General features: G+C 47.5%; 1 protein-coding gene across 6 annotated transcripts; it reads left to right on the forward strand.

The window, feature by feature from the left end:
- Positions 1-2,356: 2,356 nt before the first annotated feature.
- NFATC1 (nuclear factor of activated T cells 1) lies at positions 2,357-117,067 on the forward strand. 6 transcript variants are annotated; one of them, XM_030042059.2, is made up of 11 exons: positions 2,357-2,526; positions 11,593-12,691; positions 21,604-21,763; positions 47,480-47,682; positions 50,782-50,954; positions 53,378-53,518; positions 68,608-68,663; positions 69,936-70,068; positions 83,626-84,005; positions 84,117-84,312; positions 114,510-117,067. In XM_030042059.2, the coding sequence occupies exons 1-11, from the start codon at positions 2,388-2,390 to the stop codon at positions 114,557-114,559; spliced, it is 2,730 nt and encodes a 909-aa protein (XP_029897919.1). In that variant the 5' UTR covers positions 2,357-2,387; the 3' UTR covers positions 114,560-117,067. The 6 variants fall into 6 exon arrangements, with proteins under 6 accessions (XP_029897919.1, XP_029897917.1, XP_029897921.1 ...); XM_030042057.2 differs by having other exon boundaries at positions 83,626-84,312; XM_030042061.2 differs by lacking the exon at positions 84,117-84,312.
- Positions 117,068-142,758: the final 25,691 nt, after the last annotated feature.

Consider the following 142,758-nt stretch of genomic DNA (forward strand, 5'->3'; position numbering starts at 1 on the left):
AACTCCGTTAGTCATCGCCAGCTCCCAAAATAAGCTCCGTGTAACAGTCTCTCCTAGTAGCGGCTGTAAACAAACTTGGGGAGGGGAAAAGGGAAGAGCAGCGGAGGCGGGGCGGCGGCGGGCGGCCCCGGGGCGGCGGGGCCGGGAACCGGAGCGGCGGAGCCGGGGAGCGGAGCGGCGGGGACCGGGGATACGGGGGCGGGAGGGGGGGGGAGCGGCGGGCTCCGCGTTGCGCCGCCGGCCTGCCTGCGCCGGGCCTTGGAGCGGAGCCACGGTGGTCCGGGCAACGGCATTAAACAGGAGGAAACAGACGGGGGATTCCGTCATTTCAGCGGGGAGCGGGGCGGGGGGGGGGGGGGGGGGACCGGGCAGGAAAAGAGAGTCCCGCCGAGGGGAGCGCGGCTCCCGCCCCCCCCCCCGCGCCTCACCCCCGCTCCGGCCTCCCGGGAAGGCGCCGGGATCTCTCCCAGCTCCCGGCCCCCACCCCCGTCGGGCAGCTCCGGCAGCCGCCCAAGCGCAGGCGGGACCGGGGGGGGGGGGCGGGAGGCGGGAAACGGCCCCCCCCCCCCCCCCCCCAGCGCCAGCTCCGCTCCCCGGTAGCTCCGCCGCGCCGTCGGAAGGGGGCGCCGCAGCACCGCCCCGCCTCCGCAGCGCCCCCTAGCGGGCGCGCCAGAGCCACGAGGGCCTGGCCCGGCCCGACCCATCCCGCTCCGCGCCCGCGGTCGTTCCGCGCCCTCTGCGCGGGTGGCGGGCGGCGAGCTCCGCGGCCGTCCCGTCCCGGCGACCCACGCCGGGTGCCTGAGGGGAGGCCTGAAGGTTGGGGACGATGCCGCGGGAGGGGACGGGGGGGGTGTCTGAGGGTTTTTCCTTCCTTGTTCCCATTTCGTTTTCCTTGAAAGAAAAGCGTCGCCCGTTTGGGTTTGGGTTCTCCCCGCCCGAGGGGACGGCCGGGTCCGGGGAGGGGGGACGGGGGGGGGGGGACTGTGCTACTCTCCGGGCGCGCTCTTTGGTGGGGACCCTCTTCCCCCATGATTTAGTGGAGGAGCTCGCCCCCAAGGATCAGCCGCGGCCTCCCGTTCCCCAGGAGCAGACAGAATTTCGTTTCTGTTGGGTTTCTTTTCAACCGCGTACGGGTGTCAGGCATTAGATTTACGATTTTTTTTTTTTAATTTTTTTTTTTTTCTTTCTTCATACACCAGATCTGCTCAAAACCACCCCAACTCTCCGCCGTCCAATTCCAACAGGAAAGTATGGTCCCCTCTTGCCAGCTGCGGGGGCAGAGGGAGGACGAAGCCGCGGGGGGGGCTCCTGCCTCTGCCGGGGTGTCACGGCCACGTCGGGGGCCGGGACGGGGCATCCCGGAGGTGGGAGGAGGAGCGGCTGCGGGTTGGAAACCTCTGCTTCCCCCCGCTACGAAGCGATGAGATACAACTGTGTTGCTGAGATATTTACAGAATAATAATAAATAAAATAATAATAATAAATCTGGAGCGCCTGAAACCGAGTCCACCGGGTCTGTTAGTAATTTAGCAGAATGGGATTTTCCTTTCTCTCGCCTGCCAGTGGATGCTCTTTTCCAAATTTCCACAGCGGGGGAAGCCTGCGATTTTGTACATAATGATTCCAGCATGCGAGGCCGCCTCGCTCCCCCCCCCCCCCCCGCCGCCGCCTGCCTCCCTCTCTCCCCCGTCTCCCCTCCCCTCCCTCCTTCCCTCCGCGACCCCGAGGAGGGCACCCGGTTCCCGCAGGCTGCCGGGACCCCGCAGGCGGGACCGGGGGCGGGGGGGGGGGGGGGGGGGCCGGTCGGTCGTCGTGCCCCGGCGGAGGGGCGGCCGGGGCCCGTCGGTGCCCGCCGGTGCCCGCCTCCCGCTGGCCGCCCGCCGGCGGCGGGGCCGGGGCCCGGCTGACATCACGGGGCCGGGGCGGGGAGAGGGGCCGGGAGGGGAAGGGAGGTGGTTGGGGGGGGGGGGGGGGGGGGGTGTTTTCCAGCTTTAAAAAGGCGGCGCCGGGCGCGCAGCCCTGCGTCAGAGCGAGACTTCCCCGCTCCGCACATTCACTCGCCCCCGTTCCCCCCCGCCTGCGGCACGCCGGCGGGCGGGCAGCGCCCGCCGCCCCGTCCCGGGTAGTGCCTCCGAAGTCCCCACGCACACCCGCCCTCCCCTCCATGCCCCGGCCCCGGGGGGGCGCGGGCGACGGCGGCGGCGGCGGCGGCGGCGGCGAGCTCCCGTACCTCCGCGGGCGCGGCTAACCACGCCGGGGGCGGCGCGGCCCCGGCCCCCGGGGCGCGAAGGCGGGCGGGGGTGGGGGGGGGGAACCGGGTTGGGGTGGGGGGGGGAACCGCGGGGCAGGCGGGCGAGGGGCCGGGGTTCCGCCGCCCCGCCGGGTGAATGCCAAGCGCTGCCCCGCCGGCCGCCGCCGCCGCCGCTCCGCCGTCGCGGGACCCAGCCGGAGGGAGAGAGAGGCCGGCGGCGGCCCCGCAACGCGGCGCCCGCCCGCACGGCAGCACCATGAAGGCGGCGGAGGAAGGTAACGGGAGGGGAGGGGAGGACGGGCGGGAGGCAGGGGAGGGGAGGGCGGCGGTGTCCCCCCGTCCCCCCCCCCGGTGTTTCCCCGCGGCGGCCCGGAGGTTTTGCCGGCGGCCGCTTGCCAATAGGTGTCTCCTTCGGCTCTCGCACGGCGCCGTTCCCGGCCGTCTCCCGCCGGGCCCGGGCCCGGTGCCGCTCCCGGTGCCGGCGGGGCTTCGTGGCTCCTCGCCGCCAACGCGGGGCTGCGAGGGCGCCCGGGCTCGGGTCGGGGCCGGGGGGGGGGAAGCGGCCGGGGGATTCCCTCCGCGGACGCGGGGTTGGGTTGTGGGGGGGGCACAATACACGCTGTGATTGCAGCCGTTCCTCGCTCTTGGGGGGGGGGAATGAGGGAGAAAAAAGAAAAGCGGGTCCCGGGCAGTGCCAGGCGCCGTACCAGCGGCCGGCCCTCCCCGGCGCAACCGGGGCTCCGCCGCCCCGGTTCCCCCCCACGGCCCCGGGGTGGGGGGGTGGGGGTGCGGGTAGCCCGCCGTTACCGCCGGCTCGGCTGCGGGGGAGCCCTTGCGTCGCGACCCCGGCTCTCTGTCGCGACTTTTTTCCATGCCCGGTAATAACCTTGCTGCGAAAAGTGCGCCGAAAACCCAGCGGTAAAGTTTCTAGAGAGAAAGATCGTGGGCTCGGGAAGCGCTGGGCCGGTAGCTGTTGGGCCGGGCTGAGCTTGGTCCTGCCAGGGGCAGCGTTTGGCTGGAGCCGGGACCGGCTTCACCCTCTCCTGTCCCAGTCGGGACATTTCCCCCCCCCCGCGACCCCGACCCAGAGCATCGTTACCCAGCACCGCTCTGCCCACCACCGCTCGCACCTCGCCCCGGGAGCGGGACCCCCGCTAGACGGGAACCGGGCATCACCTCCGCACCGCAGCAGGTGCGGGGCAGCTCCCGGTTCCCCGCTGGGGGCCCGGGGGCAGTCCTCTGCCGTGTCCCGTCCGTCGTCTCTCCCCCCCCCCGGGCTGCTCCCGGGCTCCCAAGTTTCCTTCCGATCCGGTGCCGCCGCCGTTTTGCTGGGGCTAAAATGGCCCGCCGGGCTGGGACGGGGCACAGCCAGCCCGCACGTCGCGGAAAGAGAAAGTGGCGGGGGTGGGGGGGGGTCTCGTCCACGTCCCCGAAAAGCTGGACGGGAGCTCGGGACCCATCTTTTGTTTTCCTTTTTTTTTTTTTTTTTTTTAACACAGCTGTTTTCACTCCAGGGATTCATTTCAGTTGACAGGATCCTGCCAATCCAAAAGCTGCAGGCGCGGCTGTGACTGCGGCTCCGCTTTTGAAGCATGCGAGCGCTTTTTTGGATGAAAGTTAATTACGTTTTATTTAATAGCATTGGCTTGCGTGCCTTTCGCACGCTCGGACCTCCGAGGGCTGCACGCACGGCGTTTCCAGCGCTCTGGGGCTTCGAGGGCACTGAATGCACTAACTTGTAAAAATTACACCCAGAGGCAGCTGACACAAAAAGCGTAGTGGAGCCTCTGGTCAAAAAAAAAAAAAAAAAAAATCCCCCCCCCCCCCTTTGGCATTTCTGATGCCTGTGTTAAAATGTCGCCAGCCCTCGTCCATAGTTCTTTTCCCTGTTGATGCATTTGGTAAGGGACTAAGAAAATGAGGCCAGCCAGAAAGTGTGACCCAATCCAGGAAACACGTAGGGGAGCCCTGCACGTCAGGATTGCTGCCTGCAAATTCAGGTGCCCCTTGATTGCCAAACTACGGCAATCAAAGAAAATACCCCCAGCTCTTGCTTAGCCTGGGAAGAAACTCTCGCAAAGTGGCCCGGTGGGGGGGACCTCTTTTTTTTCTTTAGGTCCTAGCGAGGTGCTTTTTTCTTTGGGTCCTGGGAGAATTTACAAGTTAAATTCTCCTTCAGGCTGCGGGGCTGCAGCTAGAGCAGCCCGTCTGCGGGGTCCCTCGTCGGACCGGGGCTGCGACCCGGGGAGTTGGGGGACAACTCGGGTTAACTGCAGGGAGAGGTTCGGTCGTCGGTCGGTGGGTAGCCTGGCGACACGGGGATGGCCTCGCCGGGGTATATCGTGTGTGTCTTCCCCCCCCCCGGCTCGTTTCGCTCTCCTCAGTTTAATGGCACTGTTTTAAACTGGGTTCTTAACTGGCGCGACGCCGTTATTCCGTCCCCACATGTGGCATCGCTTCGGTGTTGCTTTCCGTAGTACATCTTTCCTCTTTCTCCGAGGGTGCCAATCGAAATATTTCATTGCCGGCGCTGATATTTATGGCACTGGCAAATCAAGCCGCCCGTAAATAGTTTGGGCCAACTCCCCCACCCCGCAGGTACCAGATGCGGGAGAGGCAAAGGAGCGGGAGCAGCGGGTACTCGGGAGCCGCTCCTCGCCTCCCGGTCCCCGGCAGGAGATGGGGAGCAGACAACGGCCCGGCGCGGAGGGGCGGCAGGGAGGTGAGCCCGGTGTAAACCGGAGGGGGGGGGGGGGCGCGGGGGGCCGGGGCTCGGCGGCTGTCCCGCCTGTAGGCCCCGGGCGGGAGGCGCGGCAGTCCGCGCCGTCGGGGCAGAGGTTGCGGGACGGGCGCGGGTTGAAAGCGGGACCCTCGTCCCGGTTCCTCTCCCGGGCAGCCCCCTGGCCTGCTCCGGCATCCCGGGGCGAGCCCGGTCCCAAGGCGGAGGGGGTTCCGTTGCTGCCAAAGGGCCTTTGGCACACTGGGGTGACTCAGCCCCGGCGCTTCGGGGAAGCGGCTGCCAGCGGGGCGGGGGGGGGACACACCGAGGGCAGCCCCGATGCGGCTGCTTCACCTCCGCCCCAAAGCGGACCCCGGCCCCTCCGGGGCAAAGCCCAGCCCCGAGGCTGGCAGCACCCCGGGGCCGAGGGGGTCCCGCGTGCCCTGGGGCTGCCCCGTCGGTCCCGGTGCCCCCCGGTTCGTGCGAGAGACGGGACTGCGGTGCGGCTCGTCCCGGGCGAGGAGGGGAGGGGGGGGGGGGGAAGCGTAACGGGCTCTGATGGAAAAAAAACGTGTTTTCCTGGCACTTTCTAACGGAGATTTCAGCCATTAGCCTGGAAAATGGTATTCCCTGAGTTTCTAAGGGAATACCGTTTCCATAACCGCTTTAAAAAAACCGATTCCTTGTGAAATCCGGCCTGAAGCTCGGGGAGCTCACGAGCCGAGCCGAGCCGCCGGGGCCGGGAGCTCCTTTGCCCGGCGCAGACTTTCAAACGGGACGCTGGAATCCTAACCGAAGCGCGTTTCTGAACAGAAAAAGAGTCTCTCTTACTTTTCCCTGACTGGTTTTTAACCCCTACAAGCGGGAAAGGCGGCAGCCCGGGGGTGGGGGGGCCTTGCCCGCCCTCGCCGCCCCGTCCCCGGGGCCCTTTGCCAGCGCTCCCCGGTGCGCGGCCTCGGCCCGGGGAACCTTTCCCCTCCCCGGCGCACGGAGGCGGCCGGTAACGTTCCGAACGCGGCTTTCGTGCGCTTTTTATAGCAGTTGGCACTAGTGGGTGCTGCAACTAAGTAAAATAAATAATAAATAAACGAAAGCGAAGCCTCCTGCCTCGCAGACGCGGCGCGGTGGGGACCTTCGCGGGAAGCCTTAGCAGCCTTTCACCGAAAAGGGGGACGCGCCGGTGTCCCGGGCAGACACCGCCCCCCCCCCCCCCCCCCCCGAAGCTTCCCCCCGGCCGAGAGCAGAAAGCGCTGCTCCTGCCCCGCTCCGTTTAGCGGGCGGCCGGCACCCACGGCAGTTCGTTACCCCCCCCCCCGGGCGGGAGCAGGTTGAAGTTGCCCCGGGGAACCGGAGGGGTCTGGGGGGGGGGTCAGCCTGCAGGCTCGGAGGGGCTGCGGGGGTAGAGCCCCGGCGGAGAAGGGACGGGGACGGGGACGGGGGGGAAGAGGCCGGGCCCCGCGGTTGTTTGCATCGACCCGGAAACATCCAGCAGCGGGAGGGAGGGCGGATCAGAGGCGGCGGCGGCGAGATAGGCCGCCCGTCGGGGCCGGGGCTCACGTTACCGCCCGCAGCGGCCGCCCGTCCTGCGCCTTAGCCGGGGTTTGCGCGCAGGGGGGGGGGGAGCTCGGCCCGGCTCGGCTCGGCTCGGCTCGGCTCGGCGGCAGCAGGTGTCCGGTCGCGACGGGGCGGGCCCGACGGGGCGGGCCGGGGGCTGCGCCGCCGCCGCGGTGCCGGAGCGTGGCTCGGGGTGGCCATGACGGGCGTGGAGGCCGAGCAGGAGTTTGACTTCGATTTCCTCTTCGAGTTCAAGCACAGCGATGAGGGAGGAGGAGGTGGGTGGTGGTGGCGGTGGCGGGGGGGGGGGGGGGGACGACCGGGGCACCTCCGGGGGGGCTGGCGGAGGGGTGATGCTGCGGGGATCGGGAGGGGGGAAAGGGGGGGCTGGGGGGAAATCTTGCCCCTGTGCCCCCCCCCCGGTGCCCTTGCGGCAGCCTGCAAAGGGAGACGGCTCGGGAGGCGGCCGGTGCCTCATTTGTGAAATTTGGGGCTCGTTTGAGCTCTTTCCCAGCCCCCCTTCCCCGTCTGCCAGCAGCCTGTGACCGGCCGGGCTGGCCTCGCAGGCTTGCCCGGTGCTGGGGGGGGGGGGGGGGGGCGACCCCCCCCAAGCCCCTGGTGGGGTTGGAAATGGGGATGTGGGTCTTGCCCGTTGCAGAGATGGGCCGGTTCCAAAACCGCTTCTGGCCCCCTCTCCTTCCCCCCCGTGAGCTGGAGCGAGTTAGGCTCAGGGTTTAGCGTTGAAGGTCATCCGTAAATAAAAATAACGGGCCTGAATTTCCCACGGGTCACACCGTTCCCGACTCTGGTGTCTCGGCCCGGCTGTCTTTTTTTATGACTTTTAACAATACTTGGAGGTGGAAATGAGGCGCACGAGTCTGGAATTGACACAGAGAGAAAGTTGTCGTTTCCTGGTATGAGGTTGACTGCTGCGGCGTCGGTGATAGCTGGTCACCGTAAAAAGCTCTCGTACAAGTAAGTGATTTAATGCAGCCTCGGCATAAGGCTGTCTCTGGGTCTGTGCTTTATCTTTTGCTTTTAAATTGAAGCCGGTTCCCACATCCTTGCCCGCGTATCGCAGCCTGCCAGGATGCAGGTGACGGCGTAGCGCTCCCTTTCCTAATGCTCCCCCATTGCCCAGCTCTCCGGCACATTGTCGGTGTCCAAATAGTTATTAGGACCGTCTCAGTTTTTAGAAAAATGTGGTTTTAAGAGTTTCACACCAAGCTTTTCGGATGAGTGTCCTAGTCATTAGACACCTGGAAAGTGGAGGGGCCTAAGCAAATTAAGTGTCAAAGCCCCAGTGAGAAAAGTACCCAGCTCCATTAGGCAATTTTGAAAGCACAAATTTAAGCACAGACCTAGACGCGGCTTCATCTTCAGAAGTGTAAAACAGCCCTCGCCTTCTCTGAAGCCCCTCTGAGCCGCAGGTGTTCAGCATTCCTATTTAAAGAATGTAAATAAAAACTGATGGTGCCCAGTGCCTTGCAGGATCAGCCCATTAATGATAGAAAGGATTAAAACCTTCGCTCTGTGAAATTAACTAGAGGAAAAAAAAATCTGAATTTTTTTACATTGTCACAAAGCGCAGTGTAAGATGTGGAGATGTGCTCACAAATCAAGGGGTCCAATTTCTTGTCCCAGTTACACTTAATGTAAGTCTGGATTTGTTGGAACGGAACTGTTGCAGACCAGCAGTGGTCTATCTGATACTGGCCTTTGGCTCAAGATACTAAAATACGCTACTGAACGTGTCTTGGTAGTAAGTGCACTGGTCCCGGGGGCCTTCATGGATCACGGTCGAGACACCGACTCCACATTAAAGCGTTACCTTCCTTCTGTCCCTATCAGCGCGGGCAAAATACCCTACGGAGCTGCGTTGCGGGATGCGGTTTCATGCCTTTGTAGCCACCTCCATCTCCCGTCCCTCAAGGCTGGTGTTTTATTTCTACATGCCTAATTCACCCTGGTGAGGAAAACATCAGCATGTGACGAGTGCTGACTCTGTATGTGCATTTGATGAATTTTGTAAATACGGAAGTTGCGGAGAAGAATGGGCTTTTTCAGAAATTGTAGCTGGTGGTTTTTAGCTCACAAACCAAGGGCTCGGTCCTGTTCCTAGTTCTGGCTTTGGGGCTTTTATATTTGGTGGGCACACTTTCTACACGCTGCCTGAAAATTTAAGATACCTAGATATATTTGGAAGGCTTTGGATCTTGCTTCTTTCAATTTTGAGTACTATTGTGTGAGAAGTTGTATGACATGTTGTTTTCCTTGGCCCTTTAAAAGCTGACTTTTTAAAAATATGCATAATAGCTCTAGAAGAGGCAATTCCTTGCCATGTGCATTAGGGGAACTTGTTGCTTGGAGCACTTGAGGCTGTCTTTTAATGTTTTGGTTTTTTTAAAAAACTGGATTCCAAAGGCTGGTCCGAGCCTTTATATTGCCTGTTCGTCCAGGGCTGCAGCTCTCCAGCAGACTTCAGTGTTTGAATTTCACCCTAGTCATGCATTAGGTTTTAAGAGAACTGCTGGGTCCACAGTACTTTCCACGCAGGTAATAATGATCCCTGCTGTTTTGTTCGTTCAGCTGTTTATTTTTAACAAAAGATCTAAGGGCACTGACTCTGCGGATGCTGGTGTTGCACCCCGTTTGCAAAGCCCGCCCGGTGGGTGCGGAGCCGGGGCAGCCCGCGGTCCCCTGCCCGGCCGCGCGGTGGGGACCGGCCGGAGACGGCGCCCGGCTGTGCCGTGTCACCAGTGCCAGTGCCGGGGACATCACCCTCCTCTGGAGCTGGAGGAAGCCGTGACGGGGTTGAAGCTGCCTCGAAGGCGCCGCTGAGACCCTTTCTCTGAGCTAATTTCTGACACGGAGAAGGTCTTACCACTGTTGGACCACTCTGCGTTGGGTTTGGTTTTTTTTCCGGGAGGAATGAGAGGGAAGCGGTGGCAGTTGCGGTGACACTGAGCAGCCCGGCCGTGTGGCAGGGCAGCAACATGAGGGGACTAATTTTGGAAGGAGGGGACTCTGATCCCCCAGGCAGATCTGCGCCTCGTCAGGACCACTGCAGTCGGATTATCCTTGTCAAAGTATCACCTCTTTCTCCGTAATTCCTGCCTGCCTTGTTGTTTCAAGAGAGTGTGAAGCTGCAGCGTGTTTTGAATAATCCGGTTTTATTTGTGTCACGCTCCGGTGTAATTTAATGACCCTTCCTCAGTAAATGGCCGGTCTCTGAAGGCAGACTAGAGAGCGAGTTCAAAAGGTGTTGCTGCTCATCGTTCCCGACTGTTACCTGACATGACATCCATCAGTTGGAACATCGCAGAGTTGCTGTGAAACTGCCACAGCACATTAATTTTTCCTAAGTACCGTTCGCCTTGGAGTCATTGCCAGCGAGAAAGGCGAGCGCGGGATCGCCGGGGGATGACACCAGAGAGGGCTGAGCTGATAAACAAAAGAAAGAGGAGAGCCGGCCGCGCTGGCGTTACAGCTCGGAGGCTCCTTTGCAATCTGCAGCACTCCCGGGCGGCGTTGGGAATAACAGCTGCAGTAATTAACGCAGCTTTTCCGTATCTCCCTAGGGAAAGTGGGCAAGGGTGACCGCCAAGGGAGCTGGCCTCCTGGGAGGGCAGGGGACAAGCTCCCGGTGTGGACCAGCTGTGGCCGGGGGGGGGGAACGCAGAGTTTCCCTCCGTCCTGCGGGAAAGTGCCGCTGCCGTAATAAACCTCAGGGAAGGCTGACGCGCTGCAAGCACAGCTTGGGCTGGAGCTGGAGCTGGGTGCGTTTCCAGCCTGCTGAGAGGAACCTGCGGAGCGGCATCACCCAGACTCAAAGTTCAGCGGCCGTTGTCCCTGATAGAACGGTTTTGCTGCCTTTTCCCAGTGAGGCGAGGGGTACTGGTGTCAGCGGCTCTGGTCCATGTGTGCTGGTGATGCAGGGGCGGGTGATTCCCGATCCCACCGCTGCTCAGAGCACCAGGGGCACGTTGCCCTCGGCTGAGGGCTGCCCGTCTCCCCACGCGTGGCCCACCGGTGTCTCGGGGGGGGCTGAGACAGACCCGTATGCGGCCCCGGGACGGGGGAGCAGAGCTGAAGGAGTCCCTTCAGCAGGCTGACGGCGAGGCGAGGCCGGGATGGTCTCCTGCGGACCAGCTGTGGGATGCTGGTCCCCGTAGCGTAGCAGGGATGGAGGCACACGAAGGGCGGGTTGTTCCCCTGCGCTGGGTGAGGGAGCCCGTCGGCGCAGGTCTGCGACGTGATCCGTCACCTTCCAGGTTTTCCACGCCGACTGCGCAACTCCGCTCTTGCTTTTGTACACCCGGAGCCGTTGGACGGTTAGACCGTTGGCCAAGAGCGCGCTGCTGGCAGCGCTCGACGTGGCGTGCACAATAACCAGCAATTTCAGTGGAATTTCAGCTGTCGCAGAGTAGTGAGACATCCGTGTTTATCCTTCACCTGGCCTCTGCCAGTTGGGCTGGAGGATAAGTGGTCCCAGAAACCAGAGCGGGTCAATAGATCCCTCTTGTTCCAAAATCCTAGTTAACTGGAACCAGTTGGAAACTTGCTGTAATGGAAATTTCGGTTGTGTATAATTTTTTTAACAGAATGCAGTTGATCGTGTTCTTCCCTTTAGTCTGCCTCCACTTGTGTTTTTTGTCCTGTGTTTTTTGTGTGTTCTGACTTTTCAGGGAGGGAATCAGGCTCACTTACATAAAAGCACATCTCTTGAGCAGCACTGCAGTCTCTGAATGCTGAAGCAACGTTGTTTGAAGACTGGGTTTTTTGCTCTGAAGGTTCACATAAGAAGAGTGTCCTCGAGACAAACTCAGTCCGTGTACATCCCCCTCCCAAGACAGCTTGTCTTGTGCTGTTCAATTAGCGGCATTTTCAAGGATGCCAGTCCACAGCTTCTCCCCTGGCGTGGCATGCCTGTGGGCTGGGTTGCTAAGGAGAACTGTGCTTTTGTGTGTTGTGCCACGTCCCTCCACTCCGGCTGGGTTTGTTACGAAGTGAGTATATCTGTGCGGCACCTCATATCATTCTTGTTTGTTTGTTTGTTTTTTTCCAGAACACTATAATTACACATCTTCAAACGTAAATGCTGGCTTGCCTCTAAATGTGGCGCATTCCTCATTGTCAACTCCATGTCATGGCCTTCAGACGTCAAATCCCGTCATTTCAGTTGTCCCATCGACAAACCATCCTTCTGGATACGGAGGACACATCGACAGCGGGGCCTCCGAGTATTACCTGCCGCCAAACATCAGACCTAACGGAGCTCCAGCGCTGGAGAGCCCTAGAATTGAGATCACTTCTTACATGGGACTTCATCATAACAACAACCAGTTTTTCCACGATGAGGTTGAGGAGGCCATCCCAAACGCCAAGCGGTCGCCTTCCACTGCCACTTTGAACTTACCGAACATCGAGGCGTACAGAGACCCGTCCTGCCTGAGTCCGGCGAGTAGCTTGTCTTCCAGAAGCTGCAACTCGGAAGCGTCTTCCTACGAGTCCAACTACTCGTACCCGTACACTTCCCCCCAGACCTCTCCGTGGCAGTCCCCGTGCGTCTCTCCGAAGACCACCGACACCGAGGAGGGCTACCAGCGCAGCATGGTGGCCTGCACCTTGCTCAGTTCCCCGAGGCACTCTCCGTCGACGTCTCCCCGGACGAGCATCACGGAGGAGAACTGGCTGGGGGCTCGCAACTCCAGGCCTCCGTCTCCCTGCAACAAGAGAAAGTACAGCCTCAACGGCCGGCAGACCTCCTACTCCCCGCACCACTCCCCCACGCCTTCTCCGCAAAACTCGCCGCGGGTGAGCGTCACGGATGAGACGTGGCTGGGGAACACCAACCAGTACACCAGCTCCGCCATCGTCGCCGCCATCAACGCCCTCACCACCGACAGCACCATAGATATGAACGACGGGATTCCCATCAAGTCGAGGAAGACCGCCATCGACCACACCCCGTCCATGACTCTCAAAACTGAACCGGCTGGCGAGGATCACGGGACCATATCGCCGACTGCCGATTTGTCACCAGAAGACTTCTCCAGCTTTCAGCACATCAGGAAAGGAAACTTCTGCGAGCAGTACCTGTCCGTGCCACAGCATCCCTACCAGTGGGCCAAACCAAAGTCTCTGTCTCCGACATCCTACATGAGGTAAGGGACCCCGACTCAGAGGGCAATCCCCATAATATCTTTACTGCGTGGGGTTTTTTTTGTTTTTCCTCCTTCCCCTTCCTGTCTCTGCTTCCTGCCGAATCTGCCCATCCACTCATTCCACTTAGCTGTATCTCGTGATGCACTGCCTCTGTCGTTGGCGTGGCGTGACCGCGAGCAAAGCCTTGAAGGGTTAAAGAGGCTGCTGGAGGGTTGTAACTGGTTATCTGGTTCCTGCGGGTCGAGCCCCAGCCCGGGCCGTCTGGAAGTGGGGTATTCAGAAGCTCGTCAAGCAGCAGGACAATTTGGTGCCATCAGACCTGTGGCTTTACTTAAATGGTTCATCATGTCTCAGTATGTTTTTATTGCAGGACAAGGAGATGGTCTCGTTATTGTGGCTGTTACAGGGCCTTTTACATTTACGCTTCATAGACAGTGAATACAAACAGAATAGGAATAGCATTCTTTTGCGCATCATTTCAGCTTTTATTTCACTTCATCTGGAAGCTGCTTATCGATCTTCTTTTCCTGTCTGTGTTGGACAGTGATTTTTTTCCCCCTTCCTCACCATTTTTACGTTTCAGGAAGAAAACCTTATTTGTCAGCTGATAATATACTGGTCACGTTTATTTATCACAAGGGGACTCCGGGTAGGAAGCACCACAGAATAGCCAGAATTTGAGTTACGTCCATTGCTTTCTTTTTCGATCTCAGTTACGGTCTTTGTTTTGCTTCTGAAGGCTGTATACGCAGAAGCACGTGGTGCGGGAAAAGAGTTTGGCTTTCCAAAAGTTTCCAGGCTGTTCCCAGTCCCTGGTTGCGAAGGCCACCCCCTCTCCTCTTCCTCCCCAAGCGCACCTGGCTTCTTGCTTTTGACAGCAAAGCTGTCTTTCTCAAAAGGGAAAGAAGCAGGCACGTAGCTGAAACGTTTTAATTAGCGATACGTTCCCCAGCTCTCAACCTTGCCGGTCTCGCTTTTCTCCAGCCAGCACCTCTCTGCCACGTGCTGTCTCCCAAAACTGAGATTGAGCGGTCCGTGGCCCTTTGTGTAACAGCACGTCGTGCCGTGGTCCCCTTCCACATCGTTCTCCTCCTCCTCCTCCTCCTCCTCCTCCTCCTCCTCTCTGCGTTGTCCGGGCTCCTTGCGGGACCCTGCCTCAATTCAGCGCTGGGAAATGCAGCAACCCCTTTGGGTCTGGCCGAGCCATCCAGAGGTAGGGACTCGCTGCCTTTTGGAGCCGGGACAGAGACTTTTAACACCAGGCAAAGCCTTCAGAGCCTTCCCGCGCTCTTAAAAAAAGCCTTTTACGTTCTCCCACTGATGTGCCAAGAGGCCGGCCGTTGGCTTCTGCGTCGGGAGGCTGCTTCTTGCCGAAGGCTTCAAGGGCAATAATGGGACAGTTTGACCAAACAGGCTTTTATCTTTCCGTTGCAGCGAGCGGCCCGTAGGCGCTTTGCTGCAGCCCGTCGGGAGGCACCCGGCATGCCTGTGCGCTAACGCAAACAAGAAAGGTGAAGCGTACAAAACGGAGCCCCGCTACGTTGTGTATTTAACATTTTTTTCCACTGTTTTGGTCTTTGGTAAAATATGTTTCCTGGTTCGCAATATGTTTCCATGTGATCTCATTAACTCGTGCTCTAGGGCAGTTGGAAGTTACTGTCGAAATGTGATTTTAAGTTATTTTACCAATCAGATACACTGACCGTGCTTCCTTCCACCAAAAATACCTCTCGTTTTATGTATATGAAAGCGCTGGGCAACTGAGCACGGACGTCAACAGGATCACAGCCTACGCAACAGAAACTATGTTATTTTAAATCTTTCCAAAAAAATTGGTTAAGAATTTGTCACAACAGAGCTGGATTTTTTTCCTGTTATGTTACACATCTGTTCTATTTCAAACGCGAGGGCTGGAGGGGTGGGTTCCAACAAACAACTCGGGCTCCAAAATCTACCCGGTCATAATGATTTCGAGATAACCAGATTTGATTACCTCCTCTGTCTCTTCCTGAATACGCGGTACAGTTTTCATCAGAAGCCAGCGTGCCTTGGAAAATCACTGACGCCTTTCCCTCCCTCTCTTGCATTCCCATCGCTTTTGGGGGCAGGAGGGAGCGGGCTCAGGCAGACCGTCGGCCGGGTGCTGTCTCCTTTCCCGGGGTTTTATAGCAGGCATCAGCCTAAAAGGGAAGCTGCTTTTCTGTGTCGTTCCCAAAATTGATGATGGTTTTCATTCGTTGTCATTAAAGCTCAATCCGCTTTAGGCTTTCCGAGTCCCGGAGCAAGGGAATAATGAGAGTATATAATAAGAGTAATAATAATGCCTGCCTTAGCAGAAGCACAGTCTTTCTGCGCCCCGTGCTCGTGAGGACCGGTCCCCAGGCTGCGGGCTCTCCGGAGCGGGTTCGGGCGGACGCATCCCCCTCAAGGGCGATCTGATCCCGCGCGGGACCGGGTGCCGAGGGTCCCGAGACGGGGCGGGGGGGCAGAGCCCGACCCCGCAGCCCGGGCTGAAGCCGCGCGGGGTAACCCGCGTCCGCGGGGGGTTTGTCTGCGGTGTTTCGGTGGCAGCCCAGGGCACCACGCCAGATCTTTGGACGTAGGAAGTGTTTAGAGACCAAGCAGAGTTTTTTTTCAGGGGAAGCTTTGGCGCAAACCCTAAGGTAGCGATGGGAGTCGTACCTTTTGCGGACCAAAATGGGTTACCTGAATGTACCGACCTGCCTCAAAACCCGCTGGAGGTAAATCATTTCGCGGAGAGTCAGGAGATGGTCTTTGTGAAATTCTGCTTCAGGTTTTAGCTCCGAGGTCTTTTTTTATGTCAGTATTTATGCATTGTGCTGTCTCACTCCAATGCAAGAAGTTTCTGTCTGTAGTCCCTCTTCTATAGTTAACGTAGCAAATAGCTTAAAGAGAAGCACTTTACCGGGCAGTTACTGTATGAGCAGTGTTTCTCAAGCCCTTGCTGTCGCAGTTGTCTTCCTTTCTGGGACATTTCTCCATCGCTCCTCAGTGCTGTGTAGTGCAGAACCTCCCACGGGCAAAAATGTCAAAGCCAAAATGGAAGTACAGGACTGGACTTCTGCCCTCGGGTATTGGGGCAATGTTAGTGACCATTTCCAAAACTAAAATCCCATTTTTATTTTTTACCCGCTCATTGACATGTCCCAAATCATCCTGCGTTACAACAAAAAGTACAGGCGCTCATGAAAGTGCCGGATTTCTGAGTATCTTACACATTTTTAATGACTTCCTCTTCAGCTGCTGTATTTGACTAAACACAACCTGAAATTTCCTAGAGACAGTTTCTTACTCATCAAGAAGTAATGCATTGTAGTTATTTCAAGTGTCATCAGTTTAATCCAAGAAGTGTGTTGGCCTGTAACACTTGAGTTTTCATTAAATGTAGTGTTTTTTGGGGGAAGGGGGAAGAGAAATGGTTGGGTTTGTTGGTCAGGCATATGGCGCGTATGAGGTCTACCACACCAAAAGGAGCTTCCAGGAATAGACACCCATTTCCAGGTGGCTTATAAAAGCTCCCTACTGTATTTTCTTGCACAGTTTATTTTTTTTAACCGTTGAAAGCCACATTTTTCTTCAGCTGCAGTCTCTTTTTTCAACCTCAAAAATATACATGTATGTTCTTGACCTCACAGACACGGGGTCATGTAGTTGTACATGCGGAGGCTGTAGTTTGCACCCAGAGAATGTATGGCTGGGTACCTGTCTACCAGTTGCAAAAGCAAATTTGGCTTTTATCTGCATCAGTGGGCTTGTTTATTTTTTGTAGATTTCTTGGATTCGACTTTTGTGACCGTGGCAGTATTAAACTCAAGCATGCAAAAATCGTTCATTGAGGCCCCAAACCATATGATTTCCTTACAAATCGTGATTTTAAAATGTTGCGTATTTTTCCCTCCCTTCTTTTGATTTGTGGACCTTTCAGATGCTCTTGATGGGGTTTTTTTGTTTGGTTTTTTTCTGTTTTTTTAAATATATCTTTTGGTCCAGATCGTGAGGTAGAGGCCAACCTTACTTGGGAGAAGTTGAGTTTCTCAAGAAATTGGGGTTTTCTGAAGGTGGAAAAGGGCACCAGCTATCTTAAGATGAGCTAGTCCCTGGCGCAGCAGCTCCGAATTTGCTGACGGGCGCGTTCATGGCAAACTTGCACGTTTATGGCGAGCGAGAGGAAGTTCCTCAGACAAAGCAAAGGCAGGGCTGTCTGGGCAAGACCCAGGGAAATGGGGACTTGTGGCGGTGACCATCTCCTGGGACTCGTTAGTGTTAATTGCGGGGCGGGGGGAGCGGACGGGGAAGAGCCCGCGATGCCTCTAACCTTTCTCTTTTTCCTGCTATATTCATGCTGGATGGGGATGTTCAGATGCTTCAACAAGTTCGGTTTGCCACCGCGTAGCGGCGGCTTTTGACTACGTTAGGTCGCTGTACCATAAAGCCGAAGACCGCTTGCAAGCCTGTCTCGGTAAACTGATTTTTTTTTTGTTGTTTGTATGTTCGATTTAATCCTCCCCACGCTTTCTCCTGACTGTTTTTCGGTTCATTCAAACGCCCCTGTGAGCGTCTTATTCACGGCCTTCCCTCACCAGCTCGTTTTAGCACGGCGTGATTCTAAATTCAGAACGAGCAGAGATGCGATGCCAGCCGCTCGTTATCTCCCTTCCCACAGCAATAGTTTCTTGTTCTTTCTCTAAGCCATCAAATGCAACATTTCCCATGCAAATCGATCTCTGAATGTGAAATTTGAGAACAGTAGCGTTAAGCGTTATCTGGGAGGATGATGACGACTCGTGTTTTCAGTCTTCAGCGTGAGGAATTCCAGCGCGCCGCATGCACTCCACGGAGGAGCTCCTTGCTCCGCGTGCCAGCAAAACACAGCCAAGTCTGGGGTGGGACGCAGCATCTATTTTAACAGCTCACAGCCAGATTGCTCAATTGTCAGACAGGAAATTAAAAAAAAAAAAAAAGAAAAGAAAAAAGAAAGCAAAATCTACCCACGTTAACTCAGGTGAAATATACAGCAGGTATATTTTTCTGACCACAGTCCAGTTGGTGGACATACAGGCATCACCGTTGTTTTCTTAGTCCTCCAAAAAACACACAAGAATCTTTAACAGGCATCCGCTTCGATGTGCGACATGGGTAATAAATAATAAATTGTAACCATATTTGCATTTGGTGCACAGTTGGAGCAGGGGCAAGCTAGCAGCCTGGTAAAAGTTTCAGCAGCGCTGTGGTTTCTCTAGTTTATGGTTTTGTTTCTAAAGGAGCACTCCCTGTTAGAAAAAATCAGTGTAGTGCAGGGCACCCCGTCTCAGCCACGCTCCTTCGAAGTGACTTGCTTGGGCAGCTCTCTGGGGCAGATGACTCCATCCTGTGGTATTTGGCCAACGCGCAGGGTTAGTCCCCGTGCGAGACCGGCAGTTATTCTGACACCTTTTGCACAGCAGCCTAGTTAAGGACAAAAACGTTTGCAAATCTCTTTTTTCGAGGGGCCTTGGGCATCTAGTAGCTTAGAAAGTGTAATGGTAGCTTAATTCCCAAATGCGTAGCAGTTGTGAAGATAGGGCTTAAGCACCTTTGCAAAGTTGAGTCGAAGTTTTTGGCTTTGTTTCCCCCCTGTCTATATTCCAGTGTGCTGCTTAGTATCTTTTTTTTTTTTTTTTTTTTTTTTTGGTAACTTGATAAATCTTTCTGCTAAAGGCAGAAGTCAGCCAGGCTGGATAATCTGTTTTTGATTTAATCATATTGTGTATCTGGTGTATGCAAAATAAATCACTATTCATCTGTTTTGTAATCTGATTTATGTAGGACGGAGTTACATTGAGCGAGTTTTCTACAGCCTAACACCAGGTTTTGTGAACCCGCCTTGAGACAACCATCCCTCATTACAGCATTTAGGACGACTACAGTTAGATTTATTATGGCGTGGAAAGGAATGGGACAGGTTTTCAGTTGGTGGAAAATTCAATCTTGAGGGAAATACACCGATGTAGAAGGAAGACTGCGTGAAGATCTTTTATTTCTCTTCTTGACCCCCGTGGAGGGGTTGTTCTCCCCTCCGCGTGATGCTGGCTAGATGAGGTAGTTTGGGCCTTTTCAAATTGATAAGGTTTATTTGCAGCAACCAGATTTGATTTTACCACTAGACCATTTGCTTGGTGACTTTTTCCTTTAACCACGTTTAGCCGGAGGAAATTAAGTGCATGATGAAGATAACCTAACATAGGAAATAGCTCTGACAGCCCCAGCCTGTGACACTGTTAAATGCATCACTCTGCTTCCTTTATCAGGAAAACTGCCATTAATTGTCAATTTATAATTGGGCAGGTGGTATTTTGGAATTTTGATGATAGATTGTGGGCTAACAGCAAACTGTATTTTTATTTTCAGGTTTTATTTGAGAACATGAATTTTACAACTTAATTATACTGACATTTTCAGGTGCTGATTTGAAAGGGGGTTTGGTGGGTTTTTTCTTTGTTTTTTAAAGAGATGTAATTAGCTATGGAACTATTACTTACTTCCACGTATCTTAAAAAAAAAAAAATCCCTCTTCACTTGAGGGCTACGTGCTGCTGGTCAGAGTTGTCCTTTTTAATTAAGTGTTAAAAATTTCTAATCTGATAGATGTTGTGTCCTCAGAAAAAAAAAAAGATGGATCAAGTGAGAATTTACTTAAAACCAGAAACATCTGTTTAAAAATGTGTGCTGATCATCACCAGGAGAGAGACAGCTGTTTTGCTCTGCTCTTTGTCATCTATCATTAGTCAAATATGGTTCATCCAGAATTTTTTTTTTTTTTTGAGACTTTTTCACACTGAAGTATGTGTACCTAACATGCTAGGCAAAGAATAGTGGCTATATACAATGGCCTGTAATTTTTTGCCATCTCTTCGCTCTTTGTATGAGTGTCTAGTAGCAGAAGAGCTTCTTCTCGCCCCCAAGGTGGGCCCTGGCCATTTTGGGGGAAAGGCTTGCACAGGAGCTCCGAAGACGTAGCGTCCTGCCTCTAGCCAAGGCTGGGGCTCCCGTGCTTGCAGGGGAGGTAGCCAAATTCGGGATTTGTCCCTGTCTTGCCTCTGCGGAGAGTGCCCCGCTGGCTTCTGCTGGATCCAGATGTTCACGGGAGCTGGGAGCCCTCACTCACAGAGGCAACATCTTTATTTTGGGTGAGCTCCCATTTGGGCTCAGCTGGGAGCTGTGTGGCTACTTTCTTCTCTTCCCCCTCTGTTAGTTTTGGGGATGCTCCACGTCCTGAGGGCGGAGCAGCTGGAAGAAAGATAACGCAGGGAAACTTAGCACCATCCGAAGTCCCGTCGGTGTATATGCACACGTGCACTAGCAGACGTGAGTTAAATATGCTGGTGATGAAGGGCCGGATAAGCTCTTTAAAAAAAAGAAAAGGCAAAACAAACCAAAAAAAGCCGGTGCAAGTGGTTAAGGTCTCTGTCGTGCAGTGGGAGACAGCAGGGATGCTTTGGGAGATGTGAGAGCTGCAATGCCCGAGGAGCCGCAAGCGCGCGGGGTTAGCGCGTGGATCGCTGGGACGGTAAAACGGAGTATTCAGTCTCCGGATGGATACGTGCTTGTGATATCCCGTGTGGAAGCTCTTCTGCATCCTTTCCCCCTCTAGCAGCGAGGCGGGCAACCGGTAAACCCCAAGCGGCCACCTCCTCGCCGGCCGGGACGAAGGCTCACTAGCCCTTCAGCTTCCTCGCCCGCATGCTGCGGCGGGACGAGCCCTCTCGCCGTGGCAGGTAGCCCCGGTCCGTGGTGACAACAAAGGGTCGAGGACCGTGATTTTCTTCTTGCTGGTCGTCTTGTCGAGGGTGATGGGAGAGATAATGAAGTTTGATGTAAGAGGGCAGGGTAGCGTGTTGCGGTTGTGCCGTTTAACTACTTGTAAAAGCTTTTGAACGGCACCCGGCGAGGAGAATTCACCCAAGGAAGGACTATACGCTAGACACAAAATTAGTGTTTTCATCGTGAAGCTTTTTGCTTCGATTTTAAGATCAATACATTTGTCTCAGGCCTACTGTTTCTACAGTGCTTGTTTGTTTCTTTTTCATTCTTTTCAACCCAAAGCGTCAACTTGGCATTTCTTACAGCCAAGCTCTCTTGACTATTTTCAGTGTGGTTTTACACTGGAAGTGGGTTTCTAAGAATGACGTTTCCCCACCATCGCATGCTGTCGGGCCTGTTTGCTTGCATGATGGTAATGAGTCTTTAATATTTTAGTTAATTGCAGAGTTAATACAGGGCCGGAAGAATGAGCTGGATTTTCTTTGGGCTTGCGCGTCATCGTTAGTAGGATTTGTAAGCGAGTTCTGACTTCAGAGCTTGCTCCCTTGCAGTGCATGAACCAGAAAGGGATGGGCTTCGCTTTGAGGCTCTCTGACGTGTTTTGTGTTGGGAAGGAAGCCGGGAAAGGGCTTTTTTTCTTCTTCCCACTCCCTGTAAACTGAGTAGATTTGTTGAAATCCATTAGATTCATTAAATGCAGAACTCCTCCGGAGCTGGTTTGGCATTCACTTTCACAGCAGAAATCCTTTTCCTTCAATTCCTCTGCGTCTTTCTGCCTACCTTTCTCCTTTTGGTTCAAGAATCAATATATTAAGATATTTGTAAGCTGTGTCTTAACATTTTTCCATTTTGTTTACAAATTGGATAGCATCTGGACCATCAGATATGCTCGACCCATAAATCTTCATAAAATAACCATTACCTTTTGAATTACTTATGTCACAGTGTTATCCATATTGATGAAATTTAAATGTAAGATGGTGAAGGATGAACTGCGAAACACGGTCTCTAAAGTAATAGTGCTGGATGCTTGTGGTTTGTGATAGTGTACTTGATGTTAATTTTTAATACATTTTCCTTTCCATTATAGCCCATCCCTGCCAGCCCTTGATTGGCAGCTGCCATCTCACTCAGGACCTTATGAACTGCGTATTGAAGTGCAGCCGAAATCCCACCACCGAGCTCATTACGAGACGGAAGGCAGTCGAGGGGCTGTGAAGGCATCTGCGGGGGGCCACCCTATTGTGCAGGTACCAAAACGTGTAACGAGCAGCACAGGTTGTTTATCTGGGCGCTCCGTGGTGAGCACCCTTTCCTCTCCAAAACTGAAAAGTGACGGGAGATTCTCCCTGTCCTCAAGGATTACTGTGGGTCAGCACGCCTTAGAGCGTATTTTAAACTGGACGGACCAAGCCTTTGTTAAAAACAAGGCAAGAGCATCCACTTGCTCTTAGCAACGTGAATACGGCGCAAGCGGTTGCTGCTCTGTCCGTGTCCGACTTAGCAAGTGTTCAGCTGGCAGGCGGTGACCGTGGACCTATCTGTGCAGTCAGATTCCAGACATGCAGTTTATACTGAAATCAGCTGGGGACGTGCCTCAGTACATTTAGTCCTTAACTTGTGGTTGGATCTAATCAGAGCCGTGAACACATGTTGGAGGGCAGAGCTGTAGCAGTAATGTGGAAGTATGTTGCTGGTTTGGATGCTGCAGTGAATGCTGAGCAAAGCGAGGCTTTTTGAGTTTCTTCTGTTTAGTTCCTTAAACCCTTCCAGCCGCTCTGGAAAGCATCTGAGGTCTGAATCTAGTTTCATGAATTCTACCGAACTCTTCAGTTACTGTACATAAAGCATTTAATTCAATAACGCTGTAAACTGACCCTTAATTCATTTATATGACTAGCCTCATTCATTTTTAAAGGACTTTTCTCAGGAGTGGGAAGAACCAGATTTAGCAGTTTAAAACGAAAAAAGAAAAAGTAGCGGGAGAGAGCCAACTGTGCCTGTCCCTCCTCAGCTGCTTCTTTCCCACCCAGCAGTTAAACTTCCAGCGGCTTCTGTCGGGGCTGTGACCCCCTGCGCGGCAGAGCCCAGTTTTTATCGCCACCGGGGTGCCGTGGGACCCACGGGTGTCAGGGCACTGGCTGCGGGAGGGAGGCAGGCACCGCGGCCGCGCTCGCGCGGTTTGGGTTTACGCCACGGCCCTTCGTGTAGGAGCAGCGGCTTGTCGGAAGACCGGGCGGCTCGAGATGATGTACAGACCACACGTGCAGGGCTCGCGCGCGTTTGTTTATTTGCCGTAAAGCCCCGCTAGCGAACACGTCGTTCGAAGGAACGACGCGAGCCCGAGACGACGCTGGGCAGGGAATGCCGCTGCGGAATTAGCATGCTGCTGCGGCAGCTGAAAAAGGAAAGTGAGGGGAGTTGTCAGCAGCAAACGCAGTTCGCTCTTTAGCTCTGCCAAAACTCATCAGTGACATGGGATTATGGAAGTCATCTGCTGAAAGACGAAAGGTTTTAGCAGAACATTTGTGAGTGATACTGAAGAGGGCTTTGTGGCAGACACGCTTGATGACAATTAATACCTACTCTGTTTGTGGCCTGATGCGAGGAAATGTAAATGGGGAGGCATCGATTCGCAGCGGCCAGCCTGGCGTTTAAAGTTTCCTACGTGCTTTTTGGAAAGACTGAATGTGATGCCAACATTTAATTGGACTAAATGCGTCCAGACATTTCCCCTCTCATCCCCTGTCCCGGTCTGTTGGGAGTGAACGTGCCGCTTCCAAACACAAACAAGTGTCAGAAAAGAGGAGAGGAGAGGAAACTGCGGAAGGGCATGAAGGGAGAGGGGAGGAAGCAGCCAGTCCTAACCCTGTCAATTGGCTCTACCGGTTTAATAAGGATTAATGTATTTTTCAGTCCTTTTATTACAACCCGAACATCCTTTTCTCCAAAAAGAACAGAAACATAAAGAGGGCCAGAGAAAGCTTCTCCATGCTGACATTGCCATCCCGGCCAGAGTTACCTCTTTGAGGAAAGACTTGAAGGCTTCTGACTTAGACCAGGGTTGGATGGATGGATGAAAAGTACTTCCAAAAAGAAAGAAAGTACTTATAAATACATTTTATAAGAGAAATAGTAAGTACTTACAAATAAAGAAATATTTTAAAAACAAAAGTACTTATAAATAAATGAAAGGAGGAGGAGGAAATCTGCGAAGTAACTTCTGATAAATCAGTGACTGACAAAAGCTGTAAAACGCATCTCTGAATCAGCGTATTTCCAGATACTGCAGGTGTTTTGAGTTAGGTTTGATTCAGTCCACTGTGTTATACAGAAAGGAGCCCAAGCTTCAAAGTTCACACCCAGATGTAAGCGCAAACAGTATCTGAGTGTCTTCAGGTGAGAGATTTTGAATCAAGCTTTTCCCTCTAATATTTCCCAGAGTTTTCAGTTGTGTTGACTCAGGGAAACCCCTCATAAAACTGCTCTGACCTCTTGCACTACCCTTTTGTGGGCATCCCGCTTCCCAATCCAGGAGATTTTCTCCTGCTTCCCAATCCAGGAGATTTTCTCATGCTAATACCTCCACATATCTGCAGGGCACGCTAAGGCAGAGGAGAAAGTAAATCCAAAAAGCATCCACTGCGCATGGCACGGTTCCCCAGCAAAATTGCCGGGAGGTTGCTTTCTCCGCAGCCGGAGCGTGTTTATCTTTTTTTTCCAGGCAACATTAGCTTCCTCGCTGATGCTCCATCTCTTCTTGTAGGAGGTGGAAGGTCTGAGAATCAAAGGTTTCTGAGACGAGCATGCTGGACGAGGAGGGCGGTGGTGTAGGAGGGCAGGAGTCTCTCATGGGTGTGATATGAAGTCCAGGGTTGGAAACCAAATTTTTCCTCGGCTCTAGTGGCTCCTCCAGGCTGGTGACTTTTCTCTGGAGCTGGAGGGGACCACATGTAAAGCTGAAGAGCTTTGCGCGGGGACCGGCCAGCGTGCTGGATGCCCGCCAGCGTATGAGATTCCTCTCCTCTCCCAAACCTGAGCCTGGGAAAAGGCAGGCAGTGCTGAGCACGGCAGGCTGCCAGCGGGGTTTATGCTGACCCGTGGAAGGGGCGAGCCTGGTGGGTGCTGGCGGCTGCCCGCGGCGGCAGGGTCTTGCCCCGACCCGGTGCTGGAAGGTGCCACTCGCTCCTTATCATCTCTCCATCACCTGCGTGGGGCTTGCTCACTGGAGGCTCCTGCGGGCTGTCTCCCAGGCGTATTTCGTGCCAGCAGGATTTCCTATGGATTTCCTTCTGTGGGATGGCTGCACCCTCCCTTCTGCGCTTAGGAACAATACGGTTTTGAGTGCTTCAAGTTGCACCGGGCTAATGAGCCTGGTAACGCAATATTCCTCTCTCTCGCATTTCGCCTTTGCCTGTTGGGGTGTTTGGCTGCCGTGGCAGCCCCGAGCTATCGCTGTTCTCGATTGCTAAACGTTTTGAGAGTGGGATGAGCCGGCGCACCTAAGCAAGCTGAAAATGCTGCAGAAGGTTGGCAAGCGAGGGGTGCCGGGGAGTGGTGCCGGTGAGCTCACGGCTGGCACCGGCTTTTCCCCCTTGGCTCAGGGAAGTATTTTGCAAGTTGTCGTCGCCTTCGGTGATTTCAGAGCGGGGTGCTCCCCCCTCTGAGTCAGAACGGGGCCGGTGCCGCAGCTGGCATCGTGCGTTAGGAAGCCGCACGCCGTGCCAGGTGAGGGTGAAACCTGGGACCACTTTGGGGAGCGAAATCACGCCCGTGAGCACCCTGCTGGCACCTCCGCTTTTGCAGGAGTTCACGACTCGGGTGAGGATTTCTCTGAATGAAGCAAGATGAAGTGAATAGGGACTTTAGGAAACCCACAGAGTTAGCTAGCTCCAGCCATATTTTAAGTGAGGTGAACTTAATTCAAGGGGTTTACATCCAGAACATCTTAAAAACGTCCTCCATTTGGACCTATCTCCCTTTCTTCCTTTTGAGAGTGGTGGTGAGGAGTTGCACAAGATGGGGGTTACATTCCAGCCAGCGATGGCTCTGTTTCAGCTGCAGGTAAGTAATCTGGCAGATAAAAGTTTGGGCGCCCTGGGAAGGGATGGCACCAGATTATATATATATATATATATATGGTCTATAGATATTCTAATTAATAACTCATCTTTGGAATAAGTCAAGCACTTTGGCTGCCTGCGATGGAATTTTTACAAGCAGGGTGCGGTGTATCTGTGAGATAAAATCCAACTACTCAAGAATGTTTAATTAAAGTGTGTGATGTACTCCCATAGAAGACTGGACCAAACGGTGAAAGAAAATATTCACATGCACAGAATAGCCTAGTAAGCACTTTCAAAAGTCATGACTATTATTCAGTTTTTTGACACAAAATATGCCAGGAATTTTCTTCAACATCACTCTTGACGTGAGGTAGATAAATCGGTTAGGAAAAGGGAAGAAAAGGAGTTGGAGGGCTTTTCCTTTTTTATCTAGGTAACCGGTACTAGCCAGAATTTGTTTTCCTCTTGGAAAATTAAGTTAATATTGACGATACAGTGAATGCTGCCTTGCTTTTCACTGTATCGCTTTGCAGTGAGCTGATGGAGGTTGTGTATGGCTTGGGCGCTCCAACACAGAATTTCACCTGAGCCTGTGAAGAGATGAATAGTCTGAACTCCCTCATTTTACAGGCAAAACACAATGATTTGTCTGCTGATTTACATAGTCACAATGTTGTCCGTGCCAGGAGACTTGCTCACAGGAGTTGGCTGTGTCGCTTCTCGACAAGATCTCAAGTAGGCACTTTGGGTCTGATTTTCAAAGGCCTTGAGGCATATGTTGGGATTTTTAAATCCCCTTATGAGTAACAAGTGTCAAACTCTTCTCTAAAGCAATTGCTGCCTCGGTATTTTTGTACATCACCATAATTAGGCACCAAGACACCTCTGAGGTATTTGTGCACCCCAGTAACACGCAGAGCGTGTTAGCGTTTGCTTCACATGGATCAGTTGGTTTTGTTGCTTTTGGATAACGAGCTCAGGTAGTCTGGGTCCAGGTGCTGGCCACCACAGGTATCTGTCGGAGTCCTTTCATCTTCCCGATCGAAGAGCTATGAATACTTTTTCCAAACCCCTCGGGGAACAGAAAGCCTTGTCGATCAAACCGCTGTAACTTCAGGGGGCAGCAGGCGGTCCAGGGAGCTGCAAATGCATTCAGGTTGGGGCTTGGTGTTTGAACATCAGAGTCTCGGACAGCGCTTCTCACGCACCCGGCTTCACAAATAGTTAGCGGCGTGAGGTAATAGGGTTGTGCAGTTACACAGAAGGCAAGATGGGAAGAAAAGAGGCATGAAGGGCTAAAGGAAAAGACTGGAAAGAGGTGTTCACCATTGATGACAGGAGGGAGATGAAGGGGTAAGGAAGCTGAGAGGAAGGCTCTTCCAGACAGAGCGGGGCAGGTCCTTCGCAGCAGCGCTCTGATGCTGCGCGGCAAGCATGAGCCCACGGTTAATTTTCAAGTACATAGTATGGGACTTCTCATACACCTGCAGCGCGTGCGTAAGTGCTTTTCTTGGTCGGGGTCCCCCAGTGCTGCGAGTTTGTTTTAAACAACACGGCTGCCACCATTGCTGGGTGAGTCAGGAGAACTGGAAGGAAAACAGTCCCTGGTGGGTCCAGCTCATGGCCATCTGACACCTGACCAAGAGGAGTGGATGTGGAAAAAATGGTGTTAGCCGCTTTCCCCTTCCCTCTCTGGGTCTGTCAGGGCAGAGAAGAGGGCATATTCTCGTTAGTAAGCAGTGATTCAACTTGTCATGCGACGGTGGACTTCCTCTCTGTGCTGCTCTTAAATTCTTTTTAGAAGACAGCGTCACCCTTTTATCCAGGTGGAAATATAATCCTTTCTTATGGTGAGGATATAAAGACATTGGCAAGCACCTGTTAGCCAGGTTGCAATTAATAGCACAAAGCCACGCAACCATACAACAAACCAGACAGGGAGCCTACATTTTATAGCCTTGTTTTAGACAGCCGGTACTTCTTAAGAATAAATCTAAGCTGAATGGCTTTCTCACTTCTTGCATCTGTATAGTTAAAGCTAACCTCAAACTAGCAGACAGATAATCAAAACTGAAAAGTAGAATGATTTGGCAGGTGTTTTAAGGCTGCTATTGCTTCTATAAATCCAACAAATGGAAGAAAGCCCATTGAAAGCTTTTTATCACGGTTTTTCATCGTTAGAAGATCATATTTTGGGAATGGGGGAGTTTCTCTTTTTTTGGTATTTCAGATAAGTTGGTCCCACAGGGTAGGTCCACAACCGCAGCCGTATAAGTAGCTTACGGCCTCCCTGAGAAGGGCCAAGTCCAGAAGGGAGCCGTTCTGGAAAGTGTGCTGCTGTCAGCCGGTGAAGATTTCATGACCCTGAGAATACAGCTTCAGCTCTGATTTACGAGCAGTCCTGGGGACAGGCCTCTGCTGTTCGGTGCAAGAGCACTTTGCAAAAGAAAAACGAAATTTCCACCAGCCAGCGCTCGGGGGATGCGCTCTGCTCTCCTTTAAAAATGATCCCTCGCCCACGCTCGGCCTGACAGACACCACTGTACGCATCCTGGCTGTTAGGATGCCGAGATATTCAATCTGGCTTTCCAGCCCGGAGGATTTAGCCCAACATCCTGGGTTTGTCTTCAGTTTGGACTCGCTGGCTGCCGGCAAAGCAGAAGTTAGTGGTGGCCTTGAGGGAGGAGGGGATGGAAAGCGTTCCCGTTCCTCCGCCGTTGCTGTCTCCATTCCCTCGGGAAAGGGGATGACGATATCAGCTCCTGGCTTTCCTCTCCCTTGGCCTCTCCCTGTTTCTCTTCTGCCTCGTCCTTAGTGACAAGGGAGTTGGTGGCATTGCTCTCTCTGCGTGGGGTATCTTCTAGCTGTCTGCCGGTGGTGGTTGATAAGGCAAAGACCTTCTAGGTTAGACCTGGGAAGGCAGCAGAGGAATCATCGTTATCTCCACCGCTGCTCACGGAGCCATCCTTTCTGCGTCCCTTGTCGGGCTGGTTTTGGCGACCAGCAGCGCGCGCACCCCGAGTGTCTAGAAACAATGGGACCGAAGTCTCTGCAAGACCAAGAAAGACGGAACATAAATGTAGTAGGCTTTCTTTTACTCTTCATTTACTTTGTCCTCAGGTCTCACGCTGCATCCTTTCAGTCGGTGAATTGTTTGCAGTGTGGACAGAGTTTTTCCTGCACATCGCCTGAAAGGGCGATTCATCATTATTTTGGAAGCGTACCTCAAAAACGTGTATCACGGCTCTCCAGGGAGTAATCAGGACTCATCCTTGACTGTTTGAGTGCTATGCTTTCTTTTGTCCTTTCCACCCCTTTTGCCCCCTGCTTAATACTGCATCACTCCTGCTAAAAGTCGCAGACGCCACGTCTCTCTGTCTCCAGATTTTCTTTCTAGAAGTTGCCGTTCCCCTTTACCACAAGCGGCCAGGTCTCAAGCAAGATAAGAAAAATCCCCCTTGCTTTGTTTTTTCTACATAACTAAATAAAGTGCAAGTGTGTCTGTGGGCCTGGGGAGTATATGTCAGTGGGTGGTGTTCAGTGAAGATGGAAACAAAAAAATTAATATAATCAGGAGTTGAAATAGGTGATTTCTTTGCAGCGGTGTGTTAGGAAAATACCTGCACGAGCTGCAGCAGCCCTGCAAAGGCGTTTGTGGTGCTGCTAGTGAGGCTGCTGCAAATGTGCTTACAGAGCTAAACGTTCCCAGTTCCTTCCTTTTTGCTCTCTGTAAAGATCTGCTAGAGCTCAGGAGCCCATAGTGTGATCTGTTTGCTTTTGTATTTCTTTTTTTAAAAAGTATTAGAAAGAAATGGTTAGGCTTAAGTGATACAAGAAGAGAAAAACAACAGTCAGTGAGATTCCTGAGGGTTTTGGCACATTTGAAAGCTTAAAAAATGGTCGTAATGTAAAAACAAAAATTGGCAATTGCTTAATTCATGCTCTAATAGATCTTTGTCTTTTGGGAACATTATTCGAATGCCTGAGCTATTCATGTTAAAAAATGGCCCCTGCATCTGCATGGTGATTGCTCTCTCACAAGGATAATTGGTGGCGGTGGCAGTGGGGTTTTTTTCCCAGTAAATTTGTGGGGAGCACCTAGAAGTGATGAGAGGCACAGAATCAGAAGGCTGCAGTTTTGCAGACCTCTCTGAGCTTCAGCAGCTCTTCTTCTGCCCTCCCAGCAGTCGAGAAGGAGCTGCAGATGCTTCTGGTTAGCCAAAAGAGGCTACCAGTATTGCTACAAATGGGTACCTGCTTTTCTAAAGAAAAATACAACATGGGTAGACCTTTTGCTTGCCTCAAATTACCAGACTTCAGCTGCAAAAAAAAACCCGACACCAAACCACATTCAAAGCAGCTCCTGAAGTCAATCAGCTTAGCCTGTTTAATTCAAGCGCATGCTTAGGAGTTTGCTGACCCTTAGTTTAGCTGTTTTTGAGAAAATAAGAGGTAAGATGCTGAGGACTGGGTTTAAAATGGCTTTACAGGGAGGCTCAGATGATACGTGAGGCTGTGGTCTGGGTGTGAACCACGGTTGTTACTTGACTTAGTTTTGGTTGCAGTTGAGAAGACCTACACCAAAGTTACCAATCAGCAAATCTGCTCCAGACTTGTCAGATTATTGCACGTTGACATGTGCCCAAAAGCTGAAATGAAACACGGTTGAAATTAAAATGCAGCTTTACCAAAAGCCAGATGCTTCATTATGAGCTGAGCTAACCTACCTGCCAAATACTGCTAACCTGCATGAGGCAGGTGATTAATTTTTTACAAGTCTGCTTTGGCAACTAGACATCTGTCCTCTATTCCTAAAAGTAATATCTCAGGGCAAACGATTTTTTTTTTTTCTTTTGGTACTCCAAATTACATAAAACATATATATATCATGAAAATTATATTGTGTGCATTCTGTATGAAGATACACTGGGGGCCAGTATTTCAGATCACTTTCACACCAATGTAACTCCATTGGAATAATTTCTGGTTTTATACTTTCTAATTTTTATGTGTAAGAAGAGTAAAAAAATCACATCCGTAACATACCTTGTAATCTGGAATGTCAGTATATGTGGTTATAATATAGATTTTCCATTTTAATCAGTCATTGTTCCAACTAACAGGCTGAATCAGTGGAAAATATGGTGTCAAATTACTCAGTTGCTCTCTCGAAGTACGTTGCAGCTTTCATTATGAGCAGGGGTTTATCATTTCTTTCCTTGTGAAGAATAGCTCAAGATCTTCTTTGATGCGTGCCGTGAAACGGAGATGATCCATTTCAGCATCTGCTATATACATACACATAAGTAAAATAAGTTGCATGCTGTCAGTGCAGGGAAATCAAATAAACTTTCTCCTCCCTCCACATGTTTAAGAAATAATTTAGCAGGAGTTGCATATTTTCACTGAAACAGTTGAAACACGCTAGTGATCAATTTACTTGCACATGGTAAAAATAATACAGGTTGCAGACAGATTTGTAATACAGTTTTTAAACACCTGTTTTTAATGTTTCAGTACCCAATAAAGCGGAGGAACTCCTGCTTTTGGTTTGCATGCAGACATTATGTACATTAGGATTTAAAAGTCTACTGCCTCGGTTTCAAATGCAGCCCTGTTCAGAGCAGTAAACAACACTTGCAGGCGCAGCGTGGGTACGTTTTGGGGAGTTCCTCGGCACTTCAGTTGCAGACGCTGAAGTCCCCCTCGATGAGTTTGGCTCTTCGGGGCGCTGATGACACGGTGTTACTACCGAACGTGAATCCTGGCGAAAACCCATCGTCCTCACCAGGAAGGGAGCTCCTCCCTTGCCACTCGCAATCCTATTCCTGTAAAAACATTGCTGGTCCAGTTCTGTGTAATGTAAGGGAAAAAATGTAAAAGAGATCGAGCAAAGTGATCTTTCTGTTACAGTGCAACAGAGCACTTAAGTACATCCTTAAATTTTCATAAAGTGGGTGTAAATGTTGAACAAGTGCTTAAGTCTTCTACCAAGCAAGGATACATTGATCAACTGGCAATTAATCGTGTCACTTATTGCCGCTCAGGTTACTCAGCTGCAAAATCTGGATTAAGACACTTTCACTGCCTTGCACGGGTGGGTGTTACAAGAGATTGGGTGTCACGTGTGAGCATGTGGAGCTGCCAACTGCCCGAAAATAGCATGAGAAAGGGGAGCAAGTTGCAGGATCTCTGCTCGGTTCTTGCAGACCTCTTTGCTACTTCTCAGGAGATCCATTAAGTTTTCTCTCTTAAAAATCTGGTGCGCTTTGGGCATCGGTTGCAGGTTCCCCGTGTGTTGCTCCTTCCTTCTGATGGTCTTCAGGTGAATGCTGTTAACTGGAACCTCCTTTTCCTCTGCCTTCAGCCCCTTTGGTTTTGGGATCCTTTAGGATGATTGCATCTTCTTCTTGTTCTGCCACCGTTATGCCTGCCCACATCTAATGGGCGTGAAGTCCCTGTGTCTCTGAAGCTTTTACTGGGTGTGTTGGTAGCAAGTCAGGCATAATGATGCCAGAGCCAAGCTTCCCATCACCGTCCAAAATCTCCTCATTACTTTCCTTTGTCTTTGGGCAAACTGCACCTCACTTGATGTCATTTCAGTCTGTAATTTAGACCGGTCGCCGAAGTCTGCTATATTTAGCCGATTCCTGTCCCTGTGCCTGCATCAAAATAGCAGCATCGGCGTACCACGCGTGTTCCGCGCAGGACACGGGTGCCCATATTCGCCGTACGCAGTAAGCCGCGCGTTCCCATCCCCTCGGCTCTCTGCCCGTGAAAGGACAGTGGCTCGTGTTCGGGAAGCCCGCAGCGTATCGTGGCTGTGCAAACAGATAAATAGCTCGAAGGGAGCGGGTCGGGAGAGAGATCGCGTTTCGTTGCTGCCGAGCTGCTCGGAGCCGAGCCACGCGTGAAGCTCGGGCGCAGCGGGTCAGTCCCGAGTTTTCATCCCACCTCTTCGGTCTTCTTCACCTGAGGCCGCCGCTTGGTTTAGCGCCGCAAGGAGAGAGAGACCCGAGCCCGAGCCGGTCGCGACGTGTCGGGATCGAGGAGCTCGAGCGGGGCTTTGCGCGGCGTCGCCCGCGCTCGCCCGAGGGCCGGGGCCACCAGCGCCGTGGCCCTCCCGCCGGCGCAGCGCGGGGCGGAGGAGGGACGCGAGCGCCCGTTTCGGAGGGGACCGACCGTTGCCGAAAGCGAGCGCCGGCGAGCGGGTCGGCGCGCACCGGCGGGGCGCTGGATGCGACCGTGGGGCGAGGGGACGGGGCGCCGCGCGGGTGCTGCCGGCGGCGGGCCTGGCACAGCGGGCAGCGCCGGGGGCCCCCGCCGCCAACCCTCCCCTTCGTTCCCTGCGGATCTTGGCCTGGCACGTTGTTGTTATGATCGCTATGGAAATAATTTCAATGTGTTTCGTAGTTCTGAGATGCTGCGCCTTGCGTTGTTTGGCTGGAAAGCTGCTTGACTGGTTTTGGAGGGTGGCTGTACATGCATAAACACTGGCTGATTTTTTTCGGGGTGGAAAGTAGGAGATTCGCAGCATGGTTTTAATTAGAATCGCTCATTTAGTCCTTCACTGCAGCGTGTTCTTTAGTTGAAAGATAATTTAATTTTCTTTGTTTTGGAAGATTTTCGTGCTTGTCTGTGTGAAATGTCTTTATTTACTGTGCCTCATTGTGCTTTGTGCTTAGCTTTGATTGTGAGGAGAGTCAAAACCAAAAACTTCCCTGGGCTGTATTATTTTCCACCTGCTGTGGCTTTTAATACGGTCTCACTGCTACATGTGTACTAAGTGCCTGCATTTCTAGGAGAAAAACACCAGAGAAAATTGGCAAAGCATGCAGGGTTAGATTTAGCCTTAAAACTCTCATTGACTTGAAGAGGAATAGCACGTCTGAAAGTTGAGAAGTGCTGAAGAAGTGTAACTGGTACGGGTCAGTTTGGTTTTTCGTCTTGGAGAAGTCCACAGAAGGTAACACTTGTTGAAAAAAAGGCGAAAATCAAAAAAATCTTGCTGCGCTTTGCAGAACTCTGTATTAAGATTTTGTAACACCTCCTGTGCTACGGAGAGTACTTGGTCTGGTGGAAACACAAGGCAGCAGATGTATTTAGTGCTTGTCATCTCAGAATAAAAAAACGCTACATAAAATATGTAAACCTCTCCCCATATATGCAGGAATTCATAAAATGGCTTGGCATGTGCAGCTTTTAAAAAAAAAAAATAGAGGTGGCATTTATTCATCAATAATCCTTAATAATCCTGCAATAATTTTCCAAATGGCTTTCAAAGTAATTTTCAACCACTTCTCTTGTGATGATGTTGTTTTCATTATGTGGGCCTTATGTGTCGTAGCTCTTATTCTGCAGTAATACAATATTCCTCAATATAGACTCAAACATTGTTACTGAATATAGGTTATAGAGTATTATTGACTACAAAATGGCAGACAGTTACAGAATTTTACACGAACTCCACCCATAGCTGCAAACATGAGCTGCCAGGGACAAACAAATTTAGACCACAACTTGCAGACACATGTGCTAGCATCTAGGTACACAAGTAATCTCAAGCACATGTCCTGAACACATCAAAGCCTCATTTTCTAATCCCTCCCGGTTGTGAGGAAAACCTTAAAATATGTGAACTGACATAGCCCCACTGCTGGCTGCAAGAGCCCTAGTTGAAATGGAGGCAGGTCGGAGAGGTTTTGCAAAGAGCAAGACGATGCAGGGGCAATGCTAGCGCTGGGCTACGGCTCTGCAGTTTTCCTAGTGTAAACGAAGCCCCTGAAACTCTCAGCCCAAATAGATTTTGCAGGAGTAGTTGCTCTAATCACAGGGCAGCGTTAACCTAGAAGCCTGGCCGTAATAGCAGATGTTTTTAGGAAAATCGTCTGATGAGTAAAAGCATTCTTCTGTTGCTCCAGTCTCAAGGAAAATAACGTAAATAAAGAAAAATATGATGAAATTTGGCCTTTAGCCTCCTGTATCTCCAATTATTAGAGAATTCTCTTTTCCTTTTTTGTATTAGAAGGGTATGTAATACATGTTTGAATTCAAGGTAAAAATGAACATTAGCGGGAATAGCGCTCGGGGTTGTATTTTTATTATGATTTTAACACGCACTCCAGTTTTGAAACAACAGCAACAGCAAGGCTACCCAAAATGTACCTGACGCTGCTCCAGAATTCCCCGTGTGCTCCAGAGCTGAGGTCGGGAGCGCTGCTGGGACCGGGGAGCGGGGGGGTTTGCTGCGGTCTTCGCAGGCGAATGCGTTGCTCCTCGCTGCGTCTCTCCTCTGAGGGAGGGAGGGCTTATTAGTCCGCGACCACCCGCTGCCCGCCCTGCGTTACGGCTGACTCTTAGGTCCGGGGTACATCAGCCCCCCCCCCCCCCCCAAAATCAGGGTGGAGAAGCCGAAGCGCTGACGTTAAGCTGTGGTGGAGCTGACTTTGACCTTTCCCTCCGGGATTGCGAAGGGCTGCACCGTCCCACCGTTCGGGTTGATGGGCTCGTACCCCCGCGGTGAAAAGCTGCGGGCGACCGCCCGACACGCGTGAGGGCGAGGGGCGAAGCCTCGTGCCCGTGGCGCGGGGGTCTCCTCGCGGCAGCCCTGCTCCGCGTCTGCTCGGGCGAAGCGCGGTGCGCCGGACTTGAGGCGCTGCCCTGGGTTCGCGGGACACGCGTGCTTTGAAGCGCATCCCGGGCGGGTTGCAGGGGCAGCTCTGCGCTTTGGGTTTATTTGGCTAACCGTAGATGTCTGCAACTGAGCTAATTGCCTTAGTTTCCCTCTGTAATCAGGGGAAGGCTTGTCGGTGTGGAGCTTAGGGAGCTATTAATTTTACTCTGGTGAAGCAGCTCAGGTAAGTCACACCTGCAGAGTGCATGTCTCGTTTTGCTGGCTGTGAAGGCGGCCAAGGTGACTAGACCCTGTTGTTTTCCAGCCCGTATGTGTTAAAGGTAGGTGGCGTGAATCACCCGGCTTTTCCCTGTTTCTTTTTGACCTGATGCGTCTTGTATAATTATGTGTAACCGGGCCCAGCACGCTTTAAGCTCTTACCGGTTCGCCAGGACCGCGGTTTGTTTCTTAGGTTGGATACCCAAGTAGGGCTTGAGCGCGGTGGGGAGGAGCGGTGCCTTTTAAGACTTTGGCGTTCCTATCTCTGGCTTGGGTCTTGGCCCGTGCCAGAGCCTGGTGTTTGAAGTCAACAGGTCGGTATAGATGCTGCCTTGCTTTGGGTGTAAAAAACACAGATCCTGGTCACCAGTACGCATCGTACCTCCCTTCGAAGGAGAAAGCGTTACCCTCAGCGTCCTCCTCAAATCCCGGTCGTGCACTGACACCCTGCTACACCGACTGCAGCGAGGTGTCATCCATTTGCAGCAGCGGATAAGCAACTCTGTAAAGCTTTTATTGGCAAGTTCTGCCATTAATATTTGCAACATCTCATTTGGCTGTCTTACTAGCTTTAAACGGGGTTGTGGTATTAGCTTGTCAGTATTTGGATGAAATTCTAGTGCAACAGCTGTTGCTAAATAATGTTACTCAACATGACAATATTTAGAACCATCGATTGAAAATAGTCCATATATGTTGAGAAAGCTTATTTAAGAGTCTTTCATGCTGATTTTGTATACTTGCTGTTGGAGATCACAGGCCTTTCAGTTCATTTTAGCCCTTGTGGCCTGTTGGGCAGAGCTGCTCATGTTATGCTTGTTGGTCAGAGTCTGGTCTGTTGCATCCATTTTTTTTGGGGGGTAAAACAAGTGAGAGCAACCAACGGCATCATCGTTGCTCTCAAACAACTCACAGTGTGGAATCCAGTCTCTCTGGATTTTTCACAGTTTAATCAGACTGTCTTGGAGGTCAAAACCTTGAAGCCAAGCTATAGGATATACCTGACCTATTTTTATTCCTGCATTAAGATGCTTTCCGTGGAAGGCATGCTCTCAGATAAAACTGCAGCGTAATCGGAGCTGTAGGACCAGGTGGATCAAAGGTGGCTCGTGGAAGGAGAGTAGGACCAGAAGTGTGTAGTGACCTGGCAAAACACACTGCCCTTTTCTGCTCTGAGACAGGAGTCACAAATAGCATGCTTATGAATCTCGTGCATGTGATGACAGCACTTTTTGGGGGTTGAAACAACGGAAGCGGAACCTGTCTTGAGGAACGTACACGTGCAGACAGCACTTTTCTGACTCCGAAGAGCAAGGGGGTTGCATTACTCTGCTTTATTCCCCGAGGAATGTGGGTGTAAATCGCACGAGGATTGGAAACAGAGGGCTGGGAAGCGCTGCATTTTCTGTGGTGAAGAAGGGGTTACCCTGCCACATGGCACAGTTACTGGCTTTTATTTTATAAGAAGGCTGAAGCACAAATTGATTAAACATAGAGCAGGCTGGAAATATGTAAAAACTTGTTATGAAATTTTCTCTGCTCTAATCAAGTCATGTATCTGTGATGAAGCAAAAACTATCTGGCAGAGCTGGAGACAGGAACTCGATCACCCTATGCCCAGCTCGCTGCTCCTTCAGCCACAAAGCCATCCTTGCTCTGTGCTTTTATAAAATGCCTTGCAATGCTTTCCTTCTTTTAATTCACTTCTACATTAAAAAAAAAAAACCCCAAAAAAAACCGGACAGAGGTACTGTGGAGTTTGGAAGCTATCGGTATTCATGTGACTTGCAGAAGAAGCGAGGAGGTTTATTTCAGACCTTCAGACAGCCTCCCTTCCCACTCCCTCCTATCCCCAAACACAGAAAGCAGTCAGGGCTTGAGTCATGGACTGTCTGATTATAATAAGTCCCACTTGGGACATACAGCTATATAGCGTGCTAGTGCACTACGTGCTTTGTCTGCCTCTATCATTGAGTTTTCAGTTCCTGCTCTGCGCTGTGGCCTTTGACTCCGATGGCTAATTAAATAGAAAGATGTCTTACATAAGAATTTTTTTGTCTTTTTAAAGGAGTTCTTGGCAAATCAGAGAAATTAAGAATTGGAAGCGTATTTATAGTAATTTTCATGGCAACAGAACAGTAAGTCCAGTATTCATATTATGAATATGGCTCAGTATTTATAGCTCTCCAAATATTTACAGAGATAAAGCCTTTAAACATAGCCCCAGCTTTCTGTCTTCAGCAGCAGTTTAAATAAATGTCATTTGGATAGGAGTTAAAATTTAGGGGGAAAGCAACCATTTCTGGTCTAATACTGTCTCACTGGTGTCTGTGAACCCTAGAGCTATTTTTCCTGGAACTGTGTTGCCCGTGTCCCGTGGGAGCCAGTGTTCATCTCGATGTGCAGGAAAAGCACCTCAAAAGCATGGACCCTTAAGCAGAGAACCCCGGGGGGTAGCTGTGGGCACCCCGAATTTGCAGGGGTGGGAATTCAAAGTTACTGCCAGCGAGCCACCGAGCGATACCGCGGCGTTCGGGGCGCGGGGGGTTGTCCCGGGTCGGGAGAAGCGGCCGACGGCTATCGGCAGCGGCACGGTGCCGTGGCTGGGATGGGCGCCGGCGAGGGCGTCGCGCCCGTCCCGCTTGTGCCGCGGGACGCCGGGCCAGCCCGCGCTCTCGCCCGCAAACGGGAGCTCGCTGGATTGCGAGCGATGCGTCAGCGGCATGACAAAAGGCAGCTTCGCGAGTATAAGCTTGCCCGGGGTATCTGCCTAAGAATACGTAATAAATTCCTGTCGCCGGTGCTCCTGTGATTTTGGGGTTTTTTTGGTTTTATTTTTTTAACTCTTACGTGGCCACGGGTGCGACTGTCCAAACGGAAAGCTGTGAAGGACGCCGGGGGCCAACGTTTGGGTGGAAGCCGCGTAGACGGAGCGGCTGGGTAGGTTCAGGGAGGGCACTATTGCCTCGGACTTCCCCCCCGCCCCAGACCCGGATTTTTAATCCGCGGTTTCCAGAGCCCTTCGCTCTCGTTGTCAGCGTGCGTTTACCTAATTGCGGTTTGAGAGCCGCCCCGCTTCGGCTTTGTATTGCTAAGGATCCCACGCAGACGCCCGCGGGCCGCGAGGGCGGGGAGCCCCAGAAGGCCGCACGTGGCGGCCATGCTGCAGGGCAAGCTGGCTGAGGGGAAGGTTGTCCTCCCGCCTGAGGGCCGGCGGCAGAGCCCCTCCGGGAAGCACGGGGCCGTTCACGAAGAGGAAAGCTCCTCATCGAAGCGGAGTGCCTGGCGTGGGGGCCGCCTCCGTCCGTCCGCGGGGGGAGCGACTCTCCCCGGCCCTGTCCGACGAGGAGGTTTTGGAAGCTCCCATGGCTGCCCTCGTAGAGACGGGCCGGGGTGCGGAGAGGGCTGGCTGCCCCCGGTCGCCTGGAAGCGGGGCTGGGGAGCGTGATGAGGGGACAAGGATTTGGGGAAGGACATCTCTTTGGTCTCCTGGTAGAAGATGGCGTGACAGCAGTAACGATTGCCCGCTGTCCCTGTGAATAAGGTGCCCAGGACCTACAAATTTCGTTCTGTTAGTAACTCCTTTCCTGATGGGCATCCATCCTTCTTGTGAGTCTAACAGTTGCAGGAGTGTGACTTGGGTTGGTTTCTAGGTACGTGTATTTTTGAGGAGTAAAATCCTTCCTAGAAATAGGGAGCAGAGTCTTGCGGCTGTTTAGACAAGGAGGTTTCATGGCTGTGCTGAGAGCCAGCAGCCACGAAGGCTGTTTTTCCCTGGATAGAGACCGAAATTACTTGTGAGCCAGTGACTGAGTGTGCAGCATCTCTATTGCATTAAGATTAATAATTCCTCACAGCGTATTTGCAGCTGGAAGTTTTATATAGATCTTTATTCATCATGATGTGAACAGCTGCTCTTTTGCTGCACTGTTGAATTAAAGTCCAAGTGGCAGCGCTAGAAAGTGCCACATAAAACACACTCCTGCTGTTTTCCATTCAGTCTTTCTCCTGTCCAGCTCTCACCCGCTGCCCAGGCTTAGCCCTTTGCAGGAGCAAGCCATCTTATTTTTATCTGTGGACCAGCTCTGACTACATTTGGATCTTAAAACAGAGTTTGAGTGAATCCAAGGAAAATCAGTTTTAGAAAGGAAAAATAAATCTTGAAAGTAGCAGAAAAAACTGTAGGAATTCCTGTTACATTTTTATTTGAAGTAAGTGAAGGGCTAAGGGGTAGTGGCATGTATGTTAAGTCACACAGGGCATAAATGATACACTTTGTTTGGTTAACTGTGTCGGATAAAATTCAGCAGAAGCTATCACAGCCAGAGGGTCACCTCAGCTCCTAAGGAGGTGTTTTATTTTCTTTTTTTTTCTTCTGAAGTCTGTCTGCTCTGCTGTTTTGAATGAGACGTTCCTCTTTTTTTGGCTTGTGCTCTCGCCAGAGAACAGAGTATACAGGAGCATCCGAGTGGCCCAAGTTTAGCACCTCTATTTTGAATCCACACTGACAAGTGGTCTGGAGCTGAGCTTTGCACCTCATCCAAAAACTGGCACCCGCTATTGCATGCCCGGTTGCTGGCAAAGGGAAGAGGTACCTGGTCAGGATGATGTGCCTCTCTCCGTCCTAGGCACACTGTGGGCTGCAGCAGCCCGCATCCTTCTGGGCCAGAGACCTAAAAAACACGAAGGGCGCACGGGTGGTACGGCAGTGCCTGAAACACGTACGCCTGCAGAGCGTGATGCTGAAGGCGGAGAGAAACAGCCGGAAAGAGGCAGGGACGCCGCGAGAGCCCGCAGCGAGGCGAGCGCCGCGGTGGTTTGTTGGTGCCGAATCGGCCCTGCCAGGGCTGGTCCTCGCCCCGCGGGGTCCTGCGTCTCTCAGCGGGGGGCTGCCGGCCCTTGCCTGGAGCTTTTGAGCACAGAGTACAGCCGCCTGCTGGTTCCCTGCCGTTGCCTTGGGGTGCCCGGTGCACCCCCTGATCTACAGGAGGGATGCCCGGCTGCCTTCTTGAGCAGAGAAGTCTGGGGTGGTTTGAGTCCTGCTTGGTCAATAAGCCATCTCCCATGGGTGGGTTGAGATGAGATGGAAGGAAGAAGTTCTTCGCTGTGAGGGTGGTGAGGCGCTGGCACAGGTTGCCCAGAGAGGTTGTGGATGCCCCATCCCTGGCAGTGTTCAAGGCCAGGTTGGATGGGGCTTGGAGCGACCTGGGCTGGTGGAAGGTGTCCCTGCCCATGGCGGGGGGTTGGAACTGGATGATCTTTCAGGTCCCTTCCAACCCAAACCATTCTATGATTCTATGGCACTTGGTGTTAAGCCCTTTGGTTTTGGAGAGAAGGCTGAGTGGAGAGTCTCTACAATCCCCTGCCTCGGGGCACCTGAGGTGTGTTTTTTCTTCAAGCCTCCCCTAGCAAAGGAATTCGGAGCCAAAACGGGGCGGAATAGGTGGGGGGAATTTTGCGATGAGGAGGGCAGTCTTGTCATGTCTTTTTTTTTTTTTCCCCAGAGCCGTAGGTTGCTGGCTCCCTGAGCCTTCAGCAGCAGGTCCCCGGGCGTTTTCAGCCCAGGGGCAGGGAGGCAGGGCGGTTCAGTGGCTGCCCAGGCGAAGGTCGGGCGGGATCTCTGCAGTGCACACCAGAATAGATGCCCGGGTCTCCTGACCTCGCCCTCGGTGCCTTCGCTGCACATGACAGTCATTGCCCGCAAGACCAACTTTTCCCTCTTCCCGTTGAAACCCATGATGCAACGGCTTACGTCTTCCAGTGCTCCTACAGGGTAGCTAAAAGTAAATTCTTTTTCTTAAAAATCAAATTGATGACCCTCTTTTTATGCATGCTTGGTGCTCACAGCTAAAATCAATACCCAAAATATTTGTGCACTTTCTTTGTCGTTTAAACAGTCTGACCTTCAATTTGGTTTTAAAAAATCGGGACACTGAGCGCTCCCTGATGTTATTTTTTTGAGGCTGTATATTAGGTACACTTTTAAAACATGGCAATTTGTTTCATTTTATCATTCATCATGTGCAGTTACTGTAACAAAAAAAAGGCCTACTGCTTGAGAAAGTTAGCAATAAAGCTATTTGGTGTGCAGCTCGCAAAGCTCTGGCTTAAAGAGACAAGTAGCAATTACTCTAAAAATTTTACTATTTTATAGATTTTATCCTGTTTGACCTTTTTGAAAACATTGGAATGATGTTCCAAAACATTGATTGGAAAAAAAAGGGGAAGATGCCCCCTTTCCCCAGACTGGCTGTTTAGTCTCACTAATGATTCTCTCCAGACTGACTCAGGGTATTCCTTGAACAGTTCTAGAAATGAAAGTGGGACAGACAGATGTGTAAGACATTGCTGGTAAGCTCTGCAGTACCTGCTGCAAGCAGCGTGGCCATCGGTTACACGGTCGGATAAGAAAATGTAGATATTGTTCTTACTATTTTTAGAGGCACATATGGGTGTATTTACTTGTTGTCTTTGTTATGTACCAAACGTACAAAGGACAGGCACACACATCTGTAGACCCATCATTGATATGGGCGTTATCTGTGGATTGTTTTGGTACAGCATTATAATTAGGGATGCAACCCCTATTAGCCTGGAGAGTCTCAGGCAGAAGCTGCTGACTAGTTTGGAGAGTGAATACTAAGTCCCTGGTTGTGCCCCACTTTGTTATTAGAGTGGGAGCTCTGCCCTGAATGCATTGGGGCTGGCTAAGCCCTAAATCTGCCACTACGGTCATTTAACATATTTACAGAGTCAGAGTCTGGAGGAATGCACTGCTGTAGGGTTTTTGCAGTCTTTTCCCAGAACTTCCAATAAGTACACTTAAAAGCTGTTGTGTAGTGTAGCTCCCTTTTTTTTCCTGACGGCGTGGGTGGGTGCAGAGGGTGTACCTGGCTGGTGTGTCCCGTCGGAACGGGACCTTCTTTTGGTGGCCTCCAGGAGCCTCTCCAGGCACAGAGGACTCTTTGTTATGACAGGTAGCTTTCTGAGCATTTCAACAGACGCTTTGGCATGCCAAAAGCATAAAGCACTTGGAAGGGAGCACGCAGAATATTTCAGCCGCGTTTCTTAAAATAAATGTCGTGGCTTAAGTAATAGAAGTTTTCCTCACAGACTCCAGAATAACCACCAATGCCGAAATAGCGTTTGAGTTGTTGGACGCGATGTTTGCAAAAATTCCTCAAAATCCGGTAACTATAGTGAAGTTTGGGGAGATTTTGCTTTTTTTTTTCTAATGCTTCTGTTAAAAGCACCTCACCTCCTCCTGCTCATCGTTTTTCAAGTCTGTTTAATTCTGATCGCCAGATTTCGTAGATGCGCACCAGGCGCGCGGTTGGAATCCAGGCAGGCTGGATATGTTCACGTCTGTGATAAACCTGAGGTTATCATTGCTGTAGGACTGAATCAGCTAGAACCTTGCAGTCGGATGTTGGCTGCAAGGGGTGAAACAGAGTTGTTTCCCTCGTGCTTTTCTGGCCGCCGGAGGAAGACGCCTGGTGTTCAGCACCGCGGTGCCTGGACGCGTGGAAAACATTCAGCCCCACTGCACGGTGCAGAGCGTGTCTCCCCGGGGAAAGGCTGGGATTTGCTTTGGCACCCTGCACCGAGATGAGCAGCAATCCACTGGTGAGAATCAAGACGTGTTGGTGGGAAGAGGGCGTTGCGAAAGCGATGACGGAGAGGTGTAGGAATCCCAAGGGAAAGCTTGGTGCAGTGAAGCAGTCGCCCAACCAGTGCAGCCTTTCCCTCGCTCTTGCGTAAGATGATGTAAGGTGACAAAGAGCTTAACTGTGATCGGTCCTGTTCTGGTGTTAATTACCAGTGACTGCATCGCTTTTGATAGAATTAGAGGAGTGTGAAACAGGCCCACAATTAAGTCTGATTCTGATCTTAGCAACCTCAGACAATATAAATGCAAATATCACTTGAGACCAGTTCAAATATTTTTAACAGTGTTGCTCAAAAAAAAAAGAGCAGGGTAGTCAGTGGTCCGTCAGAACAAGAGAACATGACCCACTTTCATTTCAAAACCAAAACCACTGACCACAGAGGTCTTATCTGCCTACTTAAGTTTTGCCTGCATCTTGCCTTTGTACTAAACCAGGAGACTGCTGTATCGTCACCTTTATTTGGGAAGGAAAACTCATTGAAAAACATTGTGCACCTGATCCTTATTTGCAGCTAAGTACTTTTACACTTTCACAGCAGGGGAAAGTACAGCTCTTTCCACTTGGATCTACGTATTGCCCAGTAAAGCATGCTCGGTAGGAAAGGCATGTCCTTTATTATGAATGCCGTAGCCGAGAGCAGCCTTTGTCACCCATACTCAGCCACTGAGTTATTAAGAGAAGAGCTTCGGACTGTGTTACACAGAGAAAAAGATAAAAATAGGGTGTCTGACGCATGCATCCCATGTCGCACGCCAGGAAACAGAATCGTTATACCACCGAGTACAGTATTCCAGAGCATGCGTGGAAAATATGCATGGATGTGAACACGCGAGATCTTTCCTCACCAAGAAAAATACTCATTCCCCCTTTTCCCCCGTCCCATTTTAGATCTGTCTTGTTCGATATTCCCTTTACCTGTTGACAAATCTAACAGCCTAGAGTACCGCAGCTCTGCCTTCACTGCCACCACTCCCTTCGTCGTCTTGCTGAATGATGGGAAGGTAATACCGCTTTCCTATATCTTGAGGAAGCCACAGAATAGTCCCGCTGTGCCCAGCTGAGAGTAAGCAAAATCTTGCCCGTTCTCCAGACATGTGCAGCATGGTGAAAACTCCCAAAGCTCAACGCTGTCTGTCACAGAAATCGTGTGCTGGGTGCATAATCTAAAATTAGTCATCCACAGTATGTGCCCCTTTAAATGTTAATCCTTGCATCGTTCTTTTATTGCTTCTGTTGGCATACACAATTATGTGACATAATATAAAAGTAAATAATGTGATGCAATGGGTAAAACTGAAAGGGAAATACGTATTGGAGATCAGATGCCTTCTACCGCAGAATATGACATAAAACTTACAGTGACGTGAGTGCGGATTTTGCCTGTTTTGAGGGCAGCAAAATCAACTGTGTAGTGATTACATTAGTCTTTCTGGATGTTTTTGACACTTCCCAGCTGTTGAAAACTTGTGTTTGTTCAGTGCTGTAACCACTACTTGTCTTCAGGTGCAGCAGTCAGGGAGTAAGTAACTGTGGGTAATGGATCCAAAGCAAAGCCCAGCACGGCTGTACGACAGGGCCTTTAAAAAAACCAAACATAAATTGGTTTAAAGTTAACAAACCTTAAAAAACAGTGCAAAACGTGCATCTGAGATCTTATTTATTTTCCAGCACGTGAACGCTTTTTGGGGAAGGGCAGGTGCGCAAAGCTGAGAACTTTGGGTGTTCGATTGCCTCTTAGTAGGAAGCCTGTGGGAAAAGCACGAGCTGGGACTCAGGAGTAGGTTACGAGATATGGCAGCAGCCGAGTTCAGATTTAAAGATAAAGTCTGAAATAGCAGAGCGCAATGCAAGACCAACATTTTTTGACCCTTTTGCCCGGATTCAGTAAAACATATGGGTACCTCGGTGTGCGATTTTGCTTTTGCTGAATTGAGGTTTGAGTTACTCACTAGTCTATTTTTACGTTTTAAGCGGCCTTGTAATTCTATATGTGTTTGTTTTAATTTTACACTCCCCATAAAAAGCACCGTCCATGACGAGTTGGAGAAGTGACCGCTGGTAACGCTTAGAAATTTAATCGGCCGGTGTGTCACACTGTCTTACTTTTCCCCCGCTGCAAACTTGCGTGCCGCTCTCCATCAAAAATACCCCGCGATACCTTGCGTCTCCTCTGTCACCTCGGCTTTGCCGCTGAGGCTCCGGAGATGCCGAGGCGGGGTGAGATCAGCCCCGGGCCGAATCCAGGTCACTCCCCCAGCCCCGCTCGTGCGCGCCGGTGACGGTAGTGACCGTCCCAGGCTGCGAGGCGGGGGGGACGGGGTGGTGACGAGTAGGACGGTGGCTTCCCCGTGGCTGCCGGCTGTGCCGGCTCAGGCTGCGCGTCCGCCTGAGGGGGCGAAAGCCAGAAAACCCTCTTTTCGCAGCATAGCACTAGCGTCGGTGTCACGGGTTGCGGGTGTTCTGCGTGGGGCTGATGCCGAGACGCGCGGCCCGCGGCACCCTGCTGAAGGCAACGTGCAGGCTTGGCTCTGCTTTTCTCTCTCTGTCCTTTCGCCGATACCGCAGGTTTTCAAACTGCCGCTAATGTGTTTTCAGTTTGACAACGCGGATAGGGAAACCCCCCCCGTATCATATCACAACCCCCTGGCTCTGAGCTGCCTTCGCGTGGTGTCTCAGCAATGCGGAGCTGATAAAATACTGTAGCGCTGGGAATGAGCCTCCTCGTCCTGTCCCTGCCTCCTCCCAGCATCCATGCGCTTTAGGGAAGGATGTAAAAATTGCTACGCTCCATCAAACAAATTAAAGCGCTTCTGTTTTCCTCTTGGCTCTTCTGACCAGAGTGTGGGGTGAAAAATCTGTAGTGCACCCAATTAGTGATGGACGATGTGTCTAGGCACAAGGTCCTTCCTTGCTCATGCATTGGTCACCGTGGTACCTGAAACGTTGCCGTTTTGCATTCCTGTTGCCATCAGCGTGTTTCATATCAGTGGGAAGGCTTCGTGCCTGTGTTTGCACTCACCAGAATTTTGCAGTGCTCAGGGAGCAAAAGTGACTCAAGATCTTTGTTCTTAATAGCATTCCTGCTGTCAGAAGGTAAAATACCCTGGAGAGATAGGTCTTATGTTATTATGAAGCCACAAATTACTTTTTAAGATTTAAGGAGAGTGAAAGCAAGCAAGCGAAACACAAATATCGACAACATTTGATACGGGTTTCACCGCTTGCTTTCAGCTTTATTTGGCTTTGAACTCGCATGCACCATAAACTAAAACTGTTGCTCCTCACAAAATCACAGTCAGTGGTCTAATTTTGATCTATCGCATTTAGTGACGGTGGATAACTCGTGCCCAAACCCACCTGAACCATTCGCAGAGGAAACCGAACCTACAACAAAGTGAGCAGGTTTGCTCTGTGATGGTGCATCTCGTGGGACAGCCCACCTTGCCCACGCTCCTCTCTCCTGTAGTTGCTCCATCCTCCCTTCCCGTGGGACGAGGCTTCGCAGCTGACTACTGCAAAATAACTACTTCTGTGAGACTCATTTCCCAGGGATGGATGGCAGCGTAAAGCGGAGGTTGGAGCTCCTCTGGGGCCGGCACCCGTGGTCTCCTTCACACCAGCGTGTACCCAGCGTAGCTTCTTCAGGAGATGGTGGGGGTGAGGTCAGGCTCTGCTCCTGCTCCGTCCCCAGCCAGTTGCAGAAATAACTTGTGTTGTCATCAGAGCGGTCACTGTAACATGGATGAGGTTCAAGTCAGGCCCAGTAGCTTCAATGAGATTTTTGTGCGATTATAACAAGAATTTGACACACATGGTGAGCTCCTAGTTGTGTATATGCGATCTGTCTCCACGCTGGCCCAGGAGGTATTTACCAGCATAAAAATCAGTTAATGAGGGGACGTGTCACGAGCAGCAGCCTGCTGCTGCACGAGGGATGACCCAGGAAGCTCGGGGATGGATGAGCTGTGTCCTTTCCACTCGCAAACCCCGTCGGTTTTGCCACGCTCAGTACTGGGAGGGAACATGGACTTCATTGTGGTTTTTGCCGAACACCACGGCAGAATTTATGCAAAGTTTTCTGTGGACGTAGCAGGAGCCCTCAAAAGCTCGCCCCGTCTAAAGCGCCTCAGGTCCTTTAGGATAATGAGACATTTTCTGAGTGCACCTTTTTATTGTACCAATATTACGTTACAGGAAAAATGGAAGGGGGGAACTTAACACATAGCACCTGTCACAAGTTCTCTCCTTGAATTAGGCTCTCCTGCTTATAAAAATTTAATTGATTCCTAGCAGTTTATGTGCATGGTGCTCAGTGGGCGTTTTCTGTTCTCTTGCCAGCTACATGGTTACTTAGAAAGCGAGCCGCTCACGCTACAGCTGTTCATTGGGACTGCAGACGACCGCCTGCTGCGACCCCATGCTTTCTACCAGGTTCATCGAATCACCGGGAAGACCGTTTCCACCACCAGCCATGAAACAATACTTTCCAACACCAAAGTCCTGGAAATTCCACTTCTTCCAGAGAACAACATGAGAGCAATGTAAGACCCAGGCACCGAATCTGACTCCTAGCAGTTTCCTCTTGGTTGCCTCACTTCATTTCTTCTGCATTGGGTTTTGGTTTTATTTTTGTAGACACTTCTCCTTCTCCTATCTTTTTGGGTTTTTAAGTATTCTCTATAATAGTAGGTTTTCACAACTTTGCCAGGACAAATTGCCCCTAATCAGCTTAACAACAAAATGAACTTCACAAATATTTATGACAACCGATTGCTTTCATTCTAGAGTTTCAGCCAATGTGCTTATTTGCCATTTAAAATAAGTATCTCGGTTACCAAGCTGTAAATATCTCCTACCTCAGCTCCTGCATTTAGTTTCTAAATATGACACCTCTTGCTCCTATACGCACTAGCACAAGGAACAGGGCCTATTAAAATTTATCTTTGGATGTCAAAGGAAACTCGTAGAGAGCATTTCCAAGTACCCTAGTAGTTTTTTGAGACAAATAAAACCACTCTTATTTCTTACGTAATAAAAATCAGCATTTTTCATGGCATTTGTTTAGAAGCAAAGCTTCTAGAACTAAGAAGTAAAGGTGACAGCTTACAGATTGGAGTTATTAAACTGGGGTAAGTCTAGTCCTACGCAGAAAAGCAGGCATGGATGTCTTAGGATCTCTGAATTAGTAGGAGTCTGAGTGATAATTAAGCGCCCCATAGGTCCATTACACACAGGTAAATTTCATTATAGGATTGTATATAAAGGTTCAAATATCCCTCTGTGTATGTGACATACATGAGACCCTCCACATTATTTAATCCCATCCGCTCTGCCTGCCTCGTTCAAATGATCCTAGCCCTTGCGGGAGGCATCTGCCTTGGGAGGAATTTGTGTGTGCTTGCGTGCATGTACAACTCTTGGTGTGTGTATAAATGTGAATGTATTCATGTTTATATATAGATGCATGCACCTTTGTGTGTATGTATGGGGAGACAGAAAGATAAGTAAGTAGATAGACAGAAAGCAAGGAAGAAATCGTGGCCCCACCAAAGCAAATACCACGGGAAAATCCCAGGGAGCTTACTAAAATCACAATTTCACTCCTTGTTATTCAGACAGTTTGCCGTGCCTTAACGAAGTGAAAAATGGTATCAGACACCTGAAGTCCTTCCGCACGTAGCGGTTATTAGAAGCTGGTTTGCAGTGTCATGTACAACATGCCCCGGGGTGCCTCATGTAAACAGAAGAGCTAGAATGTGTTTAGCTGCATTGCCAGCTGGGCTTAGGGTGATCACTCAAGACCTGAGGACCTCTGTCAGTGCATTGTGTTAAAAGTCATGACAAGCCTGCAAAATTATTGGCCCCTTTTGCTGTCGTCGTAAGCTGGCACAACTCCATTGAGGTTATTGAAATTTCACCAATTTGTACCCACGCAATATTTATTTGGCCCTTTATTTATCCAGTTTGAATCACATTTTTGGCCATCTAGGAACACGATTACCGTTTCAATCATCTTTCTCCCTAGAATAAAGGTGGTTACATAGTTTGGGAGCCAAGCTGAATATTTTTGTGACATGCATGCCAGATCGTAGTAGAGCTCTCTCAAGAACCACAAACAATGCTCTGGCATATATAAGCCTTACACGTCAGTAGTCTAAAACCTCATGTAGCGCTAACAATGAATTGAAATTTGGAGCCAAGGACTTTTCTCACACATACTTTGTGTATTCAGGCCTTAATTCAGTGAAACACTGAAGCTCATCTGCGCATTTAAACTTTTGCACATTTAGCTACTCCTATTGACTTCAGATTTTAATGTCCCAGACTTTACAAGCCTGAATTTCAATGCTTTGTCTCCTCTGAACTTTACTGGCTCTGAACTAATTGTCATTAAGTACTTTTTATTTATTTTGCAAGTGTTGCTATAGGAGAGACAATATTGAGAAGCACGCTGTTTCTTCTGTACGTTATGGATCTTTGCGTAGAATTTTGACGTGGGGACAAATATTTCATAATTCTTACGGCTTCACCTGCTAATACGTGTTGTTGAGAAGCTTTAATACTTTCATTAGTTTCTTTGATCGTACCAGCAAGGGCCTTTTTGTTATTCTGAAATCCATACTTTAGAAAAAATGCAGATCAAAACTGTGCTGCCATAGTTCTTGTTTGCAGTTTGCTTCAGAACAGAGCTTCAAAGGTCTGGAGGGGGAATTAAACTCTTTGAATGCAAAATAAAATTAAACTATGCATATTCAGTGTAATAAAATGCGTGCCAGAGACCAGTACCCAGAAGAAATTGCCATGTAGGCTTTGTAGTTGTGGCCAAAGCGGAGGTATTTTTGCAGTGGGTTTCTGAGTGCATATGTTTGTATATCTTTTGTTCTGGGAACTTCCTCTGTTGAAATTTGCTTTGACAAAAATTCTGACTTGTAAACTCATCCAGGAGAAAAGCAAAGTTAAAAAAAGGAGAGAGAGGTCAGAAACAGTAATAGTTCTATCTGATGAAAAGCATGTTTTTCCCTAATGTGGAGGGAGGACTCTGAGTTTAGGTTTTTTCATGCAGAGCTTCAGCTCGACACTCAGTTTGGGAGTATTTCCAACTCATTCAAATACAAACACCTTGACAGTAGAACTGACCCCAGGGAGAGCTGTGCTCATTAATAAGCATTTTCAGGACTTTGCCCTAGAATAAAAATCATGTCAGATTTTTCTCCAAATTAGCTGTAACAAGTGAAATTATAAGTAACGCTGCATTCTAGGTTAGTAACACTTTGTGCATTACCATCTCATCCCATTGACTTTTCTGGTCTCGCTATTTTTGGGGGGCTTTGGTTAATCTGTAAGCACCATCCTTTTAGAAAGTCTTTTAGACTTTCTTCCTCTGGGAACTGAAGTAACATCCTAAACTTGTGTGCTCAAGAGCAGCTACTGTCTGTTACTACAGATAGCCCCAACTTAGCTACTTGTGGATGCCAGTACTAGGCTTAACAAAGTCTGCTGTGTTCAGCCTGGTCATTGGGTCATGGCTGACTCAGATTTTTAAGAAGGACGTACAGGACAGAGGAGAGATATTGCATGCTCCTGTCTTCCTGAAGTCTGCTTGAAATGAATTGCATTGCTCTGTGTTTCCTTTTGGATAGCATCGACTGTGCTGGGATATTAAAGCTCCGAAACTCTGACATCGAGCTGCGCAAGGGGGAGACGGACATCGGTCGGAAGAACACGCGTGTGCGGCTGGTGTTCAGGGTTCATATCCCGCAGGCCAATGGCAGGACCCTCTCCTTGCAAGTAGCCTCCAACCCCATCGAGTGCTGTAAGTAGGAGCAAACATCCTTCTCTTGCGGGGTATTGTGCCGCCCCACACGCAGTCTTTGTCCACCGACATGCTGTACGTTGGTTTTGCTTTACCTGTCTGGTTGGTGAACCTTAATCTGCTTTCCAAAAGCACATGGTTTATACTGAAGACAAAATACCCGCGTCTTAGAAAAAAAAGTGTAGCTTTGTGCATTGATTTCAATAGGAAAGAACACACTTAAAACAAGAGTGCACTTAAACTGACAGCAGACCTGGGAGGGACAAGACTTCTTTTTTCGGTGACTCCCTGTCATACAGGTAACTGCTGTAGGAGTTTTGGAAGACAGCTACCGTGTCCTATTCGCTCTCTGTCTCCCCATCATAAAGCAAAAACCAGCAAACAAAACCCCAACCCCTTTGATGAGGAGCTAGCAGTATACTAGAGCTGACACACTGGCACAAGCTGCCTGCGGCTTCAGAAAACCTCCAGAAACCAGGTTTCCGCACTGGGGTCTCTTTGATTGAAGAGACTGCTTTTTATCAGATACACTGGGACACCCTCCAAAGACATCTATATCATTCTTGCTCTGTAAGCCTTGTCATCCTCCCACACACAAAACAAAACCTGCTTGCTTTGCGTAGCTTTAAGACCGCAGCGTAACTGGTGGAAATTGAATTTCAGTCTAACTCCCAATGCTAATTTGGTCGTCTGGATGGAGTGAAACAGTTTTTTAAGGTTTTGTTGGATTCCACAAAGTGGATCTTTCTGATGCAGACAGGGTAGGGAGTAACTTAACATCTGGCGGGGATGTGGGGGGTGAGCTCTGGGGGTGGGGAGCAGAGGGGATGGGGAGGACGGCTTGACCATCCCTAGCTCCACGCATGCTGGAGGGTCTTGTTTGTGCTCGTGCCTGCATCTTTGCCGGGCTGGAGTCCCTCACAGCGTGTCTGGCAGGTCCTGGAGCGTGTCAGCATTTGATCACTTGGAGGCATGGTGCTTTTTCAGGGACCGTTAACAGAGAGGCTGCAGCAAAGAGCATCCCTGCATTCCTTTTGCAAAAGCAGCGGCATTGGTGACAGACTTTCAGACCCGTGCCAGCGCTCCATCCTTTCGCCTAGGGTAGTACCGCTGCCGCTCTGGTAGTCCGAGCCTGCAGGAGAGGCAGAAGTTGTAGGAAAGGGTAGTGCTGTTAGACCGACAGTGATAGCTTCTCTCCTCCACTGTCATTCATTTAAATAAACAAATGAGCATTGGCAGTGGGAAGGGAGTTACATTAAGATAAGCCTATGTTATTTATGAAGAATAGCAGAGCCTTCTTAACTATAGCAGGTAGACTGGCATAAAGCCCTGTCTTCTGTCCAGGATATGTATGAGATGAATAATTTTGCCTTTGTTTCTTATTCAAGGGCACGTTCTAGGCTAACACGCAAAGCAAAAAATGTGAGGAGTCGTGGTTTCATCCTGCTTCTGTTGAAGCTGATGAGAGCTTTTCAGTTGCTATATAGCAGGATAAGGCACAATTTGAATACATCCTGAACTGGTCTGAGCAAAAGTGCCAGGCTCAGGAAGGCACTAAATACGAAGCCAATTGGATTTGTATCAGTGAACTGCAGTTTTGAGGGTTGTGTAATGAGCAAAAGCATGGTATGTGCCTCCTGAAAGGAGCGGAAAACAGGAGAAAAAATAAGTGCTAGTGTTATTTCCAGTGCACAATGTGGAATAAGCTGGTGCCAGAAGCTTCCTGCATCTCTTAGTGCATGTGACACCAGGAGGAACCATGTAATCTGGATAGAATGTCACGTCATCCCTTGAAGCACAGCCATGCTTGCTCTGTGTCCCAGTTGGGGGGAATAAAATATGTGCCACGAGAGTACCGGATTCCGTTTGCATGGATCCACGTGTGCTTTGGCACTCAGGTGCTGGTGGAAATACGCTCTCTAAACTGTGAGCTTCTGCTGGATCGTGAGGCCTGTGGCTGCTGCTGCTGCAGGACAGTTTCAGAATTGGCAGTACAGTTTATAGTGACTGAAACACATTTTGGGCATGGATGGTCATGTTGTCATGTGTGCCGTCTAAACACACGGCATATATGTTATAGATAACATGAGAGAGAATTATTTAAAGTAAACGAATTTCAATAAAAATATACTTTGTGATACAGTACAGATCAAGCTGACTTTTAAAACAGCTTGTTCTTTGTGAGCCTTTTGAATCTGTACTGCGATGTTTGATAACCCTATTGTTTACGATCAAGGCGCTTGAAAACCAGCCGTGTTTCCTGCAAACCTTCTGACCTTTCTTTGTTTCTATATCAAACTCAGCTTATCTTACGAGGGTAAGCATTAAGTTACTTACTAATGTGGTATTTACTTATTTTTGTGTGTATGTGTGTGTTTGTGGTTGCTTTTTTTTTTTTTTTTTTTATCTTTATAACTCTCCAGCTCAGAGATCTGCCCAAGAACTGCCTCTGGTGGAGAAGCAAAGTACTGACAGCTTTCCTGTTATTGGAGGGAAAAAAATGATACTGACTGGCCATAATTTTCTGCAAGACTCCAAAGTCATCTTTGTGGAGAAAGCACCAGGTATGTCTTTTCAATCTAGACTCTGGTCTGCCTTTTTTCCCCTGTTTCAAAATCTCTGCCAAATGATGAAAGCATAAATACGGTAATGACATTTTCTTCTGCACGTAATATGTTTTCCGTGTCACTGCGCAAAGCTGTGAAAGTGATCTGAGCCATGCCTAATGCTGAGGTTTCGCACTATGGCAGGTGTCGTTACAGGTAGACAATAGATATTGAAGGTCAGCATTTGGCATTTGTTTTTGTAGCAAACCATGGCTGTACCGGGTAGGACCTGTGAAAGGTGTTCGAAGCCTCCAATGGCATGTCGCTGTAAAACCTGCAAGACGGTGCATCTCGTTAAAACCTTTCTGTAATTTGTGGAAGAGGGAGCAGTGCTGCTGGTGGTATGTGTGCGCACCTGTGTCTCCTCCTGGGGCAGCTGAGACCGGTGGCACTTACAAGCTGCTGGCTGAGGAGGACTTGCAGCGTGCATTTGAAGGACGTGTTTCTGGTTTACCTTGAGAGCTGGGGCAGGACCGAACATGACTGGCCCCCTCACCTGGTACTGCTTCTGCAGTGCATTGGTGGTGGGACTGGTCCTCCTGGGGAAGGGTCCCGAGCCAGGCTGAAGCAGGGCAAGCGGCGCGGGGTGGGAGCCGAGGCCGGAGCAGGAGGTGTCTGCGGGAGCGGTGGGTCACAGGGCGACAACGCGCAACACGCGCGAATGCCCCCGCGGGAAAAGGCGGAGGGAGCGGAGCTGTGAGTCAAAGTCAGGCTCTGAAACGAGATCGTGAAGGCTAGTTTTGAGCCTTGTTTTGGAAAGGGTTTCCGTGGCGCTGGCACAAGCCATGGATTCCTCAGCTGCCGGCTGAAAACCCCCCTCCCTGAACTTTAAACAGTCTTGGGCGCTCCTCAGGCTGCCAGCGCCGGCTTTGACACTGCACACGTTTAACCCTCCATGTCCACGGGGTTCCCGCGCCATTCTCCTGCCCGTGGCCCGTGCCGGCGGCGTGGGAAGCCGGGCCACGGGAGGGGATGGCGAGGCGAGCAGGGGAGGCTCTGGAGGCGAAGACATCTGAGTCTTTGAGCTCAGCGGGCTCAGGGGAAGAGCAGAAGAGTTCCCTGAAGTTCCCCGGCAGAGTCGTGGGTTGATGAGGTTTAAGTCACCAAAAGCGCGCGTGGGGCGGAGGTAACACCCCAGCTCCTCGGCGAGAGCCGGTCTGCGCCTTTCCTGTGACCCCCCACGTTGCGGTCGGTCTGTGGCCATGAGATGAGCAGAACACCCTTTCTGTTTCCTAAGAAAGTGGTATTGCAATTAAAAAAACCTGAACTCTGCTCTTTGTGTAGCATGAGGGGAGGGAGGAACGTGACTGTCTACTTTAAACTTCCCTTGCTGCACAGGAGTGGGTTAGTGTGACATGTCAGGAGCAAAGTCCTCGATCTGTCTCATTACAGCAAGGAAACCATGTTAAAGGGTGCTTTCCTTCATACTTATTTTCTCTGCTCTTCCTTCACTGAGTTGGACAGATTTTGAAGTATCACATCCCAAGGGATTATGATGGTGACACTACTCACCCACCAGCAGGTACCACAGTGTGGATTTGGACACTGTCTCCCTTATCATAAAGTACACCAAAAGCAAGATGTTCGTTGTATAGCCTTAAGTTGCAGAAATGCAAACTGGGGCCAGCCTTGTTTTTCTTAACCAGACAGATACCTCCCTCGAGCAAAAGGAATTTGAGGCTGCACAAAGACAGCATATAATAGAAGATAATTTATACGAGCAACATTTTTTAAACCGTTGTGGGAGATGAAGGAGTGTACTGCTGCACACTGGGTGTACTGATGAGGAGGAAAATGATCCAAAGGCCTTGCCTGTCACCCTGAAAAGCTCTTGGGGTGAACTCCTTGGGCACATGGGTTGGCAGGATGGAGCAGTGCAGGGGTGTCTCTTCTACGTGAAAGCACCACCGGAGATCCCCCTGCACTCTTCCCCCTGGCATGGAGTCAGGGGCCATGCTGCAGGAACCGGTCAGTGAGCTGCTACCGTTGAAGAATAATCAAGATCATTAAGTCAGTATTGAAGGATCTGATCTGAAACTGTCCTGCCTGGTTTTAGTAGTCTCACGGTAGATTTGTCGTGGCTGCAGGGCAGTACTGCCTGGTGGAGGTACACTGCAGGGGCCGAGCCTTTAAGGTCGAGAGCGTTTGGCACCTCCGGGAGCTGCAGTCGTGTCACTACGAATGGCACACAAAAAGCAAAGTTGCCGGCTGATCTGGGCTGAGCAATTTCTCGGGCTTCTGTCACAAGTCGTGCGCTACGTTGCCTAACACAGCTCGATGCGTTGGAAACAAACAAGCGCGATGCATCGTTGTCTTAGCGGCAGGCTGCTCCGGCTCAATTTTTGAGCAGTCGCTGTATTTAATGTCAAATGAACAAGCGTTACCAGCCTTCACTTTTGTAAATCAGCACTCGGTGTTTCTTTCCCTTTCAGCTCTTGCACGTCTGTGAAAGTAGGTCAAGAGAGGGAACACCAGCATAGTTTCTCTTTCTCTTAGCAAGCTGGTTATGAACTTTTGTGATTAGCTGGAGACATTCATTAGTTTTGCTGCTGTTACCGCTTTTGTTTCTGAATTCGAAATGTTAATCACGTTCCTAGTGGGTAGCAGCCAAACACAACTATAACAAAGCAATAGATCACAGGAATCATTGCACTTATAAAGAGAACGTATCTTTTATATAAAATTTAAATACTATACTACAAGAGTTCATGTCTTCAGTCCTCACTCGGGCAGAGTCCCCAAGCCGGGAGGCAGTCTCCAGGAGCTCATCTAATTCATGCTAGTCTGCATACTTAATTGGTTAATGCAAGGAGTTTGAGAACACTTTTTGTTTGCCCTTTTTTTTTTTTTTTTTCCCTTCTGTCTGAATAATTTCTTTAAGTCTGCCGAGTGCATTGTGGTCCGCTGAATGTTTTTCCAAGCATGAGTCCCAAGCTCTCCGTCTTCAGGGCTAGCCCTCAGCTGTTGTAGTCTCTGGAGGAATGGCATTATCCTGGCCTCCTTGCGTGGGGAGTCTGTCTGAGCAGTGACTCATACAAGAGGGAATCCCTGAAGAATGATCAAATCAATCCTTCAGCTGGGGAGGCAGCCGCTTGGTGCTTTGAGCTTAACCCCTTACTGGCTGCTTTTCAGCCGGAGAGCAGACGAAACAGAGCAAAACATACTTTGCAGCCCTGCGACTCTGCATCTCACAGAGGAGGAATGAGGTAGCCGAGGGATGAAGGAGCGTGGGAGGAGCGCTGGGAGGACCTCCTCTGAAAGGAGAGCCCCTCACGGTGTGGTCCAGCGCTTAGGCAGAAGGCACCCCTTTGGCTAAATAATAAGTCTGTTCAGAAGTGGACTAAAAGTTGCTCAAGCCTTTTACAGTACCATAAAAAAGTTCTCATGTGTTGAAATGAGTCCTTATTTTACAGGATTTTGGTCAATGTTTTATTGCTTGCACATCAGACCATATTTTCCAGTGATGAAGGATGGTATAAAACGACCATCCAAGAAAGCTAGCGGTAGTAAAAATGTGAATGTTGAATGTGCTTTGAGAGGTTCACTCGTTTAAATTCAGAATTTCCTTAGACTGGGGAGTCCCACAATGACTTTGTCTCTTACAAATTACACTAATAATTGTTTTTCTTACCTTCTTTCACTTTCTGTCTTTCTTTGTAGTCGTGCTTTTCTCTTCCTGAGTTTCAAAAGGGTCTTGTGAGTCTGCGTGTCATGGTTGTTGGGTGCTACGTTTAGGATGTCCGATACCAGTCTGTTTTTCATCAGAAGAATTAGTACTTTCTACAATATTAAAAAATCTGCAGCTTCTTACTGGCAAGGGCTCTTGATGTCTGTATGCTGGTATTTGCTGTGGAGGCAAGGTGTGCGTTTTAGTTACAAAAGTAGATTAAATGAGGTTGATGTTTGTTAGCTATGGGAGTTGGTGTTTGGCTAGAAGGGACAAAATGTTTCCTGTCTCACACACACATCTGCAAGAGCAGGGATCGTGATCTGGAATTATAATAAAAGGCATTGATTTATTTACTTATCTTTTTAAAACTTTTTATTTCATTTTTATATTACAAAGGTAGCAGGCAACAAAAATCTTGAGGGAAATTCAGAAAATGCAGATGTGTTTGGAGAGTATGTTTTGAGGACTATATATCTGTCAGCTACCTTTTTTTGCTAACAGCTTCTGCAAACACTGTGTATTTGTTTTGAAAGCTAGTTTTTTGAAGGTAACGTGAGTTACTGAACACAAAGCAGCACAAAAGCCTGACAGAAATGACCAGACTACTGGCTCCTAGTATATCAGATTATGATTAGTGATCTATAAAACTGAGTGCAGTGGAAAAATCCAAGTTTCTCTTCACTCAGCTCACAAAATGTTTCCTGTAACTGATGAGTGAAAGCTCACAGATGAGACACAAAGCCGATATCCCAAGCACCAAAGCACAGGAGAGTTGTGGGTATGTCTTCCTCGTACGCTTTAGGACATTGTAGAGTTGCCTGGGATATTTCAGGATTTAGAAGGAGTCTCGCACTGAGATCTGAAAGAGTTAATCTACCCCGAAAATCACTCCTTGCTCAAAAGTTGCTCCTTGCTCCTGTAGCTAGAATGGTTTTGGCACTGGAACTAGCTCAAGTATTTCTGGACTTCATGGATTTGGCCAAGTCTAGACATACCTAAGAGATCAGGTTAAACTGACTGAAATCTTCATTATTAGCAAGTTGTGATCTATGGGAAGAAATGCATATTTGGTGTATTATTATTAATTATCATTCAGTTGAGTTTCCACTAGTTAAGTTAGAGCTCCAAAGTCCTTTCTTTGGTTTTGTGCTTAGTGACCAGAGCTCAAGGCAAGAGTTTTAAAGAGCGAAAAGGCAGAAATGTAACACCCAACTTCACTACAGGATTAGTTTCTCAAATAACACTGACTTTGAAATTCTGATTCTGGGCTGTTAATGTTGAGGGCCATTTTGTCCTGGTCAAAGGCCCGTGTTTGAGCTTCCTTGTGACCAATGCCCCTCCCTGAAGATGCATCACTCTCTTTGATGGATGTTAATAGAGTTCACAATTTGTAACGCTGTATCTCTGAGTAACTCCAGGCTTACTGACTTCAGTGGTTTTGAACATGTTGTTAATTACTCAGCCTCCGCATCAACAGTGATCCTAGCACCTACACACTCTGTAACCTAATTGCATAATATCCTCAGCTATTGTACCCAGAGCCTTTGAAACTCAAGTTCCTGAAAGACAGAGAAATAAACAGCACCTAAGCAACATTTCCTGCAGGGATTTGTCTCTTTTTGAATATTTTCAAACAATTTCAGATCTAGTTAGTGCTTCAAACTGTTCATTCTGCTGTTGTTTTTATTTTATTAAATGGATTTTTCTGTCAAAACTCTTCCTCTTCCCTGCTGGAACAGGTTTTGCCCTTAGAACATGAAGGTGCTGACGTGGCATGGTAATAGTTGTACTAGAGCAGATGAAAGATAGCTGGGTGAAATCACCAAATTTATGTTTGGTGTATATGCCAAAGGAAATCACGCTTTACTGTAAGTATTTCAGATGGGAAAACTTACAGTTTGCCTCCCGTTAGACATGTGGTCAACCTTGGTCAGCCGAGTGTTTGCACAAAGTAAATGCAATATGGAAAAGAAAGAAGCTGGATGAATTTAAGTGTCCACTCAAGCATTTCACAGTTTTTTTTTGTTCCTCTCAAATTTCACTGTCTCTGGCCAAGATTAGAATCAAATCAGTTTCTGCTTTAAGGTATGTCAGTCTGAGAAATTCAGTTCTGTTTCCCGTATGTTGTGTAAGCAAAAGTTACCTTGTTGTATGGCAGGTAACTCAAGTGCAGTATTTTAGCTTCAGGAGGACTTACTAAAAGTTCTGGAAAATGATATGTTGGGGAAACATTTGAGTGGCATGTGGATGGAACGGATGCGTTGGGGAAGCACGTGGGCTTTTTGATTTGACTCAGCTACACTTTGGAGCTCAGGGTTTGGAGTCTGTTTTGACGTGATGTGATGTGATGATGTGATATGATGTGATGGGGAGACGGGTGACCTGAGTCTTGGCAGAGCTCCATTTGGTAAGAGATCTTACATTCTCAGAGATCTTTCCATTGCTCTTTCCATTGCCAGTAGCAGTCACAGTTTGGGGGGCAACTAGCCAAAAAGGGGTCAAGTTTCACACCGGTAATCATACTGTAGCTCACATAATAAATAAGCAAGTGACAAAACTCCCTTTCCCCCTCTAGTCAGACGGACAGATACTACATAATTTTGTCTTTATCTGTCTGTTTATCCAAGTTCAGGACACACGTTCCAATTGGCAGTGAGTGGTTGCACGCTGACTCATGCGCAGTGAGGTTAAAAATTCTGGAAACTAGATAAACTGGAAACTTCAAAGGCTTACAAGTTGGGAGCACAGAGTTCATGTGAAGGTCACTTGAACCTATTTCCTAGAGATGTATTGATAGCTGAAGGGGTTTCTGGCCGCTGCCCAGAAATAAATATCCTTGGGCAAATAGTGTCATCAAATGGTGGAGTCATTTGATGGTGGAACCCTTTCACACGCACGCAGGAGCAGTGATGTAGCTTGTAGGAAATGTCAGCACGTTTCAGTTTTTCCTGGCTGTTTAGTCTAGGGAATGGCAAAGACAGAGCGGGACAGCAGCCATACACATGAGATGGTGTCAGTAGCAAGAAGCCTCATCCAGGGTGTTGCTCTCACAGTGAAGAACGAGTTCAATCAATCACAGATACTTACTGTGGACAACAGAGAAATAAGGAATAACCATATGGTGTCTAGTTAAAAGTCACTTGTCTGAGTAATCCTGTAAATTTTTAATTATAGAAACTGTGACTGCATGCTTGAAGTTTATTCTTTCATGTCTTTGCCAGACTAAGTGACTTCAAGCAGCTGTATCTGTGCAGTCAAGGCTTTGTCTCTGAACTTTTGTAACTAGCACAAGATTTCAGATAGTTTTTACTGTTGCTGTTCCAGTAGGACCCTCTGTCCAAACACACAGAAATTCACAGCCCTTACCAGAAAGCTGAGAGTCTATTGAAGCAATCAGTGCCTAAAGACAGTAGAGGGAAGAAGTGTGGTGGGCTGACCTAGGCTGGCTGCCAGGTACCCACCAAGCCGCTCTCTCACTCCCCCTCCTCGACAGGACAGCGGGGAGAAAATAAGATGAAAAAGCTCATGGGTCAAGATAAAGACAGGGAGCTTGCTTGCCAGTTACCGTCAGAGGCAAAACAGATTCCGCTTGGGGAAAATAATTTATTGCCAGTTAAAAATAGAGTAGGGTAGTGAGAAACAAAGGCAAAACTAAAAACCACCTTTACCCCCTCATCCCTTCCCAAGCTCAACTTCAGTCCTTCATTCCTGACTTCTACCTCCTCCCCCCGAGTGGCGCAGGGGTATGGGGAATGGGGGCTGCGGTCAGTCCACAACTGCCCCAGCGTGAGTCCTCTCCACAGCCCCATCACTACCAAAACCTTGCCACATAAACCAATACAAAGGGATACCTCCAAAGTACTTGGGTTTTGGAGGGATCGTCTACATCTTTTGCAAAAGCACAACTCATCGTCATCTGTTGCTTCCCTGACATCATGAAGAGTTGGTTCATGTCTCAGGTGGGCATCACAGGAAAAGTGGGGAGACCTGAGGGAAGAGGAGCATGTTCCTTTCAGGTCTGTTGAGGGAGTAAGATGACACCTTCCAGAGCAATGTGGAAGAGAGTACAATGACATTTAAGAGAGGAACAGAGAGAGAAGACATTTTCAGGGTGTACCTTGTTGCAAGGAAGCTGATGTCAAGGCAGATAATCAGAGGCGAGGAAGAGGGACCTCTAAGATTGAGCCTGACCTTCTTGGACAAGAGAAACAAGAAAAGGGACATGGCGGGGGACAATGAGATGGAAAAAATAAAAATGCCATTCAAAAGCTTACTGTTTATACTCTGCTAAAAAGTCATGAGGAGTTACCATAATGGGATGTCTCTGGAAGATGAGAAGTTGTGGCCATATAGATAGAATGAAAAGTTTGTGTCTAAAAAAATAATCAAGAAGGAAGAATTGAAAGCATTTGAATCAAACTTACATCTTAAGATGAGAAAGAAGCAGGAGTAGCTCTAGTACAGGTGGTGGTGTTGGCATCAAGCACAGAAGTAGAGGAAAAGAATTGTTCATGGAAGGAAAATTTGGAACTTGGTTTAAACTGGCTGTGAGGTTTGTTACTCCAGTAGTCTCTGAGAAAATATGAGACAGATTAGACTGAAGAAGATGGACCAGGAATATCTTACTCAGTTTCAGCTGCGAAGTCACAGGTTTAGCCTACTAGAGTTTCCCAGAGGAGAGTAAAATTGTGAAGACAAGGAGATGACACGAGTGTAACCAAAGACAGAGTGAAGTATTGTCATGACTGCTGGTGGGTGGCTGTGCTGGGTGTGCTTGGTTCGACCCGCCTGCTCTAGAGAGATTTTGCAGGGATGTCAAGCTCCAGCTTTACGTGGAAGTTGAGTGTCTTAGACCTGAAATTACTGAGTTATTAAATAAAACCCTCAGACCAACAGTAATTTGCATAGGGGGAGGTGCCAGAGAGCACAAATTGCATAACCAGCTTCCATTCTGCCAAAAATAGGATCTAGCAGGTCATTCCAATGGTTTTGGCTCAAAATGAACCCTGATCAGTCAGTTGTCAGCACAGTGCCTCCTTTTAATTACCTGGACTAAAATTACAGTTCATTAGCAGACACTTGAACTCAGAATAATTAAGTCTGTTAGACATACTGTGGTAAAAGCAGCTAAAACGGCTCACTGTTTACGCAAAGTGAGTCCCTCAGCTTTTGGCTTGCCCAGCTGAGCAACCAGAGAGGAAGCGCATGTCTGGCACAGATGCCAAAGTACTGTAGGATACAGTTTGTACTGGATTTTATCACCTGGTGGCTGCCTGGCTTTTTTATTGTTAATTTAAGGTAAAAAAGAGAGGAAAAGTAACTTGAGAGCATCATATACATGACAGACACACCTAAGTCTACGTAATACTCAGCTCAGTACTGCAGAAATGTATAGCTGAAGGAATGGACAAAATCCCTATGCTGCAAAAATGCTTATGAGGACACACAAACAAATATAGCAGCTTTGATGTGGAAATACAAGTAGGTCAGTTATGCGTGAACCCTGCTGCGCACGGACTGATGCATGCCAGAAGACGTGCCAGGGACGGGGAACAAAGCTATGGGGGAAGTCTCCGTAGCAGGACGGTAGGCTGTGAGGAGGGCAGAAGAACAGCTGGGGGTCTTCCTGGCAAGGAAGAGGGAAATGAAGTAGGTGAAAATCAGACCAGCCGTGTGGTCTCATAGCAAAATTAGTGGAAGAGCAAAGGGGAGATCAAGGTGGCTGGAGAGGCAGACGGGGCGGTCAAAAGAAAGGTCCTGGCCGCTTACATTGCGGATAGTTATTCTCTGCTCCCTCTGCATTTCTGAATGTTTTCTTGCTGTCCTCCTGCCCCATCTTCCGCGTCCGTCCCATGGCAGCCTGCTCGGCTGGCGTTGGTTCATCCTTAGAGCCTGTCTCTTGTAAATGTCTTTAAAACGTACACCGGTGTGCAAACACAAGGATAGACTCCCACCCATCCACAGATTACTGAGCTTGCTGGTGTCCAGCTGGGGAAATGCTGTTCACAGCAAGACACCTGCAAGACCAGCCTAGAAAAGTGCCCCGGCTCCTTGTGGCATCCCCAGATCCGAAAGGCCGCTGCCTCCGGAGCAAAATCCGGCACTGGTACACCCATGCCAATGCACATCCAGCGCAGGTGAGACAGTGCCAGTGGGTCGTGCCCAGGACTGGCGTGGTGAGTGCTCTCCAAGCCACAGAGCCGCCTCGTTGCCAGCCCAGGCACAGACCTGGCCCAGCCTGCCCTTTGCCTGGAAGCTGGTAGCATCTCTGCACAAAACTGGGTGACTCTTTAAGTCTGAATGACAAGACTTCGCCTCAGTCTTCATCCTCTTCTCTGGCTGGAAACCCATCCTCTCCTTCCGGACGTGTTCACAGATCAGTCGTCTCAGCACCGTGAGTGTACTTCCCAGGGAAAAGGGGTTGGGGTGCAAATTGAAAACTTGCAAATCCTTCACTCCTAAGGGATTTGAATATGCAAAAACAGGGCTGAATAGGAAGGTAGACGACCTTTGCAGAGCACCTCAAAATTACGCTGTATAATCATTCTTCATTGCATCTGTGCACTGCCTGTTGTCGACATGTTAAAGTAATCTGGGATGTAATATAGGCATTATTGTTTAGGGTAATCCCACAATACATTAATCAAGTAGTGGATTCCTTTGAGAGGGTAGAGCTAGTCTCACCATCTTACTCGCAATATATGAATGTAAATAGAGATTTACAGCCCAGCCAGTGCAGTCAAACTCTGTTGAGCTGCAGGCTGGAAGAGTGTAAAATGTACACCGTGTACAGGCAGTGAAATCCTAGATAACGTCTATTCTTCTCGTATCTCATGTGAACACAGGACTACTAAAGAATATAGACTGTTTTAACCTCGTGTAGTAAAGTGAAATCACTTAAATATATCTGAACGCTCCCATTATGCCCGTTTCATAGAGGCAAGGTTTAAGTGGTTGCCAGATGTTATACCCTCCTGAGTTTCCAGGCTTGGGGTTTTTTTGGTACTGTATATTCTTTCCCCTTTCTGCCATCCATCGGTCTGTAATGAAAGTTGCCCTGGTGGTTTGACTGTTGTGAGCTTGCAAACCCCTGGCACTACACTTGCAGTTCCCTGGGGTACGAAGGTAAACCCAGCCCTGGAAACCCTGGGGGATCTGTCCTGATGGGCAGCAAGGTGGGGAAGACGGTAGAAAAATTTCTTTGGAAAGTCTTCACAGCTCTTTGTGTTACTCTTCTACGAAGAAAATCCATATGTCGTGGTCTGCTAGGCTTTATGTGTGAATAAGTAATGCTGCTAGATTTACACAGCTACTTTTTAGCGCTGCTTCTGTGTTAAAACAGGCCTCTACAGTGCCTTTTTATGTGGAAATCTTGTAGCTGGGTGTGGTGGGGAAGCCGTTCAGTGACTCATACTGCAGGGAATTCCCTGATGAATTAGAGTATTTTTACTTCTGGACTTGTGCGCAGTTTCCTTTAACGCTGGAGCGAGCGGCTGATAAGAGCAGACTACAAAGGCCCATTCACCCTTCAGCCGCCGCCTGTTAAAACAGGGTGTTTATGCTTTGCAAAGCTGAAAATCCACCCCGCATCACCCTGGTAGGTTCGCAGTATTTTCATCATTAGCAATCCCAGGTGCTCCGAGTGTCACAGTGCCGAAACAAAACAAAACAAACAAACAAAAAAAAAAAAATAGGCTGAAGTGGCTGGTGTCGAAGTCCACCCGAAGCAGGGGTGGTTATAAATAACAGCGACCGGTCTGTAAATATCAGGCTTCCTGACAAAACCCGGTGTCTTCAGCTGGCGACGGCGCTGATGGCCACCTGTCAGTGCAAGCGCCGAGCCCGGGCGCAGTCGGGGAGCCTGTGCCAAACGGGGGGTTTCTCGCTCCCCCGGCACTGCCGGGCTCCCGCGTTGCCTCTTCGGAGGAGGAGGAGGAGGAGGAGGAGGAGGGATTCGAGGGTCCTTCTTCCAGCCCTTGGCACGGGTCCCCAGGTGAAGCCTTGGCTTTGACGGATCAACTGCTGCTGCTGGCACCGGGGCAGCGGGGCGCTCCGCCAGGGCTTTTGCCTGCGGTTCCATGCGCGGATGTTTTGTTTTTATTTCCCTTTTGTTAAAAAAAAAAACCCAACCAAACACAAAATAAAACAAACCCAATATAATACCTTGACACAACTTTTTAGCTATATAAAGAGATGTCTTTCTGTTCGAAATATTGCGCTATAAATCTTAAAAACGCCAAAACAAAGCCAGGCATTTGGTTTGGAGAAGACACTTCTTATTACTTGGTAAAAGTAAATAGCGAAATGAAAGGGAATGAAATAAGACCTTTGGAAAAGCCTTTTTCTCCCTTTTCCTCCCTGCCTCCTCCTCTCCTTCCTCTGCTGCCTCCGTCTCCCCCCCTCCCCGTATAACAACTGCCCATTTGGGTACGGTAATTCCAGAGAGTAAACTTTAACGGGAATGCCTGAAATGTGTCTGCTTCAGCTTTGTGTTATGTCTGTAATTTGAATTATTTGCATTTTGGAAAGGTATAAATTGCTCTGGTGTACTTTGGTTGGCCGGCGGCCAGGAGGGAGTTGCCTCGGGCCCCGAACCAGGCGGGCTGCTGCAGATGTGGCAGGCGTACAATGGAAACTTTTGTGGTCGAGCAGCCCTCGCTCCTCCAGCGCACGCTGACGGGAGGCGGCATCCCGCCTGCTCGCCAAGGTCCCCAGCGTACGGGCACTGGGGGCAAAACCGTTTTCTCCGGCGTAGGCAGATTGTCTTGATGCTTCGGGCTCCCACAAACTGTTCCGCAGACATTATTCCTTTCCCTCTCTCTCTTTCTCTCTCTCTTTTTTTTTTTTTTTTTTTTTTAATTTCAGCTGAACTGTGTAAACCTGCAAAACATGTTTACTGTAAGAGGTTGACGTAGTGGTCTAAGGTTTCCCTCCTGGAGCTGGTCCCAGTCCGTGGGCGTTGAGATTTCCCTCTTGGTTCACCAGACGTAATATGAGGAATTGTCTTTTTTTTTTTTTTTTTTTTTTTCAGTCTCTTGCTTCATAACAACTTTTCCTCCCTGTGTTTTTGTTAAACGAAATGTCACTAGCTGTTAATGAGTTGTCTATTCCCTACTTTTTCCCTCTCTTCCCTTTCCCCTCAGTCGCTGAGCAGCGATGGTCTGGACAGTCTCAAGGGAATTTCTTGGAGCGAAACCCGTATTGTTCTTATTAGCTTCCAAAGACGAGCCATGGCTCTGGATTTTTATTTTCCTAATAGTTTAGATTACAGCATTTAAAATATTTCTGAACAAACTCTCTTTGTCATCATAAAAATTTCAAAAGCGCATAAAGGCAGTGCCGCGTGAAGTAATTGAAAGATTAGCTAGAGATGGAGTCGTTTTGAATTTTACTGAAGTATCGGCAGGAAATAAAAAACAGAAACCTGAATCAGATCATTCGTCTTGCAAAGCAGAAATTAAACATAGCAAAAAACCTGAACTTCTGGTAATCCATTTACAAAGGCAAATTGAACACATGTTAACTACTAGTCTGGATGTCTGTAGATTTAAAAAAAAAAAAAAAGCCAACAAACCCCTTACAAAGCAGAAGTTCCTAGACTTTGCAAAACGTGTGATAATGTCAGTGTTGTGTTACTGTTACAACTGATTGAGTTAATTGGGGAGGACACGAAAGGCTACGGGGGCTCTGTGGGGAGGGGGTGGGAGATAAAGGAGGCTGCTCCCAGACGAGGGATGTGTCCTGGCTTGCTGAATTTTGGTCAGGTTTTTTCTACTGACAGCTCGGGGGAAGCATCTGTTGGATAAATTGTGAAGTGATCGCCAGTCCTCCCGAGAAGTCTGCTTCAATTCTGGCGCTCTCAAAAGGCATCGTTAAGGAGACTCGAGCACGGTCTGGCTGCTCCTTCTCTCCCCCCAGCCAAACGTGGCAGTACCAATTGAAGGGATTCCTTTTCCAGCATCACAATTTAAAATGTAGGAAGAAACTAAGGGTAGATCTGCTAATTGTTTCCTACAGAAAGACCTGCCAAATCTACTCTGCTATTTATGCTGCAGCTTTCACGTTGCACTTCTTTCCATACGTTAAAAAGAAAGGGGTTTTGGACGTTAAAACAATCGCCGGGGCTAGTCCCTCAGCAGCATTCCTTTCACAGTAGGACAGCTGTACACAAAAATATTATTTACAGACATTTGTAATAAATCAGGCCGTTCTAAATGCGTCACCTCCATCCTGGCCATGAAAGCGAAGAGAGAAGAAAAAGTGCATTCACTCTTTTACCTTGCCGAGAGCTGTTTTTCTAAGGCAGGCCCACGTCTATGTGATGAAGTTCAAAATAACTAATATTTGCATTTGCATGTCCCGATGCTGCAATAAATATACAAAAGAGATGACATAAAGTCTCATTTTCCCTTTCATTCTGGTGACATCTGACAATGGTGGGACTCATGAAGCTGCATGTGTCCCCGCTGCCCAACTTAGACAGCAGTCTGCTTGTGGCCTTCCGTACACATTTGTGTTTTTCTAGGCCTGCAGAATGGAAACCTTACGTTTTGTATTATTTTTCTAATATCTTTGCTGTTGAGTCTTGAAGCCACAAGGAAGAAAAAAAAAAAAAAAACCCTGTTGTTGACCAGTGACTTCTGTATCAGTGAGGCGCAGGAAAAATGACCTGACAAAACCAATTTCTTCCAAAAGACGGGTCCCCAGAAAAAGTGATAGCTGTGGCTTAAATCTATGTTTGCTTGAAAACAGAAATACAGTAAATTAGGAGGACCCAACACACCACTAGAAGCAGCTCCAGAAAACTGTAGGTAGGACCACTGTAGCTGAGCTAAACCAACTTTAAAATGGAGTCAAAAGCTGTGTTTCCCAGCCCATGGCCTTGCCTTTTGATCCAAGCAGCAGAATTATGACAAGCCAGACTAGGAGTATACTAAAATGAAATACTGCATGGCTGAGGAGCTTCCTTAATACTGCTTGGTTTGTTTTGTTTAATATTAATGTTGAATATGACTTACTGCATAGGTAGTGATCAAAAGGCCTCACAGGTAGCAGTATTTTTGTCTGAAAGTCTGGGAAGCTAAGGTATAGAACAGTTGCATATTTGGTCCAAGCTAGTGGCAGAATAAACTCCCGGTGGCTTTCCCCCATCATGCGCTCTGATTGTGGTTCCCCCTTCAAAAAAGCTAAGTGGACCCCGTCACGGGTTACCCGCATGGCCTCCTTGGTTGGGCAACGCTTGGGCAACGTGTTTTGAGAGCTGGTTTTCATATATGCAGTGCCCCTTCAAAGAGATTTTTTTGCAAAAGTCATTCTTTTGTAGGCTTGGGAGAGGAAAAAAGGACGGAACTAGATGTCTTTTTCTTTTGTCTTTTAGATGGTCACCATGTGTGGGAAATGGAAGCCAAAACCGACAAAGAAATGTGCAAGCCAGTAAGTCTGCCTTAAATATTTTAACATCAAGATGAAAAATATATATTGCCTTCTCCAGCACTGTTACTAAAGAGGGATTTCCAAGGCTTTGGCACCGTGTCTCCCCACTGAAACAGAACAAGTACTTAAGGCCTCCCCTCCTGGAAATCTTCCTTTAATGGGAGCATGGGGTAAAAAGCCTTTGTTGGAAGCTATCCCGAAAGTAGGAGAGACCATTTGGAAAATATTTTTTCATTGTCCAGGATGGGCCAGCCCTGTCTGCTCATCTTCTGTCTTGCCGGGTCAGTTCTTCCCTCTGCTCCCAAAGCAATTTCTGATCATTTTCCTTGGCTTTCGTCTACCTTCAGCAGAAGAAATGTGAGTCCCCTCACAGGAGATCAGCCCGAGGGTCGGAGAAGCGTGGCTCCCTCAGCCATGACTATAGGCGGGAAATATGGCCACTATTCCACCTCTGCAGGAATATGCAACAGTTTGTTAGCTGCAAACCTGCTGGAGACATGCAGGCAAACAATTTAAAGACCTCAGCTGAATGCAGGCCAAATGCTAAGACGAGCGTTCCCTTTTATGCTTCCAAAAAGTGCCAAGGGAGGTTTTGATGGTCATAGCAGATTTCACTGTGCGTTTGTGTAAGCTGATGCCCTAGCAGCTAAGTCGTTCCTTAGCCCCGTGCTGGAGCATTTGGTTTCTGACAGTGGAAGATCATCTACATGCTCTCCAGCCCTTCTTCCTGTAGCACTAGATGTTCTTGCAACATCTCCCATCCACAGAAATTAGCATGCTTAAACCCTCCTGAGTAAAAACCATTTCACTGTGGAAAATGGAAGTATTTGAATAATCATATGCCTGTCCTAATTTAGGAGGAGTGTTAGGGTGAGATATACTGGGGATGACCTGCCAGCCAAGCGGTTGTGCTTTCTCCTGCTGAGTTAGAGACCACGATTTGATTGTGGTCCCGAGATTGTTGTCAGAGGCAGGAGGGATAGAGCCTTGTGGTATCGTATTTGCTGTCCAAAGGGAAGAGGTGAAGGCTAGTGATTGTGTAAAGACCTGAGCCGTGCTAAAATCTTATTTCCCTACTTCTGGAGTCCTTGGCACGGACACTGGGGGTGGCCAGAGGCCATCCCTGCCCACAAAGCCCACCAGTTCCCCTGCAGAGAACGTGTTCCTCCTTGTGAGCCCAGGTGCCTCCTTCTCGGGGTTAACATGTGAATGCCATTGTACAGCTCGACTGCCTTTGTCATGCCTTGACTTTCTGATTTGTTGCTTTTGCAGAATTCGTTGGTGGTTGAGATACCACCTTTCCGCAATCAGAGAATTACCAGCCCTGTTCAGGTCAACTTCTATGTCTGCAACGGCAAGAGAAAGAGAAGCCAGTACCAGCTTTTCACCTATCTTCCTGCTAATGGTAACAAAATATATTCCTTATCTCTGCTAGTAAAAATGAGAGATAATGATGATTACTTAGAAAGATACATGGCTCTGATAATTCTTTAGTCACCTGAGTAATTTGGAGGTATACCTGGCGCTATAAAATGAGAGTGAGAATCAAACCATAAGAGCTGCCTTTGTGCTGCCCACACAAGAGATTTTCTCTGCCAGTTATTTTCTTTTATACTGGTGGCAGAGACTTGTCGGAACAAGGATTTTTTCTGCCTTTGGGAGGACAAACTCACGTGTAGCCACAAATTGTGAACGCTCTGAGCTCTCTGCTAAGTTGCTGTCAACCCTCAGTCTGATTTTGCGGCCCCAGAGGGTACATTGCATTTGAATAATACTTCTGAATTTGCACCACAGCATTGCAAGCGTGCTGGGCTCTGAGCTGGAGGTGGTGTGGGGATTCTCCTTCCAGTCATCCTGCACCTTGCCGTCTTGCACGGGGTGAAAATAGCACTCCAGGCTGATGCTGCTCTTGGGTAGCGATGAAAAGCACAATGTGGACGGAGATCAGAGTGCTCCATAAAAAATGCTTCATGTATAGGAAATGTTCACAAACACGTGTTCCAGCTTTTTTGGAAGCTTATTTTGGTGGCTGTGAAGTGACAATAAAGTCACTCATGCTAGATGAATTCCAAGCAGGCTTGTTTGAAGATTTTAATAGCAAGTAAATTTAGATTTTTTTTTTATTTTTATTTGAAATGGCTCTTTTTCGGAGAACACTTTTTTGGGGAAAGTAGGAAAAAAGGGTGGTTGTTTTCTTGTTGTTGTTTTGGAAGGAAGAGGAATTAGAAAAATGATTAGGTTAATGCTTTTTCATAGACCTTCCAAGTGAATATAGTCCTTCTGAGGGAAATTCCCACAAAGCAATACTTGAGTCATGTCACATGACTTGAAGAGACCTGCCAACTTTTTGCAGGTGAAATCCCATAAAATACACATTTGGAATTTCACCCAGTTAGCTTGCATGCACTCCAGACTTCTATCAGGACTTTAATTTAAAGTAAAAGTACAGGAAACCTGACATGGGCAACTGACGGCTTATTGCGTATGTGCTGCGTAGCTATGCTTCACTGAATCAGCCTACTTATGCAAACTTCATCTGTAGTGGGTACGTCTATGTATATTTAAAGACTGTTCATCTCTTTAATCGGAAAGAAAAAGAGTTATTATTCTCTTGCACAACACTTTTCAGCAACAAAACTCTGTTGTAGAGGCCAACAGGTATTGCCTCACCACCCAAGTTACCCTCATAAGTATTTCAAATACATGCCTGTTGTTAACTGCTGTTTATTAAGCAGCATCTTTTCTCTCCAGCCTTTACATAGGCCATTTTTTACCATTTTATTCTAAACCATGGGAATAGTATTCACTGCTGCAAAGTTGGTTTATGCTACCACCGTTCTGAGGTTGAAACATTTGATGTTTCATTTGATGTGAAGAGATGGGAATATTTACCTAGTGACAGGCAACAGAGAACCAGCCTAGGCTTTATTCTGCAAAGACATCTTTAATTATGGTAATTGTTGAAAACATTGGGAATCTTGTTTAGTCTGCTGTACTGATTTAAATTCATGTGAAATCTTTTCGTTTCAATGTAGGGAAACCTGAAAGAAAAAATGTAATACCAGAGTAGGGTAAAGGGAAGCAGGTATTCATAGTAAATATGCCTTCCCCCCATTCCTGTTTGGTTCCCCACTCACGTTCTCTTAATATATATGTGTATGTGCATATAGGTAATTGAAAAACATCTTGCGTTCTTTGCAAACTCTCATAACAGTGGTAAGAGTGAATGTGCTTCTGCAATCATCAGAATTAATAGGATAGTATGTTTTTATTATGCCTGTGTTTTAGCTGTAAGGTTTTGCCCTTACGTTGCTGGTGGCTGTTTCCATCGTGCCTTTCAAAGATATACGATCACCTTGACTATGTATTCAGAAACCATGCACAAAGACTGAATCAGTCGTTTACGCTGCTGTATTTCTAGGAGTCATTTTAGGATGTTCTACTTTATTTGATTTCAGTCACAACATTCTTTTAATGTTTCAAGACATGGCAGAAAACCAAAGTTTAGCTCATGACAAAAAAAAAAATTGAGTCAACAACAACTGTGTGATCAGTGTAAAAAAATGTGAAGGAGATAAGCAGTATTTTGGTCCAGGTAGCACTTTGTCTCTTGTTTAAACAAATCTCCTGAACATAGAAGGTGTAGGTTTTTGACAAGCAAATGTCAGAGTGTAAGATGTGGTTTTACACAAATCAGATGGTATCCTGTAAGCTTCTTCTCCTGCTGTGCTTTAGGACTAGTCAAAATGCTAACATTTCAGTGCCTACCATAATTTTGCAGGTATTTCTGCGTGAGGGATCTTTTAAAAGCTGCATAACACACATTAGACATATATTTTACAGCCCAACTGGACTGTGCCAAAGCAAAATACCATATACGGATTAAAGCCTAAATATTGTGTGATCCCACTAGCCATGCTCGTGGGGTGGGTGTGCGCCCGTGCAGACGGTGCAGCCAGTGGGAGAGCCATGGGCTTGCTCTGCGGTTCCCACCCAGACCACAGAGCAATAGGTTTTTTTTTTTCCTGTAGCTCCTGTTTCTCCTCATTCCCTAGGGGAAAACAGCCAGTGGATCCAGGGACACGTGGCCTCACTCATCCCACCTCCCGTGGATGGTCCTATAGCATCTCCATGGAGTACAGCTCTGTGACATGCAGCCAGCACAAGCTGCCCTCTCCAGCAGAGTGTTACGGTTTCGCCGCCGTAAGGCTTTTCCCGTGCTGCGGAGATATGGCAGGATTGTACTTTTCCTCTGTGTTAGCTCAAGTGTTTTGCAGAGCAGGGACTTACTTGGTGAAGATGAGTTCCTGCCTCAGAAAGAAAAAAAAATGCTGTAAAAATTAAAATCTTACTGCTCTGTAAATGAAAAGTTGAAATAACAAAACAAAACAAAAAGTAGAGGCTTCACAAATGAGAGCCAAGGTCTGGAAAATGGGCTTGCTTAAGTCTTTGGCTTGGGACAGACCATAAACCTAAGTACTCATAATCCACTTTTAATTGAAATTTTGATTTACTGTTCTGCTGAATTTGAGCAATCCCCGAATCCTGTATTAGCCTATATTGTACAGAAATGACTGTAATGTCATTTTTTTTTAGTATTGCTTCAATATTACGCATCGCTGAGCAATTGCATATCAGTTTTTTCCCGGAGCCTGCAGTCTGTAAGCTCTTGAGACTCCTCCCCAGACATGCCTGGCGCAGAAATATAAGTAGTTTCCATACCATTCTGGCACAGGTGAATTCCCGCAGCTCATATGGTGAGTACTAATACATTTTGCATTGCCACATCCCATCAGAATGTGAGGAGGAAGGCGCAGGACCGGACGCTGCGGTCAGCAGTCTGAGCACAGCACAATCAGCAGGTGCTTGGATATTCGGCTTTTAAAGTCCCTCCACTGCCGTAGCTCTGTGCAGGCACGCTCTGCGGCTCCGTTATGTGCAGCAGAACATTTCGGAAAACACTGGTGAACCCCGCATTTGTGAACCCTACCCTCTAGAAAAACGCTTGGTTTTCATTTCTGTTTATGACCACGTATCATTTTGCTTCGATGAATTTATTATACCATTGGCCCAAATATGCATTTCAAACAGGAGGAATAGTCTTCTGAAATCACTAGGTGTAAGCGGTAGCATTTGAGGTGTAAACTAATCTGGAGAGGCTGAAGAAGCACACAAGCAACCAGACATGTATGCTGTGGTTCCAAATCCTGTGCTTTCATCTGCTAAGAAAGCTGAAGGAGTTCTCCAGCTCAGAAGACTTTAAACAACTCACTGAATGATAAGGGTTAGATCTCTGTTTATTCAGATTTCTTTTATGTAGGTACATCAAAATAGAGGAAACGTGTTCAAGAACTTATTTTTCGCAGATAGGAGCGAATGCTCTCTATGATTTCTGTTATCTAATGAATATTGATATCAAGAATGGTGAACATAGAAAAGTTTTTCTTTGAACTTTATTTAGACAAGTAGTGATATTTGACTAAGCAAAACCAGGCTCGTTTGTCTAGGAAATATTTAATAAGATGGAAAAAGGAAAGTTGATGTGTTTCTTTTACTGGAATGAAAAATACGCTTTTGCAAAGAGTTGATGATGAAGTATTTCCGGTTTCTGTTTCTGTCAGGCTCCTTAATTGTCAAAGCATTATTAAAAAATCGTTTCACTACTTCTAGTATTTATTAAAATGGTGTCGATATGCCGGGCAGCTTTTCTTTTGAGACGCGTTTCACCACCCGCAGGGCCGGATTTCCAAGCGCGCAGCCTTCGCTCGCAGAGCCAGCTTTTCTGCAGTCTCTTTGCCCCCCTGCAGGCACCCGCGCAAGCCGCCGGGGCGCCGAGCTCCTCTGAAAACCTGGCCGCGTAGGCAAGTGACTTGCCGGGGACGGAGGCCCTTCGAATCTGCGGGTACGGAGCTGTGCTGAGAGCGTGCCTGCGGTGACTAGACGTGCCTCGGTATTGTTGTTTTCAGCCCAGCGGCGTGAAAGTGAAGCTCTTGGCGCGCTGCTGAAAAGGGCGAGCGGTGCCCACTGCGCGCGTTGCTTTCAGCATCCTCCTAACTTCCTGCCTCTGCTCTAAAATTATCTCCTGCCCGCCCTACAGATGAGTACAATCAGCAGTTTTCTAGTGATTGCGTTGAGCAGCCGTGCCTCTGTTTCACCTCGGCTCCTCCGCCCACAGCTCACTTTCTAAGTGAAAAGACGACACCGGCCGCCTTAGCAGAAAGCAATAAAATGAGGATGCAAAGCGTTGCCGCTCCGACGTGACGCAGAGCACGGCTTCTGCCGATCACCTCTCGAGCGTTTGTTGAATTTTCACGCTCGAGGCTGGCAAAAACTATATAGCCTAGCCACGCCTGCAAAACGGTGGTAATTTGGGGGCGGTTGGGGGAAGCGGGGCCAAATTCAGTGCCCGGGTTGTGAGAGGATCCTAACCGTGCAACGCGACCGCGGCCGTGCCACGGCGGGCAGTGCCTCGGCATAGCCTTGCGGCCGGCCTGGGGAGCCGGAGGAGGGGGCATGGGGGTCAGTAGGAATGCCTTAGGTCAGTGCCACGTTCCCGGGGCCGTGTGCGAGGGGACCGAGCCTGGCTGAGCCAAGCCTGAAGCCTCGGACCTGCTGGAAGTGTTTCCATCCAGCCCAGGGAGCAGCCGGGCTGCCAAAAAGCCTGCGCAGATCAGGGCAGGGCAACAGGAGGGATGGGGAGGGGGGAAGGTTGGCCCCAAGGTATTTTTTTTTTATTTTAGGTAAAAATACGGATCGCGATTGCTCATTTTTACACTATGCGCTGTCACAGTTTATATAATTCTGGCTGCTAGGTGGCTGGTTGTTAACTTTTGCCATTTAACGGAGTAACAAAAAGCAGGCGAGATTTTGTCGGAGCCCTGTTTCCATTTAAGGGGATCACAAAATTCATCATCGCCGGGCGCATCAGCCCCTCCGCTCCCTTCCAGCATCCACGTGAGGTCTGTGGGGGAGCCGCACATTGCGCTCATCGGCGTTACGCCCTCGGGTGCTTTTGCTCCCAGTTGCTGGGTCCCCACTAGAGCTGCCCACGCTTCATCCAGGTGACATCCCGTCTCGGCTGTCGGCCGGAACCTGGCCAGCCGCATCCGACCTGCGGATGCAGTCGTCTTGATCTTTAGAGGCAAAACTGCCTCACTGTGCGGTGCTCCGTCTTCATCTGGAAGGCCGAGAAGGAACATTACGTGTGGGATGTCCCTGCGACAGGCAGGAGTGGACAAGTGCTATATAGAAGCCCCTGACTGTGTCTGACCAGCAGGCTCCGTCACGGCAGCAATGATCACCCATAATCGTTAACTTCCAGCGCGTAAAGTTGTCTTTTGGCCGTACCTCCCTTTTCAAATATTCCCCTTCAGACGACAAAACCCAGCCTGTGGTTTCGGTCGCTGAACCCCTCTGCATGAGCATTTCGAGGACTCCTTTCCTTACTTGCCAGTGATTTCACGTGCATATGTTAGCAAGCGTGGGGCGTTAGGATCTTCCAATTAGCTTAAAAGCCAAAAGGTAGAACTTGCATGAGGGAGAACGGGGTTTAGAATTACATGGGCTGGATTACAGCAGATGCTTATTTTTGTTCTCCTCAAGTGGCTGATCACCATAATTAATCTAGCCCAGTGATTGATCCTAAAGGGGATGCGGCGGTGGCTGCTGGAGGTGGAACGCACGGGTGAGGATGTGTTTTGCTGGCTGGGGGAGGGACGGCATCCATCTCTAAAGACGAAAACCACGTCAGAGCCGAGATGGCCGAGGTCGGCCGGCTCCAAAGCCCTCTCTGGAGGGGGCAGATCCGGGGGTAGGACTGGCGCAGTGAGGATGCCCTCCTGCCAGCCCATCCCCACGGGACCGCCAGGGATGAGGAGCGTGGGGCTGCCCCCCACGCTGCTGCCTTGCGGGACCTCTGCCCGCAGCCCCCGCTTTCCTATTCTCCTCCGCTCGTCGAGAGAGCAGGAGTGAGGTCGGCGCTGACGGTGTCGTGTTATGCCGCATCGTCAGAACAGACCCTCAGCCCAGTGAATTTTACGGTGTCTGACAGAAATGACGTAGAAAGCCTTGGCCGGTGCAGCCCGGGCGTTGGGCGCAGTTATTAAACCTCCAGCTCAAGGCAAGCGGTGGAGCTGGGTGCTGTGCCGTGGGAGCAGCAGTAGAGCAGCCCGAGCGGGCATACCGCAGGACTTGATTTGTCCTTTTCAGCTTTGTAGGATTTAATAAGGTGTTACGATGGAAAATGAATTGTGCCTTTTAAGAATCTTCCCTTTTTCTTTTGAAAGAAAGCTAATGCTTATCTTCTGTACGAACACAACCCAAATGCCTTCCACCTACCTCGCACTCCTCCCCACCCGTTTTAACAGTGTATGCACCAAGCTGCCATATATAATCTTCTGTCTCATAAATATGCATTGAATAACCTAATAGTTTAACAGCTGTTGAAAAGCATTTAGTAAATTAGTTAGCTGGAAAGCACTTTCTAATCAGATAATGGCACTGTCCGAGATTACAGGCTGAGATGTATGCGCAAGGGTTCCATCTACCTGGAGGCTATTCTTGTATAAAACTGTACATATGCATCTGATCCCATAAAAATATATACACATAAACCCAAAGAGAGCAGGCAGGCATGTGTTAGAGGTAGCCCTTCCGATGAGCGGTACCAGTAGGACTGTACTAGCAAGAGAGCGTGAGTGAGTTCAGATGCTTGAGTAGATAAAAGCTGCAGTCACACGTGTGCTGCCTACAGCTTCTTGATCGCGTGAGGCTCCCTTTGTTTCTGAGTCACCGTGCTCTGGTTTTATTAACTAAAAAGCAAAGGCTTGATAGTAGCTTGACCTTTACAAAATGTTTTGCTTGAGTTGGTGCCTAGGGAAAAATACCCCGTTCACGGACGGCATCTGCAAAGACCCCTGTAGTGACTGTCTCACAAGATCCCTGGGTTTGAGCGCCTGTCCCTTGTCACTGAGATTGCCACTGCTGCAGATACGTTGGCAGGACGTTTCAGAAAGTTTTGCTCAGCCACTGCTGCCCTGGTGTTACAAAACAGGGGGATTATAATTTCTGAGGGCAGCCGGCCCGTTGCCTCTCCCCAACACCAGACGTGACTCCATGAGCTCCTCGCTCCGCTCAAGCCTGCTGGATGCAGACGACGCTGCCGCGGCGGCCAGGATTTTGTCTTTGCGTGAATCCGGAGTGGCTAAGCCGTACGTGGAGGTGCGTCCGCATCCCTCACCGTGTCTCCGGTCAGCCGGCGGCAGAGCGGCGGCAGCAGTTGGGATGACCTGCGCCAGCGTCTTCTGAAGGAAGGTCTGCTTTGCGGTGCGGAGGGTGTGCTGCCTGGCTCAAAACTGACCGACGGGCGAGGATTTCGAAGGCACAAACGGCATTTCGGAGCTCAGCTCAGTAATGGAGATTTAGCCACCTAACTCCTCAACCCTCTTTGAAAGTCTCATCCCGAAGTCTTGCCAATTAGGAGATGTTTAGTCCAGAAGTTGAAGAAATGTGTGTGTGCACATGATGAAAAAAGTAGTGTTTTGATTTTCATACGCTTACCAAAATCTGCGTGCCGGTGCCAGGGAACTACATCATAGTCTGCGCCATGAAAGGTGGCTATTTTGTTTGATAGGTTCAATCAAACTTAAGGGTAAAATAAATATATTATAGTGCCATAAATGTCTGCATTGATAATACTACGTGGAAATGGGAATTTGTTAGTTTAATGTTAATCAGGATAAACATCTGTTTAATTTATATGATTATATTTTCTCAGTTCACATATTTTAATAGCACCCCCCAAAAAAAAGTTTAAAAACCCATCTGGATTGCTAAAGTGTAAAAGCAAACAGACTTGTTAGAATTGTCAAAAAATACATGTAATTTATATTTAAGCACTTTCTGACTCCCTTTACTGAATGCGCATGATTTATTATTTTTCTTCAGGGTTTGATATATTAACTTTTTACCTGCTAGAAAGGCCTTTCATTTAAACGTGGGCTTGCAGAACTGGCTGAAATATTTCTCCCAGATTCAGACCCACACAGAAGGACCATTGTCTTTCACCCAGTGCCTCGGTATGATGTCATAACCCTGCTCTCTCTGAGTAGGAAGCTTTGATTTATAGCCAGGGCTGCTGCCAACGCACAGTTCTCAGAACTTCGTATTAAATTAGATGACATAATGACGTGAGTCCGGAGTCTAAGAAGGCCTCGTCGAACCATTGAAAACCAATTAGCACAGATCAAGTTGCTTATCAGACTAATTTAGAACTGTGAGCTCTGTCAAATTTTAATATTAAAAATCGAGGACTATTTAAAATTGTCTGTCGGCCAACCTAATGCATTGTGAAGTAACAAGCGTTTAAAAATTCACCATACGAACCAAACTTGCATTTATTTTTTCCTTTTTATGGCACGGGCCTGATCCTTCAGCAGGGTAGGGTCTCTTAAACGCGTAACATTACTTTTGAGTCTGAGCGCGTGTAAAAACTGCATCATCTTTTCTGTTTACAATTTCACAAATGCTGGCTTCGTTGCTGCAATTTATTACTGGCAAATCTCAGTGTATGGCAAATTCAGTCACAATTTTTCATTCTAGCCAGCTGAGAGTCTGCAAGACTGGGTGTTATCTCAGCACCACGGAGCAGCTTTGAGACAGAATGCTTGTTGCCATTTGATATGGCTCTGCTGAATTTAAGAAATAGTCCGGTTTCTGCTAAAATTCTGAACAGCTGTAGGGCTTTCCAGTTAACTGCTGTGTGGCTAGGAGCGTCTCTTTCCGCTGGCAGGTTTTTACCAAGCCATTTAAGATTTGAAATATTTGAGCTACAAGTTAGTCAAGCTAATACTGTTCTCTGTTAAATATTAATCCTGTGAAAATTAACTGTACTCTCTGTATCACGTCTCATCTTCCTGTGTGAAATAGTCACTTGTGCAAGTGAGTGATGGTGGAAATGCCTATGTGTCATGACAGCTAGCTTACCGTGCCTCCACAGGGATGTATTTGAGAATGAAACCCCTTTTTCTAGCTCGGGTCTGTAAAGGTTTGCAGTTAATCAAGCATGAGTCACTAGGTAAGCGGGAACGCTGGTCCCCGGCTGGCCGGTGATCAGCCCTGGCCGCTCTGGAGGAACCCACTGGGGTCCTGCCGGGGAGAAGACGGTGAGGGTGGGCACGGAAGGTTTGCGTCCTCGGCTGCTCTAAGAAGAGCTGCTCGCCCCAGCTGAGGGTCTCAGCTCCCCAAAAGCCAGTAAGGCAGTGGGAAGCATGTGTTAGGAACTGGTAGCCTTATTGCGTGCAGGTATTTTAACTCGTTCGAGTAACGCCGTGGGCACCGTGATGGTAAGTGGGTAGCCGGTGAGGACAGGTAACTGGTTTTGGAAGGTGTGCCTTGAAAGACCCCCAGCTCCTGCCTTGGGCCCTCCGCGGCCTTTTGCAAAGTGGAAGTAAACGGTTGCCCTTTTAAAGAAGGAATATAAGGGGATTTACACCAACTTTTGACACAATCAAAGTATTTTCAGAACGATCAGGTCAGACCCATAGCTCGTTTCAGTTGAGTTTGGAAATACAAACATCGGCAAAGATTTTTGGCCGTTGTTAGTCCATTTGGTGAAGTTACGTAGGCTGGGGAGAAGCAGATACAGGATAGAGTGTCATAAACAAACTGTTGACTGATGTAATGTAGCAATTTGTGGTATATCTATACTCCACAAGTCAAGTAATACTGTTATTCATGCAAAATACAAAAGTTGAGGTCTAGCCAGAAAGGGAAGTGCTAATGTCTTAAGTTTCTGCTGACATGCTCAGCTTTGCAGGTCTGATTCCAGATCATCTGGGTCATTAGTAATGGTTTCTCCAGGAAAAAAAAAAAATTAAAAAAAATCCTACAGAGCTTCCTTCTCCAAACTGGTACCCTGTAAAGACATTTACACTTTTTTAAAGGGGAGTGAGTGGCTGCCATCCCGGCTTGGTAAGATCCGTACGTTCACTCTGCACGGTGTTAAATGTCTATACAACTGGCAAAGCACTGAAAAGTCAGATACAAATCCCTTCATCATTTCAGCATTAGTACTTTTTCTGTCTTTCAGTGTGATACCTATTCTAGTGATGAGATTAGCATACAAACAAAATATATGATACTTAGCAAGGGGAGACTTTTTTACTGTGTTGAAAGAACACATTAAAAAAGGTCATGGAGACAATTCACTTGAACAAGTTCTGACACCCCTAAGCCTAGGTGCGGGTAGTATCTGTGCATTTAAAGACAATTTGTTTCCCATTACATGAAATAACAGATGCTCAGGAGTATCGGTTCAAATCAACACAAGGGGACAATGTAAACAGATGTCAAATAAAACGGAGGTCCCACTTAATTTCATATCCGTCCTTCTTGTTTCCCTGTCTGGCTACCAACCTGCCATCAGCAAACAAGCTACCGTGACTTACCCTGACTGGTCCTGTAATTAACACCAGTCTCTATTTTCCATCTGAACTCTGAATTTCTGGGCAGCCAGGAGCGTCCTTGGTGGCTATCACCATCTCCAAGAGAGATTTTGGACCAACAGGTCTGGAATAGAGTCCCTTCCACCCATCAGTCCTTCGCCCAGTGCAGAGTGGGACTTTACTGGTTATCCTCTGTTGGTTGCGGCAGGTGTATCTCAGTGTAGCAACATGTGCGAAAACAGATTCCCAGTGTTCATGGCTGCTAATCAGACCTCCAAATAGACCCCCTGGCATTGCTTTTATAAAGAAAAAATTCAAAGTGAAGTGACAAAAAAGTGCCTGGTAAACCAAGTAGCAAAGATGTGCCATAGAAGAGCTACAATGAAAAACCAGCCGGAGTTCAGGAACCTGCCGCCTTTAAAGTCTCCCTCCAGCCTGCCTGCCACCAGGGCTATAACCTTTCCCTAGGTTGTAACAAGTCAGACAACTCCAAGGTTTATTGGAGTTGAATTGCAAGTGGTTGAGGTTGGAATTATTTAGCACAGGTGTTTCTATAACAGTGATATATTGGGAAAATTCAGTGTTCAACAACCATCATATTTCCAGCTGTGCTGTGGTTAGTGCTAGTACAGTGAACCTAATATAAAACATGTGAGAATATTTGCTAGCTCAGGAACTTGTTAAAGGTATTTTCTTACAATATCTGAGCTGCTATGTTTATCTAGGTGCGTTTCTTTGGTCTTGCATTTTCATAAAGGGTGTGATATTGGTTTTATAAAGCTGTCACTGAACCTGGAATCTGCTTCTCTGCAACCAAGTGCATTAGTAGCCCTGCTAGCCAGTGTGCAGCACACGAGCAGGTGAAAATAAGATTATGAGGAATCCAATGACAGTCCATTATCCTTAGCACGTTCGTCTTGAGCAGCACCTGTGCATCTGTTACATATATAGGCATGTTTTTACTAGGGGTGCTAGAAATCTTGAAACAAGTGTTGCAAGCATCTATATGTAAAAGAACATAAAAGGAGCAAAGTTAACAAGAGGCTAGGGGACTGTAAAACAAGGGTAGTGAAGTGCATTCACCAGCAGCGAAATTTGTGAGTGTTAAAAGAGATTTTATATGTACACATGCACACACGTGCATTTTTAGGGGTTCAAAAGACTCATACACGAACATAGTAAATGGCTGGAGAATGTGTAAGGGTGTTTGTAAAACACATGCAAATAAAAATACAGTCAGAGACACTCACACAACACGCATGTGCTCTGAGCTGAGTTGTGCAAACATGTTTCATTAATAACTTAGTGCCACAACAGGTCAGTTATTCTAATATTCTGAAAGATATTCTCTGGTGTCACTGTAAATTTCCAACAGCACCTTTAAGCAACGGCTGCTCCTGTGGATTTCTTTTTGGGAAAGAAGATAAATGGCACTCTGCATCCGTACTCAATTGTTGTATGCATTAGAGTTGCATCTGGCTAGAAAAAATACATCTGCAGACTAGCTTGGCCCTATTATTTATAATTTTCCTGAAAGAGAAAGTGGGTGTCTTTTACCTATGCACTGCATATGTTGTAGGAGAAGCAGCAAAGGCACCTCTCTCTGATTTGAGAGGGAAAGCCGATGTGAAAAACTCGCTTTGATTTGAGGAAGGATCTCTTCTCTGAGTTGAGAAAGCAGCTCTACATTTGTCATGACTGAGTTGATGCTCATAGACAGTCATTCTGTCCACGTGCTGGTGGGATTTAGAGACATGGCTTGACAGCTCAATTAGACCTTCTTTCGGGACAATGGGTAGAGCAAGCAGAGGTCTAGAATGGGACTCAGTTTTTCTTGGTAGCCAAAGGCTGAGTTAACATTTGTTCGGAGCTGGCGTTAGCAGTTTGGATCCAGCTTAGAATCACCGAGAGCTGGATGCAGCTTATTGAATATTTTACACCCATTGGCTGGTTAGTAAGATTAAACGCAATAATGTAAAACCTAAATAAATCAAATCCTACTCTTTCAAAAATGCCCTCGTAATTGAAAACTTCTTGTACATAGTAGTTTGTCATGTATCTTTGCAACTTTACTTTCACTGAACTGAGAGCCCCATCTCCACCTTATTGTGCTCCAGTTTACCGAATGTGCAGACATTTATCAAATGGGCCATCGGTAGCCGTAGAAATGCAGTAGTATATCCAAGTTAAAATTCTTGCTTTGATTACTACAAATCCATGGAGCCCTTGGGTCCAAAGCTTCCACTGAAACACAGCTATTTGCAAATAGATTTTTATAGCACATTAGTGCTGGAGGAGAGTCCAAAGAAAATAGTCCTTTTCAATATTAGAACCAGCTGTGACTTTCTTGTGCTGATGACTCATTCATTTTTTTTTTATAGGGTGGGAGAACTAGGCAAAAGACACACAGAGTCTTATTCAAGCCGTTGTTTGTTTTGCAAAGGGTATCCTAGCCACAAGCCAACTTGATCATACCAATACGCAACTCATGTTTATTTAAAACTTTTTTCTTTTAACAGTTCCAATTATAAAAACAGAACCCACAGATGACTATGAGCCTGCTCAAACCTGTGGACCAATGAACCAAGGCTTAAGCCCTCTCTCTAAACCGTACTACAGCCAGCAGATCATGATGCCCCCTGATCCTGGTTCGTGCCTCGTGGCTGGCTTTGCCTCCTGTCAGCAGAGAAACGCCGTGATGTCACCCTCTCCCAACGCAAGCCCCAAGCTGCACGACCTTTCGTCCTCTCCTTACAAGTGCATCCCCAACCCGGGCCACAGTCACCTCGGACTTCAGCAGCCCGCGGGAGGTGTCCCCACCATACAGGAAGTGCCAAGGTCTATAGTTGTGCACCCAAGCTCCCCCGAGCAATCATCTCACATCATGCTGCAGCCGCAGGTGAGTCAACATCTGAGCAGTAGCTGTCCCCTTGGTTATCAACAAACACTCTATCCCAACAGTCCCTCTTCTCCAGTTCCATCTGTTACCCAAGAGCCAACCTATTTGCAGTCCTGCAGTCCAACTCACTCATCCATAATGGGTCAACAGCAGCAGCAACTGCCGAAGGTTCACAGAAATGAGTCTCCAACAACCCAACCACTGTCATTGCCAGAGTTGCATGAGGAAAGTAATCATAATTTGGCCCCTATTCCTGTAACGATCAAGCGAGAACCTGAGGAATTGGACCAGATGTACCTGGATGATGGTAAGTCTTCCGCAGCGTAGGTTTGCGTTCAACCATGTTGCTATATCAGTGAGTTCCCTTAACCCTCTCCTCCTTTTGAATCCTGGTGGAAAGAAGTTCAATTAACAGCCTGGTGGAATGGTGCGGACTGTTGCTTGGATTGTCTCTATACGGGGAAGGGCTCTTTAATTTCGTTTGCAATAATGAAACCGTATTACCTAAGCGTTAAATGCTGATAGTTACCGTAGAGCTAGCTGCATGACCGATAGCTATGTTGCAATAATCTTAACCGTATGGTCTTGGCTTATGCCCATGCCAGTGACCTGTGGAACTGCAGTGAAAACATATTTAACATTGCCCCATCCATAATGCAGTGAAGCGTCTGATGTGCAAATCTCTTCACTGGAACTAAATGATAAACTGCTCTACTTCAGTTGAGAAGGTTCAAATTAAAAATGGAGGCACATCTTTCAGCATAACTTTTCAGTCTGGCGGCATCTGACATTAAAACTAATTTTTCTTCCTTTCTTATTGCGGACTTGCTGCCGGTTTGGGTTTGTTTTTTTTTTTGCTTTTGTAAGATTCTATATGTATATGTATTCTACACGCACCACTGAAAAGTTAAAATGCTGTGATGAACTTGTCAGACTCTAGTTTCCAAAGATTTATTAGTTGAACGTAATAAAGGGGATAATCTGGAATTTGATTATGTGACCTCACTGAACTGTGATTTAGCACTTGCTGCTAAGTATCCCAGTAGTATTCTGGACCCTCACCTTAATGCAGTACGTGAGTTCCTTTCCAATAGCCACATAACTTTATATAACATAGCATGCTATTTGAAGAAGAAATGCCTTTGAAATGGCTGCATTGAAACTAATTGGTGCCAAGGAACATCTGAATGTGATTGTCTTTCAGGGAGAATTTAAAGACAATTCACTGCACTGTTTTTAAAAAAAGGACATTTAGTCATTCTATTTTAAACAGCATGATACTCACTGAATTAGGATTACAAATGAATGTTTTGGAGCTTGAGTAGCAGCCTTTTGCTTTTCAACCCCAGGAAAATGATTTTTCTTAACAGAAGTTATTATTGGTTACATGATAGACAGGTCTAAGGCATTTTTCCTAATTAGTTCAGTTCACTGAAATTTTGCACAACACATCTTTTGTGACAAGGTTTTCTTCATATAGCGTGCATTTTTACCACATATCTATGCTGTAAGGAGCAAAATTTCAACAAACCAACCCAGAAACGTACACAAACCGAAACAAAAAGCCGTGCCCAAATTTGGGTTTTGAGAGAAGCCAGAAGTTATCTATGGAAGGAGGAGAATACAGATAAAATCTAAACCTAGTCTATAGCTGTCTTACTAGAAAAGCATAAGAGACGGGCAATCTTTCTGCCTTACCTCTCTGCCTTACCTCTCCAAAATCCAGCAACTACTTCTCTGACAGCACTTTGAAAGCTGCCTTTGGCTGGTCTCTGCTGGAGAGATGGGACTGTGGCTCAGGGGTGAAGGGTGAAGCTCCTCAGCCATGTCTACTTCAGGTTTCTCCTGGCGGAACAGAGGAACCATGTGGTCTGAGAGAGAGATTTTAGTTTTTTCAGCAGTGCTCATTCTCCCTGACAAAGCATTAGTGGTTTAGTCTTTACCCCTGTCTCTCTTCCGTCCCCTTTTCTGGACACAGACACACACCAGTCCTCTGACAGATAATCAGAAGTAATTGTAGAAGCCACCATGTACATCTGCACTGATACTTAAAGTTGACTTTGAAGATCTCTTCAGCCAGCCAGATCCAGATATACTTCCCTTTGGCATCCAGCAGGCTATCAGAATCATTCTGTGGCTGACCACAAGAACTATAGACCAAGAAAGAATTCATAGACGTAACAGTCATGGTAACACTATATAATAGAAAAAAATTAACTTACGCAGCTCCAAAAAATTAACCACCACCAGTTCCCTCTAAGGGTGGTAATCAGAGATGGTAACCAGAAGAAGTCCCTTTTCTGTGTCTACACTGATACCTAGGTTTGTCTCGGGGGTCACGCTGATGGAGCTGCCCTTTCCTATCTCTGCCTTATCTCACTGCCTGAAGAAAAGGTCATCCACTCTATGTTCTGTGCTGACAAAATGAAGCCCCTGTAGAAATCAGGAGTGGACTACTACTGTCTTCTTACATGTCTCAGTATTTGGGCAGTCGAGAGAGTATGCAGCAGAAGGGCTCAAGGCAGGAAGCACGTCTTGTGGGACGGGTGCTGGCCAAGACCCTCCGTTCAAACCGTGCCGAGCCCCGGCGTGCCTCAAAACTCACAGCACAGGAGCACGAAGCTGTGAGTCAGGCTGGAAGCCTCTTTAGGTCTCTGCTATATGCATTTGGTGGAGGCAACCTTACCACCACCGGTGCAGAGACTGGTTTCACATGACATTTAATCTGATGGAACTGCAGGCTCCCATGGAAAGGGTGGCCTCGATCCATCTTGCCCTTAGCCACATGCTCTTGCTGCTTCCTTTGAGTCATATCGATTGATTATGGAGCGGCAGAGCAGGCTAATGGAAAAATAACCTGCCAAAAATAGCAAAACCCACGTAGTTTTCCACTGGGACAGCTCACGGAACCACATCCCCCAGGTCCGGTAGCCGGGTCCAGCCCGCGAGAGGGGCAGGAATCCTGTTGCTGTGGGTCAGGGAGCGCAGCGGGATCGCTCTGGGTGGCAGCAGCCCACCCCTAGACCAGAGTAAGTGGGACTTGAAGCCACATCTGATGTCATCTTATCCTCCCCAGCAACTATCTAATCAACTCGTCCTGTCTCACTAAAAAAAATCCCCTGCTTGTGCTCACCTATTGGTTACGGAAGGATGACATCTGGGCTGCCTTGCACAGTCTCAAAGGGCAGTTTGGCCACTGCGGTGACTGCCTGGAAACCACCAGTAATTGCTCCTGGTGTCCCAGTAGGTGCTCTTCACCGAGATCGGCACTGAAAAGGCAAAGCGCTCCGCATGGGCAATGCCTTTGTGCCTGGTGCCGATTCATTCAGGCCTCTGGCCATAACTGTGGAATAAGGGAGAATGCGTTTTGCAGAGTGGCTCCTGCCGAACAGGAGCAACTCATTTTTCATGTGCTTGAATTTTTTTGTGGAATAGGAGCTTTTAAGCCATCGCCATTGTTTCTTGATGGTATCATATCCATCTTGAAGTGTTTTCCTTGTTGTGGGTGGGATAGCTGTGCTTTATGACCATATTCTGAAAACCAGAATATCAAATCATACCTGTGAGTAAGGACAGTTACTCTTTTTTTTTTAAATAGATTGCTGCTCTACCTCTTTATAATTTGTTATCTCACTGATTCAGTTCATATCCCTTCATGCAGCATGATTTACACTTTTTTTTCAGTATTTTTTCAATATTTGCACCTGTGAACAATATGAAAGCCAGAGAGAGGTCAGATGTACTTGACTGCTTTCCTTGCCTGCTACTCTTCAGTATACCAACTCTTTCCCTCATCCCTGAAGTAATTTAGAAGTAATGAAATATTTTAATGACATTAAAAATTAAATTCTCAAAGCATCACTCCATTAAAAAAGTGTATCTTCACAGTGTCTTGTAGCTATTTAATACCTCCAGTTTTACCTGAAAGTACTTATGAAGTGTGAGGTATAGACATCTAACATACTTATGGGGCTACCAGACAAATAAAGTATCTAACTGGTTATGCCAGGTTATATTTCATAAAATTTTGGTTGCTTGTTTACCACTTTGGGGAGGTTTGATTTATGTATCTAATATACGTATAGCAATCTTGGACCAGCTATAAACAGAAATTTTTTGGTTTCAGCTTAAGGGATCAAAGCAATATTCATTCCTTTTGGTCTGGAGTATCTCCAAATATAGACCATCTATACTGCAGAATATAGATGGAAAAAAACAGTCAGTGAGTTTATATAAATATATATCCTGTATATGACATTTTTCTGCTTTGGTAATGGTGGGCAGCTGAAGTGATATAAAGGGAGCACCCGAAGAGACTTCCATTTTGGCAAATAAGTTTTGGTCTTGGCAATCTTGTTTTAAATCAAAATCTACAGTAGCCACCTGGGCTACTCATTAAACGTGCTGTCCATTTCAGTGTGTGAATATATGATTCAACATGTAGAACGTATTTAAAACTCACCCTGTAAAGTGATACCTGATATATTATGGCTATGCTCTTGATATTGAAAGGTATCTGGCTTGTATACCAGCACTCGTTTCAAGTAATGCTGAGTTTAGCCTCCTAACAAAGATTATGGCTGACTCCCTTTGCCGCTTTCACAGCAAGATTTGATGAAAAGCGGTTGAACTGTGACATTTATGGCTGGTTTTGGTCCTCTGCGGGAGCCCGTGGTCCTTGGCAGCGGGAGAGGGGTTGTCTCCTGTCCTCCCACCAGAAGCTCTTGCAGCAGCCTGCAGGGTGCTGGGGCACCCTGGCAGACCACACCAGGGCTAACGCTGCTTCCACCTGCCTCTGCCTGCCCTGGGCAGCCAAGGTGACGTGACATTCCCCTTCCACATCTAACGTGGGAGCAGTTTGGGGTGCTGGGGTGGCGGAGCTCATGGAACGTCCTTAGACAGGCGGGCTTGAGGGACCTCTTCAGTACGAGTCCATGCAGTAATTGATTTTAAGAGAAAACATTTTATTCGGGGATAGATGAGTCTAATGGGCTGTACAGCCCTTTGAGGCGTGAAGTGGAATTAGCATTGCCTGAAGAAATGGCTGGTTTGGGGAGGCTACAAGCTGATGAGAACTCTTCCTGGTCCCTTGAACCAGTCGTTCTCTCAAGGGGATGTGAAAATGTACCTAATTAGTATCTCACTTTTGAATGTGCTCCTCTCTCCAGCCCTCTAACTAGGACTTGGGTCAAAAGCTGCTAATCCTGCTTCTTTTCTGTTGACCAGGGCAGCTCAGGTAATTTTGCCAAATTTTAACTGCTTTTCTTAGTGGTAGAAGAAACCCCAAGCCAGAGGAGTGTAAGTTCACACAGCTTTCAGGATGTTGAGGCAGCTGGGAACTGGCCAGGCTCACAACAGGAGATGCTAAAGGTGACTTGAAATCACCTTCCTTATCCCCATTTCCCTTTCCTGGACCTAGAGTAGCCTGGGTGGAACACAGAACTGAGCTCCAAATCTTTTATTTCGCCAGGCTGGAGAGAGTTCAATTAGGCATGCTAATGCCAAGAAACATTTTTCAGGTTGTAACTGGCACTCCCACAAGCTATTACATTTTTTACCTGCAGCAGAATGACACTCAGTTGTGAAATTATTTCCTGCCGTTAGAAACATCAAAGAAAGTAGTTTTCATTACAGACGAAAATGAAGCTATTTCGAAAAAGCAAGGGGGAAACACATTGGTACCAACAGGAAAAAATGTATGACTTATGTTCTCGGCAGATTTCAAGGTGGATCGTACACACTGTGATCCCATTTGTTATATTAATGCGCAGACCTTTACAAAAGCAGGTTTTAATTGAAAGCAAAGCAGCATCCTGGAGGATTCTTTAATGCTTGAGTACTGACGCTGAAGAAGATCTTGGCTTCTTTGAGCTTTGCCTGGGTTCTAATCTCAACTTTTGAGATGCAGTCCCAGCCACATTAAAATCGGCGGCACGCACCCATTGCTGGCAGCGGGGCCAGGGTTCCACCCGCCATTGAAAAAACTGTTTTCCAGAACACCCCGACTCCTCTGTAGGAGCCAGCACTGAAATAACAGTATCTGAAAGGCAGATCTCTTGTCTGAAGTTTTGTATATTAATTCAGCCTCCTCCTCTCCACACGGACGCTTTCATAAAGGTCTCTATCCTGATCTTGACTTGATCAGGTCTATAAATCTTTGTGTAGTAAGATGAAAATACATCGGCCATAAATGAAGGTATCTGATGTTTAGATATGTGGCTAACAGAAAGTATCAGAACCACATCATCATCTTTTTTAAAACAAGGAGGCTTTTGTTCTTGTGATTGTCTTTGCACAGCTGTGAGTTTTATAGCACCGTGCCAATGAATGCACTCATTGCAACTTTTATTTTACTCTGAAAAGGTAAATTGGGAGCATTAAGCCCCCAATAAGTATGTAAAAGTGGCAAAACCACAGGTAAAGTGTTACTGAAAGCTGCAGCCCTGCCAGCCATTTCATTTTAAACATGGCTCTTTTAAAAATAACTTTTGCAGTAAAAGCTGTAACTCCTGGATGTAATATGAGCTATTGCTAATGTCATTCCCATGAATTGCTTACAGTGTTGAACTGTTAGATGTCTGACAAGTCCATATATCTCCTATACAGTATATATGAAAGTTTTTTGCCTCTAAACCATATGTTCTTTTTTTCACTCCTCCATATTCTTCAAATGCACGTGGTTTGGTGATATAGTTTATTTGAACAGGAACCGTAGCAGACAGAATTATTCTTTTGCTGAAATGTATCCTTTTTCATACATCTCAGCTTCATGATTAAAGCGATTGGCTCTCGAGGCATTAAGTTTAGTCTGCTGCTGCCACAATTATGCCTTTGAAAACTCCTGAGTGCACTCGGTGATTTCCAGTAGTCCAGATGTCATTAGAACAACACGCAGGTAGTCTGCAAAGTCCAGTAACACTGTCTACACTTCGGTCTGGCTTGGGCGAGCTTTTCCCTCCCTCCCTCTTGGCCAAGCCTCGCAGCTCTGGGAGAAAACAAATAGCTTTCCTCATGGAAAGTTTTACTTAATCTGGCGAGGTGCCTGAGCCTAGACCCTCCTCGTCTCTAATGATGATTGAAAGTGTACACGCTACTGTGATAAAACATGCTGAGTCGTTAACATTTGGGGCTTGGGTCGTACGCGATGAGTAAGGGAGGACTGAAGTAATGCGTTCGAGTCAGACCTTCGGTGGACTCGCACGTCTGGGTTTGAGGGATATCCTGTTACACCAAACCGCACACCCACGGGATCGGGTTTTGCTGTTTCTAGCGGGTTTGCTGAATCGGGTCTCCCTGGAGGCCCACCAGAGGAAAGCCCCCAGAAGAGCAGCTGACCAGACTCGGTGTCACTCCTGGTTTTCTCCGGTCCCGGCCGTGCGGTTGCCCACGGAGGAGACCTGCCTACCTCTTAGCTGTGAAACCTAGCAGCGAACTGTGCTTTCTTCTAACTCCAGCACCTAGATTTCCAGGGAGCTCGTCGAGTCTCAGGCTTTCACGGCAGCGTGCGGTGCCTTCAGAGAAGTCCCGAGTGCCTCCACCCTCGTTCGGTGATGGCAGGCACTGGCGGAGGGAGCCGGAGGCCGGCCAAGCGATGGGAAAGCTTGCGGAAAAGCAGCAGGCGGTGCTTTGCAATGTTTTGATACTCAAGAGTATTTTTAGCGTTGAAAACCCAGCGTTTGCTTGATGTGCATCTGTGCACGCACCTTCGCGTTAAATATTTTGAGTCGTTAAGTGTTCAGCTGAAGCCGCGTTGCACCCCCTCTTTTCAGCTAAGAGCCAGCTTCACGCTGCAGCCCTGCTCGGCGGCTGTGCCGTTAGCTGGGGAAGAAGTTGCTTCTCGCTCCCGTGCCTGATTCGCTCTCCTATTTCCATAGTAATGGCATTGCTGTTTCAAATGGTAAAGGTTTTGTGGGTTATTTTCTCTTAAGTTTTCCTTGGCGATCGGGGGAGAAGAAGTTGCTGTATCTGAGCCTTGGTAACATTTACATCTGCTTTTAAGCCTGGAGGGGTGCCAAGGAAAATATGTGGCTTGCAGAAGCACAAGCTTCATGAGAAAGCTTTGTTCCGATGCAATTCACTTTAGGAATACGCTGTTTGTTTGAAACGTTTCTGCCGAGCCGCGCGGCGTTAGCTGGTCAGGTGTGGCCTCGCGGCTCGTGTGCGGCCTCTGCGCTCTCGTGTCCTGAACCCATTCTGGCAAAACTCTACCGGGGAAGTTGTAGAAAACCCCTCTTCTCCCGGGAGCGGAGTATCGCACGCAGACCCCTGCTGCATCTCGGCAGAGCTGGGCTGAAGCAAGCCGCCGGCTCAGCCCGGCAAACACATACGTGTCAGAGGAAGGGCTCTCATGAGCAAACTCCCCGGCTTCACGTACGGTGCTCTTGGCTAAGCGCTAGCGAGCTGTAGTGTTGCGAGATCGCAGAGCGGCGAAGGGCCTGCCTCTGCTCCCACTTAAGTCAATAACACCGTTCCCTTTGGGTTCGTTGGGAACGGGACCAAGCGTATGGCTGGTAGTTAAAACGCATAATAGCTGCATTCATTGAAATCCGGTCGCTGATAGACAGGGAGAGAGAAGGAGTCGTTTCTAGCAGATTTCTGCGCGGCTTAGTTGATCATTTCGTCTGCGTCTGCGGGACAACTGTGGGGCTCGGTCATGGGTCTGATAGCAGCTTGACCATCGCCGTCGAGAGCGGGCTGCCTGATAACCTGGCTCCTGGTCTTTCCTCCTCTCCGAGGAGCTAATGCTGATTGCAACCAAAGGGGGCACAGGCTTTCCGCAACGGGCTTATCTCCGGGCTGGGAGGAAGCCTGTGAAAAAAAGCAGACCCTCAAAATGTTCCCCTCCTCCTCTGTCACTGAGGAAGCCTGCAAATTCTGGGCGTTGAAAATACCTGGAAACGATCGGTGAGTAAGAAACGCAGTAGGAAAACCGTGGTCCTGTTCCTCGTTGGCCAGCCTGGCTGGGTTTGTCTGCGATCCAGGGAGCTGGACCAGCCCTCTGCCTCCTTTATAGGCTTCGCTTTGTCAGTAGGTCTTCTACATTTTGCACACTTTGAAGCCTACTGCAAGACAAATACCGGAAAGCAAAGTGAGATGGTGCTGCAAGGGTGTCAAAATTGCCAAGCTGTACAGTCCCTGAGCACATGAATTGCAATATGAGCACTTGAACAGTCTTGAAAAGCAATGCTACGTGCTATCAAAGTCCATAATTAGTGGATTAAATTCTTCGGTCCTTAGATGGTTATAGCTCATGTTATCCAAGCATCGTGTGTGCACAAGAACATTCGTCACTTGCCTTGTCTTTGCACAACTAAAGCATGATTCTTCTACTTAATTTTGGCCCTTCTGCAGCCATATGAGAGTGCAGAAGACAAGATTTGACTCTTCATGTCTGTGCTGTCCAGATTGCTCTTGATGTTAGATTTCTGCGGGAGCTAGGGCTGAAGATTTGTTCCATTTCATAACTCCTGTGATATCTTTGGGGTTACAGAATACGTATTGCAGTAGATACTGCGAATCAATTTTGATTCCCTGGGAGCAGCAGTCAGTTCTTTTTCTAGTGCTTCAGGGAAAATACGTGTTTCATTGCCAGCTCATAAGCAAAAGCTTCTGCAAATTACTTAAGAAATAGAAAAAAATGCTATTTGGCTCACAAGCCTCCAAAAATACAAAACTGAAGAATATTTAACTTTTATTTCTATCCGGTATATGCGAACCCATACACACATAAAGTAAGTGCGTGCATATATATGTGTGCGCACATACACAGACTTAAGTGTAATGAGTTGTAAGACTTGGTATACTAATTCTTTTGCTGCTTTGAAGTTGTGGTGGGCAAGAGTGATGTAAGTCTCTTCTACTCATGACTGACTTCTCTGAAAATCCTGCAGGTGCCTGTTGAGTAAAACCTTTTAGAAACGTGAGGTCAGGTGGAGAAGTCCATCCTGTGGACCTTCTGTTGTGCACAGTTCGTTTCTGAACTGAAATGCCCGTTGCAGGTCTGAAATCTGTCTCCACGCTGCTGCATGCCTCTGAGCTGCAGCTGTCGCTGCTGCTGAATGTTTCTCAGCCATCTGAGCTTTTGCTATCCAGCTATTCTTTTGGAAGACTGAAGCAACTGGTAAAGATGATCTCTTCACTATTAGTTGGCTTTTTTTCCCCCGTGATAACTCTGCCTTCCACCAAGTTCCAGGCTGCGCTTGGACTCAGCTATTCACTTGAGGGCTTTCACCTCAGAGCATCTGCATGAGCCATTAACAACTTCTCCAGGCATCTTCTCCTTATAGTAATATCTCTCTGGGTCAGTAGTACTGGGAGGTTCAAATGTTCTTCTCAATCTAAAATGCTTATGTGTGAAATTGTCATATACAAAGAGGTTAGCAGAGAACTGATTCTGATTTTTTCAATTACGTACACTCTTGTTTGTTTTCTTTCTTCTGAGAAATTTCCCGAATTCATCAACTGTTAACCGTTGTGCGAAATGATACAGAGCTGTCCCTTGGGTTGTAGCAGTCAAAGGCTAGAACTTCCTGAAATTGCTAGAATCGATGCAATGCAAATTCAGGTTTTGCAGAAAGATATAATGAGTCCAAGCTCTGGCTAGATGGACCTCACCCAGGCACTGCACAAGGTCTCCTTGAAAGGGAGCGATGGAGATGGCTGCTCTACTCCGGTCCACTTTGAAAGAGTTCTCAGGGATTTTTGTTTATTTTTTCTTCCACATAGAGAGTAGGTTGGGATGAGGAAACACCTCATTGCAAAAGAAAAAGAAGCAAAACTGGTTCCAGGGCAGAAAGTGCCATCAACCACAAGGAGACTACGCTTTTTTGCATCAGCGGACAAACACGGCAGCAGTGGCTGCTTCAGAGAACTTTCCAGGAATTCTCCCACTGTTTCCAGAAACCCGGGCTGGACCTTGACAGGCCAGACAAGCACCACTACAGTCTGTTCAAACCATAGACTCACAATTGGACATACTGTGTTGGATCACCACTCGGTAGGAACCTGCAAACCTCCGTTTTTGCCAGACAAACTCCTGGTTTCTGCCCTATTGGGCATACAGCCAGCATTGCCAAGATAAAGGTGACCATCTCCTTTGCAGAGGGTTTAGACTTACCTTTTTGCAATCCAATATCCCAGATATTTCACACTATTTCAATGGTAAACTAAAGTCGTAAAGAGGAGCCAGCAGTGCTGAAGTCAAGGAAAGGTTTGCCGGAAGGACGTGCTAATGTGAAAGCATCTTCTTGCGCTATTTTAGTAGCTAGTTTACAAGTCCAGAGATAGCTGCTACCCTCAGCTGAGTTGGTGCAGACTTGCTGGCAGAGTCAGATCTGTGTGACAGGAGTCCAGGACCCCCAGTTGGAGCAGGGGCTCTGCGTGGGGCTGCTCCCCGGCAAAGATTCAGCGCAGTTGGGCGATCGGGGCCCTTCGTGACAAGTACAAGCAAGTGCCTGTGTGTATATTCATTTATTCTATTTGGGAAACCTACTGAAAAAAAAAAAAAATAGAAGCTTTCTCATGATGCTGTAGCAGGGTTAGCAAGCATTTTAAAGTTTCAGACTTAGAGTATGGCTGTGAAACTAGCTGGTGGCGTAATTAGAGTGAAAGAAGGCTTGAGAAAAAGAGAAATGAGAGGAAGGTTAAATATAACATCCGCATAAAAAAAAGATGAGCAAAGATGAATTTTGGAAGAAGAGGGGAAAGGGTGAGTGTGGGTGTGAGAGAGAGGGGTTTGTTTAAAACCGAAATGGTACAAATGAGTACTAATAGCCCAGGATTTGACTGCCATGGAAAAGTGTATCTAAAGAATACCCCACTTCGCCCCAAAATAATTAAAGTACAGAGAAAAATGAGAGGAGATGATGAAATGAGCAATGTGCTCATTAAACTTAGGTATATCAGGGGAGAGAATGCATCTGAGCGGTAAGCTCAGGTCAGTCTGTTTGTCTGTATTGATCTGCAGGGAGATGGCTGCACTGTGTGGAGGTCGGAGGTTTTGGGGGCCCAGCTCCACCGGGGCAGGACCCTCAAATCACCCTGGGAGTTAGTTCCATGCTCTATTGCCAAGTTCTCTAAGGGGCGAGGAAAGGGCTTCGGTGTTACCACTGGGTGGGGAGAGCTCCTGTAAGGAGCCCCCAGAAAACTCAGAAATATGGTAGAAAAGAAGGGGGGGGGGGGGGGGGGGAGTGGTCTTTGAGTAAATACAGTCACGTCACCTGAACTTAGTGAGAAATTTTCATCTCAGTTTTAACACTTCTCTTGCAGTGTAACAGGACATTCAGTAAAAATGAGAAAAATCAGAAAATATTATCCATTGGCTCTTCCCCAATTAGAAATTACCCAGAAAAAACACTGCTAGAAGGAGTAGAAGTGATCAGCCTTTGACAAGGCAGAGGGGGATTTGTAAAAGTTCATTTTCAAGGTTATATGATTGAAGAATAAAACAGGAAATCCCCTTACTTTGCAACTTTTCAAAAGATGGCATTCAAATTACATTTAGGATATGATCCAAATGCCATGAAAAATTTTTCCATCAACTTCGATGGATGTTCTAAAACAGGATGTGTTAAATCGGGGGAAATAATAACAGAGTCGCAAGTAAATTAACAGAAGATTCACAACACGTTATGAATCACTGTATTAAAGAATCAATTAGAGTCAGCTATTTAAATAAAGGCAGAGTAGTAGCAAAAAAAAATTTGAACTAGAAAAAATCAGAACATCTGCTGAAGTTTCCAAAGCTATATTTAATATTAACTTGGGAAAAGCACCTGGACTGAATGGTGTCTCATCAAAAATTTGTAAGTGTTTCCAGACCAAAATCACTTGGATACTTTTAAAAAAAAAAATCATCTGCTCAACTAAAAGAGAAAACTCCTCTCTAAACCCTTCCCTACTGCGGTATTTTGTTATGGGGAATATCACCGTCTTAAAGCAGAGAAGCAACAAAATGCAAATGTTTCTGTATGGTCCAGGGGTTTTTGTTGATTTTTACGATCTAGTACCAGAGTCTCTGCCCCGCTGGCTTCTGCACTCAAGCTGCACCTTCTGCCCCAAGGAACTAGTTTGCTGGAACAGGGCCTGCCCTTGTATAACAGTATAATTAGCTAACAGTGGGGTAGACTTTATTATTATTATGAAGAATATTTCAGATTCAAGCACTCAGCACAGAGGAGAGTATGAAAAGTGAGCTGACTTTTGGTAGAGATGCCAGATTTCCTTCCAAGAAATCTACAAGCGGATTGTCCATTTCTTTGGTTGTTAGGTGAATATTCAGAAAAAAAATCTTCTTTTGAAATTTAAAGCAAACTTACTGTCTTTTTTCACTTTAGTCAGGAAGGTACTAGGAGACAGGACTGCCTATGTCTGATCGTGTGAGTCGTGAAACGTTTGGTCAGCCAGCTAGAGATCAGCCAGCCATATACCTGATGTTTCAGTGCCTATATTTATGGTTCCTCTGATGATGAAATCTAGATTTCTGCAACGATGAACGTAGTTTCTCTGCTGTCAGTTAAGACCTTGTTTCGGGGAGGAGCTGGCAGATGCTTGTGATGCCAAACGAGGCTGTATCATGCTTTCTGTTGTGCATGGTCCCCTGAGCAATGCGGGCCACTGCCTCCCTGTGCCTATTTTCTGAAAAATGTCGGTGTTCAGAAAGCTGTCTGAAGACAGATTTAAATTTGATATGAAAAACTTTCATTGAGGGGAAGCACCACTGCAGGGGGAAAACCCCACACCTTGACACACTAAAACGATTGCAAGAATTCTTCTTTAAGATGTCTGAGGAGGAACATTTCTCCTAACATGGAAAAGACATCTAGATTTTACATTGCTGCTACAAAATGAAAATCTTAGAGTGGGAGAACTTAGCTTTGGTTATTCTTGATAGAGACAACTAGAGTAAATCAGCATAGATCCATCTAGATGTAGTGCAGCTGCACTGATTTCTACCTGTTCAGACCCTATACCCATTTATTTAAGAATGAATGTACTAGTTGCAGGGACAGTTCTTCTAGCTACACTCTTACTTGAGATTACCCCACTTTTAAGTACAAACAGACATTTCTGTGTATCTTTTTCTTTTCCTTTACAGACCTTTATTTATATTATGTATCTGTATCTCACATGCCAATGGAAATCAGGAAAGGAAATTAATTTGTATGAATGGACTTCATAAATTTAATGATTTACCAGTAATGAAATCCTGGTTTGCAGAATGAGAAATAATAGGGCTTTTCCAAAATATCTTAATCCTTGGCTACGATTAGTGGCATAAAATGAACCATTCTTTCCTATGTGTCTCAAGTCCAAGTTGTGCTCCATGTAGCTATGTGATATTCTTTCCAGTCTCATGTCAGTAAATAATTGCAGTGCTGCTCTTTAGTCTGTCTCTGACCTTCGCTATGCTTGCCTTTCTTGAGCAAAAGTTGGGAATTGTGACAGATTGATCTCCTTCTGTGATCCGATCTAGTCTAGTGTGAAAGGAAAGTTCGTTAATCCTACTCCCAAATTCCTTAACCAGTTTACATAAACGTACTATTCTATAAGCATATGTAATACAGCACAGCCATAACAGTGCTTAAACAGGATTAGGCAATACCTCATTTTCTAACTACTTCTACTTTTGCAGAAATACAAATTCACTTTCTTTATATTGTCAAGGGTGATTTTTTTGTAAAAAAAATTATTTTAACTGGTTTAGGTCTTATGAGTTTAGGCTAGAATATTGTCTAGTCTGTCTAAACTTGTCATAATTCTAGTTGTTGTTACCTGAACATGAACCAAAGATGATTCTTGTTTAAAGGAGCCTCTTTTGGGGAGGGGAAGAACCAAGTAGCTTAACATAATCTGGTTTTAACAATTAAAAATTGGCAGCTGAGCTGTGTACTCAAGCAAAGCAAGGATTTTTAGGTCTAGAGAAATGGTAGAATCTAGAAAAGAAAAACCACATGCTACTAAAACCCTGTGTATGGTTTTCCAGTATTCCTTAGAAAGCAGGTAGGGCTCTAGATCAAACTGTACCCGCACGCATATGCATGAAAGCCAACACACTGAAGTAAACACAGTGATGTGGTTGTCCTCTTTGAGTGGTAGGAATCAGAAGTAAGTCTGCTGACATCAGAGAAGTTGTGTATGCTTCAAAGTTCAGGCAAAATAAGAGATCTTCTTGCCTTTTTTGCATGTCAACATTAAAACATTTCAAATAATCTTTAGGGAATAACGAGCAAAATAGGGTGTTTACAACGCAGTGACTGATTCTTTCCTGCCAATCCATCAGACCTGTACCTTGTGCATTTATGGACCACCTTTACATACCTGCCTGTGTTTAGTAAGGACTTGATGCAAAGCCCATTGAGGTGAATAGGAGTCCTTCTGTTGTCTTCCGTGCTCTTTGGATCAGGCTTCAACTTACAATTACGAGAACCTATCACTTCATGCTCTTAAAAAAAGTAATGCATGAAAACCTCTAGTACTGGGTGAAAATTTAAGGGCCCAAAAGTTGATGCAGACACAAGTTACAGTTCCCGAAGTAACTGTAAAAGATTGTATTACATTAACATGTAAAGGTTAACGGCACATACAATAATCTGAAATACTGTCCGTATTGTATATGTAGTGTGACTGACTTGCAGGGTTTTAAGAACCCTCACTTAGGTTGTTTGGGTGTGCTGATATTTAAAGCAATGTTTGTGTTGGTTACAAGGCCTAGGCCAAAGGGATCTCAAGGAGCCCTACGTTCTTGCACATTGCCTAGTGGATAAGTATATTTTGGGTAAAAGCACCGTGCCTGTTTCTGTCCCCCTTTATGCCAGTAGGAAAGAGAAATTTCTCTCCTGGCGTAGCTGTCGTACAGGTATGTAAGGTCCCTTTGTGCCATTTTGGAGGTCTCTTGAGTTGCTGTACTCTTCCGTGTGGTCTGTAACAAGACCATGACAACACTGCACCGTGCGTCCTCCATGGAAAACGGGGTAATTTCAACAATTTTCCATTTTCTGTAATGTTTTTCTCTGAAGCGGGAGGCTTGCTTTATGTGTGCAAAGCTTTCTGTTGCAGCTCTCCATAGATAGCCATGACAAAGAGAAAGCATGAAAGCTTCTAGGGCAGAACATTCATCCTCGCTTATCTGGCCCTCGGAGACATTAGCTAATCGAGGCACGATACTCCATACAATAGGACAAGTGCTGTAAAGCTACCTCTGTTATCCCAGTGAGCGTGGAGACTTATCATTCCCATGGCCATTTTACAGGATTTGTTTTCTTCTGACAACAACATCCACAGCCTACGGTGCTATCGACTCCAACAATGAATCTGATGCTGGCTCTGTGTGTTATCGGCTCCCTAATAACTGTCTTTTTTTTTTTTTTTTTTTTTTTTTTTTCTTCTTTCCCACCCCATTTGTGAGAATTTGTCCCCTGGAGCTCTTCTCTATCAGGCCCCTGCAGCTGCTGTTATTTTAGATATGGCAGGAAGTAGGTACCGGAAAACAGCGAGAGCTTGCAGCGCTCAGAAAAATCTAGAAATTCCTCTGATTTACCCCAGGCTCTGGCTCCAATCAAAGCCGCTTGCAAAAAAAAAAAAAAAAAAGAAAAAAAGAAAAAAGGGAGAGGGAGAAGGGGGGGTGTTGGCAGGGGGAAAGGCCCAAGCAGACAACGGTGTCTGGGCTGCGCGTGTCAGGAAGGAGAGTTTCAGCCATCACCTCCTGCGGGGTACCGGGGCGATGCTCGACACAGCCGTGCGAGCCGAGGAGCGCTTGGCTGGGAGCGGCGTTCCAGGCGCTGCCGCCGGCACCCTCCCTCGCCGGCCGAGAAAACCCCTTCTCGCCTCCCCGGGGACGTGCGTTTCTAAAAGCTCATCCCTTTTTTTACGCTCTCCCCTCTCTCGTGTCCGGTGTGCGCCTAAAGCAGATCAGCTTACCCGGTCGTCCGGCGGGCTCCCATAAATGCTTTTAGCAGCACTTGGCAAAGGGCGCCAGCCAAAGGCACTGGTGGAAAGTCACTAGAGCAAGAAACTTACATCACTACTACTATTATTATTATTACTACCGCTATTATTATTATAATTTTACAGCTCAGACGGGATACTTCTTAATCTGCTAAGCAAAGACCTTTTTAGCCACTTTGAATACCTTTTAAAGCAGGCTGACTCTGGAGATGACTTCTAAAAAAAAAGAAAAAAAGAAGAAACGATAAAAAAAAACACCTCCAAACCTTTCAGTTCAGCAAGCGGTTTAGAAAAAAAGACACCACCACCCCCATACACAAAGACATACACGGAAAAGATACTACCTTTAGAACTGGTTTTAATAAAGAAATCTTCCTCTTTGACACAGCAGATAAGGAGGAAGATGTCCGCCCACAGACATCTCACACCATTAGCGATCTAGTTAACATCTGTAAATGTTTTAGGGAAAGAAATTATACTTTGAGACATTTATTTTTTAATTACAGGCTCCAGATGAGATTTGTTAGAGCAGGGAAATGTATCCCATAGCGACTGATGTCAATAGCAAGCAGTCCCTAAAGCCAGCCAGGATTGGGAAAGCCATGCTGTTTGCTGCTCTTGGCACTGCTCCCTGCTTTCACAATGTCAAACTTAGAACCGCCTTTATATGCACTTTCCATTTTTTTTTCCACAGTAGCTGTTGCCAGCAAGCTGTAAACTACCGTATATCACTCAGATTTAAGAACCTAAACTTTAAAACAAATTAAACTCTTGTTGACATTGTAATAAAAATCAGAATCGAACTGAACAGCTCAGTAAAACTGCACTTCAATTATTTTATGGATTTAAGATTGTTTTCTAGGATTCCCAGACTCCCAATACAGCAAAGTTATTTCCTCTTGGCAGATGTCTGGAAAAAAAAAATTCATTGAATGGATAAAATTATGTGGCAGACACTAGGTTGAAGCCTAAGGGGAGGAAATGGTGTCTCCCCAGCACCTGTAAATATTTGCTCTGTGTCTTGACCAGAAGAGCCGTTCGTCCATACTTTGAAAAAAAATGTCAAGGTATTTATTTTGTGAGTTTTTAAGAAAAGAGAATTTTCATCTGTTAAAACCCAGTTCCTAACTAGGTGTTTATGTGGTTTTGAACGAGAACGGCAAATATGGGTTACGGGTCTGACCCACCCTTCAGAACCACATCCAAATGCAGGTAAACGCATGCAGCGCACGAGTGCTCCCAGTCGCTGGCCTCTGCTTATCTTTCATCTCCCTACTTAGCAGTTAATGTTGGGTATTCTTTTTATAATTCTCTTTTTTTTTTCCCTATTCTGTAAAATGGAAACAGCGGTTTCCATCCGATTAATTGCCAGGTTTCCATTCTTTATAATGTTTCCTCTCAAAACAGTTTGGAATGAAAGTATTTCAGAAATGTGTGTAGACGGAAGCTACTGGAGATGATAATTTGTTTCATGTCACTCTGTTTTACAAAAGGTGTGGTGCACAAGAAGGGCTGTTGCGTGGAGCAAACAGCAGTCGGCTTGCGCAGCCTTTCACCAAAACCTTTGTGGCACCTAACTTGTTTTCTTTCATCACATCAGCAAAATGTCCTTTACGTCCCTAAGGCCCCTTGCGTTCCCAGGGTCTTCAGGTCTTCAGCAAGAGCTGACCCTTGCTGGGTTGCTCCTCTCACAAGGATGCTTCTGAAGATTGAGCCAGATGTTGCACATCTGCATGCCCACAGCTAGGTCCCGGGGTCTGCATGTTCTGGCTGAACCCCCCCGGGGAGCGCTGGTCCCTCTGGGCAATGTGTAGTTGTGTGGATTTTCCGAAACGGCTGTGTTAGGCTCCGTGCGTTCACCTCTTGATCTGAATTGGCTGACTTACCTGACTGAATCTCACGTAAGCAGCCGGTTTTCTTCATTGTAGCATTAATAAGTTTTTTAAAGCTGCTCTTGAATTGCTGTTAAAGTTCTTCCACTCATTTGGTTGCCTGGAGCACCTCTCGAAGTGCAGGCCAAATTCCTGCTGGAGTTCGGATGCGTTGCCAGATCACAGCCTGGGCCGTGGAAGCACCCTGTCATTTCTCAGCTATCGAGAAGCGAGGGTTTTGGAGTCCAAGTACTCAAAAAGAGGCAGAAAATAAGTCTGTCGCACATTGCGAATGGTTGTTTGGAAAGTGTAACGCAAACGTTCTGAATAAAATTTCAGGTCCTTAAGTGTGCTTCAGAGATGAGTGTTGTACGCCTGTGTTTGTCAAGTGCCTTTTTCCTAGTTCTCTAGTGCTGGCCGCAGGTTTGCCGTGCTTCATTCTTGGGGCAGAATAAATTTCCTCTCTAGTGGAGAGCGCTGAGCTTCAGCACGGTTCCCGTGTCAAGCATTGAGCTGCAAGGGGGAAGGTTTCTTCTTCCCTGGGAGCCCGGCTGTGATTCTTACTGAATTTTTGCAGCCATATCTGGTGTTTTTTTCTGTTGACATTGCTCTGTCAGTCCAGCCTAAGGAGCCATTCTGCAGCTTAACACAGCATGGGGGAGAGGGGAAAAGAGGAAAAGACATTTTGCCATGTTTGCAGCTCTGTCGCACTGGGACCATATACAAATAAGAGTATTCTTCCAGCTGCTCTAATTTGAGACGCTTGCTATAGGCGGTTTTAGCATCCGAGGGGTACTGGAGTCCAGCAACTGTCTGGACACGGTGGTTTTCACAGCTACGTCTTCTAATAACCTAATAACGCCCAGCTGGTGCTTTCCCCATCATGGCCCAGCTTGCATTGATATGTCTTCAGTGTCTCTCTATGAAATCAGCCTGCTTTGTATCAAACCTTCCCACCCAAACTGGATGGGAGTTGTGTCATGAAAAGATCTTTAGCTAGCGTAGTTAGTGTAGTGCAAAACCAACGCAAGAGTATCATTAACCACTGCCAGCGCTCTTCTCCAAGGAGCCACGGCGGAGAGGACGTGCATTGCTCTTTGAACTGCAGCGTTCTTCAGCAACAGACGCTGCCGTGGTTAAAATAAAATCCTGTGGCATTACGTTCAGCTCGCATTACGGTGGTGGCCAGGTCATCACGCCACAAGCAAATCTATCACCTGACGATTTGCCTGCATCATTTTTTTTGCAGGCTGTTTGCAGCCACCAGTGCAGATTCCCAGAGCTAGCCCTACTTCTGTGCCTACTGCTGAAGATTAGCAGCCCTGTTCCATCACCTAAGGATTTCCCCCAGCCAGCGCGACCTTTCCCAGCCTAGCCCCCAGCAGGCTCACAGGTGGATTTCTTTTCCCTTATCAAACACATTAAAAATTTTATTAGCCCCACCCAGCATTTCTCTTCCATCGAGCAGCGTGTGGCCGGCCACTCACTGAGTCATCTCATGGCCATCGTTTTATCTGCCTCAGCAAAACTCCTGTGAATTAGGGGTTCGCAAACAAAGCTCAGCCTTCACCGCAGCCTGGGTGGGAACGTGGCCCAGCAGTGGTCGCCCCCCCAAGCAGCACAAATATCGTGTGTTGTGTACGCAGCAGCATCCTAGTCTTGCCCCTGCCTCGGTGCCCTCTTTGCTAGATAATGTGAATAATAGCATTGATCTTTTCTGTATAGCACACGCTTTGAGGTTTGCCGATGAAAAGGGCTATAAAGGCAAGAGGTGTTGGTGATGGTGATGATAACGGGGCAAGTAGGGTGCATTTTAAAAAAACAAAAAACCCTCCTTGCTCAGAAAAAGATCAGGCAGACCCTGTTTGAACCTATCTCCAGGACACGTGTAGTGTTGAGGCCCAGTGTTACTCCTACTGAAGTCCATCAGGCTTTGAGGCTGGTTGAGTGGAGGAAGAGCTGAGTCTCTTGGCTGTTCCCTGCTGTGGAAAGCAAAGGGCACTCAGCAAATACTCCTGCGTGACCCATGGTGCTTCTTTCTTTCTTCCATTCATTATTTCTTTGCTTCATTTGATATGCCCAGCTGCACATGAGCTGTTTTTTTACGAACAGCAGCGCAAGGTGGCTCATTTTGGAGGATTCCAAGATGATCACTAGGGGCCACATTATTATTACATAAAGTCAATTAAAGAGCATACGTGCACATCCCATTGATTTGATTTAGAACTAACAAAAGCTTCAGTAATGTGCAATTACAAGAAACTTAATGACCCCTTTATATTGAATGCAACTTCTGTGGCACCTAATATGCTTTGATGAATTGCTCATTATGTGCAATGTTGGAAAAGCTTCTAAAAAGATTAATAATTGTATAATCGATAGAGAAATTCAGTCTTATTTGGCTTTTTTTAAACTCTGAAATCAGTTAAGTCATGGAGATTATGGATCGTCTCTTGCTCCCCTTTTCCCTCCTGTACCCCCAGATTATTTTTTTTTTTTCCTAAAGGTAATCTATCACTTTTCCAGCATGTGGAGAAACCCCTTCTGGAGTAATGTGAAGCGGTCTGGCCTGACAGGGATTGCCGTGTGAGGTCCAAAAGGCTGGTGCCAGCTGCCGGCAGAAATCGCCGGTGCTGGGCTGGATGTGTACGCATGGGATGCTCCTTTGGCGGGGCAGGAGGTCCCCGAGTAGCAGCGTCCAGCGTCGGGCTCAGAGCTTTGCAGCGTGGTCCAGACCCACTCCCCCTCTCCCATTCCCTGCCGTGGGCTTGGGGAGCTGCCAGCCCTTGGGGCCGTCAGGCGGGCTTCAACCTTGCTCTCCTAGCCGTGGGATGCTTTGAGAGCCTCGTGTCTCGAGCGTTGCCCGTGCCGCGGTTGACTGCAAGTTGTGACGTACAGCAAACCTTGTGGGATGGGTTCGGAAATAGGAAAGGGAAAAGGAAAAAAGGAAGTTTCGTTTCTGTTACGTTCGGGGTTTAATAAATACTGCCGGAGACGTCTGGAGGCAAAAAAACAGGCAAATGCAGAATTGCTTTAAGTTTGTTTTGATTTCGAATCCACTCTTGTCATGCTTCAGGGCATGATTCATGAGTTTTGAACGCGGGGGTCTGACAGCACTATTTCACTGCTGGGCGCTAAACTGGAAAGTAAAACTGATCACCAGAATCAGTTTGTATTACTGTATTTCTTATGGCAGGGGCAAATTTCTGTTGTCTCTAGCAAAGCGGTGCATGCTCTTCCTTACTCCTTCCTGACCGGTACCCACAAAGCTTCCAGCAGTACCGACCTTGGGTTTTGGCTGCCTTAGGTAGCATTTGCGTAGTTCTTCTGTCATGTGGAAATTTTGTGTAAAACGTAAAATATGTCTGTTTTGTTTCCCTTACAGATGCTCTTAGGAACGTAAACACATAATTTTGGTTAAAATGTGGTTTATTTGTCTGTTGCCCAGCCCTACCCTCACGCATGTGTGTATGTGTGTGTCAAACGTGGCTTGCATCATACCAGGGCAGAACCTGAAGCCTCTGCGCAGCCCAAACCCCAGCCGCTCCAGGCAAGGTTGGCCTCAGTGAGGGCTACTGAAAATTCCTGTTGGCTCTCTGATTCTTTGGTATAAAAGCTAAGCCAGGTTGAGCGCAGCCACCCTCAGACTGAGAGTAAAAATGAGCTAAAGTTTAGACCCCTGTGTGCTGGGAATCACTGCGGCTCTGCTGATTCCTGCGCTAATTCCCAGCAGCCGGGGAATTCATCCCTAAGTGTTTGCAGAGCAAGAGACGCAGGGCGTTCCCAGGGTTGCATATGGGAGGGATGAAAAAAATCCAAACCCAGGAGTTTTGGTGTGATAGGATGGGACTCATTTAGTCTGGGCACCTAGTCAAGAGCCCCAGTTAAATTACTGCCACACGGTGCTGTCATCGCGCTCCAGCGAGGAACCTTTCCCATTAGCCCTCCGCAGCGCAGCCACTGTGGGAGATTTTGCATTATTTGGAGCTGTTGAGCTAAGTAAGGCAGAGGGTAGAGCAGGTAGGAAAATGATTCCTTGTTAATGTCTGTCGCGCACAACAATACCGTCCACCGTGCCAAGCCGACGTTCGTATGGGAGGATCATGTTTTATTAAAACCTGCTACTTGTTGTCACTCACTTGCTCCACTGTCCTATTCGCTGTCTCCAAAAATAGCATGCCCTGTGGTGGTGGCTTATTATGATTAAACAGATAAAAATAAGTTTAAGGTTTAAACACATCCAGGACACCTGAGGTAATACAAGATCTGGCTTCTTTATGGAACGTGTGAAGTTATATTTTCCATTGCTTCACAAGACTTGTTTTGTTTGGTTTTTAATTCAGTAAGCTTTAATGTGATCTATAGTTTCGCATTACAGGCTGGCACCTCAGGAATTTGTATCACTGTTTTCTGATTTTTTTTTCTTATTCACAGGACAATACTTACTAGCTTTGAAAAAAGAACTTCTCTGACAGCCTTATTTTTCTTAGTGATTTAAGTAATAATTCTATGTTGTTTGCTGCAGCTTTCGTATGTCAGAAAGGATTGCTGCTTATTAGTGAGGAAGTAGGTACCGTGATAAAAACTGTAGAATTTTACTCATGTGATGGAGTTTATACCAGGAGCTTCATTTCTTTGCTCACTGTATATGTGTCTATATTTAGCCATTTTTCTCTTTAAATAAAATCAGTGCATGGCAATAAGGGAAAACATTTTTTCCTCCTGTATTTCTGCTTCCTCTGCATTCATTTGTGACTTTGAATTCCTCTTCAGTGATGCTAATAATGTGGCATTTGATCTGAAATGAAGGGCATATGAGAGCACAGGAGCCTGATGGAGCATGATGTGGCATCGCTGGTGGAAAAATCCAAGGGCAGTAATTACAGACAGTAAAGTGAACGTCATACTACGAAACATTACTACAGGTAGTGTCGTGTCAGCGTCAAACTTGTAGACTCACTCCAGAGTTATGTTTCCCTGTCCTTATTCATATGCTGAATGGCGACAGCGTGGTCAGAGCTGGACCCAGTGGGGAGGAAAACACAGTCCCCACTCCACAATGCTCGTGAGCAGCGAGCTGTTGCCAACAGCAGAAATTCAGAGCACTCAGGGGTACGTTTGCACTGTGTAATGAGGTGTGTGGAGAGATCCCTGACCTGGGTGTTGCTGTAGTTGTACCGGCGCAGGGCTTGACCTGAGCTAGTGAATTCTTCTGGAAGGCAAAAACGATGAGCCAAAGTGAGGCAGTTTTGCTTTCAGGACTGCAGCGCTTTTCTGGAGATTGCTCAAATGTGACACCTAGCTGTGCAGTATGACCAGCGTCAAACATGGTCCAAGCGTGGTATCCAAACATGGCATCGCGTTGCTTGGGTGGTTACACCCATCTGAAGGACGAAGCGTTATTGTCCGGACACGGCAGAATCCGGGCGTAATTTCACACAGGCTTTTCACACATGTGGCTTGAAAGATGCAGCTGGTGTTACTTGTATTTTCCATGACACGTGCACCAGTCAGAGCAGGTTGCTTTTGTTCCTTTTCGGTGAGAGAGCATTACGGCATCTGAACCTCCTGCTTCGGTTCTGCTCCGTGGTAGAGACGATGGTCCCCAGCGGTCACAGGTGGACATGAAGTAACAAGCAAAGGTTGGTTAGTCAGCTGTGGAAAAAAGCTTGATGTGACCCTGAAGGCCTAGATGTCTTGGGACATGCTGTGTGGCTCTTCCTATTGATAAGGAAACCAAAAACCATCCTGAAGGAACAGAGCTGAGGCTGTCGCTATTTACACAGAAACAGGGACGTGTACACAACCTCTCCGTGCCCTTTTACTTCAACTCTATCACACCCCTTAAAAAAGATTGGAGTGGAAAGCCGCAAAAACTTGCTTGTGAAAGAGAAGTGTGCAGTCGGAAAGGGGTGCAACAGTGAATATAACCCCCAGCTCTGCTACTCGGTCTCCTTGTACGAGCCTTTCTGGGCCGCTGCTGAAGTGATCTGAAGTTGATGGAAAGACGGTCGTTGACTTCCACAGCCTTCGGTGTGCAATGTGTGAAAGGGCAGCGGCTTAACCCGGCCAGAAACTGGAGCCTTACCATTATTGCTAACAAAGTGAACGGAGGTGGGATATGTTTTCAAAGTGCCGTTGTTCCCTGCCAAAACTGTAGACTCAGCTCTTCCTAATTGTGGGTTTGACCATGGCTCTCCGTTTACCTTCCATTTTTTCGGACTCTTGGGAGCATTGGCCTTTGGGACTATGAATTCTTCCAAGCTCTCCTATTTGTAGCCCCAGAGAGCTCCCCAGTTGTGGAAACCCCCTGCATGTGCCTTCTCCCCACTCCCTGCACCGCTGACCTCTCAACTTCTGTGATCTGAGTGGGATCAATATCTGAGCTGGAAGGCAGAACTTTGTCTCAGAAGAAGAGGTATTTTATTAAAACCAAAGGCCACAATGTTATCAATATTAGTAGTCAGATACAAGGAAAACAGAAATCTGCAGAAATTTAAAGTTTTGCCAGTTGATGGAATCCATGTACAGCCACCAAATGTTAAAAATACTCCCTTTCCTATGAAGTTCACATCTATATATGGAACCCACATTTGTTCAGATATGTCTGGTTGTCCTGTTCCGTGCAGGAACCCAAACTGTTGCATCAGTAAGACACTGATTTTGCTAATTAGTAAAGCAAAAATTTCCATTGCAAGGGCATTTTAAAGCAAAATTAAATACAAGAAGAAAAAACTCCTTATTAAACTAAAATGTGGTGTAACAGCTCACCACATCCTGCTACCGTGGCATCTGCTGTTTAGCAAAGGAAAGGTTCCTCTTTCAGACGCCTTGACAGGTAGAGAGGTCACGTGTTACCTGCATTTCTCAGCACTATTATTTTTTTGACTTTCTGTCAGTGGAAAAGCTGAACGTGACAATGGAAAATAGCAGTTGAGGGGAGGCATTGTGGGGAACTGTAGGTGTTAGCTATAAAGGCGATGGTGACCCCCCTCCCCAAAGCCAGCAGAAAAACAGTGAAAAAAATCTGATGACAAAGGTGCTGTAAATCATTGTACTCAGCTGTTTGTCCTGATAGGGATCAACCTGTTGCTTTAAAGGAAGTGTTGTGCTAATCTGGGCATTGAAAATTAAACATCTTGCATGCTATTCCAGATCTGCTGCTAAACTGTATGCAGGGCCTCCAGCAAGCCAGGTAATTCTTTAGGTCTCATCTGTCCTGTCTGTAAAATGGGTCCTTTTGAGTACTCCGGTTATGTTGTTTTAAAAATGAGAGCGAAGCCTTTGCAACCTTTCTTTGAAAAATGTTGCGCTCATGCAAAACACAACTGCTCCTGGAATGGTACTACAGACGTGAATGGACTCGTATCCAAGCAGCAGCAGAATCAAAGACTGGCATTTGCTTTAGGAATGAAACTCAAACCCAGGCCAAAATACTGCTTGCACTGAATACTGCTGTTCTGTGGAGCACACACAATCCTCTTGTAGTAACAGGCTTGTAAGCCAAAACTTGAGCATTCAAGACAGCAACCAGCTGACTCTCCTCAAGTATATAATAAATATTTTGTTAGAAAGGTGGGAACTAAGAGAAAAATACCAATTATTTTCTCTGCACAAGCAGTATATCTTACCTCTCTGGGGAGTTCTGCAGTGGTCCTACAGGACTGACTGGAGCCCTGAGGATACCAAGGGGAAGGAGTGTGATGGATGGCAAAGGAGATGGTGAACATGGAACAATCAGCTCGTTCACACGATACATAAATGAAATTATCAAGAAACAAATTTAAAACAAACAAAAAAATTACTTCTTCCACCAGCACATCCTTAAACTGTGGAACCTGTTGCTGCAGGAAACCGTGAAGGCCAAAACAAGTTCAGAAGGTTATTAGAAAACTTAATGGAAGAAGGTTCAACAAAGTTCACTAGAAAGAAAGATGCAGACCTCCTCTTGCTCATGAAGCCTTCCGGCAGCATAAAGGTGTGCTAGAGAAAGCATCACTGGAGGTGTGCCTGGTTCCTATGCTCTTTCCCAAAGAATTGGCTACTGGCTGGTGTGGTAGATGCGACACTGGTACAGACGGATGTACGGGACACTTCAGCAGAGCCATACTTCAGTAACAGAATTTTTGATTTGTTGTTGGGAAGGACAGTCTTGGGTCAGCCTACAACAAGAATATTTGATGTTTTCTTGCCAAGAGAAACAAAAATGAGTTTTGGGTCAAGCAGAACATTCCAAAACATTCCATTTGATCCAAAATAAAACATTTCCTAACATGCAACAAAAGTGTTAATATGTTTTGGAGTATTAAAAGAAGCAAACTTCCAGAAATTTGAAATAAAAAATGTTGATGCTAAAGAAAGACATTTGAAACTATTTGAGAAATGTAATCTGTATTTTCATGTCATTTTGACTGACCCAAAACTGCATTTCCCACACACACCCCCCAACAAGTTTGCCCCCTACGTCTGTTTCTCGGACCTGGAGGGAGAGAGGAGTGTCTTCATGGGAGTGCTAGACCCTGCGGCTGGAGGTGGCGGGGAGCAGCCTTCGAGCCAAACCCAGCAAGCATCACCCAGCGCGTTTCGTGTGCTCTTGCCACCTGGTTTCCCCCCGTTCCCACCCGCCAGAGGGTTTTCCTTCCAGCCTCAGGTGCCTCGGCGGGCAGCACGGGAAAGCCCGCTCTCAGCACACTTCCCCTTTCAGCTCTCGTGTTTAGTGCTCCCTGCTAGCCGTCTGCCTCTACGAGATCGGCTGCTTTGCCAGATCACGTATTGCCCCACCTGGGCCTTCTGCATGCACCGTTGTCCCTCTGTAGGTTTTTTCCACTGTGTTATTGGGAATTTTTGCATTTCCGACGCTGCGGCGGGTAAAGGGGAACAGGCGACAGTGAAATAAAGAGACCGTTGTCTGAGCCGCGCTGTCCATGGGCCGCCATGGATGAGAGAGATGTTGAACGTCCTCTTGGTGGTTTTGGCCCCGTTTGGTTGTGAGATCTGGTGGCAACAGGTGCGCTTTGGTTGAGGTTCAGTTGTCTCCGAGTCCACGCTGACATTGCCTAGTGACTTGTTGAACAGCTGTCAGATGTTGTCACCCGAGGACACCAGCCTTGACTGCTGCTCGTCAAGGTAGCAGAAGTCCACCTCTGTTAAGAAAATAACGTACAACAAAAGTCAGCAATAAAGCCAAAGGTCTAATCTGTATCCTGTTGGAGTTGATAACAAAATGACGAGTGATTGCAGCCGGGGACAGATGGGTTTGGCTGGAGAGAGCGTGACCGAAGGACCGTGGTGGTTTCATGGGCCGAGCCAAGGCAAGCGGGCTCCCAGCTGAAAGGAAAAGTCACGTCATCTCTGGGGTAAGCCATGTGTCCTACGGCGCCCGAGTGACAGAGGATTCAGCTGAGGGTACCTAGCGTGGCTGGAAAGGGCAGCCTCTGAGTGCCTAAGCCGATTTTGGAGATGGACCTTTGGCTCTTAGACTGGCATGTCATCAAGTTGCTTCCGAAATACTTTTACTAAATGCTTTAATAGGGGAAAGCGTGGGCTGGCAGGCTGGGGCATGTTACTTTTGAAAGTCATACTGAATGAATCAAGCAAGAGTATCTCAGCGTGTGCTGTAGCATTAGTTTGAGATTCAAGATTCCCGAGGGCTAATCCTGACTGGGGTGGGGAGCTCCTTTGCTTTTCCACCTCCCTGTCCCCATCTGTGAAATACCGGTGATATTTATGTTCGCACTGTACAGAAGCGCTGTGAAGATTCATTATTTAATGTTTCTAAGCACTAAGTAACTGTACAAAGACCGAGGATGGCCTTGAGTAGTATCTTAATTTTATTTGCTGTAACAGAAACTTTGAGGGAAAGTTAGCAAAACTGTGACACTGTCTGGCCCATACGAGGATTTTTTTTCATTGTCACGCTCAACACCAAGATACCAGAGTGTGTTTTTGCTGCACACCCAATGTTGCTTTGAGAAGTTTATCAAAGCAACTGTCTTTACAAAAGCATCATGGAAAAATCATCCCACAGAAGAAGTGTGCTGTTTGCATTCAAGGCAGAGACTCGGTCCCAAAAGCTGTCCGGACTCTTGCAGCATGTAAATGGGGTAGCACTTCTTGCTGTGTTCGGATGCATGCAGGGCAGTCTTTGCCGCAGAGCAGGGCTTGCTGCTCGAATTTGTTTCCACTGTTGGGTAATAATTAAAGATGAACCCCACAGCACTCTTGAGAGAAAGAACTGCTTTGTCTTCACATCTCATTTCCATACCGCTCTCAGTTTGCTGCCATAAATAGGTAGTTACAAATACAACCGATATTTCCTTTCTGAAGCATGGTGTGCGTATCCATTGGTAGAAGTGGTTTCGGTGGCCAGGACCTGTGACACAAATCCTGACTGATTCATGTGCTGCAGTTACTAAATGGGCAATAAGTCTGCAGGAAAAAAAAAGAAAAAACCCAAAAAAACAACCCCCAACTAATTGCTTCAGGAAGTTGGTTTTAGACAGGCTTGGTCTTCTCCAGTAAACACATGAAGTTATCTGGATGGTGGTGAACAACAGCCCACGAGGAAAGGAAAATGCGGGCTTTTCCGTGGTGCTTCCATGACGTGGGCATGTGTTTCCCACTCCCAGCAATGTTAGGGAAACTCAGAAGCGGTGATAGCCCTTCTGATGGCATTTTGTCTATCTTCATGTAAATCAGGTGGTGGCAGTCGCTGCAGGGGGGTGGGGTGGAAATGAAAGGGATGTTGTGTAGTCCACTGTAGATGGCCTTTGCCAGGTTCAGTCATTTCCCGTCCATCTGCCAAAAATCACAAGCTGATAAATGGACATAAGTGGAGTGTGGGAAATTGTATTGCTTGATGATCTGCAGGGGAGGGGGAAAAGAATGAAAGACGACTCGTGAATAAAGAAAACAACGCTTTATCGGTGGAGATGCAGGCTGACTGGCCGATGCTGAGATAGCGGACCTTGTTTATTCTTTCCTCTGACTCTTGCCAAGGGTTTTAACTTGCTCGTCCCTCCCATCTGTCTGTGCAGACAGGAGCGAAGACTGCATGTCCATGTGTGTTGGTCACCGCAAAAGGAGGGTATATATTTACATGTGTTACCAGCTCCAGGGAATGGGCAAGCACACAGCAGTTTTTTCTCTTCTTTTTTGTTTCCTAATACCGTCCCGCAGTGGAAAAAATCAGCACGTGAAGTCGTATTCTATCTAGGCATTGCAGCTGCACATACCCAGGTTCAGTGGCTGGCAGCTTTCTGCCACCAGTACCTACCATGGCTAACATACTTTCCAAACGGCTCTTTCTACGGAAGGTGTAGATTATTCCAAGATTTCCTGTGGTTCTCTTTGCTTTACATGTCCGAGCCAGTTCTAGAGCAAATGAAATGTTTTATCTGTAACTGATTTGAAATGTTAAATATGTTTGATGCAATCAAGGATCCAGGATGCTGCTGTTCTTGTGATGCCTGGTTTTACATGGTATTTAGCATGTTAATAACCTTGGTTAATCCTGCTGATTTGTGATCAGCCTGTACAAGCTATCTCGTGATGTTACGCTTACGGTTCAGAGCTGTACTGAAGCTGTCGAGGAATGGATGCAAGTTTGGGGGGGCTGTGTACTGAAGAGACCCTCCTGCAGCAGTGGGATGCTAATGGATTCCTTTTCTCTTGTCTTCTTTCTTTGCAGTAAATGAAATTATAAGGAATGACCTTTCCAGTACCAATGTCCATTCGTAGCTTGCAATACGGGCCTAGTATGAAATCCACACACACTTTTGACTTAGCTGGCGTGTCAGCTCAAGTAGAGAGATACCGAATAAACTGAAGACGTTGCCTGGTACCACTCTGATCTTCCACCTTACTGAATGTCAGGAACTGAAGATTTACCTCCTGCTTACACAGAAGTAGCTCCTCAACTTCAACTGATGAACAGAACAGCTTCTTTAAAGAAAATCATCTCAAAAGAAAGAGGGAGTACGCTCCGAGACGGCGCATTTCATGGGACAAAACTAGGAAACTCAGCAAAATCTGAGTGCTTCTTCCCAGTGCTGATCTTTTTGGCATGGCACCGCTGGCATACAGCCCTGGAAGTGCCTTATTTTACCAGGTTTTGGCATCAGGGCATTTTTAATAAGCTTTGAATTTGCTACCATTAAAAGAGTTGGTAGGTGCAGAAACTATAGAGCTTGCATTCTGGAGAGTGTTATTGGAAAAAAGCATAGGACTCTGCAGCAAAGTAGGGAGAGCAATCCCTACTCCAGTAAGATGTGTTTATGAATTCCAGAATTTCTTCAGCTTTTCCTCTGCTGTAATGTACAGCCTATTGCCTTATTCTCAGTGCATTTCAAAAGCCTCCTGATTTGTCATCATCTCAGCTTTCTTTTGCGTATTGTCTTTATTATGTGCTAATGAATCATAGGATTGTTAGTAGTAGCATGTTAAGATTTTGATTTTAATCCGGCTTCAGTCATAGCACAAGTGAGTTGAATAGCACAAAATAAAAAAGGTTGATGGACAAAAAATTGAAATCTATCTTTTACATGATAGATGAATGTGTATGCATGTACATACATACTAGTCTATATGCATATATTTATATATGACAAATAATATAGATGATTGCCTAGTGAGGGCACTGAATTTAGCAATAATTTCAATTTCTGAGAATGCATTTCAGATCCACAACAAATATTTCAGCTACTTCTTTTGAGGGTTTGTTGCACCTAAAGCAGGTATGCATTTTCTTTCCTCATGCAGTTAAGCAAGCACTTTAGATAGGCAAGAAGGATGCATACAAGATACATGTTATTTACCAAATGACAAAATATGAGTTATAGTAACTGTAAATACCATTATGGAAGAGTGTAAAATATTTGTTCAGTTATAATGTTATTATTCCGCAGAAGCCTTATAACTCTCTGCTACATGTATGAAAAAGAATATTACCAAAAAACCACAAAGGTTTAATATGCAGCGCTGTATAGTGTGTTTTCAGATTAGCTAATGTTTCTAGAGCTACAGGTAGGCATGTAGTGTAGCCTTTAACATTGTATTTTTTACAATCAAACGCTTATTATATAACTAGCAACAACCTATTATTTCATATAACCAAAAAAAAAAAAAAACCCAACTAAAATAAAATAGCATGACTTAAATTAAAAATGTTTAACATTAATATTGTGCCTTAGGAATCTGTGCCCCCTTCTGGAAATACACCTGAACTACACCTCCGTGCTGGGGTGGCCCCTTAACCCTAATGCAATGAAGATTGAAACAGGTTTCACAAAAAGGTGAAATCCTCCTAAGCGTTTTAAAACATTATTCTGTATAATTATGTCTTACTTTCTTTAGAAAAAAATGAAAGCCATATTTGTCACATTTGCACATTACTGTGAAGACATGAGAATATAATATGGCTATATGTACATAATATGCTGTTATTGGTCCTTATAATAGTCTGTTATTCCACACCTGTTTAATCCCAGTTATTTACCCTGTATTTAGCATTGTAGACATTGCATGAAACATTTCTTATAGACTGCCATATGAAAAGTTAAAAAGCTTGACAGATGTCAGCTTGACTTGTAGCTAGAAAATAGATCCAATAAAGCAAAATGTTTTGCTGGAAGCTAGTCTTAGAGTGGTTCATTTTATGTTATCTTGACAAATCTTCCTTTCTTATATAAAATAAGCATTTTTACATTATATACATATATATAAATATATATCTCCATCTCTTCTATTTGAAGCTGTTTGCATCCTGCTGCATCCTGCTAATATAACCATCTTAGTATGGAAGTAAAGTCTCTTGTCAACAGACTCTTCTTCATTTCCCCCCTGCATTTAAAGACGTTGCTGCCAAGGAGAGAAAATGATATATGATATAATTCTCAGCTTTTATTCTCTCAGTATTTCAGAAATGTCAACAAAGTGTGCATGGAGGAATCTCTGGTTATGCCAAAGCATTTTTTTACATATACATAAATACCTTGGGTGAGGCTTTTATGATACAGGACAATACACACACACACAGACACACCCTCCACATGTTCACATTTCAGCAGTAATTTTAGCAAGGTTTTCAACTGTATGGTTTGGATATGTTGCACCTCCTTCATCCTTGTTTTCCTCTTTAAGCTATTTTGGAAAAAAAAAAAGAACCCAACCTGTTACTTTTAAGCCTGGATAATGGAAGATTATGCATCTCTTGTATATGTATTCATAAAATAAAAATGAAAGCAGAAATATTTCCCGTATGAGACTGCTATCTTGTTTTTGTACGCGTGTTGTGATTGTTGCTGTCAGTTTATGAAAACGGTTTTCATCAACCCTTTTGGAAAACAAAGCAAAACCAAAAAGCCACAACGCTCTGAACTTAGAGCGTAGTCCTTATAGGTATGTTCAAAAAGTCTTTTGTCAGGGATGATTCTGACTATTAAAAAGAGCCCTCTGGGTGAATTGCAAGTGGTGAAACAAACTACCTTACTAACCATGCAACAAAGTACTCGCATCTGTGTGTATCGCTCGGACAACAGTTTCTTTTGCTCTCCCGGGAACTATTTCTGAAACGCGCGGGCTGGGAAGGGTAGGCTTTGGCTCTGTGGTCTTCGGTGCGGTAGGTACGAGAGCTGTTTTTGTGAGGCTGGAGGCTTTCGCGGCCCGGCGAGGGGAGGCTGCCCGCCGACGGGCAGAGGGGATGGCTCGCGCGATGGAGCTGTAGGATGGCTCTGATCTGTGTGACGGGTCCTACTCCCGGCATCGCCCCGCTGCTCTGCCCCGGAGGAGAAGGGCTGTCAGCTTAGTCCAGGCTGGGCTGAACGCAGGTCGGGGTTTCTAGTCGCCTCATCGGGTGGTGCGTTCGTACGTACCAACATGTGGCACCCGGTGGATGGGCCAAGTCGTACAGAAATGCTGGAAAAACCTGAGCTGCTTCGATTTCTCTAGACCAAAGGCAACTTACGAAGTATGTAAGCACAACAGTGTGCCTACCACAGCCGTCCAAATTTAGGTAAGCATTTCAAAAATTCCTCAAGGAGACACAAATACGCATTTAAGCCTTTGTTGAATGAAGACCTTTCTCTGCCTTGGGTTTGTCTTTCTGTGAGTACGGGGTGAGACACCCTGCTCGCTCTGTCACACCTGGTTTCCCTGGGGCTGCTACGGAATCCCTCGCAATTTAAGGAGAGGCAGATGCTCCAAGCCCATTAAAACCCAGATGCGGCCCAGCTCTTTAGAGATCAGTCAAAACGCTCTTTCTCTGCTTCCCTGTCTGGAGGGTGGAAATAGTGATGGTTGCTCCTCATGTGGACAGCATGAGCCGTATTGTTGGTGAGGTTCCTGGAAAAAGGAAAATACTGAAAACTCAGTCAGATATTCCCTATGTCTCCTGGAGACTGTGGCATCATTTTGTACCAAATCAAAATGCCTGGTCACAAACTGAATTCATCCAAGCAACACCCTTCGGTCATCGTGCTACCTGGCCTCCTCCAAGCTTCCTTTCCCCTCATTTCCACACATCCCCTCCTCAAAGCACAGCAGACCCGAGCACGGCTACATTAACTACATCTTGTCCAGACTTCTTTAGGCAAAAATAGCCTTTAGCAAACTCCTAGCTGACTACTTTCATTCATAACCAAAACCGAAGGTGAATCCCACACATCCATCTGGTACTGTTTGACTAAATAGCCTTGCTGGAGTCATGCCTTTGAGATTTTTCCTTTCCAGCTGAAAATGGCAAATTTCAAGGAGTTAAGTTTCTTGGACAGAGCTGTACTGCCTTGAAGCTAAGCTTTTCTTCAGCATGTGTGTAATTTTATTGCATTCATCACTGTAAATCTATTGAATTTGTCTCAGTAAAAATAAAACAAAAATCCCTCTCATCAAGTATATTACAGAGGAGTGTTAAGGTCAATGGCATAAGATCTTTTTGGTTTCCGTAGCTCTTTTTTAAACAACTGGTCTAATTTTATGTCATAAGCAGTGATTGGACTGCTCATCAAACTAAAGCAAGTCCCATCTTCTCCACCTTTGCACATGCTTGCCCAATATGGAGGTCACACATTTGCCTGTTTTATTTTGCCCTTATTGTTTCCTCTTTCTCAGCAAGTTAATGTTTTTCTTCTTTGAGCCTCTTTCCAAAAAAATAAAAAGGTTTTGATTCTCTTCTTTTCAGGTAGCCAAATAATTTGTTCAGAGCAGATCAGTTACAGATTCTCATACTGTTGGCTTTAATTACAAGCCATTCTTGATTCCAAAACCAGCTTTTTTTTGGCTGAAGAGACTGTATTTTTGGACTGTGCAAACTCGTGGAGCTTTAACAATTCAAATGGTTGCGTTTTCAGGATTTAAGGTGACGGGTAGTATACCTAGCACTTGCTGTCACCCATGGGCACATTAGCTTTTGTCATTTAAACTGTAAAGTTGCTGACCGTAGCGCTTCCTTAGCTGCTTTCAGGGACAGGCAACCCACAAGCCACTCTTTGCAGATGTGGCAAATTCATTTTCAGTCGTTTTAGGAAATCCCTTTTTTTTTTTTTTTTTTTTTTTTTTTTTTTCAGCTTGGGGAAAGAGTTTCCAAAAATGCCGTCAGCATCAGTTTCCAGCACCTCTTCTGAATTAGTTTCGCACCTGCGGCTCCTGTACCCAGCCTGTTTCCAGCGCTGCTGATGGAGGGTTTTGGGGTCGAAAATAACACAGAGCAAACACCCACAGCGGGTCTCTGTGGCAGAGCTGTCCTAGCCCAGGGCTTACTCTCAGCCCCATGGCCAGTTCACGGACTTGACTTCGCCGGTCCGTAGCTGCTCCCGTGGGAGGTTGTTTGTCTGCCAGGCCGGAGGGTCCCAGGAGAACAGACTCTGCATTTTCAGATGCGTTTTTAGGCCCTGCACTGGTGATATTTACAAACCTGGTTCTGGGGTGCGAAATCTCCCAAAAACACCCATGGGGGTGGCAAAATTCAATGCTGTGTTGTTCCCATCCAGCTGGGGGGACAGTCCAGTGACACCAGTTTCATGGTACTGGGGGAGAGCAGAGACCTCTGGGCCTCACCGGAAAATATTTCAGTGTTTGGCAGAAATTTGTTAACTGCAAGGTTTGGGGTTTTTCTGGGCTGGTTTGTTTTGTTTTTTAAGAGGAAAAATGATGTTTCCTCCAACATGAAATCTTTTGCTCTACTTACTTTTTTTTTTTTTTTTCATTTTCTGCTTAAAAAATACAAACCACATATTATTTTGGGTCAGGTTGATGCAAACTGCACCTTCTTTCCCCCTTGCCCCCCTCCAAATCTCCGGGCTGGGCTGCCTTCCCAGAGGATGGCTCCCCCTCCACCCAAGCAGAGCCGCAGAGGCGTCACATGCATACTGCCTCTGCCCAATTTCTTGAATGGTTTCTTTGCAGGAAACTCCTCATGGATCTTTCCAGCCTCCCTGGCCCCCTTCCAGGGCTCCTGCCTGGGCCGAGCTGATCCAGCCCACTGCTCTCATCCCCCTGGCAATCTCTTCTTTTTATTATTTTTTTTTTACGGTAAGCTTCTTGTATATTTTATCCTATAAAACAGATTGGCCCTGGTCAGATGGTGACACTAAATTGAGCACGCACCTTTTGGCGTATTGAACGAGTTACTCCCCTGTTTTCCACCTACCCCACGCGCAGGCAGCCGCTCCTTTGGGTTTTAAGCCCGTCTGCCCCGCCGGCACACCGTCGGGATGATTCCCGTCCGGCGGCGAGCTCCTCGCAAAGTACCCCGCAGCAAGAGGCTGAGTCGCCGGCTGGACACGCAGAGGGGACGGCGTTCATCGCTGGGGATACGGGGGCTTTATCCCAAGGGACCTCGGGAAGGACCTCGCCAGCCAGAAGCGCTCCCCGACGGGCAGTGCCGGGGAAGGGGTGCCGAGCCTCTTGCTCCGACCCCCAGCAACCGCCCTGCCCTCCCCGAGGCTCCGTCCCCTGCCGTGGCTCGTGACAAATCCTTGGCAGCTCCGTAATTTAGCGGTGGTACCGGTGTTGCGAATAAAAGCGTGTTTGGGGGTGAAGAGCCGGAGAGGCAGAGGGAGGAGGCGAAGCACCCGGCAAGGCAGCAGGAGCCGCGGGCCTTTCCCTCCCGGAGATGTCACGGACCGGGCAGGGAGGGGAGACCCACCGCAGCGCAGCCCACGGGGCCCCGGCCGCGCTGCCCCAGCCGGGGGCAAGCGTGGGCCAGGCCGGGTGTGGGCTAAGAACAGCCACACTTCGGTGCACCTGTGGAAACAAACTCGGTGCCAGCGTGCCCCTGGGACGTGCCCCAGGGAGACCGCCCGTCGCCCTCCTTCTGGCAGGTGCCGGTCAGAGCGATTAAACTGGGTTTATGGTGATTTCTCCATCCAGCAGCACAGGGAGGGCAGGGGTGAAGGGGTTCCAGGGCCAAGGCTTCGCAGCCGCGGCGGTGCGTGGGAGGGAGCAAACTCTGCCTGACTCCTGGGATGAGTCTGCGCAGGTGGGTGTATGAAAACTCATCTTCTTTAACTTTCCAACCGAGCAGCGTGGTCTGGGCGGAGAAGCCGTGGGGGGGACCCAAGCACCAGTTCCCTGTCCCTCCTCGTCTTCGGGAGCAAAACTGCCCTTTCAGCAGGGAAGGGCCCCTGGGAGCAGGAGGCACCGGCTGTTTTCGGGGTGCTCTGGTGCAGCCGCTCACATGCTTCCCACTGACCTCAGCCATGCAAATGACGACCCGAGCATCTACATGAAGGCGTAGGCTGGCGTAGGAGTTCCTGGTTCGGTTTTCCCTGCAGCGCACATTGCCGTCTACGCTTTAGAAAGTCGATTTCGAGAGTGGCGAACAAGATCAGAAAACTCTCGCTCACAATTTAGAAAGTCAGTAGTTTCACGGTTTAACCCGTAGAGCGTGAGCGCGCGGGCGCGGGGCGGGACGGGAGCCGGGAGCTGTTCTCCTCGCAGCGCTACGTGGCCGCTGAACCACAGCGGTGAAGTACCTGCCCCGTACCCAGGGCCGCCTTCCTTGCGGACGATCACTTGAACATCCATGTGATCGTTCAACGGCAACGATCGACTTGCTTTGATGTATTAGGAGGCACCGGAGACCTCCGGCCACGCTCACGGGGTGCCAGGGCGTCTCTAGCAGTCATCCCAGCTTGCAGGGAGGGATGGTGCCTTTAGCAGATTAACCCCTCGGTGTTGCTGCCAGCAACCAAGAGGGCCAGGAACGACTGCGTTAGCGGGATGTATCGGTGAGGCAGGTCACCGCGAACTAAAGAGCATCATAAGAGCTTAGATCCAGTAAAAAAAAATTTGGTCTACCCAACCCCTTCTAAAATACGTGGGTGTACCGAAAGATAAGAAGTAAAACTTGTTGCTAAAAATAATAATGGAAAATGATTGTTAACATTTGTGGTTCACGTGTACGTGGCCTGTATGAGCTTTTTAGGCCTAAAGAGTTAAACAGAGTGTTTGACTAATAACATTAAATAACTTCTTATGTAACACAATGTGTCCCTAAAACATTTTTGTGGCTGAAATATGCACATTTCTGGTGACTCAAGTACGCTATCTGAGCTCTAAAGCAGTGGTCAAGCGCAGCGACGGCACATCACTTATCACTGCTACCTACCGGTCCAGCGGTTGACCTAAAAACCCCAACGTTTCCTTTCCCCACAGCCAGGGTTGTGAAGTGCAGGATAACAAACACACCATATGCCGTCTGCTGACGCACTTCAGTCCCGATGCAGATTACAGCACGGTCCTGACGAGTATCGCTCCCGCCGGCTCTGCTGGGTGATGGAAAACACAGAAAGGCCTTTTCTTTCTAGGCAGATCTTTATCAGCTTAATGTGTCTGAACCGCCGGGGTTGAAAGGAAAGGCACTGAGGCAGCCTGGCCCTGGGGTTTGTGGTTTTACACGCTAGTGCTTTACCCGGACTCTTGTGGCTACCTCGGTCGGGCGTCCCCAGTTTGAGGGCACTTCCCAGAAGAGCAGGAGGGTACCCGCGTTCGCCTCCCAGTGCAGGGCAGCTCTCCGGCCGCTGGCTCCCGCGGACACGACGCCGAGGGCTGCTGCGGAGCCGGCGTGGTGCCGGCAGCTGGCACGGTACTCGGTCAAAACCCCTTGGGATTTTTTGGTCCAAGAAATCAAGATTTTAGTGTCTTTGGGCCTTTCTTTAATGTGCTTGGAAGGGCCGACTGCACATAAAGGCGCTCGTTTGCTAAACCCAGTGAGTCACGCGACACAGCGCTGGACCGAAGGCTCTAAATATCTTTGCTTCTAGGATTTTTCGTGCTTCACAGCCACGCTTCGTAACCAAGATGAGGAACGACTTTAAGCCTCTGTGGTCACACATGCAGTTAATCTGGACCGATACTCGGCTGGAAGACAAACCCAGTCAGTGCCTGGGGTTCCTCTCTCCTCCGTCTTCTCCCACCGCGGCTGCCCGTACCTTGGCACGCGGACGCACGTCGGCAAAGCACCACGTCGACAGCTTCCCCAGTTCACCGGCCGTGCCGCCAGCACGCCGCGTGCTTTGCGTGCATCCCGGCGAGCCGCGGAGGGTCCGGCCACCCCGCGGGCAGCCACGAAAAGCAGAGGAGGGTTCGTACTTCAGGGGGTCCTAGGTGCTGCGGGCATTGGAATCGGACCCGCCAGGATGGCGGTCACGGCGTGACGCTGACCCTTGGAGGGCTTTTTGAGCTCCCGGTCGCTTTGGAGCTTGCTGAGCACGGTAGCGTTAGAGGCGCAGGCTTGCGTACAGAAATCTTGCCTGTTGGATGCCGTTCCTCAGCACTGACCTTCCACATCAGGATGGGGAAAGAGCAGTGTTTTTCAGCTCTGTTTTCTGAGTATCCACTTGACATTACTCAGTGGAGTTCAGTCTGTGTTCTTTAGTAAGTGAAACCACACATCCCTGCATTGCCATATTCTGTCTTAAAATACAAGTTGCCACTGGAGACAGTATCAGTACTATTTTCAGCTGATGGGGATTTTCCAATTTTTGTTTTCTTCTACAAAATTTTGCATCATAATGCCAAATGTTTAGGTACCTTGGGATTCTTTTCCCCCCACAAAACTATTTTTTCAATTAGTTAAAGAGCTAGCCAAAAAAGTATTGAACTTTGGAGGAGAACAAAAAAAATAAAATCTCCTTCTTCAGCTGGCTCTATTCACATCTTTGATTATTTTCTTCTTTCTGCATACCACAAATTTTGCCCAGTTAAAAGGAACTGGACTGATTTTGATCTTCTACAAGTATAGCTGTACTTAGTCCTGAATTATGCCAGAATAAGTGAGATCGGAATTGGGCTCAAAATCCTGCTTCTCCAGAGCTTTATGATCAAAGTTACGTTGTGCAAGAAACACTGAGGGGGTCAAGGGAATAGAGGACAACTGGCTTATTGCAGTCAAAAAAAGGGTTAGTGCAGTAGCTGCGCTACACGCACTGCACTTTGGCTGCCTTGCAGAAGAAAAAAAGCTCCCCCCCCCCCCCCCCCAGCCCCATCCTGGCTCTTTAGAGATGGTGAAGTTGCATCACTCTCATCCCAGCTGATTTCCAGGCTCCGTCTGGCCGCGTACTTGGGCCCGTAGCTGCCGATTATTGGCATTGCAAGGGCCATCAGCCACCCGTCCTGACCGGGGATGTTTGGCTGGACTTGTGGGTCTGAGGTCATGCCTGGTCCTGCTGCCCTCCCAATATGTTCCCCGTCCTTCGGCTGGTCAGCGACTTCTCTGCACACCACAGGGAGAGCGGCCGTGGCAAGCCCAGAATTCTTTCTGCTGGTTTGAATCCTGGAGAGACAAATCCGGAGAGAGAAACACGCTGTCTGCGCGCCGGCTCTCGGAGGGGTCTCGTTTCGGATGGTGCGAAGCGCTGCGGGATGTGTGCAAGCGGGGGAACCAGAAGGACGCGGTGAAAGGCTTGAGCAGGCGCTGCCAGATAGGCAACGGATGGTGACCAGTGAGTCACTCGGCAGGCACTGGGTCAGGGAGACCTTACTGTACAGACTGTCACCAGGCTGTTGGGGACTTTCTCCAGCCAGCGACGCTCACCAGACTCAAGAAGGCTCTCTGCTGCCCAAATGGACCAAACCGATGAGGCCAAATCCTGTCCTTGTATGGTTGCGGTATCCCAGACTGCAACCTGGAGGGGACTGAACGGGGTGAAAGAGGAAACCCCAGTGCAGGGGCAACGATCATGTTTGGAAAGAAAGATTTGAGCAAAGGTATTTATTATAAATGCTTCTGTCTCTAGGTTTACAGTATTGCAAGTTCCCAGATCAGATACTACCCAAAGCAGGAGTCCCTGCCACTCGCTCCTGCACACAAATGGGTGCACCTCCGCGGGGGTGCATCTCCTACCAGGAGGAATCGGGACATTACTGCCTGCTGCCTTCTCCAGCCGTCAAGCTCGCTGCGATGGAGAGACAGCCTCCACGCAGTCTGATCCTGTGGCCTTCCCTAGCTTTATTCCTACTCTGCTAACGCGTGTGGCTTGTGTTGCGTGGAGCTGGGATGCTTCACAACCTAGCAACGATACGTATTTACAGAGCCTCAAAGATTCCCAAAGTAAGCCTTGTCCAGGCTTTACTCACAGATAGAATAAAGATAAAAGATTGAAAAAATAGAAAGGAACATGCCCCAAAGTAATTATTGTTTTATTTGGGGTTTTTTTTCTTGTCATCGCTGTTTATACTTGAGGTTGGTTTTGCTCTTTATTTTAGGAAGATATTCTTTGTTAATTTTTATATGTGTATTTTTTCAGTTATGCTGTGTAAAAATAGAAGTCAGCACTATCAATATTTATGCATGAAGCAATTATTTTAGAAGGCCCATAGCTCCAGCACAATCCTGCCTCTGTATAGTTTCCATTGTGATTTTGAATGGCAAAAGGAAGCTTCAGAAGGAGTTTTCTGTCCAGAGCTTCAGAGAGGGCATACACCCTGGTTCCCAGATTTAAAAGAAAATGGGGGCAATGTTTCAAGTGGCTACGTAGTGAGGACAATGGAAAAACTAGTATTTCAGCCTTGGTTGTGTACAAAGTTTACTGCCAAATCAAATAAACTGAGGTTTTGGTTTAACCCTCCTTTGCTCCCGCGTGGCTGAACTTTACAGACATTTCTGAAGCTCCAAGCAGCGACTTTGTTCCCGGTGGTCTCGAGTCCTCCTTGCTCTGCCGATGCGATTAAGCGCGGTGGATCCAAGCCTGCGCTGATGGAAATCCGCGCGGCTGCGGGGCCGTGACCCAAGCCAGAGTTTGCCCAGCTCGGTTTATGCTGCACCGGAGACGAACAAAGGGCTCGCTGCCTGCGGCTCGCCTCGGAGCAACAGCCTCCAACCAAGATGCAATGCCACCACCAACAAAAAGAGATTACATTCACACTAGGAGTTTTGCTTCCCTTTAAATCCCCACCAGAGATTCATTTCTTTTAATAGGTCTTTCTTGGCAAAATTTTCAGTATTCTGTTTTCGAATGTGGTTACCTACATTATCTGTCTGGTCCTGCAGTTTATGGGCTCTATAATAATGCACTCACACTTCACCGTTCACTTAAAGCCCTAAACAGAAGACCTGAATATTCTGTTTGAAAATTTGGCTCAGCCTCTCTAAGGATAGATTTAATAATTCAAAAAAAAAAAAAAAGAAAAGAAAAGAAAGAGGCGGGGGAGGTTTTGGAAGGGCTATGTTACGCTAACAGTCATAAAGCAGCCTCTGAAAGCAAGGCAGTGTCTGCCACTGCCAAACAACCGCATTTCATTACTTTGGAACCACGTTTTAGGGCTCAGGCAGCTTGTTTAAATATGTTTATAGTGCCCCACCGCCACAGGCAGGCCTGCTGCAGCCTCACCTTGGGTCTCTGTCATTTCTGTCTGGCGCTGCGGGGCAGCTCCCTTCCAGCCCTGTGCATGGGGCTGCCGCTTATCCCAAGGGATGTCGGAGACCGCACGCCCAAGGATGGCTTCGCCTTCCCCCGGAGCAGCAGGGTAGGGATGTAGCAGGCACCCGCCGGCCGTTAACGCACCCATCTGTTGCTCAAGAAGGGAAGCGAGGAGCAACTCCCGCAATTAGAAGCACAGAGGCGATTTGAAGTAGTAGGTAAATTGCCGGAGCTGGTGATGTGCCAGAACGGGATTTGGCCGGGACACCACGGCTGACACCTGCACGGATACAAGAGACGCCGCGGGGTCGATGACTTTGAGCCTCCCGCCTCCTGCGTCGCCTCAAAGCTCTCCCCTCCGGCGGCACGGCGCCGAGGTGCAACATCTGGTCTGCGGTTGACACCAGAAACATCGTCGTTACGAACCGGTCCAGTGAAGTCTCAGCCTGAAAACCGCAACCTAATGAAGCTCCAGCCCCACACTGTGCGAAGGCTCCCAGCCCGGCGCGGACCGATGCGGGGATGGTGGAGACTAATGGAAAACCTCCCCTGCCCGCTGCCAGGAGCAGCTATCAGGCCAGCTTGGTTACTGTAACGTGTGAGCTCCGACAAGAACGTAGCGAAAAAAAGAAAGAGCTGACCACAGGCAGATTTCTTCCTAACTGTGTCACTGGTGAACGCCGTAATTCCAAGCCGGAGGTGGGAGAATGGGTTTGTTTTTACAAGAAACCTGTTGACGGAGGAAAGAAAAATTTGAGGAGAATTTAGCAACTGGCTGAATTTGGCAAATAATTTCAGCTGGAGAAAATAGCTAAAATAGTTCAAACTTGGAGGGGGGAGTGGGAGAAGAGAAATTCTGAAAATCCATTATTTGCACAGCTCTCCTCCAAAAAGCTTATATTATACTGCCCGCTACCAGCTGGCCCGAGATTTAGGTTGCCTAATATTTTCCGTTATAAAAGATTCTTTCAACATTTTTATTTTTTTAGAAGCTCTAACACCTCCATTGTTTGCAGCAGGCCCTTATAATTTGGCAGGGACAAAGCCCCTGGGCTAGAGAAGTGCCTTTTCTTTCATCCATGAAATTCCAGTCAGGTTTGGCTGGATGAAAAAAAAAAAAAAAAAAAACCGAAAAACTGTTAAAAATCACCATTTCCCTTCTCTCTCTTATGTGCCTCAAGAAAATATGCTGGCGGCCCTCCAGCATAGCAAGTGAACGTGAACATTCTCATTAAATTGAGCCCAGGTTGTCACCAAAGCAGCCGTCCAGACTCTGCTGGGAATGTCTGGGGGCTTCCAGGGCAGCTGCAGCAGCAGGAGAAGAGTTGCAGGAGACCGAGCACCACCCCGAGGAGTTTCCCCGACAGGAGAAGGAGGCAGAGAGGGGAAGGAGCTCCTCCTGCTCCTCCTGACACTGATTTAAAAGACCTGGCAAGCCAGTCCCTGTGCCTTGGGGCTCCTGCCCCTACTTCTTAGGCTGGGAAGAGTAGAGCCAAGTTCTCGCTCAGCCAGCTGTGAAATAGCAACACTAAGCCATGCTCCTCTTTCTCCAGCAACTTGCTTTTCTCCTCGGGAACAGCAATCTTACCCTGCCCTCCCTAATATAATTAACCCTGTGGTCCTAATTGTATCAGTCTATTCTGCGATGCTGAACGCAGAATGGTTTTGCTGGTCGTTGGGGGATTTTTTTGCAGCGCTGAAGAGGGGATAGTTGTCTTGGAAAAGTTTCTGGTCTACAGGTTGGAATGGGACCAGCCCAGAAGACTGTGCAGGAAGAGACGAGAGAGCCCAGGAGCCAGAGGGAGGCAGCTTCCAAACGGTGGTCAGGAAATAGAAACGGGACCGTGTGTACAGAAATGAGCCCAGAGAGCTAATGAGGGTGGAACGGGAAATGGGAAAATTTGGACATCATTGTGCGGGAGACCTGGTGAAGGCCTGGAAGACCTTAAGTAGCCAATATAATCCACTCCTGGCAGAGGAGACTGTATTATGAAAGTCAACATTGAGTGGAATATAGCAAGAGGAGCACTAAAGCAGAAAGGAACATAGAAATATATCATTTGGAGGTCCCCCAGTCTAGTTTTTGGCCTCCACAACTGACACTGGAAAGGATGGCATACAGAAGCTTTGCAGCCAGCAAATTCCTGCCATTTGTGAAAATCCTGGTTCAATCCTAAACAGCAAGAAAGTGGTTTATGCCGCAGAATATCAAGTTTTATAAGTCTTCTCAAATCTGTTAGTATTAACTGAAAATTGGATTGAAAGCCAAACATCAGAGTACACCACACAGAAAGAGTTCGGCTTGCCTGTGCAGATCTCTTCATTCCCATAGATGTGTAGCTGTCAAGAGAATCTAGCTGGCTTTGCAAGGGAGGTTCTTATCCACGGAAAAGCTGTTAGTGCCCATTTAAGAGGTTTGGTTGTTGTCTGTAGGCAACAGGGAGAGGAGAACAGAAGGTCGCCTTAGCTCTGTCATCCTGCCCCTGCTCTGTTGGCCATGTGTGCAAGGTTCAGGCACGGGCTGACCCTTTGCTCCATCCAGAGACAGAGCACAGTTGAAAAGCCACTAACTGGGCTCGTCCCAAAGCTGAGTTTTGCCAAGAGGTGTAACTTATTCCAGTGGGTATAGTGGACCAGGGCTATATTGCTTTTGAAACCTGTGCTGCTGTGCGTGCAGAGCACGGATGCATGAGCTAATGGGCTGGTGCTAACTTACAGTTCTTTGCATGGCACTCCATTGTGCCAAGTGGACGCAGTGGTAAATATGTTGATAGAACACGAAAGAAAGACTGAGTGGTAGCAGTGAGAAGGCAAGAGTTGGTACCTTCACCTCTGCTTAAGCATTTGCTTTACCTTAAAGATGGGTTTCTAAGTTAAATGTCAGATGGGTGGCCAAAACTATGCCAAAGCTTGGCTTTGCTTTGATGCCCTTTTGGAAATAAAACTCAGTTCTCACATCTGAATTCAAATGGAGTCAAATCTGTGCCCCTCAAGGGAAAGTGGCAGTTCAAAGATGGGTCTCGGTACTGCTTCCAATTTAAATAGAAAAGATTGTGTATTTTCCCCTTCAGCTGGATATTGTATTAATTAACACGATAACTTCTGGAGTGCTACTAATAAACTATGCGTTCAATGACTTTGGCAGTAAAATCCATCGAAGCAAGCATCAGCAATTCTTGAAGACAGAATATAACTATGAGTACCTGAAGACTCTCTCTTTGGATTGCAGGAGTGGGATAACTTGTCAGGAGTGAGTAAATTGGAATCAAATATGTCTAGAATTCAGACTAGCTAAAGACAGAATAATCAAAACCATCAAGGCTTGGTGCATAATGGTTTGAGACAAGTGGTCCGGCAAATATTGTTCTAATATCATCTTAACCACAAGGGCTGCTCAGATGTGTTTCTTGAAGACGTTTAAGTTAGCAAAGAGTACTCATCATTAATCTTTTATAATGGCTTTTGGGAGCCACAGTTCATTTAAACATTTTACATTTTTATTACTTATGTATGCAGGGCAGCAATTAAAGCTGTCGTGGTCATATAATGAAGACTAATGAAAGCAAGACGAAGGCAGGTTTTCATTTTCTGTCAACCTGAATATCCATCTGCTTCTGCCATCCCCCTGCCCCCTCCCCACCAAAATAATTTATTTTTTTTCTTTGCTTGAAAGCCAGCTCCCCAGTCCCTAGGCATTTAACCAAACACCTTCACAACTGTCCAGGATGAACTAAGTAGTTCTTTCTTTTCTTACATGGAAGAAGCATATCCCTTGATAATCAGACAAGTACCGTAAAAGGCTCAGCCTTTTTCAATGCAAGTAAATGTGAGTGATGCAATAACAACATCTTTATGGTATGTTTTCTTGGCCACTGTGAAGTAATAGTTTTGGAGGGGAGACAGGGATTAGTCACCCCACAATTAGTCACTCTGCAATGTAGGTTGCTACTTGAGAGATCTGTATTTCAGAAATGTGGTTCTGCAACCATAGGACCTATTTTCAAGTACTTTCTGCTTTCTCCCTCTTTTAATTGGGAAGAGTTTGTGGAAAGAAAAACCATTCACTCTTTACGTTTTATGCGCTTCTGCACTCGTGTGTCTCTATTTCACCGTCGTACAAACTTTGCTTTGCCTTTCTTGGGAGCTGTGACCAAAACCTCAGTTCGGGAGGTGCCTCCATCCTAACTTGTCTGAGGGAGAGCCCCTCAGCCTGGCCAGGCATCCTAAAGCTAGTGCTACAAAGGGCTGGGGGACATACCCGTAGGGCCAATGCTCCCACATCTGTCTCCAGTAGCCTGGGAGCCTGAGAGGGGCTGGGGCTCGTTAGCGCTTGACGAGGTGCGGGGGGGCTCATGGGTGCTGCAGCTTGCGTGCCTGGGGGGGCTCTCTGGGGAGGGAACCGTGAGCTGGGGCACCGGGAGACATCTCCTTCCCAAAGGCGATTTTCTGCTTTGGGGAGGGTAAAGGACAGAGATGGCTGAAATAGAAGTCTCCTCTTTTGTAATAGTCAGAAACTTTGCTACAGAAAAGTGGCTGCCTTTAACTGGAATTCTTCTGAGTCAAAAAGGCAATGCAGATGTTTTCAAGTGTTAATCATAAATATCGGGGGAGAGGGAGCTTAATGGCAGAGCTCCCAATGAGTAACGACTTAATGTTTGGCCTCAAATATTTCAGCTGGTAAGATGTCGCATACTTCACTGATCTGTACATGGCAGCTCCGTAGCTGTCTTAACCATTTCATTTTTGGAGGAAGTAGTTGCAGTCTAGCCTGTGTGTCACAGAAAGTGTGCTGCACAGCGGGGTTTGCACTAAGCACGCGTTCGTCACTGGTCCAGGCACCTAGACCGAACCGAGTCCTCTATGACATGGCTTGTTTCATCGAATCTCCCCACCACAGCAAGAACCTGGCTCTTCTTTCAACCGACCATCGTCCCAGCTCCCTGGTATTTCTCTGTCGCCAAACTCATCTCGTAAATGTATTCCATGCATACCAAAGCCTGCTTGAAATTTGGCACTGAGAGCCTCTCGCAATTCTGCTTGCGCCGGTATAAATAGAGTTAATATTTTCTTGTTTTAGACACGTTGTTGTCATTATTACTTACCAGCCCAAACTCCAAACACAAAAATAAAATCTGGCAAAAGAAATACAGAGCGAGTCATGGGCCAAATTGATTTGACTTAAAACAGCATTGAAACAGATGAAATACTGTGTTTCATTTGGAAAAACAGCAGCTGTGTCTGTACAGTAACTACTGTGCTTCTCCAATGGGTTTTTCCCACATGCAGGGCCAAACTCAACCAAATGTAGCTTGGAGTTAGAAGGTAAAGCTCCCGTGAAATTCCTGGATCAAACTGTTTGAAGATGTAAACAGGGTTACTTGATTTGAAGTCAGCCGAAAGCGGTATGCGTTGCACCGACTATGGGAATTCAGGGCAACGTCTCTGCTGATGGCAGTCAAGAACCGAGTAGAAAAACTCCAGCCCAGAGGACAGCAGTTAAAGGCAGAGCCTTGCTCCTCTACCCTTTTCTCTCTGGCTATAAGCAGATGCCAAGGTCTGTACCGTGCAGAATAGCAATCATCGTAATTTGCAATGATTTAATATTAAAATGTCAGCACCGAGGTGCAAGGAATTCTCTTTCTCCGCAGTCCCAGTGTGTGGTAGCTATACACTGCTGGCATCTTCCCACAGCCCCGGCATGGTATAAGTCTCTCATACCAAATGAGTGCAAACATGCTACGATATTACAAACTAAACTGTTTTCTGGTATACTGGAGAGCCCTGTTTGGTGCAAGCGTGCTGCATAGTCAGCTTTTCACCAGCGATGTGGTTTAAAAGCTAAGCTAACCTGAAACAGAACTCTCTGAGCAGACCTAGCAGAATTGGTAGCTGCATGTGTAACTCAGCGGGGAGTTTGGTTGTGTGGTGCTGGCCCTGGAAGCAAAGTCGCCCAGAGCAAATGCGATTCAGACTTGCTTTCAGTGACATCTATACAAATGCTACCGGGATTCGGGCAAGCACTTCGATGCCATTGTAAGGGAAGCAGGATCTGAAGTGATTGTTATCCTAAATGTCTTTTATATTTTAAATCCCGATGGTTTCTCTGAGAATGGGATAGCTAAACCAGCTTGTAGATCCCAAAGGTGAAGTTTCATTTCTTTTTGCTTCGCTGGTGGGTTTTGTGCCTCAGAGGGAAGGGGAGAAGCCGGTTTTCTGAAGACACTCAGAGACCTTGTTTCCCTTTACTCAACAGGGTGTGCGTGGCACGCCTGCGTTCCTGAAGTTGAACACTGCGCTCCAGCTGTCGTAGAGTCAAAAAAGGAGGCATATCCTTGAGGCAGCTCCGGTCCTTTTACACAGGAATGATGCGGGGGAGAAAAATCAAGGCAGATGCAATTAGTGAAAATCAGAAACTGCAGTGCGGCTTCTCTCTCCGGCTGTGTTCGTGCAGGGCTCAGCACAAACAAAGCAGCCTCCCCTGAGCCTTGGACTCCTTACAGCCTAACAGAAGGAAGATCACTACAAGCACCAGGTATTTCTGTTAGCAGGAAGCCTGGTAAATGCTCTTTCTGTGCCAGCAACACCTCCTGTTGGCAGGCTTACTTGGCAGGCTCCAGGCACTGAAGCAAACGCGCTCTCTGTTTTGCGAGATTCACCAAAGTGGGGCTTATCCCTGTCATGCCTCTCAAGAGAGTCTGAGGAGCCGGTTGTGGCCCTTTAATGTGAGGGAATGAAGTGGCCAAAAAAATGGAACTGCCTGAAAAAGAGTTGCCCCTTGGTTATGCCAAGCAATATGGAAGTAATTTCAGAGTGGGTTGTGTTTCACTTTTTTTTTTTTTTTTATAATCTCACTATATTTTAAGTCTGGGTTTTGTTTTACATTTAATTTTTTTCACAATCTCCCTGTACGTTAAAAGAGCGGAGAGTCAGTACGGCGTAAAGAGGGAGAGTGGGGAGCAGAAGACAGGATGCAAAAAGCCTGGGAGAAGCAGCCAGGTCGAGCTGGCCACTCAAGTGGTACCCAGAGGGATCACAGGATCTTTCGGCCTGGAAGGGACCTCGGGAAGTGTCTAGCCCAACCTCCTGCTCTCACATGGGTCAGCCCTGAGATGGAGCTTACACCACTTTTTAGGCTACCCTGAGCCCAGAGCAGAGGCAGGCTACCTGTCACGAAGCTGCTTCATGGGGGATAACCCACGGCAATACGAGATCAACCCACCAGCGTGCCATGGGGACCTACTCTTTCCTTCCTGGCTTTTCCAGGGGCTGGCACGCCGTGTGTTAAGAGGATTTGGTTCAGCCTACCGGTTTTTGAGTACCGCAAGGGAAGGGGAGTTGTTCACCCGCACCGAGACCAGCCAGCAGCGAGCTGTGCTCCCTCTCCCCTCACCCGTGGCCATGCCCGCTGAGGAGGACGCGGCTGAGGTGCCGATGGAAGCGCCCATCAGTGCCCTTCCTTCAAGCAGAAGTAAGAGCACTGAAGGCTTTTGCAGCCAGCAGCATCCTTGGCTGGCTTCTGGTAACCAGGTCTTCTTTGTGCTAAACCCAGCTGATGGTAGATGTTAGCACCACACACATACCGTTTTACCTTCTACTTGTTGCTGCCTCCTCTCCCTTTTAATGCATGAGTAAACAGAAGCACTTAAAACCCGGGTGGCTTGCTTGAGATGGTCTATCCCTGTGGAAACGCAGGGCTCACACCCGGCAGCTGCCGGCTCTTTGTCCTGTCTTCACACCGTTAAGCCATTCTGCTGGGAGCACATCCCCGCACAGAACGTCGCGGAGACCGGGACAGCCGTGGAAGTTATTCCGGGGACAGTCCACGGGCTGGGAAGGGTGGTCCCGCAGCATGGCATCCCTCCTCCAGCTGGCCCGGATCCGGACTGGCTCTCCTCTGCCTGACCTGCCCCTTTGCCAGCAGTTGCCCAAAGCCAACGGACCGGAGCAGTCGCCCCAGCACCGCTGCACCCCCAAATGGGTTATCGCTGTGACACGCTGAGCTTTGCCTTAGGGTTTGCTTGGGAAGGGTGGGAAACGGCCGCGCAGAAAAGAGACAGAGGCAAAAAAACCCTAGAAAAATAAACTGCAGACAATATCTCATTGATACAGCGTCTGGGGCTGGCACTGTAATTCAGGCGACACGCAGAGGGGGGAGGAAAGCCCCGGCCCTCGGAGTAGCCCGTTATTTTCACCGGTACTGCCCGTGCTTCCCCGCCTCCGGGCATCACCGCGGTGCCTTCGGAAGGGCCACGAGGGCATTTTTTTTGCTTCTGCCGCTTTGCCCGCTCTCTCATTACGGCGAGACCGCGCCGCCACCCCCGCGACGCTGCCGTCTGCCAGGATGCTGCTGAGGGAGGTTGGGGACCGTGCTGCGAGAGCATCCCTGTGCCCAGACCTTATCCGAAATGCTGGGCCGGCGGCCGCAGCCGCCCGAGCGGGTCCGTACGCACAGCTGGCTCCTGCCGCCTGTTGAGTCACCCCGCTGGCCACTTTTTGCGTGTTGCTTTAGCTAAATCGGGCGATCTGCCCTGCCCTCGCAGGGCTGCTTGGCAGCTGCTGAGGAGCCTGGTCCGTGCCAGCCGGCGAGGGGTTCTGCTTGCTCTCGGGCTGGAGTTGCTGCAGTTGAGAGAACGGGCAAAGCGCACACGAGGAGAACTGCAGCCTTGTATAGCTGTCATATAAAACTCAGAGCCCCCAGTCTGGCTCTTTATCAATTATTAGCCTGCTGCTAAAATAAGAAAATAGATTTCATAAGTGTGTTTCTGTTCCACACACCAGACAGATAGTCTGGCTAAATGATTTACGGGTGTGAGTTAGTGCGTGTGTATGTGTATATGCGCATATGGTTCAAATCCTATAAAGCAGAGTCCTGCCTCTGTGTGCGTGTGTGTGTACTTAATGCTTTATATGGTACATCATTCCTTTTTCATGTGTGTCTGTCTGGTTTTCTTGGGCAGCGCCAGTTAAATTTCTTTTCCTTTTTTTTTTTTTTTTTTTTTTTTTTTTTTTTTCATTTCACATGAATTGTGTGGTGGAAGCCAAGAGCATCTGCCAACTCTGCTGTCCCAAAAATAAAAGTTGACACTCTTCTAGAAACAGTTATCTCCTCAGTGTAGTCATGGTCAGACACACCCACACCCATCCCTTTCTTGAAACCGAGGCCGAATTTAATAATGTGCTTGGCTGCTTTTATTTCTGACTTACTTAAAATGTCAAAGATTGAAAAGACATTTTTTTAAGAATGCAGAGGATTTAAGCGATCCCAGGACACGGCACTCACTATTGTAAGTGTGCACAAAGGAGCGGACTGCCCTCCTCCACGCTGGCAGCTGGGAACAGCGCTGCAGAAGTCAAGGGCAAAGGTGGAAGCAGTGATAGGAGAGTCACCCCACCTTCTCTCCAAGTTAAAATTCCTCTCTTCTCTCATCTGTCGTAAATGGGCTGGTACAATTTTCAAATTCCCTTGAATTTTTCATTTTGGTTTCTGAGGTTTGGGATTCCTCCTCTTTCCACGCCCCTAGTTTACTCAGAGAAAGTAAACAAACATTGATTTCACCCCGATGGTAAGTGCCACAGAGTCTAAGGAGGGAAAGCTGCTCGGCCGTGAAGCCGCTTCACGTCCCTGCCTACCAGAATAGCAGGGAGGGGTTGGTAAGGATCATGCAGGACACTTCGTTCGCTCTTAAGTTATACTTGCCCTGTGCAACTTGTTTTCTAAGTCACTTGGCAGAAAAGTAGCTATTCAGTGTTGCTGCCATAGGTATTTTGGAAATGGTGCTTTTAGTAAGAGGTGGCAACAGCCCATGGAAATGTCTGGTTCAGATAGGAAAACATAACTTAGAAAGTGAATGGACAATCCGCTTTCCCGAATCACGCCCATTTCCACCTGTACAATACCTAGACAGCAAGTGAGGTTCTTTTAAAGCAACAGTAAGTCATGGATGCAAAGTGACTTTTACCACTGCTGTTGTGAAGAGCCATGACAAAATATATTCCTTCTTGGCTTGCAGAGACAAAATATATTCCTTCTTGGCTTGTGGAATCCCCACATTTATTTCTCTCAGTTCAGGTGCAGTAAGCTCCCATAACATGAAGACTCTTAGGCTATGCTAAACAGCTGATTCTAATTTTTCTCTCCATGAATTCAAGCAATTGTAGCTGGTTGGGTATTTTTAAGCTTCCAGGGTTGAATAGTTCTCAGTTACAGGAGTTGCTCCACGTGGTCAGAGCTGCGAGTTGTTTGAAACCAGGCGTCAGATGGAAAAAAGCTGACATGATGACTGAAGATCATTTTATGTTTTTCACTGTCCAGGTGATTGCCAGCTGGGTGAGACCATTGCTTATAGAAGTCCCTCACAACAAAGATTTGTCAGTCTAAGTACCTGAGGAGGGTCTTGTGATCCTTCACGCTGGCTATCTAGAGGGGTTGTTGGTTCATTGCCTTTGGAGAAAAGGAGGTGTGTGTTTAAGCCTTTGGGGACAGCAATTAGTTCAGCATCAATTTCAGGATTTTTTTTTCCACCAAGCATGGGAGAACAAAGCTCCAGAGCAAAGGGATGTCTTTTGTTACCCTACAAAGCAATATTTTCAGCACTGTAGGTGCCATCGGAAGACGTGCTTTAGCTCTTGTGCCTGTGCTGAGCCTTTGCAAAGGTAACATTGTGTGTTGGATTGTTATTACTTACATGTTTTTGCAACCAAACAAGAATTTTGTTATGAATCTGTAAAAGTCAAATACCAAGTTAGTCTTGGCACACTTAGAAACCTGGATAAATTAACTTTCTCAATCATAGGAGACTTGCATATTTTGTACAAGCAGCATCTTGGATTCAAGACAGCTCTCTGCCTAACTGCCTGTGTTGAGGACTGGGTTGAATGGATCCACCTGAGTTGTAAATTATCAGATCCCATATATAGACTGTGAAAATCAAGACAGATCCAAGCTGAGATGAATACTGCAGTTTGACTATAGACCAAGTGTCCTTTTAGGCATGCATCTATGCTCTGACCTGTTGTCCGAAAATGTCTTTCTTTTTCCCTTCACCATAAACCTGGGCTTCTAATTGTGGTTCTGCATGGCACCCAAATTAGATGTGCGGAGGAAATGGTATGAGTAGTAGTCTGAATGTGTGACTCTACGTATGACTGTATAGCACAGCATCTTGCCTGTAATGGGTAATAGCTGCTCATCTTTCCCCTTTCTTTAATACCCTATCCACGTTTCATAGATATTAAATACGTAGCATTTTTGAAGGGGGGTGTTTTCTTCCTCAGAACATGTTTGGTTTTAATGAAAGCGGTAAACGATGTGCTGAATGGGTCTGTTCATCATGGCTGGAGTGTACAACAGATGTGCTTAGGGAGACCGTATGAGTCTTTAGAGCGTGAGGATCAGTAAGCAGAGTCTGAATTAAATTTCCAGTCTCTAAGAGTGTTTTTTGGTGGCATTTTTCTGGGAAAGGTGTCCAATCTTGCTTTCATTTGGAGGTATGACCATCTATATATACCAGCCCATCCGCATATTGACATGGTCAGAAGGACTATGGGCATTACATTTGATGCTAGCTCAACACCTAGAAGACTTCAAGTTGGTTTCCTGCTCTGGGGAATCTCTGGCAGTTTGATTACTCTCTCTGCACTGTTTCTGCCCATCAGAAGGCAACTGCATGGAATATGATAAAGGCTGTGATTCTGAAGGTTGTTGTCTAACTTCTCAGCACAAGATGTTGAAGAGAGGGCAGTAGACATCTGAATGTGGCATCCCCGCCTCTGAGGTGGATAGCTAGGGCAGATGATAACCTGATTGTGCCAGGAAGTCACAGTAAAATAGAAATCAGTGATGTTATAAGCTTGAGTGTTGTGGACGGAGTAGGTCTAGGCTAGTACTGGAGTCATAGAAATAGACTTGTACAGATAATAATACCAATAAACTATGGTACCTCTTAGGTGAAGGCAGGCCTCTTGGACCAGCCCTCCTCCAGTAACTAAACCTGGCTTTCACTATGGGCTAGTGGTGAAAGATGATGAGTTACAAGCTTACCCGGAGCAGGAGAGTCAATGCTATCAGTATAGGGAATTAGCTTCCCTTTGAGAGCTATATCAGAGTCAATGAGGTAGGTTCCCATTTTGTGAGTTGCAGTGTTCCCCATTAACTTCAGGAAGCCTTTATCTAAGCAATCAGGGAAGGCCACAATAATCAAGTAGAGGTAATGCACAGGGAAACCCACAATACTTGGAACACAACTTGTTTAAAAGCAGTTTGAATAGCATGATGCCGAGCTAACCCTTCACCTCTGTGCACTTCGGGGATTGCTGAGCTGCGTGCAGGGACTAACGCAAGAATCCACACTGGTGGGTGGGGTGGCGCGGTGGGGAATTGCCGTGAGCTGGAGCTGAGGTCTGCCCTAGCAGTGCCACGAGCACCTGCCTGCAAGAATGTGGGAATTCAGCAAGTATGGGCGACTATGAGAGCCCGAGAACTGATACAAAGGGTAGCCAGAGGAAAGCCGATTGCAGTGCACAGTAATGTGTTTTATTAATTCTGCAAAACTGAGGAGCTGTCTAAGATAGAGACCAATTGGTGGTGTCTCTCTCCTGACATTTTATCTATTAATAAGTATTTACTTACAGAGTGATATAGAGCACTCCTGTAATGAAAACTGATTGGCATGGAAGGAGAGACTGCTGCTCAGTTGTGATAGTATCTCTTTTAAGGAGGAACTTTCTCTCCAGTTTGCAAATGCTAAAGATGCAAGCTTTCCAGTGCGTGTACACCATATGACAAGTTGTTTTATAGCTGAGATTCCCACTGAATGTATTTTTTGAGATGGGCAGGTACTTACCAAATATGTAGCCTTGTGTTGGCTTCTCAGGATCTCTCATGAAGTGGTTCGTGAACCTGAGATTTTAGATTCACTAACTAATCATGGAGTACTTGGCTCTGGTGATCTGAATTAAGAACAGCATACGTGTGAGAAACTGAAAAACTTCACCACTGAAATCCAGTGACTGGGAGAAAAGCCACAAGTAAATGTTGAAGCCATGCTGAGACAGAGAAAGAGAAGGAAATAGAAAGCTCTCCAAACCCAGCAGTACTTACACACTTATTTGACAAGGTGTATATATGAACATATGTATGTGTGTGTATGTGTGGCTATACCTTGGCAACAAATCTTTTTGTATATGGAATGTCTGCCTTGGAAACCATCAAATATCAATTTTTTTTTCTGGGGAGTATACCTGGAAAAAGGGAGAAATGCAACTTTTAAAAATTGACAGAAATTGTATATGCATCTAAGGTCCTAAGGATGATTGTCCCCTACAGTTACTTATTTTAACAGTCTGCATAAGGGTACTGTGGAGTAAGAAGGATGTTTTCCTCCCCTTTTATAACTATTTTGTACTCAGGCAAATACAAAGCCAGTCTGCAGCCTTAATACAAAGCTGATACAAGATGAAATACTAATCAAAACCCATCAGACTGATTTTCTTTTAAAGTAAATATACATGACACTTTGGGTTGCCGTTTTTTATTGTTACTGCACAGTAAAATCCAGCAATGTCTGCATTCACAATCAGAATTACTTTCTAATGGGGCTGAATGCTGTGGCCCCTGCAGGTGCACAGCACAGGTCATCTAGGGTGCACGTTCCTTGTCTCTAACAGTGTGGGCTATATATGCAAGGCTGCAAGATGGACCTCCCTCTTAGTGATCTGTGTATCAGCCATATTCAACATATTTTTTCTTTCCAGTTTCAATATTTTAATGAACTTTTGACTCACAGCAATGATCTTAATTTTTTTTTTTTTAAAAAGGGCAAAAAGTAGTAGAGAAATCTAATCCTGAATTATCCCACCCATTCCTGAGTTGTGCTCTCAGGAGCTCAGTGGGTGCTTTTTGCTAATCAAACAAATCTGAGTCATAAGAGCTCCCACTCATTCTTTTGCCACTTTTTCTTTCTAGCATCTCTAATGTAAACAACAACAAAGGAGCACCTAAGTAATGGCAGAGGGTAAGTGCTGGGAGAGGACATTGCAGTGGAACAGGCATAGAAAAAGAAAATGCCTTTTTCTGAAAAATTCTAGTTTGGGATGTGATCCTTGTGTCTCTTAGATCAGCATGAATCAAGAGAAGAGGCTCTTGGCATCATAATGTTGTATGCTATTGCACAGAACTTCATGGGGATAAAAAAAAATCTCACACATTATCTATTTATTTGGGTCTTTAATGGACACAGGGAGAGTGGTTGAGGCTATCTGGGAATTGTTGCTTCCTTTCAATGGGTTGCTAGGAAGTAGCAGGAGTAAAGCTTTCCAAAGTTTAAGTTAGCTTTGTCCCCTTGGGAACCCAGTATGAATTTTATAAACAGAGGGAAGGTTAGTTTCTGTTTGTTTTCAAGAGAGAAAGGAAATTAGAGAATTTAAAGAAAACCTAGGTGAGACTTGAAGCTACCTGTTAAATGCAAGTGAAGTATCAAGGGCTACTGACCAGACTGAGCCTACTCCCACTATGGAACTGGTCTCCAAGGAGCTGCCACAGGTCAAGACGGCTGCTGTGGTGGAGGCCATGAGGGTCATGATTCACACAAAGAGAATGTGAAGTAAGTCGGTTATTCTTTGGGAGTTTCACAATGGCAAAGAATGGGAACCAATATACTGGCCAAGAAAACAGGCAACAATGGGTAAGAGTATAAACATGTAGGGCAGACGTATAGGGGGCAGGCAGCCAACAAAGAGGAAGGAAGAAGCTAAAATAAGCCGATGAATGAACAGACAGGAAATATTTAGCAGCGAAAGAGATAACGTGTGACTTGGAGGGAAATAAGAGGAAAGAGTTACAAGGTTAAATCTATAAAATAATACAGTGGTTATTTAGGGGAAATTTTTCTGATGTCTTTCTGCAAACAGAAAGGACAGAACAAAGAAGTACAGGGGAAGTGCTGTAAAAGTACCAGCAAACAGCCGGCAGTGGCACCTTGCCCCAGCAAAGACTAGCCAACCCCTCTTGAACTCTGGCTTATCTTGGGTGATCACCCTGCTGCTTTACGCCTTCTCTCACCTGGCTTGCAAAATGCATATAGTGTTTCTGGAGTCTTTTGAGCACCTCTTTGCAGCCTCGGGTCTAAATCCCCTCTTGCCTATACTTTGTATAGGTCATACCCTGTGCTCTGTACTCTGCTTTGGGGTTCTGGCAGGGGGGGCTGCTGGAGCTGGTAGAGTTGTGTTTGGGTGATGTTCACATAGACGGGGACAGAAACAACCGTCCCAGCCTTAGTGAAGTTGAAAGGAGGTGAAAAAGCAGATGGGACTAACTGAGGAAAAATACTGTTTCAAGCAGATCAGGCTATTTCAACTGCATTAGCAGAGTACATCCAAAACCAGTTTGGTATCTCTTCTTGGGCTGGGAAGAAGTAATGGCAGCTCCTTGTCTCTAAGCCCCTGGCATGCCTCCAGTCCTGCGCTTTCCTCCCCTATGGATGCTATGGGCTGGTGGAACCGTCCTGTAGGCTGGATTCAGGGAGATCAGAGAGAAAAAGAATAACCTTGAAAGGCCTGTTTTTACAGGTTAGTAAATAAGGTAATGAACTTTTATAGTGGAATAGAGCCACAATTCTAGGCAAAATTGCATGTTATAAAGCCGTATTTTTTTAGACAACTTAATAGAAGAAACAGCTGGGTCTACACAGAACTCTATTATTTTAGCATAAGGCGATTCATGCAAATATGGGAGGGGGGGTGTCTCTGTATGATTGGCCTTCCCCCTCTTTCTGCATTCCTTTGCATTGACTTGAGTTCCAGATCTGAATAAACTTGAACTCATAAAATTTTTAAATGGTTAGGATCTGCATGTTGAATTTGTAGCATCCTGAAATTAAGCAAGTTCCACATTGTTCTAGTTTGTTTGGATGTGGCTTTTTTGGACAGCTCTGAAATAACATTTTGGGGAGATACCAGAAAATCATCAGTCTGAGAAAACTACTCATCCATCAAAGAGGAACATGCGTTATGACACTAAGAAACAGGGGATGAAGATGCTCCAGGGCAGCTTCCTTATTCAAAATTAGAAATAAGGAAGTGGAAAGG

Source organism: Aquila chrysaetos, chromosome 18 (genome assembly GCF_900496995.4).
Source record: "Aquila chrysaetos chrysaetos chromosome 18, bAquChr1.4, whole genome shotgun sequence".
NCBI classification, from domain to species: Eukaryota; Metazoa; Chordata; class Aves; order Accipitriformes; family Accipitridae; genus Aquila; species Aquila chrysaetos.

Bases quoted from the DNA above. Each gene is read 5' to 3' on its own strand.
- NFATC1 (XM_030042057.2), top strand. From the start codon at position 2,388: ATGCCAAGCGCTGCCCCGCCGGCCGCCGCCGCCGCCGCTCCGCCGTCG. The intron at 2,527-11,592 runs GTAACGGGAGGG...GTTTTTTTCCAG, and splicing joins CATGAAGGCGGCGGAGGAAG to AACACTATAATTACACATCT. The intron at 12,692-21,603 runs GTAAGGGACCCC...TTTCCATTATAG, and splicing joins TCTCCGACATCCTACATGAG to CCCATCCCTGCCAGCCCTTG.